The following is a 104,677-nucleotide window of genomic DNA, read 5'->3' as shown; positions in this document are numbered from 1 at the left end:
CTACAACTTATATAAAAAATTATTATTATTTTCGACCCTAATACGTTTTAATAATAAAATAATTACTACTCACTTAATGACTGCTGTTGCTGCTGTCCTACAAACGTGATACCCATAGCCAAATTGTATTCGGTACCATACTTGGCGAAACCTAATCAAAGTGAATTATAGAATAAGAGGATGTTCTTATGACTTACTCGTATAATTTATACTATGTACTAAATGTGTTTTATAAATTAAATTAATATAATATAAATAATATTAAATTATTTATTCATTAATAATATTTAATTCTATTCACTATACAATTTTTATTTATTATTATAATATTTTCATGGTAATGTTAGTGAATAATTCCTGATTATTAATATATAGAGACTATGAAATATTCGTTCGAGTAATGAAATATACACTAGGCTAACGTTATTCGAATTATTTATTATATTTATTTGGACTAGTTTCGATTATTCGTTTAACTTATTAATCAATATATTATAGAACATTCGATTTTATTACTTATAGTCATAAGTTAGTAATTTTATATCTAAGTAATAATAAAATTAAATACATACCATGTTTTTTCTGTACGTGATTCACGAGACGATCCCGACGATTGAAAATTTGTTTGCAGTAACCGCATTGAAATTTCAATGACTGCTGCTGTTCAACCGTGATACCCATAGTCGGAATTGTATTCATTGCTATATTTAATGAAACCTAATATGGACGAATTATATAATAAAAAGTTGTTTTTATGACTTATAATCTATACTACATACTAAATACGTAATATATTAATAAATTAATATTATATTGATAATATTAAATTATTTATTCCTTAATATTTAATTTTATTCGTTATACAATTCGTTATTGCTATAGAGTGTTTTTATGATAATGTTAGTGAATAATTCTCGACTATTAATATAAATAGTAAATACTATGAATTATTCATTTGAGTAATGAAATATATATTATGGTAACGTTATTTGAATTATTATTATATTCATTTAGACTAGTTTCGGTTATTTTTTGTTTTTTTTATCAATATTATATAAAAAATTCGATATTTATTATTCGTAGTTACTTATTTTATATCTAACCAATATTAAATTAAATACATACTATGTTTTTTCTGCACGTGGTCAACGAGGCGATCTCAATGGTTGAAAATTTGACTGCATTCACCACATGGAAATTTCATTTGTTCATGCGATTTTGCATGTCTCAACATATTACACTTAACACTGAAAACTTTATCACAAACACTGTACTTGAACATTTTTACTGATATGTATAAAACACCGAGATAAGAATAAAAGTAATACTCCTTTCAATAACTTAAAGAACAGAATGATTCCTTTGAGTTAAATCAGACCTCTTATATATGATATTTCTTAGCCTCCAGCTATACAACGTGTGATAAATTTCTATTTTTCATAATATATCATAATATAATAATATCTATAGTTGAGATATTAGAAAACTTGTTCCATCCTACTAATATCAATGTAATTTTCTCTAATGTCATTTGTTTGAATGTGTATATTATAGAAAAATACTAGGTAGCTCATTATATTATTGTTATTGCTAATGATATTTAAACAACACTCTACATATTTATTTTGAAATACATAAATGATTATGGTTTGATAGTTTTATTTACTATAAGTTAAAAGAAAAACTTCACCAGTTATAATTATCCGAGGCTGTTAGCGCTTCAGCAGTCATTAAAGGCTAATTTATTAAAGGTGTGACACTTTCACATATCGTAATAACATTTCCATAGGTTTCATTCACTGGTAGTCGTAAACGATATATAAATGTGTAATATATACGTCTGATTATTAAATATATGTATTTTATTGTATTTTCAAATATATAAAAGTATGAATGATAGGGTTGGGGGTAAGACCTGACATGGACTAGGCATGGATAGGAGGGGAGGGTCAAGGCCGGGCGCGACCGGGCACGTTCACGGTAGCATAGAACTATAGGCGGTGTAATGGGATATGCGGTATATACGGGATTTACGGTGATACAGAACCAACCAAAACATACTACTAACATAATTATGGATTTTAAATTACCTAATAGTTTTATAAAATCTATTTTTTTAGTTCCGAAAAATTACAAAAAATAAAATAATCAGATAAATTCATCTGAATCTCTTTATTCATAAAAGAACATTTAAAATTATTCATGATAATCTAATAATTTGTTTGAATAAAATTGAACTACTTTAACTAGGTATTATAATCTACAATAATTAACTAAGCCAATGATATAAACCTTACTTATATAATTTAATGGGAATCAGTAATAAAAACAAGTGGAGTATGAACATGTGTCTACGTGTAATACCTAATTCATCGTTTCGTCAAAATTAATTAATACCTACATTGGTTTACTAATTATTGCACAAGATTTATGATCTTTTATTGTGGATATTTTTTCTAAATCCCAAATGGCCTATGCTGCTGAGGGTTAAATTAATAATATTAAAAAAATATATGTAAGTACTTAATAAATAAATATTAGTTGAAAGAAAAGAAACTACGGAGGTATATTTTTAATAGATTGCTAGTTATGTAAAACTATGGCGATATTTAATGTAATACTCGAATGTATATTATAAACGGTACATCAACACAATTGATTTTATAATATAAGGGTCATACTTTATTGCGTTAATTCAAGTGTTATTTACGAGTTTTAATTGTGCCAAAGGCGGAGTCGTGGTCGGACATGTCGTACATCAAATTAAAAAGATTGGACCGTACATGTGTAGAGAATCACGTTATCTCAATATAGGTTCTCGGGAAGGATCAAAAATGATCATAATATTTCTGAATTACATATTTTACGAGCATACTAGTATTAAATCGTGTATCAATTATATTTATATATATTTAATACTTATGATTTAATATTTTACAAATTACATGTGAAGTGTATTATAGTATTGATAATTTTTATGACATTAATTTTAATATTAATTTTTGGCGAATTCCCTTTTCCACAGCTAAAAACAAAAAATTTGCCGTATTTGGTAATGATACCAAAAATATACTTATTTTAGTATAAAATTTACGTATTATACGTTTGATAAATTCTGTATCGTTTTAATACATAAATCAAAAGGTATAACCAAATAATAAATTTTGCGATATTAAACGTATTTTAGCTATGTGTTAGATATCAATTAATTGTAAATCTGTAGGTAATGTTATTTTTCTTCATATAGGTATCTGTGTAAAAATAGTCATAACGAAAAATTTACCATATCGTTAAAGATAGAAGGGATTTTAATTTTGTTGAAATTCACAATTTTTTTATTATAATATTATACTATAATTTAAATATAGAATTATTTGTTTGGTATCATAATAAACCTACTATATTAATGAATATAAACATTGTAAAATAACATATTATTTGGTACACCTGTTGTGTAAAAAAAGGCTGGAGAACAATATAAGTATCATATAAAATTAATTTACTTAATAAGTAATTATTTCAATTTGTTTTGTGCATGTAGACTGCATTGTAGACGATATTGAGGGCCAATTAACGTAAATACTTTTTTTATCTGCGAAAAACTATGTTGTTGTATCATATTTTGAATGTCCGATGCTTCTGACTTTCAGCTATATAATATTATTATGCTTAATAAGCTGATTGCCAGATTCTATAATATTTTGTGCTGTCATACGTCAACCTTGCTAGGTATAAATTTTAGGAAATGGTCCAACGGACGACTTATATATGATTAAATCAGTGTATTGTCCCCGAACACTAATCTTATTGTATTTTATCATAATATGTAGTAAGTACCTACAGAACTTTAGGTAGGTATACGATTTCCTGAGGGAATTACTGTATTACATTATTATATTATAGAATATTTTATTAGTTTTTCTGATGCCAATAAATAACCATTATCATTTTTTAGTAAAATATCTATTATATTATATTTTATAAATTATAAATGTGGTAAGGTCACAGAACATAAAAGGTAGATCACCTATTACACGGTATAGGGAACACATTGGACCCACGCCAAAAATACTGTTACAGAATTTTAAATTATACCATTTTAAAATTAAATGTTGATTTGGTTTTGTAGAGTTTCAAATATTCGGGGATATGATGACTAAATGTATATTTTAAATTATTTTTAAAAAACCTTAGGCTTAAAAATGTCGAATAAATAAATACAAATATTTGTACGTACATTCAACATTTCGTTACACGCGTATATGTTTTAATATATATAAAAATATATATTATTTAACAATTGAATTATGTAAAATATAATTTTCTGATAATATTATAGGTATTTATGAATAATTTATATTAATATCAGAACTATAAAATGTACATAATTTTTAAAGGCATTACAGTGAAACCTCCCTTAACGGACACCTCTGAATAGCGGAAGTTTTTGTGGGGACGGGGACATTTTCACTACTTTCATATAGGAGAACCCCTAAATAACGGACACTTTTATGGTCATTTAATTTTAATTTTGACAATTATTATCGTAAATATATAGAATAATCGTTTGAAAAATAAATATTTCGAAGGCTGAACACACCTCAAAGCACGGCGGGCAGCTCGCCGGACGTAAGATAGGCCGGTGATCGCCGATTATCATCGTTAATGATGTAGATACCGTGGATGTGTCGCGAAAAATGCAATTATAGTTTACCTTTATCCAGGGCCGCATTATACTAGGTGCAAATGGAGCATTTGCTCCAGGCGGCAAATTTTGAGGGGCGGCAAAATTTGCACTACCAGTCTAATAAATAATAAATTACAATATGTTAAAATATTTTTTTACTATGGATATTTTTAAAAATAATTTGTAAATTAAAATTGAAAATGATGCTAAATTATTTTTATTTCTCAATTTTGAATTCTACTTATAATGGAATCAAATGTGAATAATTGTCGTTACAATAATTATTGTCATTCGTCGACTATCCTAATTCTTAAATTAAGTATTGAAAATTGGATTCGAATATCGTACGGTAGATAAGATAACACATACATTAGAACGGAACCCGCATGTTGACGTTAAGTAACGTATATACGATGTCTTATCGATTTCGATTACAATAATTCATAGAAGTAGCCTATCGGCTATAACTTATATAGGTATAAGCATTGATTAAATATTATATAATTGTATTTTTGATCGAATATCTACAATTTGTGTTTAATATCAAATCTCAATATCTGCAGTCGCTTTAGTTGTGTAGACGTGTAGTGTTTCATGCGCAGTTGACGAGTTCAAACCTTTAAAGTTTTAAACTAATATTTTATTAATGTGATTTGTCAGTCAGTTGTATAGTTACGAAGTGTCGAAGTTTATATTGAAATCAATAATAGATTTGGATTTCTATTAAACTTAGAAAATGAGACATTGGAAAGTATTCGAATACAAGGTAAAAATCTTGTTGAACTGTATCATTTAGATATAGAAACAGATTTTGAAGAAGAATTAATACAATTCAATAGCATTGTTAAAGATTTTCCCACAGAATGTAAATTATCATTTGCTGCATTACATAAAACATTAATTACATCTTCTTTAGAAACATCGTTTCCAAATATAGAGATTATTTTAAGAATTATTTGTACTCTTCCTTCTTCAAATGCAAGTGGTGAAAGATCTTTTTCTGTTTTAAAACGTGTAAAAAATTATTTGCGATCATCTCTTATACATGAAAAAATGTCAAACTTGTCGATATTGTGCATTGAATCAGATTTGGTGAAAAACATGAAGTGGGAAGAACTGATTCATCAATTTGCCACAATGAAATCCAGAAAAAAAGATATTTAAATTCAGAATTATTTTATTTTAACTATTTACCATAAATATGAAATGTAAAATATTTTGATATAAATACTTAGATAATAAATAAATAAATACTTACATATTACTTCATGTTTTTTTATGGTTTTTTTGGTGGTGGTGGAGGGGGTGGTGGCTGGAGGAGCGGCAAAAAATGTTTGCTCCATGGCGGCATTGGGCCTTAATCCAGCCCTGCCTTTATCCGTTCATTATCGCGTCGATGAAAACATTTTTCTAGTTTATGTTCTAGGAAGTTATCTAAAGTAACTGATTTTTTTAATAAATATTAATTTTTATTTTAAAATTATTATTTTTTTACATTTTTACTAATTTTTACATACGTAATATCCTAGTTTTATATCATAATTTTAATAATACAAAAATACAAAATATTATTATTATAAATTTTAGTATTGTATAAATAATAAATGTTGTACATAAAATGAAATTATTAATTTCTCCGAGTTATTTTCAAAAATTTACCCTCCACCCCTTCACCCTGAATAGCGGACACCTCTAAATAACGGTCGAAATTACGGCGACCAAGAGTGTCCGGTATTTAGAGGTTTCACTGTATATTGATGTCAGCTTATTTATTTATCATACGAGATAAAAAAAATCATTAGATTTTGATCAAATAGTAAGCCTTTTAACTGCATAAGTGTTAAAGAAGTAAATGATTTGATCGTTTAAATTATACACGTACCTTTGTGATTGAATAATTAATCTGGGTAATGGGTATTGAGTAGGTAATAATAACATTATTATCAATACACAATTAATATTCGTAGTTACAATACGCAGAAAATTATAACTTCTCTATCATGGCGTGTAAGTTTATCATTAATATCAAAATATACCATCTCTTAATGTAAAAATATTTAACGACAAAATGTTGAAAATTCTTAGTAAACGTGAAATAGATGTTGTCGTATAGGTATATCGATTTCAGTTTCAATTTGGTTGGAGCACATGAGGTCAATGGACCACCATCAACTCACCCGACGGCAACAATGATATTATTATCAATACGTATCGTTCGCTACAAGATATTATTATGGAAGTGTGTACTTGGCAGAGATTTTGATTTATGTACCGTCGTACATTTTATGGCCGCATATTATGGTCGAATAATAATTTAGATGTAATATACTCCAGTTTATACAGGGTGATTATTTTAACGACGATCGCCAGTTATTCCGAAGTAGAGATATTAAGTCATTTTGGGATTTAATGATAATCCGAAACAGAACATTCTTATGAAAATGATGACGTATGGCGATCGATAGGAACAAAGCTATAGTATATAAGTCGTGTTCCACACATGTTTGTTACATCACTCATTTTAAATATTTAAAAATATATGTAGACGTTGTTTCATAAATTGAAAATTGTCATCTCAAAATGGTCTAGGGTTAGGTTAGTATATAGGTATTTATATTCGAAACTGAGCTAAAGTGTCACTAATGGGTGGCTTCTTTAATCACGTCTTTCTCGCCTGTTATATTACTTTTTACTAAATTGTACAGATTGCATATTACATGATAAAAATAAAAAAATATTCGAAATGCTCTAATCAAAAGGTGTGAAATAAAAAGCTCGGGTAAATATTCGAAAGCCGAAAGCCGGTTTCACTGATAAGGACGATTAATATTGAAGAGAATTGTATAAAATGTTCAACTTGAGTGAAACTCAAATTTTTCCCTAGGTAACAAAAGTTGGAATAATTTAGGTAAAACATTTTGAAATTAGGAATGATTGCAGCAAAAAGCATTGAGCCTAGAACTGTTACTACAATGCCCTAATACCTTGACAGTGTTCTACGGCAGTGATTCTCAAGCTTTTTTGGTTCACGGGCTCACGGCACATCATTATACATCACAAATTTTCGCGGCACACTCAATACGAATGTAATGAAATAAATTACCGTTTTCAATATTTTTACCAGCATAATTACAAATATCAGTAACTTCTCGCGGCACACCTAGTCGATCTCTCGGCACAGTATTGTGCCGCGGTACACCGGTTGAGAACCACTGTTCTACGGCACAGTGAACATCAAAAATCTAAACATTACTAAACATTGCACTATATAATAAACAGTTAACATATAGGTATCAATTAGATTATTCAGGGGACTGTTATTCACGTCTTTAATAATTTGAAAGCTACTTATTATAAACGTATAACGTATTAAGCTGTGCAACCATGACTTGGTATCTGGCATGTCTCGCTTATCTCAATATGAAATAAATAAAACACGATTTGATGTATTATTGTATTAACTTATTGTCTATACTCTATAGTTATTTTATTTGCATTTATAGGTACAATATTTTCGTTCGATATGAATATAATTTATGTAGTGGTACACACAATTATTTTTCGTTACACTTTCGCAACAAATAAAATGTTGTGTTACAATAAAATATATACTCAAGTTTTACCAAGTTAGCCCTCGACCTCAACCCCATCATGTTTGTTGTGTCTGTGTGTGTGTGTCACAGTTGAAAACTACGCGTTTTACCAACACAGCTGTTATAACAGTGAGCCGTGAGGTGTTGTACAAAGATCATAATTTTTGATTAAAATACAATAAGGATCAAGTCTTAAAAGATGAAATATAAAATAAAACATTAAATGAAAATAGTAACGGAAATATTACCATCCATTGGTATAGTCAGTTTATTTTTTGTTTATGGTTTTCAAAGCAAACAATGACGTAAAATGTGTAGTCTATTAGTCTATGACTGCTGTAGATAAATGAAATCTGGTTGAAAAAAAATGTTTACTGTTCGCCGAACTCGCTCATTTCACATTTAGCAATTTTCTTATTTTGGTGTAATTTTAAAACAAATTACCGCAGATACTTGAAATTTTCACTCAATGTTTATTTAAGAATTTTCTATATTTGATACAATTTTTAAAATATTTAGATTTGTTTTGAGCTGTTTACTGACATTTTAATTTTTCAACTTTTTTAGTTTTTTTTTTCAATAAATATTTATTTGTTGGGTAGAAAAGCTTGAAAATTTAATACAAGGCTTCTAATAGTTCTAACACATTGTAACAATAGCAATTGAAAAATATTAAAAATACATAGACACGATTTTTTTTATAAGCATTTAAAGTTAAAATTTTGACTAAATACTTAAAAATTACAGCAATGTTCAAATTATCTTAGATAAAAATTTATAAAAGTTTTTTTTTTAAATCTAAGATTTGAAAATTTAATACAAGGCTCCTAAAATATTTTTACAATAGTAGTTGAAAAATAAAAGAAATGCATAGTCACAATTTTTTTTACAAGCATTCAATTTTTAATTTTGACAACATACGTAAAAATCACGAAAATTCGCAAATTATTTTAAGCTGAAATTCATAAAAATTTTTCTTTTTAAATCTAAGATTTGAAAATTTTTAATAATTTATAATATATCCTAGACAGAAAAACCGTCTCCGTTTAGAATCGTTTTTTGTATACAATGATACCTATCATTGCATTCAAATTTAACCTACCCTAGTAAGAGGTCCACCCCACCCCCTAATGTACAGCAGAGCGATACCCACTTACCCGCTTTTTTATAATTTGTTCTACTAATAGTTCTGAAAATCTTGAAACAGTTCAAAAGATAAAAATTAATCGATCGATTTTAACAACAATGTCTGCAGGGATTATTTTATCAGGAAAAATTATAGTATAGCTTTAATCACTAATTTTGTAAATATACAGAGTGCTCATCTGGGGTAGATACACTGATATAAGCACCGTATTTTATATTTGTTAATTTTCCCCAGTCGAAGTCTGGACATACAGCTAGTGATAATATATAAATAATAATAATACAGTATTATCACAAAGTTTAGTTGGCCGGCGTAGTGTATAGGCAATTTCGGTACAATTTCTGACTTTAGCGAAATACGGCGAACATGAAGTATTCAAAAAAATGGGACAATGTATTTACATTCTGCTCCTAGTGAATGAAGTTTATTTAACAGATCCATTCTACAAGTTTCAGATAAGATTGCTAACTTATTAAAAACATAATTTTTCACGTCGAATGAATTACCATGAAAATACATTATTCGATTGGTAATTCAACTATTTCCTATTTTGTTTTTTAGTTGAATTTATCTACCAATGAAAGAAAAGTATAATGGTTGTGGAGGAGGCTGGGGTGAGAGGGATAAATATGTCAGCTTGCCAAAAAACCCTTACTGAGACAATACTATTGGCACGTTTCATGATAATAATATATATATATATATACATATAATATTTAGAATTATAACTGTTTATGATATAATATAGAAAAAAAAAATTAATCAACGACATCAACTGCGGCATTATATTTTTAGAAATATAATTTATACATTTATTATTATGGTTATTAAATTATTTACACTAATTATCATGAAAAACTTATTTTTAATAGGCAGTATCATCAATGATGATCTATGATGTTTACATATATCTAACTATTGTTACTAATGTATTGACACTTAATTGATTTAAGTAAATAATAAATAAAGGAAATAAATGAAATGTCAAATAGAATCAAATAATAATATATATATACGTAGATTGCATATACAAATCGATAAGGCGATAACACTTATAACTCGCATATCAGAGAACTTTATACAATTTTCATATGAACTATAATATGTTGTTGAACTAGAGTTTCAGTCTCAAGTGTGTATTTAATGAGATTTAGTTTGTGCAAACCCAACAAACATGTACGCGCGCGCGCGCGCGCGCGCACACACACATACACACTCAGATATTTGACTGGAGAAAAATTATGGTAAGTGAAAAATAAAATAAATATTATGTTCTGATTAACGTCGGTGAGTGAGTATTTCTAAAGCAATAAAACAAAAGAGTAATAGAAAGGACGACTATTTTGTTGACAAATTGAGAACCATATAATTATTATGTATTTTGTTTAACAGCAATCAATATATGGCCTGTGGCGAAATATTTCGACTCGGCCTTTACAATGACGACTATTACATTGAAAAAATAGTTTGTGAACATCAGTTTTTTTTTCTCCGATAATTCAATAGGTAATAGATATCTTCCTGCCCACGTGTTGAGCGATTGTGACAACCCACCACGAATACTTGGGTAATTTTTGAGTGCGAATAAAAATTTTTCAATTTACACGAAAAACATAAGGTAATGTATTTCCAGTGTGTGTAAGATTCGATTTACATTAATTTTTATTATTATTTCAACACAATATTTTAACGTCCGACCAAATTTATTTTCATCGTGTATAATACGTCATAAAAAAAAACTATACGATACAGCATGCACTTCAAGAGAAGGCAACTGATATACATTTATATAATATTTATCTTCGTTTTATGTTAAAGTGTTTGTATACGAATTCAGGCTTTTATTAAATACATGAGTTGTATGTGCTGTTGTAGGGGAGAGCGGGGCAGTACCGTAGTACCATTAACGTCTAAGCGTTGTAGAACTTGCAATACTTTAGGAATTTGAAATATTGGATTGCGTAATTATATCACAAATATCCTGTTTGATCAAATTTACGAATTTTTTTAAAATTTTTTCTAGTTTAAGAGAAATAAAATATGATTATAAATTTATAACTATTAGGAACACGGAAAACATTCGGGCGGCCGTATGGGAATGCGTGCGGCGCGGCGGGTCACATGTTTGATAACATTAACGGTGTTAAATAATTCACAATTTTTCTCGAAACTAAAAAAAATATTAAAAATCAGGAAATTAATGAAATTAAAATTTTGAAACGTCAATATTTTCAGAAAAATAAACTCAACAAAATGGCTATCTTTAATTTTTTTTTTTGAAATAATTAAATAAAACATATATTTTTTAACTTTATTACCAAAACATTAAAATATGAAATAATTGTAGTTCTTATCCCTGTGAGTCTTATTACAAAACCAGAATTTCGATATCACCATTATTAAATCCTCACGGGACACCCTGTATATTATGCACACTATATTGATAGGTATTAGCTTTATCAGATTTATGTAATTATAACATCATAAAGTTTGACTGACAAATGTATTCATAGTTGATGAATCATTTTTCAAGATGTTATTTGGACTTTTTTACATTTCAAATTTCAACGGTATGATTTAAATAGATTTCTTATGTATTATTCTCAAACATTTATTTTTGATGGTTTGAAAATATACATATTTTTCCATGATTAATTTTACGCTACAGTTATGATATTATCTCCATGTAAAAATTATAATACATTCATATAAGTGTTGGTTTTAATACAATTAGACACTTTAAGAAAAAAAAAATAAGATTTCTATTCGGCATTAGTTAAAAAAAACACAATGTACATGTTTATAAAGTATAAACCCACTTTTTTTTTAGAAAATATAGTTAAATAACATCATTAAAATGTTATAGTAAATTAATAAAATGTTACTCTTTTTTTTCAAAAAGAAAAATAAATAAAATATTACAAATTTAAAATATTATTATAACAAAAGAATATTAACTGAAGTTTGTTCTTTGAAACAGATATTTTTGTATTCCTTTGAACAATAATATTTATATATAATTTGTGGTGAAGTTAAAGTTTATAAGAAGTATATAGTTTATGTGTTTTCTTTTTTTTTTAAATAAAATTTTTATTCCGTAAACAAATTAATTTAAAATAAAAATGTTACGATTTTTTATTAAAACAGTATTGGATTGCATTCGTATTAAAAAATAATGTTTTGAATAGATTATCTACAAAATTATTAAATAATTATATGGTTTTAATTCGAAAATAATTTTAAATCTTTTCAAAATCCCAACTACTTTTAATTTATAATAATTATTATTAATTTTAAAAAATCATGATACTTTAAGTTCTCTAGAATCTAGCTTGCTTTGATAGACAATCACCAATCTAAATCACAAACACTTAACGGTGTACTCCATAGTTATATTTTTTATTCAATCACTTATAAAAATGTATTTATCGATGAGGGTTCCGATAAACCAATATTTTCTGTTAATGAATTCTCTTATAAAAAATATTACTCTAGGCAAACCAGCAAAAAGGATAATAATTAAAATCCAAAATGATTCCGATGGTAAATAATAAAAATATTAACACGGTAACATCATCAGTTTTAATTTAATAAATATTCATTCCTATGTCAATTAAAAATAAATTTAAAGAGTCACAAAAATTCAAGCAATAAAAAGTGTCCTGAAATTACTAATTACTCAACTTTTGTCATTTGCTGAAGGGTTTTTTTTAATTATTATATTTTTTTACATGTTATAATGTATGTTAACTGTTAACTTCATATTTTTACATATACAATATAAAATATATTTAATGTATCAATTATTATTTTTATGTCATAATATTATTTAAAAATAACAAAATTTCTTTCAATTGTTATAATCATTATTATAGTTGTATCATTGGTTTTGGTTTACAGAATAATAATAAACCAATGTAACAATATTATTATGTTACATGACACTATGACACCTGTCACCTAGATATGTACATTGTACATATTATGTAAACTCTACTTTACGTCCATAGCACAGATACAATATGACCAATTAATACTGTTCGATATATTAATATGTACACACATAATTATCTGTATCTTATAAGGCTAAGGCCTATCGACAAAACCGCAATGTAAGAACAGCAATAGACATTAAAGACATCAACACCTTTCAAAATATTATTATTACCTACTACTGAAATCCGTATAACTATAATAAAGCCATCTAAAATTGTAACACTTAATTTATTACCTACTTTGTAAGCGTTTATTAGGTAGACAATTAAACCTAATAATAGCTGAAATTGATTCAGATTATTTAAATCGCTTAAAATCCTTATCTGCCCCTTTGGATACGGTAATCATATTTGTGGAGTCCCAAGACTCTCCGTGGATGTCCTACAGTTAACTCTATTGGCCACTCCCTGACAATGTTGCACCAATATTCTGCGTGGAAACAAAATAACATCGTCTTGTATTATATAGTATAAGTCTCATGTATTTCCATCACAATTATTCTCTCGATTTTCACAAACTTATATACTAAACTTTATATCCTAGGTGGTTTCGAATTAATCAAACTGCTGATTAATTTATATTCAAAGCTCATATAATAATACCCAAAAATATAATAATCATGCCTTCTAACTATCCTCTGTCTGATTATATCATAATTATTGTTTACAACAATATACAGTCTGTAATATCGACCATACCTTATAGTGGTTAATGTCTATTGTATCCGGTTAATGTCGGAAGTAAAGATTAAAAACAAACAGTATAATAATACACAATAGTCAAAGTGTTTATTTTATATTATGCTTATATTAATACCGGATAATGTTTGCATTAATCGAATGGCTGAGTTTACCTGTAAGGCTGTAACACACTAACACGTCGAAATGTACAATGTACATTGTACACGGTAATAATGGCAAATGTTAAATATATTTTTGCTTATTGATAACTGATTTATTTTTAAGTCAAACGTCCATAATATTTTAGAATTAAATATAGAAATTTATACCTATACAATATATAATAACTTTTTTTAAACATAATATACTTTTAAATGTTAAATAAATTAAAAATATTATTGGTTTTTAAAAAACTAATTAAAATGCCCATATTTAATTTTTAAACGATTTTTCAAAATTATTAAGCAGCGTGTTAATTTTATATGCATCTATAAAATACTAAATACAGTGTTTTTATAACTAAATTACAAGCTATTTTTAAATCATTTGATCTGTATTTGAAGACAATCAGAAACTGTGTAATATATTTTCTTTTATAGGTTAAACATCAACTACATAGTTTTAATAAAAGTATTATATTTTATACTATAATATGTTATTGCACAATTTATTTTTTTAGATATAAAATTATATTTTGATAGTTAGAAAATGGACCAATTGCTTTGAACAGGTTGTCAGGGATGTTGAAGTCTGTTAAAAATTGGTTAGTATTTTCTTGTTAAATATATTTTAGAATTTAGTTAGGTAATATAAATAAACAACACAAGGAATGTTTAATATTTTTAACTAAAAAATTGCACAATTTTTACATAATATTTTTTAAATTATATGACGTATATAAAATGCTAATATAAATATTTGGTGAATTTTTAAGTATCTATACGAGTATATTTCGTTTTTAAATTACAACAAATTAAGAAAACCTATTATGTAAAAAATTGATTTGATCTAAAATTTTCTCAATTATTGAAATAAGTACTAAGAATTTTTTTATTAGAAAAAGTAACTTTTTTTACTAGTTAATTCCCAACTTTATAAAAATTAAAGCGAACAATAACCTTATTGATGTGATGATGTGAATATAAGCGATTTTACCTTTAAGGATTTAATTTTTAAATATTCGGTACTGAAATACAAGTTCAATATAGTTATAGAATACTTACTCATATTCAAATTAATAAATGACAAACGAACTCAGAATATATTATCACAAAGTCGTTTCCTTTTATTTCATTTTTTATTTTTTGTCAATATTTTTATACATAAATAATATATATTATGTTGGATGTTAGTTTTGTAACTGTATATACTGCTTGGGTGTACTGAATAAATAAATACATATTGTGCATATGAGGGCGTACCGTCCTCTTAATAGATAGTTACGGTTTACCGACAAATTTAATGTATTTTGTTTATTATTGAACTTGTAATCTTTGAACAATACAACTCAATATCGTATTGTAAATATTATATTTCGTTTAAATATGCAATCGCATAATATTCTTCGTTACGGTGTCAGTGTGTCACAAGTCTGAAGTCAATTTTCAATTTTGAATATATAACTGTTGTTTATTATAATGTTTGTGCCCTGTCTACATGTGTGTTTCTCGTGTTACAATCTACAAAGCCATTGAGACATTTCAATTGTTGAACTCTATTTAGTATTTACCATTTCAACTGAGTCGACAATTGTAAATTTGTTTAACGGTTGTCTAACTATTATTTCAATTTGCTAATGCAGTATAAGCATATAATTATTATATGATTATGGTGATAGAATGTTGATGTCGTGATGTAATGGAATTTTGAGATCTGTATACACTATACCTGTATACATTTTGAGTTACTTACAGCCTTAGAGGCTACAGGTAATTTTTTATTACAACAAAACGATTTCAATATTAAGTAATTATTTACAAATATTAAAGTTTAAGAAATGTACAGTTTGTACTTAATAATAATTAAATCATCAGCATTTTCTATAAGTAAATACGAATTTATTTTGATTAGAAAAGAACTATTTATATCATATGTTATAAAAAAACATTCAGATACTTTGTGCATAAAATGAATATTCAGTTCCTACCTAATTTGTTTACTTATATATGAAGCTTTTTAATTAATATTAATCTATTATCGACCCAAATGAGATCAATATAATTACCACAATAGGTAGTTATTTACAAATAGTAAATTTGCTATTATATGTTAGTTGTTTAGGTATTTGAGTATTTCGTTGTCTTATGATAAAAACGAGTAGGTAGTATATTGTCTTTTATTAAAGGTGAAACACCCCAATTGGAAAGTCGACACATCAGTGTCTGTGATTTTTCCACTGAACCTAGGATTCATCACCTGTCATCATTTTTCTTCTTATTTTAAAATGCAATTTTATTGAAATTGTTTCCTATCAATATTAATACTTGACTATTTTATACTTCGAGTATAAAAATGAGGATGACAAATAAAAAACTAAAATCTCTCTTTTAGTAAAACTAAAAACCAATATTAATTTTTGTTAAAAATGTTTAAGTTATTGCCATATACGTTTCTTCGTCATCTTTGGAAGTATTTCTTGATGCTTAGAAAAATTACTAACGAATCGAAAACTAAAATATTTAAATATGATTTTTCATGATACAGATTATCATCATTAATAAATAAAAAAACTCAATTATACTAAATTATTAACCTTGCAAATTAAAATAACTCAAAGTCAATCTATTTTAAAAGATTAATTTTTGACAAATTGTTAGAAACGTAAATAATACAATACGAAAAAATTAAGTTTTTCTTATTTGTGAATTTGGAAGTGTTTTATGAAAAATAAAATAAATTATGATTAAATTATATCGCTATTATATCAAATACTTATGGTAAAAAGATATTTTTTATTTTTAACATTTCTTCTTCATTTATAGAACCATAACACAAGGGTACAATACTATGAATATTAATTTTAGAAATTTAAGTTGCTCCGCACAGAATTAAAACTTTTAATACAAGTTTTAAATTACAAACGAAATAATGTTTGAAAAATATAATATAATTTAATTTAGTTATTTATGTGTTAAACAAACAGAAATTAATTATAATATACTTAAAAGCCTAAAATAAATTTTGTGCGTTCCAAATAATTTTTAAAAAGAAAATATGGTTTCATTCAATGTTTAGCGTCTTGAAACTCATTATTATAGACAAAATATTAGCCACTATTCTCCTATTGTGTGTCATTCCGTAAGGGTTTTTTTTACGGTTCATGTATACTTACTTACCTACATTGAAAATAATAAACCCAGAATAACTGAAATAATGTACATTTTTTATTGTCATTATTTTACTATTGTTATACAGTATAATATGCTACCTATACAAAATACATTATTATCATTATAAATAAGTGGATAGCGCGCATTTATAGTTGCTCATAAGTCATAATATTATGTACAGATGTACTGGTATAAAATGTGTGACGGGTTTGCATCATTTCGCAATGTTAAAAGAAATAATTATATAATATTTTGATTTTGATATTCAAACGAATACTTATACAATTTCGTATTAGTTACACAATGTAACGATATTCATTACGTTTTAATTTATTTATGGATAATGGATAATGGATATAATATTACGGGGGATCGGACATTTCGGCGTGGCAGTTTCGGCGCGGGCGTACCTTAGCGTCACTGATATATTAGTATAAAATTTTAAAAATACAAAATAAATAATATTATATTAATATTATATCATTGTCATATTAGGTAAATAACAATAAAGTTTTATAAATATGTTAAATAACACAAGGTTATTATATGTTACTACGTTAGGTTAGGTTAGGTTAAAAAAAAAGTTAAGATAGGTAAAATGTGGGTTACTATTTTATGTAATCGACGATTTAGATCAGTTTATTAGTTATATTAGTATATTATGTAAGTTAGTTGCTCTATTAAAACATCGTAGCGTATTGGAATCCTTCTCAAGTAATTTATTAATGTCCAAATTGTAGGGCCGCACACTCCCATTTTAATATTTAATCTTCTATTTATTTTGCTGCCTCAGCATGATTATTCGTTCTATTTTCAGAACCACGGACTCTAATCATATAGATTCTAAATTTTTGGAGGGAAACGTACATTTTTTCTTCCCCGACCAGTATGATCAATTCGACCTACACAATTAAAAAAAAATTTTTATATAATATATCATACAATTATAATCATCTTATTGCGATTATTGTTTATAATAGTAATAGTCTTTATTAAAAAAAAAAATGTCTCGTCGAATTGGCCAGATATGTCTTCGTACCGAAACAGCGATGTCGATATAGCTGTGCCGTAATATCCTAGATTCATATTACGTTTCTATGGATGTATAAAATAATGATATACATGATCTGTTTACCTATGTGGCTTGTGGCTATATGTCCTATAGGCTACGGATATCACCAGTGCTTCTATGATTATATATTATTCGTTCCTATATGATATTTACCTACGGTCTACCTAGTTAACGTGTTCATACACGAATAACATATAAATTATCCGTACATAATTTACCTCTACATTTCCTATCCTCAGAGTTGTCGATGTTTCAGGGCTCAAATTTTGTACGGGTGTTTAAATATATTTATAAGTAAGCTAATTTCAAAACGAAAAAATCCTTAATCGACAATTATATTAGGTTAGGTAAAAGTTACACTACAGTTGTAAGCTTGTAGGTAATTAAAAAAAAATTAACATTATAACATTATAACATTATTATAAAAAATATAGGTTATCTTTATTCTTTTTACAAAATATTATAAAGTAGGTACGTATATAACTTATATTGAATTTATTATAATCGTTATTTCATAAATATTATCAATTTATACTTTTATTATTTAAGAATTTCAAAAATAAAGTAAATGTGTATTGTTGATAACTGATTTAAATTAGAATTACCATACTTAACAAAACGATACGATATTAAACTCTTCAACAGGTGAATACTTAATTTGTTATAGACAGCTGCTCACCCCGCCTGTACATTATTAAAAACTACCACTGTCTATCGAAATGTTAAAGTAGGTATTACAAAGTTTGGAATTCATTAAGTATGCTACCAACACAATTTTCTTTGCTATCTAAAATTCATTTAAATACCTTCATCATCATATTACATGCTACAAGAAAAATGAATAATCAGTCATTAGTTATATTTTGATAGTTTAATTGTTTGATACCTATCAACCAGAATTTTGTTTTGGAGGGATAAGACTTAATACAATTTTTAAGTAGTAATAGTATTTATTTTTGAATATGTACAGAAAGCACAATCTTGGTTAGATAGTTGATAATTTTACCTAATAAAATTACCAAAACGATAGGGGCAAATTATTTTATGGGGGCTTAAGCCTATTAGCTCCTCTCTATTGGATGCACTAATACTAGCTAATAATGAAGTGAGTTAAGAACATTTTATAATGAATATAATATTATAATTTTTGATTATTATTAAGATAGTAAAATACATAAAACTGTCAAAACTGTCAAAACTGCAATAATATTTAAGTGTGAATTTTATGTGTTATCTATTGTATCCATATTATGTTGAGCTAATGTAACGCAAAAGGGTAAAATAATCATAAATTTGTGTATTTTTTTAATACTAGTAAATTTTTAAAGTTCAATATGTAAAAGTAGAATAATCTTTTGGGCACGACATCATTGTATTGTAATATTTGTAACACGTTCATATTTAATAGGTAAAAAGTATCATGATATTAACTTACGTCGTGAATTCGTGATGATTACATAACAGATTTTATATTAAACATTTTCATCGAAACAATAACCTCATTTATCTACTTACAAAATCCACAGAATAATTATTATATAATTATTAATCACACATAAACGGCACTTATGCGGGCATAGTTGATAGGTACAAAGGTAATTTAATGGTTACAATTAAATTAATCGCGAGAATATTCTACAATTATTATCATTTGTATAAGATATAAATATTTACGGAGCTTAAAATACTATAATATATTAATATTCCGATTCAGCAGGTATATTGAGTGAAAAAAAAATGTGCGGTCGCTATACATTACAACATAATAGTGCCGCCAGTGTATATTATTATGATCGTCAATGGTGGTCTCAGGTTTATTGTTCATTATGACATTAGCTATATTATACAGCGTGGTTTACGATGCTCGTCCGATTCTGCGAATCTGTATACAAATAGACATTTGTTGAAATATTGTTTGTAATTCGAAACGACAGGCAGCGAAACATTCATTGTATAACAAAACTAACAAGTAACAATACATACCTACTTTATGTTGTATATTTTAAGTATATGGATCATCCTGCTATCTCTATCAATGAGACTGCAGCCGCTGAATAATATGATGACAAAGCTATTATCTAGTCCATGATAGAAACCCATTACCGTCAGTTTCCAATAGTTTTCAATTATTCAATCTAAAAATTAAAATCGTAGTAGGTATGCCAAAGGTGGAATGTAATGAAAATAAATCATGCCACATTATGTTCACGTGCTCTCAAACATGACTTTTGTCCTTAAATAACATTATAATAATCGTTTTAGATACATAAAATACCTTGGAGTAAACTTCGAAAAATACTAATATACGAGTGCACATCATAAATTACTTACACTGCACAAAATATAATTGATTTTTCGATACCACCTAAATAGAAAATGTATCCACTTCTAAAATCTAAACCAACATCCTGTACACAATTAAATCTCCTTACACCTTTTTTAATGGACAAACACTTTTTTTTAAACATATGTAATTCAAATTTGCGGCTCCGATAAAAACGCCAACATAAATTAAATTCAAAAAACACAAAACAGAACCTTCAGATTAATCATTTAAATGCTCCATTTGATGACAAAAATAATACCTTTAAACGATAACAATTGTAGAAACTGTCCAAAAATAATTTTCCCGTTACTATAAGTTTTTAAATGATCACCAAAATATTGTCGACAAAAAATGATTCCAACCAATCCCTGGCAATCCCTCTCCTCAATTAAAAATAATCTGATAAACCATTCACTATTTATCATCTTTTTTTTGCAATTTAAAACCGTAGAAGTGTAGTATAGTAGGCGTTTTCTTGAAATAAAGTCTTTTGTCAGCATTAAGCCGTTCTAAAATTTCCCTTATGCGTATTAAACCTAATTTATATAGATTGTGGAAATAAATTAAAGAATAGTATATATGACTTAATTCGATAATATCCGTCTTAAGATAATAATTAGTTATGTCGTTTATATAAGTTGGTTGGATACCTTCTTCACTTCTTGGATATATCGTCAGGTTACGATGGAAATTCAAGTTTGTCTTGTAAAAAGTTTTTAATTGAATGGGAAAACACCGACGGCGGAGAGAAAATATTATGCACGTGACTCGCAGCGGTATGCAAAATATCTCCTTATTCTCCTTATTGTTAGACCGTGGCATGGGGTGGTGGATAGGAATTAACAACATCAGCGATTGTTTGATTTGGAATCTGGTAGTGTATACGGTGCAGGGATTAGTGAAGAAAAAAATTGTAGTTTATGATTTACACCAAAATAGAAAGTAATAAATATATTATTCTAACACAATCCTTATTTATCTAAATGACATCATATGTGAGTGTAGTTGAGCTTTACTTTTTCTAGAACACGTATACAATATCTGTATTTTGAGACACTGCAGATCACAGATTGTGTCACGAAAATAATAAGAACTTTTCGCCAAATGTTGATGAAAATTTTAAAAAGAATAGAACAATAGCATTTACCATTTAAATTGTTATTTTGTGCATTATAAATTATAATACTGTTGCCTGTCGGTGTTCATAATACATATAGATTGAATTTTTCCGAAATTAAAATAATTGTTTTCGCATCTTGCATGATAATAGTGTAATTTGAATGGTGTTCAAATCTGATAAATTTTAATTAGATACCTTTTACTTTTTTTTACTATACGAATACGATATGTTGATACAGGAATATAATAAATAATGATTATATAATATACTAATAAATATATATATAATAACTATACTATTTATAAAAAAATTGTTTATAATATTTTGAATTCTATATACTTGATTCTACATAATTGTACCTACATAGTCTTTGAGTTGATATAATTTATAATTATAACTAACTACGCATTTTCTAAAATGTGATAAAATTGTTAATTTATCCTACACGGAGTTATTTGATTTTTGATTCAAAACATTACAATTTCAAAATTAATACGTTTTAATTATTTTTTTCTTGGCCAAAATAATTCATTTTTACTAAATCTAAGTTCAAAGTTTTAAAAGTATATCCTATAGTGGGTAGGTACAGATCATATTTTATTTTAGTATTTATTTAGTAGTATAGTTTTATTTATTATACTAAATAATGTATATGATTGTTCCACCAAAATTGCATCAAACTCTTCAACTATTGTTATAATATATTCCAAATTGTCCATACAAAATTCCCTTACTATTCGGTTTAGATGGCCCATATATAAGCGGTGAACATTTATACTATTATCATACAGTTTATTTTGGTAATTGAATAATAAATTGTAAAGGTTAAGCAATGTCCTAATTAATCGGTGTCTCTATTAAGAGGACGCTACACAACCATTTGTTGTCTACATCTTATAAGTTCATACCATTTATGGTCAATTTACGGTCAGCTGCAGATCACGTTTAGCTCCGTTACTTTAAAAATTAGAGTAAATCCATCTATTATGAAATTTGATGGTAAGAACATTATCTGTGTTTGTATGTGGGTTTCACAATAATTCAATTTTGTAGCTAATTATGTGTATGTAAAAAAGCGTAAATTAAAATGCTCATAACTCACTTACAAATTAAGGTATCGTAAAAAACCCACATGCAAACGCAGATAATGTTCTTACCATCAAATTTCATAATAAGTCAATTTACTCTAATTTTTAACCTAATAGAATAAAACGTGATCTGCTATGTGTAAATTTGCCATGTTACGCACTTGAAAGACGAAGACAACAAGTATATATATGTAGCGTCTTCTTAGCGGAGTCTACTATTTATATATAAATATAAAATAGGTGCAAATCTTCTTAATAATAGCACTCGTCTTGTACATATTGTGTGCTACACTTTTATGTTTTATATTACACTGGAGCCTCCCATAATGTCACCTCTGAATAGCGGACACAATGACTCACCCGAATTGCGTGCATAATAATTTCCATGACAAAGAGTGTTCGGTATTTAGAGGTCTCACACGTGTTTATTAATGCCTAATTTTTGTTCTACTGCCCTTTATATAGAATAATAAGGTCTGGTAGATGGTACTAGAAGAGTGGTATTAAATAATTTATGTATAATATAATACGATGTTTTTTTTTTTATTAAAGAGTATGTTATCGTCACATGAAATAACTAAAATAAAATATAATGTTATAATATATACTTAAATTGTAGCTCTATACAAAAATAATAATAATAATAATATAATATCAAGGAGTTCGGATGTCGCCGAAACCGGAATAAAAATACGATTAAATTTCGTTCACCCGTCGGGCCCACCCCCGCGTGTGCTAGAGCGACGCGTCCCGCCAAAAGCCGACGCGATCCGAACCTTTGCCGTTGGTACTTACCTACCTACCTGCCTACCAATAACACATTTACCGACGAGCGTACGTCGACGACGCGCGACGTACGCCGCTGCCGTGGCGTATTATTATTATTATTATTATTATTATTACTATTACCGCACCACTACGGCGCCGGACCCCGCGAGCGCTGTTCACTTGTGCGTATTGTTTTCGCGCCTCTGAACATCGGAAGTTCCGGCGTGCACAGTTTGCCGAGCAACCCGCCGGCATGGCCGTCGGCCCGACTAAGAAACGACATACGAGTAATAACAATATTATACGCGGCCGTTGAAAAATACAATAATATATAATATACCTATAATAACCGCGTATTACGACGACGATGATGACAATAAGCTCGTTAATAAAATTATGCGCTGGCGACGGATTTAAATTGAACGAAATTGATACGGACAATTTTAAATGCAATTCGTAGTACCACGGGAGGTATATGTGCAATATTTATATCTGAAGAAAAATTACAGTCTATATTGGATCACACCTCGGCGTACACATAAAATATTATAATAATATATTATTATACCTATCGTCACCGTCACTTAATATTTACGTTCACGGATCATATGGAAATAGAACGTAGCCAATCAAATCATTAGTAATGTAATATTATTCAAGTATAATATTGTACACGCGTTTTGTTATAAATCCATTCATAGTCATAAACGGACGTTTTTGGGCGGCATGATACGTTCAAATGAAGTTTTCATTTCTTATCTACTCATTATGCTACAAGGTAAGACGTGGCTACTATAGTTGTACCTATATATTATAGTTATTTTGTTCTCATTTCTAATTCTAATTCTAATTATTGTTATGGACTTTTATTTTCATAACTACAAATTACAATGCATAGCAATTAGGTACTCTATTTTTGAAAAAGACGCGCGGAATCATTCGATTTTTATTATACTTGTTGATCATTTAATATAATCTGTTTATGTCTGGTTGAAGAACAATTATTGTTGTTGTAAACTCTAATGCTTGAACCATATTCATTGATTAACAGTTGTTTTAGCTTGTCGGAGATTACCTATATGGCTATATTATTTTATAAAATTGGGTCCATCTAATATATCTTAAATTTATTGTTCAGTATTTGGTTATAGGTACAAAAAAAATATATATTCATATACTAGTTTTAATTATTAGATATGAACAGCAATATTATACTATTTATACTGCATCGTTTCCCAACTTTTTTAGTGTCGTGACCCTCAAAATAGGTATAAAATATGGTCAATCATTTCGCGACTACCCTTCCCTCCATCTATATTAGGTAAAAATTTTAACAGTAAAAATATCCTATCATTATCAATATCAATTTTAAATCAACGTTTTATTATTTTTGACCTACGCGACCCCAAGTCAAGATGTTCGCGACTCCCTAGTTGAGAAACTCTGTTATACTGTTTAATAATAATAGGTTAATAGGCAAATTAAAAATCTTGACCATGGTAGCTAATATGAATATTTTAACGTTAGTAAAATTATTTTATTCAAAATATGATATTATATTAGTGTTCATAACGTTTACTATTTATTAATATGTGTTTAAATTACAAAATATTGACATTGTATATGGCATAGATTTAAATCGTCATATTATCGACTATCTTGAATAAAAGGTTGATAAATGATAATGGTATTAAATGTCGATTAACGAACTGTTTTCTCTAATATATTTGATAATTCTGGGTTAATGTCTTAAGTGTTTAAGTTAAATCTGTATTTCAATGTTCTAAAGTATTTTAGGGAGAATTTCTACAGAAGGGTATACTTCAGTTATGAATTTATTATGTATTTCATGATGTATGTAATATACTAATATACAGTAATTATTATTGTTCTACTGCTTTGAATACATTAGTGTTTGTAATAAATTCCATTAAATGTAACTAGATTTATCCTAAAATTACTTATTATCTATAGAAAACCAATTATTGATTTAATTTTTTCGTCATAATTTTATAATAGTTGTTTTAGTTTTTCATATATTACAAATAATTAAATACCTACGTAAGTAGATATATGTTATATTAATTTTTCATTAAACCTCATCAGTCATCATAAATTAAATCATCTGCTTAAGTAATTAAACTTGTACTTCAGATAGAAAAAAAACCCGAGAAAATCACTCTGTTGTGTAATACATTTTGAGTTTATTTCGTCAGTGAGTAGGAAGCCATTCTGTAAGTAATGGATGTGTTAAATTTAAATTGAATGATAAACTATTGCATACGAAAAACTATACCTACTCATCAGATATCATTTTTCATCCTAAATTTTTAATAGGATATGCTATAATTTATTTATACATTACTAATTACTATTATAATAGATACTAGGTTGAACTAATTTTTGAAAAAAACATTGTTAATATTTTAATTAGGCATTATTATTAGTATAACAATATATCACTTATTTTTGTTAATAATTCATAAGTCATAAGTCAGTATCGAAGTATGGCAGAATGGTGAAAGTTAATAGTTTAATGGCATAATAAATATAGTTTAAAATTAGTCTATATATTTTGAAGATTAAATTGTGCATAGAAAATGATAATTTAACAAAAATAGCAGAATGTTTTAGGTTTCTATGATAAATATTTTTTTTTAAATAACAAAATAACGAACATTGTTTAGCGAAAAACTGTTGTTATACGTTAGTACGTTACAATACCCAATGTAAATATTTGAATTACTAACGAATATAAAAAATGCAAGGTATTTAAGAGGATGTTACATGGCCATTTGTTGTCTTCGTCTTACAAGTGCACTTATGTAACAGAAAATTTACGATCATGCAGTAGATCACGTTTGACTCCGTTATAGTTTAAAAATTAGACTGAATCGACCTATATAAAGAAACCTAATGATAAGAACATTTTTTGTGTGGGTTTCTTTTACAATAGTTAATTTTTTTTTAGTAAATTAAAAATGCTCATAACTCACTTATAAACAGAACTGTCGTAAAATAAAACCACATGCAAACACAGATAATGCTCTTACCATCAAGTTACATTTAGTTAAAATTACTCTAATTTTTAAACTGTAATGAAGCTAAACGTGTTCTGAAGAGAGTAAATTTGCAATGTTACGCACTGGTAAGACGGAGACACCAAATATCCGTTTAGTGTTTTCCTAATATCGGTTTTAAATACTGGTAAAAACTAAAAACCGTTAAAAACCAAAATACATATAATAGAAATGATTCTGAAATCAGAAAAATCATATACTGGTTTGAGTTTTTTAAAACCTGGTTGGCCATTGTATTGTATATTATGATACCCAGTAGGTATACTTGGTAAGAACTAAATTAAATATTGTAAATAAAAATAAATCGTACTTAAGTTAAAAATATATTTCAGAGTTTAATTCAGTTTTATTTAAGTATTTATAATATCACTTTTAAATTGTTGGTAGAAATTTATAATTTTTAATCTGTACCTAATACAATATTCACTATTCAATATACTGATTTTGTATTACCGTTAACGTTAAACTTAAAAATTATTTTTAAGAGTTTTGTTCGTTTCCAAAATCGACTATTATCAAACCAAAACCCACTAATAAAAAATCTTGCTACACCCTCCATTCCCGGACCCCCCCCCCCCAGACGCCTAAAATGCAAATGGTGTCAGGATCTGCTATCCCTCACAAATTAAACCTACTATACTTATAATACATAAATCGAAAAAAAAGAGAAATAAATAAAAGCAAGCTATATGAGTGTCATTAATGGATGATTTCTCTATACGTCATGTTAATACATTACTGTAATTTAAAATTGTACTCAGAACACATACTTATTATGACAACAGGTAATAGATTGTATATTTTAAAATCAAGAGAAAAAAAGAGTTTTGTTAAAATTCGAAATTAAATTGTTTATTATAAAAAAATTGAGACAATGTATTTTTGTTATTTTTTAGTTCCAATAACAGCTATTCGAATATCAATTACAAAATAAATACATTTTTTCAAAAATTTGTGTTGCTTTATAATATTCCCGTTTTCTTGTTTTAGTTTTCCTAAATTATTTTAAAAATTACTGGAATATTATATGTATTAATTTTAACCCCTAATATAGTACTGACTAAATTTAATTCGTTAACCTTTGTTGAAGATAAAACTGTATAAATGATAAATTTATCCGGAAATAAAATTTAAAAAATAAATAACGCACATCACTTTAAAACCATTCGTATGTTATATTTATTATGTATAGCGAAATATCGCTTCACCAAAATTAAACGAATAAATATGTTTTTTACGAATTTATTAAAATATTTCAAATTAAAAGCATTTTAACTATAAAAGCATACAATGAACTCAGTTCAATTAAATGAATTAAAAGAAACATTAACAGTTCTCGACAATGCTTGAGATTGGCTAGGAATATTGAACAATAATTCACGAAAATCAATAACATATACTACATCTATATAGATATATTTAACAACCATATTATGTTAATAATTGATGCAATATTTCTATTAGATATTCAATTTTTGATCTGCAAGTATTACTTGATGTAGCTGAATTAAAATATAAAAAAAATATAATTTTAATTTTATATTTTCTTTGAATATACCAAACCATAATAATAATAAAAAATTAAAGACAAACATGTTGTACCTACATTATATAACCTATACCCATATAATATGAACATTATTTAAAGTCGCAATGCGATAAAATAACTTAAATAATCAAATTATAATTTAATAATTCTTAATCAATTATGATGTTATTATACTTGATATGTTACCTATGTGAATATAGTATACACTCAGTATACCTCCATTGTATATTTAATTAATATTAGTTATTCTATTTAATTAGGTACCTACCTATTTAAAACATCTACTCTAATTTATTACGTGGGTGAAATTTTAAAACAGCTAAAGGTCGTAGGCATTTGATTTTAAAAGCAAAATCTTTGTGAGTGTAGTCATTTTAAAGAGCTGTATCTAACAGTTTATAACCGTGGCTATATCAATCAGAATAATAGTTATTCAGTGGTTATACGACTACTGTGACACAGTGCGGTAGGTGCCAACTATCATAAAAACTTAACACTTAAGACTCAAGACACAATGCAACTATACAAGATTTGTGCAAACTTTTAACCTAACAACTTAAACGTCCTTATAAATAATAGTTAAATAAAATATTGAAACAAGTTAATTGACATATTTCGAAGAAGATGTTGTTGATTTATTATAATATGTGATTAATATTATTTTAAATTACAATTTTAACTTAAAAATATAAGATAACTTTTAATTATGGGAAAACAAAATTGTACAAAATTATATCACGATAGGTGAGTTGATTCCCGGGTCATTATTAGGTATGTACGAGTTGATTACTGGGTCATTTAGAGGTAGGTATGATTCCTCGTTGTTGTATAATCTCATTACCTGCAGATACCAATTTATAAAAACAATGGGATAGACATTTTTACCAAATTGCTAATTTTTTTATATATTTTTTTACTAAATTACTAATTTTTTTTTTATTTTTTTAACTAATTTAAATTACTAAATGTTTTCAATAAATAATAAATATAATATAATATAATACAAAAAATAATTAATATATAAAGATTAAATGATTTTCAACATATGAAAAAACTAAAAATGAACAACATTTTTGAGAAACTTGTCAGCCAACCTCCTCGTGGTGTTTCTTGGGTTATGCTAATAGGCTAAATATTTTACTAAACATTGACAGAAATATAATATAATTACCCGGGAATCAACTCGTATGCAGCCAATTATATTTACGTATTTTTTTTGTATTCCCGGGAATGATTCCATATCCGGCCTTTAGTTAATTTCTGGGAATGTTAGGTAAACCATAGATCTGTTGGCCTTGGCCTAATTTCTAAGAATATTTTATTATATAATATTTACGTCACTATTAGAAATTATTTTTTTTTAAATCTCAGTAAAAAACTTATCAAGAATCTTGTATTACATTTTCAATACATACTGATTTATACATTTAAATTAAATATTATTAACTAGGTACTGCAGTATAATAATCAAGACATTTTCGTAATTTTTATGAATCTCCATCATAAAATTTAAATTTCAAAAGCTTAAAAGCTTATATTTTTATCAACAGTTTTAAACTTTAAAATATCTATAAATAACTTTAAAATAGTCAAGATATGTTTGGAAATTTTATATGTCTATCACGGGGATGACCAAACTTTTTTTATAAAAATCTGCTGCTGAGAATGCTTATATTTTCCCTTTGACCAGACATTAAAATACATACAATGATATTCGACTGCGATCACTGAGTTTTATAAGGTAGTCTATAATAGTTTTATTTTAACAAAAATATCGATGTTTAAATCATCGGTATTTCACCGTTTGGCCACCATTAGTTTATTAAATGCTATTCTATTTGTATATTTATTATAGATCTCTTTATAAAGTACCTGTGATAATATTTTTAGTTTGTTGCCCAAGTTTTAAAATAATACCTTTATCAAAATATTTCGAATATAATTCCTAAGATATAAGTTAGTTTTTTGTTTTACTTTTTTGCCTTTTCATACTACTGATATAGTTCCCATAATATTGTTGATGATTGTAGTTTATAGCTTATAATAAATAATAATTATCATATATTGACATATTATTGTTAATTTATGATAAAATAATAAAAAATATTTTCTATTGTATTGAATACCAATATAACTAAAGTAATAAATGATTTATTTACCACGTTTTTATTAAAATAAAGTGGGTACATGTTATTTTTAATAGGTACTACATTTTTGTTTGATAAATATTCAACATTTTCACTTTAAAGAAAAAATTTTACTCAATGAAAAATAAATACTGGTCAAATAAATGTTCATCATATAATTGCAACCCGTTATATTAGTATAAAAATAATATATTATTGACTATTGTAATTTTCAATGTGTATACATTATGTATAGTACAAGATATTATATTATACTACGTAAATATGCAATTCGCATATTTTTTTTTTTTTACAAATTACGTAGACCATTTTAAAAGCATAATAAAATACCTAACCTTTTTATTAATACATGTATAACTGTATTTACGATTTCACAAATTATTCATAAGTGTTATTGTGAGCACGCAATTGATAGAATTTGCACAGATTTCATTACTTAAATCTATGAATTTAAATATTTGTATTTAAGGCCGCTTAAATTTTAGGTCAGTACACAAATTGCGCCGCTTAAATTTTAGGTCAGTACACCAATTGCGTTACTTATATTTTAGGTTCCTTATATTTACATGGACATATTATGTTAGTAAGTTACTAAATGGCGGAAAAAGTTAAATATGTATATACACAATTAAATATAGCTAACTAATATACATTCAAATATACTTAATTTAAAGCAAAACGTATACGAAATTACAGGAAAATACGACAAGCTACAAGCTGATAATAGTACCTATCCCGACTCGACGTAGGGCGAAATATAAAATATTTTATTTATTATTATTATCGAACATATTATTAAGTATGAATTTGAGAGATAAATTACTAGTATAACAAGTTTTCATTATCATTACTTAATTATCGTTATCCACCTATTATTTATCTGCCTAATTTGTATGTTCCACACACTGTCTAAAGCAGACATATTATATTTTTATATTTTTATGTATATTAATTATTTATTATTGACATGTATGATTATATTATCTATGTGTATGATTTGGTATAGATTTATATTGTACAATTATTATTAATATTGACGTTCATTGTATTATTTTTTTGTATTGACTGAAAAAATTATATAATACAAATTTTTATAAAAGTATTTTTATATACTAGGTGTAATATATAGAATAATATTATAATCCCTGAAAACAACTGAGCGCAATTATTGGTCTATCGACCCAAAAAAAACAGAGCGCAATTGGTCTATCGACCCAAAAAAGACAGAGCGCAATTGGTATATCGACCCAAAAAAGACAGAGCGAAATCGGTATATCGACCCAAAAAAGACTGAGCGCAATTGGTATATTAAAAGGTCATTTTAAGCGCAATTGGTAAACTCCCTATGAAAAATACACGTCTTCATCAAAAGGAAAGATGTATGTCAAATTAAGTTATTATTTTGATTAATGAAAGTTGTACAACAATATTATAATTACTTTTGCGAATAAAATTATGGTTAAATTCAATTGAAAATTTTGTTAAGTAATTTACAAAACCAAGAACAATAGGTGCAACCACAATCGTCTTAAAAATGCATGTAGCTGTCCCTAATAAATTATGTATACATGATTTATTAGTTTACAAACAATAAAAACAATAATATTATTACTCCAATACGTTAAACATACTTGAAACATAATCGAGTAAAATCTCTAATGATTTAAAATCTATAAAATCGCATGCCATAAATCATATAATGAATAAAAAGTTTATTTTTATAATTATTCTCGATAATAATTTTTAGTTAAATATAAAAATTAAAAAAAAATTAAAAAATTATATTAATATATAAAGCATAAACCAGCTTGGCAAAATACATGATGGGCAAAACAAAAAACAAAACTTAATGAAATTAAATCAATTGTTCTTCACTGGCCACGGAACCATTATCAACAGGCTAAGAATAGGCCACACCAGAATAACACATGGCTACCTAATGTCCCGAGGCGAGCCCCCCTCGTGTATGACGTGCGGGGTCGAACTTCCAATTAAACATATTCTCACGGAATGTCTTGCATACCTCAATGCAAGAAATAGCAATAATCTATCCAGCGATTTATACGATATACTATTAGGACCTTTTCTGCAATCACCAGACATATTCGTGTTTCTCCAGTAGACAGGAGTGGTCTAACTTTTTTAATAATTTAAAAAAAATAAAACACAACCTTATTATTATTATTATTCTCGTATAATTTAGGCATTTATTGTTATTGTTATTAAACTATTAAATTTTTCCTTTATTATTATGTAACACCTTTCAAAAAAAAAAAAATGTATCTTATCCCAACGGCCAAAATGCCGCTAAAATAACCCTTATTTCTTAAATAATAAAAAAAAAAAAAACATAATTCCCAATACCCCATCCATAAACTTAAAAATAATAACCAAAAACAAATTAATATTACATAACCTAGGTTATTGTTATTGGTGTTAATCTCAAAATAATTTGATAAAAATAGATTTTGATCATGATTCCATCATACTGAATCTTAGGGTAGAAAAGTATTAAGTAAAAATAATTTCTGTACGATTTCGTTTTTGTAATGACTAATGAGTAATGACTTTTCGAGTACTTCACAGATTTACTGTTACAAAACTCATATTAACATACTCAACTGTACATAATGAGATCGTAGTACCTACACAAATATATTTAGAACAGGGTAGTCCAATTTATAAATTTATAAATACAAAAAATACAAAAAAGAACACACACACACACACAAGATAAAAGCAAAAAGAAAAAAAATATTTGTATTTTATTTAAGGTATAACAAAAATATTATAATTTAATATGAAAGTTATCACATTATAGAATACTACGTATAATCATGATTATTATTAGTCAGCAATGTGACCAACTGCCACCATGATATATTTAATTTATTTTATGTTTTTAATTAATCACACTTAAAAACATAAAAATTATTAAATATATTTATTACAAATGTCCTCAAAAGAGGGTAAAAATGTGACACAGGTTGGGACCACTCTAGATAAAAAATTTCTTCACTATCATATGTTTGATAAATGGCAATTAACCAGTTACCACGAGCATTTAATAAAACTATTTATTTAACTATTCATATTTTGTAGTAATATACGGTATAAATTACAAATCGGCAATTGTATAAAATTTATGTTAATGTTTTAGAATTTTTTTTTTAGTTGTCATAGTGTACTGTGTACATAAAAGATAATAATATTCATTTAAGATTAAAGTTTCAAATACCAACAAAACATATTTTGGGTTTTAGGTATCAAAACAAAATAACTAAATTGTTATTCTTTGTTAACTTCAATGTAAGAAACATTGCTATTAAATTATTACCTTTGAAAATTGAATTTTTTCTTAAAATATCAACGTTATAAATTTAAAATTCTGAACAAATAATTGTGGGTAACAATGAGTTTTTATCATTTTTTAAATTTTTATAGTGAAAACATATGAGGAATCTTATATCAAATATTCAAGCTTTTTAACTAAACATATTTTTTTTTTGCAATCAATAATTGAAAAAAGCGGGTAAGTCGTGTATGTCGCTCTGCTGTACAGTAGGTTACAAGTGGGTTACTGTAATGGATGGAATTAAATTTGAATCCAATGATATTATATCATTGTATACGAAAAACGATTCTGAGCGAAGACGGTTTATCTGTCTAGGATATATTATAGATTATTAAAAATTTTCAAATCTTAGTTTTAAAAAGAAAAATTTTTATGAATTTCTAGTTTGAAATAATTTGCGAATTTTCGTGATTTTTACGTATTTAGTCAAAATTTGAACTTTAAATGCTTATAAAAAAAAATTGTGACTATATATTTCTTTTATTTTTCAATTGCTATTGTAAAAATTTATAATGAGCCTTGTATTAAATTTTCAAATCTTAGATATAAAAGGAAAATTTTTTATGAATTTCTAGCATAAAATAATTTACGAATTTTCGTGATTTTTACATAATATTTGTAAAAATTCAAACTTTGAATGCTTATAAAAAAAAATTGTGACTATGTATTTCTTTTATTTTTCAACTTCTATTGTAAAAATATGTTAGGAGCTTTGTATTAAATTTTCAAATCTTAGAATTAAAAAGGAAAACTTTTATGAATTTCTATCTAAGATAATTTGAATATTGCCGTAATTTTTACGTATTTAGTCAAAATTTGAACTTTAAATGCTTATAAAAAAAAATTGTGACTATATATTTCTTTTATTTTTCAATTGCTATTGTAAAAATATATAATGAGTCTTGTATTAAATTTTTAAATCTTAGATATAAAAGGAAAATTTTTTATGAATTTCTAGCATAAAATAATTTACGAATTTTCGTGATTTTTACATAATATGTTGTAAAAATTCAAACTTTGAATGCTTATAAAAAAAAATTGTGACTATGTATTTCTTTTATTTTTCAACTTCTATTGTAATAATATGTTAGGAGCCTTGTATTAAATTTTCAAATCTTAGAATTAAAAAGAAAAACTTTTATGAATTTCTATCTAAGATAATTTGAACATTGCCGTAATTTTTACGTATTTAGTCAAAATTTGAACTTTAAATGCTTATAAAAAAAAATTGTGCCTACGAATTTTTAATATTTTTTAACTTCTATTGTTACAATGTGTTAGAAGCCTTGTAATAAATTTTCAAGCTTTTCTACCGAACAAATAAATTTTTATCGATATTTATAGAAAAAAAAACTAATAAAGTTGAAAAATTAAAATGTCCATTAACAGCTCAAAACAAATCTAAATATTTTGAAAATTTTATCAAATATATAACATGCCTATATAAACATTCAGTCAAAATTTCAAGTATCTGTGGTAATTTGTTTTAGAGTTACACCAAAATAAGGAAATCGCTAAAAGTGAAAATCCAATGTTGTAAAAATTTAAATTTCAAATGCTCATAAAAATTTAATTTGAATTTTAGGTGGAATTTTTATTTGTGATAAAGATTGAAAAACTTGTAAGGAATCTTGTATTAAATTTTTAAATCTTAGATTTAAAAAGAAAATGTTTTATGAATTTCTAGCTTAAAATAATTTGTGAATTTTCGTGATTTTTACGTATTTTGTCAAAATTCAAACTTTGAATGCTTATAAAAAAAAATTATGACTATGAATTTCTTTTATTTTTCAACTGCTATTGTAACAATATGCTAAGAGCCTTGTATTAAATTTTCAAGCTTTTCTACCTAACAAATAAATTTTTACCGATATTAATTTAAAAAAAAACTAATAATGATCGAAAATTTGAAATGCCTATGAATAGTTCAACTTAAGTCAAAATTTTTTGAAAATTGCATGGTGGATAGAATATACTTATATAAACATTAGGTGAAAATTTCATGTATCTATGGTAATTTGTTTTAAAGTTACATCAAAAACCAAAATCGATTTTGTCGAAAAATGAGTGTGCGTAAAATTTCCCGTTTTTCCCTTAATTTTTAGTTTGTTTTTCTCAATTATTTTGAAAAGTATTAAGAATTTTTTACTTTTGACTCCTAAAGTACCAACTAGATTCACTTTCTGATCGAACGAGGTACTGAAGTCAAAAATCGAAGCATTTTTACTGCCCCAAAACGTGATGACAGACACAAAAAAAAAAAAAAAAAAAAAAAAAAAACACATCATGGTAAAATCAATACATTCATCGCTCCGCTCAGAATCTAAAAAAACCTTAAAATTAAAATTTGCATTTCTCATGTTTATAAATAGCTCAAAAACAGACAAGATTCAAGAGTCTTATGATGTATAAAAATCTACAAAATAAACATTTGGTGTTCTAAGAAATATATTTGGTACGGAGTCTTTTAAATAACTATGATATAATACTCATTGTTATACTAAAGCAAACATAAATAAAAACTCAGACTTTAGTAATAGTAGTAAGTTTATGTCCTGAAAACATTTATAATTGCCTATGCTAAAATAAAATAAAATACTAAAACAAAAAAAGATTTATCTAATCATAGATACCTATAAGATACAACTAACTTTAACTTGTAAAATTATTTTTAGTTTAACAAAAACATTTAATTTGTTTGAAACCATTAAATGCATATTGAAATGTATGTAAAACGAAACGATTCATGAAACTAGGTAAAATACGAGTATTATGATAATGAATGTATAATCATGTAAAATACATTTTTGTTAACCTTTTTCAGTAAAAGTTGTTAAAATATAATAATATCAAAATATAATGTTGGTAAATGAGTTATGTTAGTTTTAAACTATAGTCTATAACATAGTTACCTAGTAAACTTATAGAAAAGATTTTCTCTGTCTTTTTTAGCAACGATGAATAAATTATTTAGTTTGCCCTGCTCTAAGACAGAATATGACTGAAATTTAACCTCGGGAAGGTAGAGGGTTCTATGAACCTTATACGCTATAGCTATTTCATATAGGTATCTTTTTTATTTTCCAAATCAAGTTATCTAATTTAGTTTTTATATAATATATAAAAAAAATTATAATTCAAAATTAAAATACATTTTTTAGAATGAAAAAAACTTATTCAGCTATGATATTATTTGTAAATTTTAAAATCATTATTTTAGATACTTTAATGGCATTCATAAATTAAAATTATCTAGACTATAATAAATTGTTAGTTTTATAGACAAATAAACTAACAACATTAAAATAAATTTTCAGGCGTAGATCAGGTGGATTTTGTAATGTCATGAGTCCCCAAGTTTAACCATTTTTTTGGTCTCATAAAAGCTGTATAAAGAGGTAGGTAACTAGAATGTCAAGTCATGGTACTGTGTGCTATGTGTGCATTGTTTTGTGGTTTTGTCTATTATTATAATTGAATATTTGCGATCGCAACGTAACACTTTATTTGAATGTAATGAACAGTAGTTTTGCATTACAATATATTTACATGCATTATATTATTATTATTATCCACTATCAATTTGCATTTGGTATAGGTAGTGTGAATGACAAATATCTTCATAACAATACAATAATAATTTGAAATCATTTCCGTGAACGGTTTCTAATCACATTCTGAACGTTAATTATATAGATAGAGACCGTAAATTGTATGGGATATTGGCATTCATTTCGTTTGTCTGTAAATTATTATTAAGCTACAAAATCCCATCATCAATACTGCCGTTGTGGATTTAGGACTCAGTTTAACATAAATCATTTCATGTATTTCCTTTGGCTACCATGTGACCTATTACTCATTGTTTCCGGCGATCAGTGAGCTATTTAATATCGATTCGATTTTCGCATCATTCATGGCTAATATACTATTATTATTATCATTGCATCTACAATTCAATTCGTATACGATGTGAAATTTAATTTCAGTAAACAAAAAATGAAAGAAGCCTTGTAATACGAGCCACATCATTAAGAAAATGTATTTTAAAAAAAAATTTGTTTACTATGTATTTTTATAATATCCCATATCGGTTTACGTTTATATGTCTCAATATATGTATACTAGGAGGGGTAGGTAGAATAGGTAAATACATGCAAATAAAATAATTATTATAAAAGCGATAAAACAAGACAAGATATTTAATAAGAATAAATTAAATATTAATTGTTACCTAGTTGCTTACCTATGGGTTTAAATGGAAATTAATGATAAAAATAATATCTAATAATTATAATAAATTCAAAATTGTCCATTATAATTTCCATAAAGAAATGTGAGTCTAATGTAATGATAGAATTTTACGCGAGTCTAATTTATATTTTATAAGTTAAGAAAATAACTATATCACAGGCCACAGGGTTATACACGAATATGTCTATCCAATCCACAAACAAAACTATAAAACTTAATAATTATTTATAAACTAATAAAAGTTCTACATTTAACTGAAGCAAAGTAAAACATTTAATATTTGAATGAACAATAGTAGCCAGTAGGTAAGATTCTAGGCGATATTAGCATCAAACATAATTAATGAAATTTAGATCTAGAATAATATTCTATTTTTGATATGATTTTTTTGTTCTATGAAAATTTAAAAATAAGTATTTAAAAATTACAATATATCATCTATTTTTAAAAATAGACAGTAAAAGTACCTATACATTTAATTAAAAATAATAATTTTAACTTTAAAATAAATTTCTTCTTAATACTCTTTAAGTATATAGATTTGTTGTATGTTATGTACAACAATAACATAGAACACGAACTATTTTATAAGATGATTTTTGTTTTTAATATTAATATTAATACCTAGGTATAACTCTTTTCGTTTGCTGCTATTTAAAAATACGGTCATTTATAAACGACTATATAGAATATTATGTTAATCGAGTCAGTTGATCTATTTTTTATTTTACTTTTTTTACCAAACATTTGTTTTATCATTAAAAAAAAGAATATCTTTTGTGCGCAGTGTTTTATTTTAATTATTAAGTCGAACGATAAACTACCAAGTAATGGGATAAATCGTATTTTACATCAAACACTTTTTTTTAATAATTATAATATATCTTCTTTAATTTAATCTTGATTAAATATTATGATAACATTTACAACAAAACTACAGCCGATGAGTGATATTAAAGCATTTAGGAAAAAATCATGTACATCATGAATCAGCATATTATATTTTTAAACAATTTTTTTTAATATATTCGATTCTAATACCTATATACGTCATATTATTTAATATTTATGGTTCATCGAATCAAAAATATTATGCATGTTAATTTTATTAGTGAGTTGATACCATAGGATTATTCTTTATGATGTAAAATTGGCTAGAGAGAAGCTTAAAATATTAACACCATATACCGGATCCAGAATATGTGATACATCTATCCAAATACTGAAATTCAATATAATATCGTTTATGTACATCATGGCCACTTATAAGATATTAAAATATTATTAAAATTCTAGTTTCCCTTTATAAACTATTATATAGCAGTGAGTATAAAAAGAAGAATACAAATAGTGAAAAAGCATTTTTTTTTTTGTCTACAAATTCTTGTTTTTTTAATTGTATTTTATTCCATTTTATTACATATTTAATAGTCATTAGTATTGTATTATTCATTTTTATTATCTTATAAAACTTTCGGTATTAATTGATATTTTTTATTATCATTATTCGACTGGATCGGGTCATTAACAGGTGTATACTTGTTATGTATTTAAAACATTTAAACATTTTAAACGCTTATTTTATATTTTAATTATTAGTATTTAAATATTTATTTTCATATTTTGTATTCATTAAGCGATTCTACGAAACCTAAAAAGAGAATAAGGCTGATTATTATTTATTACATAAACACCACGCAGAGTAAAAATACAGATAGTTTATAGTTTAAAATTATACAAATTAACTTGACTACATAATTTCGAATATAGATTAAACAGCAAAGATACAAGTATATTATGTATAGTTCAATATGCTATATAAAACATACGTATATAGCATTAACATAATTGTCCTTTTATTATTAATATTCAATACATAATAATGACAAATAAATTACGTAAGGATCGTTAAGAAAATCAAAGTTGTTAACTTTCTTGCACATATTCAACATATGATTTTACTTTATATTACTTTATGCAAGTTTATAGGACTATTTAATACATAACTTTTTGTTTTTAAGACAGTGTTTCTTTCAGAAAATTTTCTGGGGGGGGATTTTAAATAATCAGAAGGGCATTATTTTACGTTCAGAAAAAAATTGTTGTACCTAAATAACTTAATGTATGTATTAGCAATTATAAAGCTGCTTGAAAAAAAAATCTAATCAAAAAGTTCGTTGACTATCAGGAATATATTAAAACTATTTTACTCTACTTATTCTACATTACTTTATGAAAAAAAAAAAATATAAAATTAAAAAAAAAAATTTTAGTATAAAAAAAAATAATATCTGGAAACAAAATTTTTTAATTTTTTAGTTCTCTATGTTCTACGATCTAAAAGAACCGAATTTGGCGTACTACTTAGCTGCAAACAAATCTACAGTTTTGTTCAAGAAATCTGTGAATACTGCGTTGACTCTTATCTATTGTAGCTGATTTACGGTGATATAAAAATTACGTTTGTCTGATAAATATTTTATTTTGTTTACTATTCTTCACATTTTCTTCGGGGATGGGGGGGGGGGGGGGGACTAATGCTCCACTCTCACGGAGAAGTTCCTGAAAGAAATACTGGTTTAAGGTCTAATGGGAGGTGTAACAAAGACTCAAAGGAATTTTCCACTTAATTTTTTTTTTCAGATAGTTATATGATTCTTATATAATTTATATTAAATAACAAAAAGTTTTATTTCGTAGGTTTATAAATTTACCTAAATTAAATAACCACTTTTATAAATTATAATTTTACCTTTTTTAATTTATCTAAATCCCAGACTAAATAATAAAAAATAAATATGGACCAATAAATTAATAAAACATTTTAAATACTAATTGAGTGTACTTTAATATGAATTTTAGAATAACTGATTAAATATACTTGTCATTCAATTATTTAAATACATACCTAGGTACATAAAATACAGTTAAGAGCATATTTTTTAATAACTATTTTTGTGTTATATGTCATAATATGTGTCTATATATATTAGTACAACGGTACCTATATCATGTGACTGTACAATACATGACACGCGTGACATTATTATAACGCGATACAATACGCGATTGTTTGGTGTTCAATAACTATCACATCGTAAATACGTTTTATTATAAAAGATACTCGAAAGTTATTACGAATTATTTTCATGCACTGTTACAACATTCATAAGTAGGTATGGGTTATTAGATTAGGTTATAACCGTCGACACTGCGAGTATATAATATGGGTAGGTGTCTACATATATTAAACATTCAATGATATGTAATATTATCCGCATAACGCATATATATATATATATATATATATATACGTAAATACTATAATAAATAAAAAACACCATATATGAAATCGATTAGCCCTTGTTATTTGACTATATTGTTACTTTTATTGCTACTTCTCAACATTTCATTTATTTTTATTTTTTTTTTTAACCTATACTTTGACGGAAACTGCCGGAGTGCCAATCAGAAGTGAACTCGCGATCGTTTTCCACCGTGTATTATGACATGATGTACCTACTTACCCCCTATACCGTGTGCGATACTGTTACCGATTTACGACTCGCGAACATATGCAGGAAGCATTATTATATCATGTGCAGCATCTTTGTGCACAATCACTTTGTACAATCCTGTTCATAAACACCACGTAATGTCATATTTAGCGCTGTTCACATTTTGCATTGCAAACATTAATTCATCACGCATATTTCTCCAAACCAATTTAGTCCACAGCTTCGCGTCGGTAATGTCGTGTGGTAAGGGGTGGTAGCGGATGAGGGGTTATGATTTATTACCATCACTCGTATATTATAATCGTGATTTGTTGGGATTGTTTAGACATCGTGCATTAACGCTCACCCATTATATAATAATATTATTTCTATCGAGTTCCGTTTGATTAAAAATATTATTTATTAACTACATAATATCGATATCTATCCACTTAAAAAATATAAACAAAACCTTTGGGATTTTTAACACTGCACCTAACACTGCACGAAGACCATAATGGGATGACTTAAGAGAAATCGTACTCATGAATCATGATGGGACGTATATGACAAAACGGGGACACTCCAAATAAGGTTTGCATATTATGGTTGAATTGTTTATTTATTTTTATTTTTTTGTGATATTTTTATATAAATACAAATATGCGATTGTTATAATATGTAAATTAATATTATCACGAATCAATTGCAATAACATTTCCTTTGAATTCCTGGTGAAAAAAAAACAGTAAAAACTTAATTTTATTCAATTTTAACGCATATCTATACACGGGAAAAAATGGGGACGTCAAATAAATATTATTCAATTTATATAAATATTCATACCTTTAACTTTTATGCAATTAAATTGATCAACTCGAACTTATTTTTATTGAAATAACTGATGAACAAACATTATAAATAATATAATATATTCATTTATAAGAACAATTATAAGGATAAATATAATAATATTATATTAATTGTTACTTTGTAAGCTATATCAAAGAAAAATAAATTATTGCAAAGTAAAATCATTTATTGTGATAAATTAAATTTGCGAACTTAAACTTATTTTATATATATTTCATGCATTTTACTTATTACAGCAATGACACAAATAGGTAAAATTAAATATTAAATTAAAAATAAGAATAAACTAGATCTTTGATTAGATCTATTTCATTGAGTACATTTAAATACAATCGTCATTGATAAACAAGTATAGAATTTAAAATTCTTTAAAGTTGAGAAGATTTTACACGTCCGTCAAGTTGGCACAGTGCAACAAAATATTGCAAGCAAATATCGGAGATTTAAAGATAAAATAATAGTTCATTATTTCAAAGCACTGATCGGATTGGCTAGTAATGATTTTAATTTATTATAACTAACAAGATAAATCATAAATAATATTCGAACATGACATTTTTTGCGATATCATAAGACCAACGATTTTATACAATATCCAATTCTTAAATCATTGTTACCAGTATAAGACATAAATATTAGAATGGCCCCGTTATGCCTCACATTCTTAAACTGCATGTTGAAGTGTTGTCAAATTATCAGAAAGAGTAATGTATTTTATGACCGAGGATGAAAACATTGTTATTATTTTGTCGAACTCAGAATTCACTTTTGTTAATTGAAAAAATAAAAACAATTCTAAAAATAGTTATTCGTTATGCACTGCTTAATAGGTGGATTTATTTCAGATTTTATTTTCTTGGAGATCTTGCACAACACGACTGTCCACTATTATGAATGCGTTATTATTTATTAATTTATTATCATACTGCACTTATATTATAATATAAAGCAATCAACAGTTAATTCTAAAAACTATTTAGACTTCAGTATCAGATTGACTTATTATAAGAGTTTTTTTTTTTTAAACTCTCCTGAAATATATTGAGATTTATATTTCCTCATAGAGGTATACGTATTCAAAAAGCACACCTAAATAATTTTCGACCGGAAACAGGTAAATTTGCTGTTATGTAATTTTTCTTGAGATTTTTTAGCACCTCTCAATATTCTTGTAAGTATTTTACAAAATAAAAACATATACTAGCTGAACACGTGAACTTCGTAGCCCGTTAAAAATCCTACCTCTTATATGTCTCAAAACGAGTGCTAAATTCGTTTTCTGTGATTATGCTAACAGTATATTTTTTTACACATAGATATATAACGGTTAAAAGATAAGCTATATTACCCGTCGATGCTGAGTTATAGTAAAAAAAAAACGTGGAAACGCTCTGAGTGTACGTACCGGCCGGTGTTGCTAGCATCCAGATGGGTGACCAGTGATCACTCAGATTTTCAGCAACAAATCCTTGGCATGTATACATTACGTGTTCCAAACTAACCGTTCTCCCTACAAATAGCTAATCAGAGGTGGAAACTAATTTGAATTGTGGGGGAAGGGGTCAAAACAAAAGTATTCAATACCCACCTATTAAAAAATTTTAGCTGTGCTCACATAATACATACCTACTATTAACAACCTTGATCTAAAATTAAAAAAAATTGGAATAATAAACATAGATTATGATAATTAATTATAAAATGTATCAAATAAAAATAAAAAATTTCAGTTTTTACTGGAAGCTAATAAGAAAAAAAATTTAAAAAAAATTTAAATAAAATAAAAAATGTAATTTGAAACCAGAATTCGCCAAAAAAATGCAAAATATTTCAACATAAATATTTGAAGTTCAAATTGGGATTAAATTGGATATTAAAACGAAGGGTAACAATTATGTTTATTTTATTATAATTCAAAAACATTATTTGTGGGAACTTGAAGCTTTTACGTAGCCACGTAGGTATATTATAAATAGTGTACTTAATATAAATTACATAAAAAAAAATGTAAACTAATTTTAAGCTATTGGCTACTTATATTTTGAACCTATTCAGTATCCACATTGTTCTACGATAAGGTAGTTTATAGTAACTCAAAATGTCGTATAATAATAACATTTAATATTTAATTAAATATTAATAAATAATAGGTAAATGTACTATTTACTGCGAAATTAAATCAACCAATGTAATATTATTAGTAAAACAATTTATTTTAATGCAAATATCAAAATATAGACTGCCTTTGTTAAAATCGTTTTCCGACTTTTCGTATGATATGCTAATCACTGAATTTACATTTAACACAACTATGACAGTGATCCACTCGACACCTATACAACACAGTGGTGCCCACCCACTTTAGAAAAAAAATTTTCTTCGATTTATAAATTAATTTAATCAGAAGATAAAATGTGAAAAAATAAATTTTACAATAATTATCTTTGTGTAATAAGTACTTTAACATTTGATTTCAATAATATTTCAAAGTTTAAATAACGATCCTTATTATATGTATACACTGTGAGGTCTGTTTTCTTGTTCTATTTTCTGTACAAATATCTACTCCTTTAGTCCTTTGTTATTACGGTTATTCAACAAAGTCATTGTCTTGTCGTCGGCATCAAACGAGACAATTTACATTTTCTTACATCTATCTAAATATCAAAGATTCGTAAAAATTCTTGATATTATACCCGAATTATTAACATATTTTATTCATATTTTAAGAACAACAATAATTTAAGTAGGTAGATGAAAGGAATAATTATTAAAATTGTACCGTTTTGAGAGTTAAAATCTACGGACAGTAAATATAAGATATACAGTAACTAAGTGTCGGACTCGTTCATAATATTTACATTGTTTGGTCATTATTATTATATACTGCATATTATAATTGGAAATTTGCTCGGAAAAAATGATTTTGATATGGGCCACTGCGTGGTTATTTATGGTGTTTGTAGAATATTTTTAGAATCTTAATTATACTATATGAGTACAATTTTTATAAATTAATTTAATTATTTAAAAGTAGTATGAGGTATGTCGTAATACCGTGTAATATATTGTGATACTGAAATTTAATATTTTATTATGACCTTTTCATAAATATTTCACGACTTTATATACCTAATTATAATATACACCATATTTCTAGACTAGTTCTGACTATATTTGTTATTGAACCAATAATGTTGATAAGATTGTATTATGGAATTTAGTAATAATGTGTTTAACTTGATGATTACCTACATAATATGTAACATATTATGTTTAATAGACACATTATCTTTAAACAATGGATGATGGCCTATGGGTATATCGTATATATGACGGATGATATAATTGCATTATAATTTATAATAATGATTACTGCAGTAGACCATACTTTAGACTTAAGTTATTATATAATATATATAATTGTTTTCAACAATTTAATTGAAAATTATTGGTGGATAAATAAATAAACTTAGTAGAGTTTACATAATATTTAAATAAACAATAAGTAAAGTAGATAGATGGCGATTTTAATAAACGAAATGTATTTTAAGTATCAGATACTTTTAGAAAAACAATTGATCTATATAACAAAAATGTAACTTAATAAAAATATAAAATGTAATATGAATATGATGGTGCTGGATCCGTTGTTTGTATATTCGTATAGATATCAGACTTTGTCCATTTGGAGACAAGATGACCCATTAATTTAATTCTGAGAATTATTGTGTTGTGTGGAAATCAAAATCAGTAATATCTTGGTACACACCCGATTTTCCACTCATATAGTAAACTGGCTGTCATAATATATGGTATAAAATATGTTTATATTAACCCAATAATTAGCGTTAACGATGTGGTCGTGTTGTGGATATCTTATGTTAAACACCATTTTTTCTTGCGTAGATAATTGTAAGAACTATACTAATCAATCCATTGTATTATAATTCACAATATATAATATCATTATCATTCGACATTAAACATGATGAATCTTTCAAGATTAAAAAAAAAAAAAAAATTATAACTTGGTCACTGAAAGAATAAGTACAAATACTGAATAACAAACGTATAAGATTATTCCAATACTTGTTACATGAATAAGATGAGTATCCCGACTAACTAAAAAATATAATTTTCGGTCCGGTTAGATGCTCATAAAATCATTAGTAAAATTATCTAAATAATTATAGAAAAGACATACCTTACCTATATAATATTATTTACTCATTTTGGAATTAAATATTTTATACTATACACTATTTAGTATTTTAACTAAGATTTTTAATTTTGAGTTAACAGAAACGTCTCCGGACTCGTGACTTACACTCTTTTCAAGATTTGTTTCTGGCCATACACCGACTGTGTGCGAATAGCTTTCTCGATGTCTGTGCAAATTAATTGAGGTGAAAAATTCAAATTAAGTTTGTAGCATTCATTGCATAATATAAACGTGAGTCGCTCTTTATTTGCGTATTTTTAATTTTAATTTTTTTTTTTTTTAATTCAGCACAGTACACAAATATTACAAAATTTATTATGTATACATTTATTGCATCTGTACATATAAAAATATATATTCGTTGAGGCACACTACGTATACTTCAATATTCGCGTGTTTAAAAAGTGTGATGCATAATATGCCATGTGCGCATCGTGTCGTAGGATATAGTGCACATACACACGTATAGGGGCTGCATAATAAGAGAAGAAAAGTTTGCATGTAGCTCTGCTCTGTCTCTGTACGTTCGTTAGTGAGCAAACAAAACACATTATATAGGAATAATGCAGCGATTATTATAATATAAATGTTCAACGTGGTGTGTCTTTATTATATATATATATATATATATGATGTATATACGATATAATATACATATATAATATACGTTGAATATGGTTCTGGACGTTGTCAATCATTAAAAAAAAGGTAGAATAAATTTACAAGGCATAGGTATTATAATGTGATATAAGTTATAAATTAGGTCTTGATTTTTAGGTTTTTACATCATGTTATTACTGAGCTTATCATTATAGAGTAAATTATGTGGACGATTCGTTTAATTCGCATCTTATGGGAAACCAATGTTTTTAGTATGCATATTTAATATATTTATACATGGCTTCTTTAATATTATATTTTGTAAATAATTTATAATTGCTAGAGAAAAATTACTCAGATATTTTAATATTCAATTATAATTATAATTTTAAATTTTGACCTCCATTTAAACATATATTACCAATTACATAAAATAATATTTACGTACGTTTGGCCAGCTCCCCCCCCCCCAAAAAAAAAAAGAAAATCTATAAACAAACTATACAGATATTTAGCACGTAATTCGCACGAATAAAAAAATTCGAATTCGATAAAAAATCTACATTTAATAAAAAAATTTGATTAAATAGCACAAATATGTATTTAATGAAATAATTTTGATTGTAAAAACAAATCAAAATAGAAATAAAACCTTTAAAAAAATTCTAATAAAAAAGATCTATATTCAATAAGATAAATCCATATCAAATAAAACAAATATTATTTAATAAAAAAAAAACTAAATGTTATACATAATTGAATAACAAAATTTTAAATTAATAAAAAATTTAAATTTAATTAGTAAAATTTAATTAAAATTATATTAAAAATCTTATTTGAATAAAAAATGTTAATTAAATAAAAAATGAAAAAATCATCTGTATAAAAATATATTTTTAATAAAAAATCTTAAACGAATATAAAATAATAAAATATAGTAAAAAAAAACCTTGTTGTATAGAATATCTATATTTAATATAAATTTATTGATTTTTTTATGTAACTAGGCTTTTTTATTAAATCAAGATTATAATGGTAAGTTTTGAAAAATATCTAATTACAAAATTGTGTATAACCTAAAAAAAAAAACATGCAACTGCGAACTCACCGTTAAACATATATTCCTAGAATGCCCCACTTACAATTACGCTAGATCAAAAGCAAAAATAAACACCTCCTCACTCAAAGACGCACTCGGACCAGGACAAGAAAAAAACATAGTAAACTTCATCAAGATGGCCGACCTTACAACCAACATATAAGACAAGAACCAAAGACGGCACATCACAACTATCAAATCTCCATTATATTATAAATTAAACATGTAAACCATTGTAGGCTAATAAACATTTGTATTTGAAGCCTTTAATTAATAAAAAAAAATAAATAAATAAATAAAAAGTCTAGCTGAATAAAAATCTGTATGAAAAACCTTGTAAATCACCTGTAGTTAATAAAAAACAATCTATTTTTAATGAACAATCTATATTAAATAAAAAATCTTGATTGAATTAAACAAATCTAAATAGAAATAAAAATGAATCAAGAATGATTAAAAATATTACAAGACTTAGTTAATTATTTTTTAAAATTAATTATTAACAAACATAATAATTGTAATAAGTATTTCTCAATATTATTAAACACATTTCAAAATTTGTAACTCCTTATATTTACTATGTCAAATTAAAACAGGCTTATATGGTATTTAAATAAATACTTTTAAAAAATATTCAGAATATTTAAAAAATACTTTAACACGTAATTTATTACAAATATTCAAATACTTGTATTCGAATACTTTACAAGACTGAATAGTTATATAAATGTATGTACACCCATGAATTTTTTTGTTTTAAAATTAAAAAGAAAAATTCCGAAAATGTTAATTTGGACCACCAGGGGGGGGGCTGGCGAGACGTGTCGCTGCCCCCCCCCGTGATTTTTTTGTTTTTCGAAGGGAAGGAAGGTCGTGTGAATTTTCAAACTAGGCGTGTGAATTCGTGCGAATTACGTGCTAAATATCTGTATAATTTGTTTATAGATTTTCCTTTGGGGGCAAGGGCTAACCAAACGTACGTATAACATTTGTCATGAATTTGTGTTCTATTTTTTTGAAATTATTGTTACATTTCATCTTTTCATAATTCTTAACCTCATTTTTACTTGTTGAAAATAAATAAATAAAATTATACACAATATTAAGACATATTATTTTGATATTTATTTATTCAGCTTTTTTGCATAAAAATAAAATATTTTTATCGTTTATACTTTTATAGAATACAAGCATCGTCTTTCAATATTTAAAAATCTGAACCCTATAGTTACAAGTTTAATAGTTTGATACTGCAACTCAAGTCATCATCATAGATAAAATAACTATTTGCTAGACCACTTTTCCAATGCTGCGGCAGGCATCAAATCAATTTGGACATTATACTTTGAGCGAACCGAATTATAATATAGTTTGTGATACATGAAAAATATTTCGAATAAAGTTATTCAATAGGTACTTTTCAGAATAAAAATATATGAGCGTTCACTGTTGAAAGGAATATTCTACGCACTTGATTCGCATCTATCTAAATATTATTTGAAACAAGTGGTTTTCATTTGTAGAATATTTAATAGTATACTTACCCATACGAATATTATATAAATAACTTATTCAATTTTGGAAATACATTTTGTATACTTGTAAAATTATCAGCGTAGTAAAATGCCACCTCTAACCACGTTCCCCATAGGGCTATTATTTAAATCTCGCCGCGGAAAAATATAATACACGTTTTGACTGACACGGCGATTAAAGTCGTACTAATACGTTGTCTGGTTGTCGCCGTATACAATATTCAATTATTGCTATAGGTATACGTTGTCTAATAAAGTACAATATATATAGTCTCGAACAAACATGATAAGTCGATAATAAACATTTATATTTTACGCCAATACGTAGTAGATTGTACTTACCACCCATAAAACTTTTATATAAAAATGGTGTAGTTAATTTTGTAATTCGTTAAGTTAAATTGATTTTTAAAAAAATGTACTGAAATAAGCAATTTTGTTTTTAAAATCCCAAAATATGCAATTAAAAAACAAAACCATTAAATATGCAAAAATATGCAAAGTAAAAATAGTATTATTTGATTCAGTAGAACATAAATAAAATTTGTATCCAGATTCCAGGTTAGCATTATATTGGACAAATAGAAAAAAAATATGCAATTTCATAAACATCCGAGCCCTATAAATAAGTATATTTCAGTTGTTAAAATGATAGAATTGTTATGGAGTTAGTGTATAATACTATAATTATTATATGTTATTATATTAGATTAGATTATATTGATATTTTATTGAACCGGACAATATGTTACAGTTTTTATTTGATTAACAAATCATATAATATACTCCCATGTTTGTTTACACACTACACGCAATATTGAAAATAATATTTTCAAAATTTTCACCCAAAAGTTTAATATTCGTAAACAGGTAGTAGGTAGGTATATTATGCACGTTATAGTATTATATTATCGGTGGTGCGTTGGTTTGTTGTGGACCGATTATTGAATCACCATCTCTCCACATAATCGCTTATACAATCATATAGCCTGTGCATACAATACGTACTCGTTTTGATTATTATTATAAAGCGATTTGTCATTTTTATTTTTATTACAGTACAATTTTACGTAAATTGCGTGTGTTTTTTTTCGTTATACCCGTAATGTAATCCCGATAGATAAAAACATTTTTTTTTAAACGCGATTTTAATTTTTTTTTCTCACCCCAAAATATAACTGTACAATTTCGAATACAGTATCCATTACGCGGCTTTATTCTCTGATGAGAGTTGAGCGCTTTATATGTTTAATGCACACAAACACACACACATACAGACATTGTAAATGTATATATTATTTTGTGTGATGTATGCTTACTATATGGTGGTACTGGTACTGTATATGGGTGTGCAAGTGTGTGCGTGCTGGAGGATCACCGTATAATCTGTATCCTGTCTGCTCTCCCAATCAAACCACCCCCTTTGCATAACATATGATGCACGCGGAAAAAAACAAAATATAAATAAAAAAATATGCCATCGTCTGTTGAAAAATAATTCGATAAAAATATAGACGATGAGCTCGAGCACCAAAGCTACACACACATACACACACATACACACATGAATATATTGTAGCGTCCCGTGTTCAATAAATATTGTTGCGTTTAAAAAGGTATACCACAAAGTCCAAAACTTAAACATATAAGTACGTACAAGTATAGAGCTATATATATATATATCTGGTGTATTATTTGAAACGCTTATCCAATTTACCGATGTATTCATATTATTGGTTTGCTACTATAAAATAAGCCATGATCGAAATTGCAATACAGTGATTTATAGGAAAAATAAAATACTTTAAATCTTTTTTGCGGTAGCTATATATATATAATATATATACTCGATAATCTATTTACTCTTGTGTAATTTTTCCAAAACTCCAAAGTTAATCTTTAAGTATTTTGAACTCAAAGCAAGAATTAATAATATTTCTATTGTTGCGGTTTATACGCTTTCGTATAAAATATGATCCATTATAAAAATCCAATATTATAAATTCTGGCTTTGAGTTCAAAAATTAAAATGATCATCTTTATCCAAAAACCATTGTTTTATTCTGCAAATATTTATTTTACGTTTAAAATGCACAACTATTTTTATTTAACGACTGTATGTTTTCACTATATTTTGTTATTTAAAAACAATAATTTAAACTAATTTAGCACTACTATGCAATATACTGAAAATTCATCATAGATAATAAATCATACTAATTATATTTTGAATTATTGGCACAATACCATGAAACTGAAAAAGGCAGAAAAAAATTATCATCAAATCTGAACCTGTTTATGGAAAATTATTTTTAATTTTTAATACTGTTATTTATATTTTATTTTATTTGTGTAGATAATCATCTACATAAATAATATTTTTTTCACAAACCATCCCATGCATGATGTTTTCATTATTCATATAATTTCCCGATTGTAATATCATAATTCATAAATTATGAATTATCGATTATAGTAAAACAACATAAAATCGCTGTTGAATTATATGCTGTTACTTGTTATACATATTATTATGTATGAAAATACAAATCAGGTATACCTATATAGTATATAGTATCATAAGAAAGAAACCATTAAAATAATATAAAGTTGAATTTCTAAATCATACATACATTATTTCTGTATATAAAAATAATTTTTCGATTTCAAAGGATACCGATGTTGGGTTTGAATCACTCCATACCCAATTGAAAGGCACTTGGCCTTTTTTCTTTGTCCCAGTTTATTATTTTATTCGTTTCAGTTATTATTATGAAATAAAGTAATATTTAGAAAACTGTTGTTAAATTATTCGGTTGTTTATTTGTATTATATAAAAAGATTACAGGTAAAATATAAAATGTGTGATTTAGAAAAATATCGGTATGAGAATTTAAATTATTTATCAGACATCGAATTATTATTATTAATAATAATATGCACATCCCTCAATGCATTTTTGAACAAGATTTTTATTGAATAAATGATAACTTTCTATATAACTGACTCTATCGAACAGTTTTGTCAATTTCAAAACATATTTTTTTTTAAATTCGTGGTCATCCAACCCAATATCAATTATTTATAAATTTTAATTTTCATGAGTCAACAGTGATATATAGGAAATCGCATAAAACTGATACCTGATATCAATATAGTATATAGCTTATATAAGCCATATTAAATTGGATTGTTTTTTGTTCAATGGATTCAACGTAGAATTAATGTATTATTTTAGGTATTAATGTATTTATGAAAATATAATTTCAAAAAAATGAAACTATTATTTTGAAACTATCGATTTGAATAATTCATAAATAAATGTTATTATTTAAAAATACTATTATAAACATAACTTATTTTATAATAAATTCAGTGGATTAACTTATTTGCAAGATTACAAATTTAAAAAAAAATTAATTATTTTATTGTTTAAATTTAATAAATCCTTAGCAATCGTAATTAAAATCTTGATATACATAATATATAAGTCACTAATATTTCTGAACTGTAAGTTTATTTTCAGTAATATTACAAGATGTACATGAATTCGTTTTTTTAAATTTTTATTTAGTAAAATGTTTCTATATAGCTGAATAATGTATATTAAATATATTATATAAGTAAATTCTATAATTCACTGTTTATAATGTTTAACCCTTAAGCCATATTTTTTTGAGAAAAAAAGTTTACATACATTGATACACCTACATTATTTAACTAACGAACACGTTGTGATTGAATATAAATCTAATAGAATAGAACAATCTCAGTTAAAGTGCGTATTATATGAAAATTGAATAGGTTCAAACACATACGTATGTCACTTATTATAGATTCATAGTATTATAGCTTGAAAACTCAAAATAATAAAAATGCGTATTATGTATATCACGAATATCCAATACGTGTGTTCTGAAATGACAGTGAGGTCTGTCAATTTTTTTTTACGTGGTATAAATGTTATATATAAAAAAAAATAGTAATAAAATAACACGATGATATCTTTATATAGATAATCAAAACCTCCACCGGACGCATAAACTGCAGGCAGTTATTGCGAAAATATGTGGCATCATTTTATTTAGATTAAACTTACACTTTTGTACATCTTATAATATATTACTAATTTGTTAATTGAATTCATAAATTCATAAATGTTAAAATACGTATTATATAATGTATTATTTCTATCTTTCAAATTCAAAGGTACTTACAATCAAATTATATTTCCTCCTAGTTCCGAACATGCACCTATAATATACAATATATTGTGTTATCTAAGGATTTAATATTATACTGTTTTATTTTATAATTTTTACTCAGGATAATATAAAATTAAAATAAGACGTAGTCTACTTGGTTGATGTCCTATTCAAAAGTGTGATACAAATGTTCAGTGTGTTTTCAAGTAATTGTACACGCGTGATTGATTATCTAGTTGAAATTATATATTGCGATACATTTTGATTAAACTTCAACTTATAATTCGTTTTAAAGGACTGTAGGTATATAAATGATTGCTCGTTGACTGTAAAACAAACAGGTAACTCATAAGTGTTGATAAGTGTAAACGTTGTTTAGTTTCACTCCGAATAAGTCGTAATAGTTATATGTATAAGTTTTCCTATTAATGATTTTTGTTTACAGCTTTCGTGTTAAACCCAATCATATAAACATATTATACATGTGCACCTGATTGTCCATGATTTATTGACGAACATGTATTTATTTTGTAATGTTGTTCGTGAGTTGTAACAAAAAGTTTTTGCGTTCAACATTTTTACGAAATCTTAAAATCTAAAAACTTGGGTAATATCAAGCTGCTGGTATAAAACATAAAAAATAGAAGTGAAGAAAAAATTCTTTTATGGAACTTAAAGCTACAGTATACATGTTTTAAATAAAATTAGTATATTCTGTCACATTATTTTGACGTTACCATTTTCGGAGTGATCATTACGCTATATTCGATCTTATATATAATAGCTATATTATATTATAGTATATTTAATATTGGAAGTTCATGGTATTCTGTAACAATTTGTAATTCTGTTTGAGATCGTCATCGTCACGTCGTATTTAATAAATAACAGAAATCGTCTGAACATTTGTTTTTTGTAAAGCTACCGATATGTTTTTTTTGTGTAAAACTTCTTAATTTAATAATATAAAATTACAAGTATCCAACATCACAAATAAAATTCAGACGCACACGCGTGATGTTTGGTATAATACCTAATTTTTAAGTTTTACAATTACTTACAATGCCCATTCTCTTGGGATATGTGGAAGATACTACAAACGCTTTTAAAGTTCAATTAAGTGTTGGTTCCTGACTAATTAATTTTTAAACCAAAATCAACGAACACAGTAGATTATACATTGTTGTTATAATAATCGAATAGTTGATACTTATTACACCAAAATGCATAAAATATTATTATACTGATAAATATTTTAGAAAATTAAATTTAAATATATATATTGTAATATACTATATCTACAATAAGATAAACTGTAAAATAAACCTGAAAATTAATTCAACGCAATAGAATTTTTCAAAACAATAAAAATAATAAACCTTTTGTAAGTCACAACTAAAATATTGTAAATTTATTTAAGATATATACCATATCTATTATTATATAATTGTATTTAACTAAAAATGTAACGCTAGTGGCCTGTGTGGTCGAAGCGGAAATTTATTTATGTAAATTTCAAGATAAATAAAAAAATAAAAAAACAGTAAAATAATATTTCAGCAGGTGCTACTATTACATAAAAATATTTGTGCACAGATGTATCGTTTGAAAAATAGAAGTTTGTGTCACCACAAAAGCAAGAAAAAATTTTAAGAATTCGAAAATATGGTACTTACTTAATCATTTTCAAAAATTTCAAAATCAGAATTTAATTTATTTATTACTTTATTGAAAATGGAGGTGGTATATTTATTGAATCACCCTGTATATATTACTTCTAAATTGTACAACGCTTTGTTCGGGGTCAATAATACTTCTACTCATAAGCTCAATCGCCAGAATATTTGTCAGAGTCGTGTATAATAAACACTGATTGCTAAATAATAGTTTTAATTACGAATGAATATTTTTCAAATTATATATAACAATACAAATAATAAATAGTTTTTACAAAATTAAAAAATAGAATTATTTTTATGACACCTATATTATATTGTCACATAGGCAACTTTACGAAGAACATTACGAAAAAAAATTTTATTTTTATTTCTATGGTAACGTAATTATTTGTCAATTGATGGCGGATACCAAGGTAACTTGAAATAATATTTGAACGTTACAAAAAAAAAAAAAATATACGGTTACGAAAAAAAAGTTGTATTCTGAAGCCTAAAAACATATTTATGCTAAAATATATGCTATTGAGATGCCTAGTTTATAGTTTCAAGGAATTAGAAAGAATTAAAATTATATCTTATTCGTGAGAATTTAATCTTTTTCAGATTTTACAATTAATGTTAACATAAACGTTGTCATGATGGGCCTTCATATTATTATAATATAATACCAACAACAAATTCAACCTTTAAATAAAATAGGTTTTTATATTGATTATAATATTATGGTTTATTTATATTTCACAATACAATATTAAAATTGTTAGTGTAATTCAAATCACAATACATCAGTGTACAGCGTAACATGCCTTGATGAAACCCCCTCCAACTGCAAAAAAAATACCCAAGTAGAGTCGGTAAAAATGTGCAATAAAGTATTTTATATTTGAAACAAAAGTAATAAAACTAATAGAGGAGGCTTAAAACAAATTTAACAATTGATTTCGTTATTATTAAAAATAATATCGTATCAGAAGGATGAAGGTAATAACTAGTAAATAAAAACATAACTGTGCTTTTAAATTAATTACCTACTTTGTTTTATGGCTTTATAGTTTATACTGCAAGCCAATGTAAAATAGAATAAGGAATAAGATTATGAAACAAGAATAATTCTTGAAGACCGTGGGGTTTGTTTTCCAGTGGCTGCTTTTTATAATTTAATAGCCATTACGGAAGAAATTAAAACAATCCGTTGACTGAAAAATGTATAAGACAAAACCGTTTTCGTCGCTTCCAATAATTATAATGCTTAATGTTCCAACAGATAACCATTGAACATTGTATAATTAAAATATTGTTCAGCATAAAAACAAATTAAATCCCACAAGTACTTAAATTTTAGAATATTCAAAATAATAATGTACACTATCACTAGCTGAAATGCGTTTAATTGTTTTTTTCTTTTATTATTATTCAACGTTTTTAAAATCTAATACGAATCAACGTTAAAACCATTTGAATTTTATAAATGCCTAAAATAATAGTTTTTCGATCAACATAATATTATAGATAATTTAATGACCGTCATTTATTTAGTTGGGTAGGTCGATCACAGATTAGTAAATGCGAATATATGATTATTCTAGTTATATAGCGGGAGTTGTTGCTTACGTTCTTATAACTAAAAGACGTTATAATCGGCAATCGATCAAAAGTCGTAAATAGAATTGATTTTACAGTTACACATAAAATTACACGAATATTCAATTCAAGAAAAAAATAAAAAATCATAAGCAACCATGTACTACAGACTACACCGACAAATTCTGAATTCATCTTATAATCTATATTTCTTGTAAATTTTTTATTTCGATTTAATTCAAGCTTAAAATCTATTGTTAAAAAACATCAGCCCAAATCAATTTAAAAAAACCGGGACGGAACTAGTATATCTTTAAATTACATTTTTATATTTGGGACGGAACTCGGATGCAGCCATCTTAATTATTACCCTAAGGAAATTATCTGTTTATACATTATACTTAGAGGTACTATTGTTACATGCAGTTATAACTTTTTTTTTTTTTTATTAGCCTTCAGTCATCTACTATGATGGAAGCAGTTATAACTTATAACTGTATATTTCATTATCATTAATTTACTTAAAATTGCACGCATGTCATTGCTAATATATATCAATGTGTAGGTAATATTACTAATATTTATAAATTGTCGAAATGAATTACACACCTGCTGATAGAAATACATCATTCATGTTACGTATACTGATTTAGATTAAGTCTACTAGAACAAAAAAATAATTAAAAATTAATTTATCCCATTTTAATTATTATTATAATAAGTAAAAACATACATAAAATAAAAAATTTAAGCTTTTATAAATTTTAAATTTCATAAAATTTGATAATATATATTTAACTCATAGCTGGGTGTTTCTAGTTAGTATAGTTACAGTAGATGGGTAGAGATATATTATTATTATTGTTGTTGTTTTGTGAATAATATCTAACCAATCATGTATATAGCCATCATCACATAGTATAAATATGCATCAAAAGTATTATTTTAGGAGAAAAATTACCAGTTTATTAATTAAATTCAGTATATAATTCAAAGGTCATTAGAAATTATAATTTTTTAAATACCCTAAAAAATCTCTCGGGTAACAGGAATAATTTTTTACAGTCCACTATAGTCTTGTATTTTAACTTACCTTAGTAAATTAATATTTTTAAGCTCTAACGAAATAATAAAAAGTAATTGAATAAACGCTCTTAAAGTCTTACCTGAAATATAATATAGCACTATATGTATATAATATAGTATAATATATTAATACATAAAACGACTAGCTAACTGCAGGTGTATAAATATAAGATTATTGTATTAAATTTTATTAAATTTTATTTACTATCCTAGTTTTATGCATTTGATTTGTAAAACCAAAAAATATAAAAGCACACCTATATATAATTCATCTCACAATTTTCTTTTTATTCTGTTCAATACCTTTGTGGCTTTGTTTATTTAATTGTTTTGTATTCTTAGGCGGTTGGTAGTAATAATATTCTTTTGTGATGTTTTTATCCGTAATACAATGTTTTACAAGTGTGTCAGAGTAAATGTTCTCAAAAAGTCCAGTTTCTGCATTTGAATTAAGTGGAAAATCCACTGTAACTAAAAATACAATTAAAACAAAAATTTTAAAATGAGCATTATAAAAGAGTTAAATAAATAAGTGTTTTATTTATTTTAATGAACATTTAACCTTTGAACTATATAATTTACAAATTGTATATTCATATAGGTTAAGAAATATTTTATATTATGTAATTTTACTGTATACTAATTGGTGTGATAAAATTGTATTTAAATTGCAGTACCGGTGTGTGTCATTTATTTCAGAAATCATGTGTGGTATTATTTAATATTAATAGTAATTATAATTATAAATGCATATTGCATACATTTAAGGCATTCTATGAAGTATTATTTATTCTTTAGGTAAAATAGTTGGTTACGATAACAATATTATTTACAATAATTAACAAACCTTTGATAATATCTTTTAATAATGTCGTGGCAATTCTAGCAATGATACTCGTAGTTGGATTCAAGCCAGGATTACTATTAATTTCTATTAACCATGGTTCAAAATGTTCTGTTACTACAAAATCTGCTCCAAACAATTGAAAAGCAAACGTCTTTCTGATGTCTTGCTTAAAAGATTTGATGAGGATAGTCGATATTGTTTCGCAGATTTTAGGATATATTGATGTATGCCACTTGTCGCCTTTCTTAATTGATTTCAGGTATTGTTTAAACTGTGTAAAGTCCCACATACATTCTTCCGGTACACCGGGTACTCTATATTTTCTATTGGTAGATTGAACTCTTACGTTGCTAAGATGAACTTCTTCACCCAAGTCTTGAATTGTAAATTTCTTTGAACAAAATCGTACATATCCTTCCCTAAACAACATTATACGAATTATTTCCTAATTATTACTATACGATTGCTCTACAATTATACAATAATTAACTAGATCTAGATACCATAACCAGACATTTACTCTAAAACTACTTCATATTGATTAAATGTAATGCCATTTTAAATTATTGAATTAGATAATTAACTGGTAAATTTTTTAAATTGTGTTACAATGTATATATATAATATTATATAGATTCAAACGACCATCTTATTATGTATTTTATTTAAACCTATACAACGTATATTAGTTTCTTGAAGGCACTTAGCCGACAATAAAGGCTAATAGGGTGGTACTTTGAAGATAAACATTTCACAACACAGAAATGTATACCTCAATGTTGAAATAATATTTAAATAATTTACATTTTAATCAGCTAGAACAAATTTTACAATATTATAATAAAATTATTATGTTGGGGCCATTATTGTTATAAAAACGGTGTTCGCATGTTGTTGTTAATTTTAGTAATTTGATATCGAAATAATGTTAAGAAAACGTGATGGAAAAGACCTTCAGGGGTATATGTATATAAATATGTTCATTATTTTCACTTTTTCAGTTTTTAATTTAATTTTCTACTTACGCCTTAATACAATTTACCGAAAAGCATTTAATTATTCTGAAAAATCATAATTCATAGAAGAATATTAATTACATATGAATATATTTTACTTGTACATCCATATTTTTATGGGATATGTGTTTGTAACTAAAAAGTATTGTCTCAGATCCACTTTGACATTAAATATCTGCAATGGTCTTTCTAAAACAAATTTAATAATTTTAATAATAAGCAGAAGATAATTATTTAAGCAATCTTCTAAAGAGCCATCAATGGACGGGTTTTTCAAACAAGTTCCTTAAATCTTAATTAAGCAAACGTTTATATAATTATTTTACTGCATATATGTGTATAGATTGTATATATTTCTAAACTTAAAAAAAATGTAAGTAGTACAATGCATTTAATCAATTTTGCAATTATGGTATTACAATTGTCAGTTAAAATTATTTTTAGTTTTTTTTTTGCGAATTTTAAACACATATAACAGATTAAAATGATAGTAAGAAAACACAAATGATGCGCATTTATAATTTAAACACCAATTGTTTTAAACCAATCTATTATCAAATATTCAAGTAACTTTCGATAAATTATCCAATTAAATAATAATTTCTGTAAAGACATATTATTTAATACTATACTTACAGTTACACCCATTTTTTAGTAAGCCCGTACTACTCAGAATAATTTTTAAATTGCGTTATTAATTGGCTTATGGTTTTTTAATTTTTTTTTAATTCATTACCTATATATTTTTGTATTATGTACGTTTTATTAAATTTGTTCGTGCTTTTAATTGTTTTCAAAATATTATTGAAACGTCTCTCCAATAGTATTCCCATACCGGAACAACGATTATATGGTTTTACAATCCACAGATTTGTATCACCATCGATGAAAAATTGTGGACAAAATGTTTTAATTTTACGTTCCAAACTGTCAAATCGCTCATAAATATCCTTTAACGCAACAATAAAATTTAGTTATGGATTAAACATAACTAGAGAAAATTGTTTAACGGGATATTTACACTAATTTGAAACGGGTTGCAAACACGAATGGTAGCTAGTTCTTCTATAATTTCATAATACCAAACCATAAATTTATTCCAGTGATCTTCTAATATTGTTGTAAACCATAGCATATCACTTTCTTCTTCGGTTTGATAAGCATGTACGAATTCCCAACAACGCTGTTCAATGAAGTCGATCATTTCATATGGAATCTAGTAGAACGTTTGTAATATCTCAAAATATAATTTAACCGTTGGTGGTGAAACATAATATTATTGTTATTATTATTGATTGACGAAGTATGATTATTGATAACACAAATTTTTTCATTGAACTATACATTTTTCATACAAGGTTTTCGGGTTGCTTTTTTTAGCAATTTTGTGTGAGTGTTTATAAAGTTTATTTTTCTGGATTAAATTGCCCAGTTTTTGAATACATTTTAATTTTTTTTATAAGTTTTTGTTTATTTTATACGTCGAAGTACATGAAGCAAGCCATCAAACCAATGTCGCACCATCAAACCAAGAAAATAGAACATATTTGTACATAAATATAGCTTTGTGTATAACACAATAGTATCACGTTTAGTTATTTATTTAATATTATTTTAACTTAAAAGAATATTTTGTCCATTGGACATTTGTGTTACAGCATATTCGATTGTTAATAAATGTAGGGTCATTTAGAGGACTTTTGAAATAATTTTCTGAAAAATATTATAATTTAAAAATAACAAAAAAAGAATTAAAAAAAGCCCTCATTTAAAATAATAAAGTGCTAGGGAAATTCACGTCGTTATGGAAACATTTTAAATAAATAAATGAAACAAAGAATTTTTTTTAATTCAAATAGTAGAAATCATTTAAAAATATTATTATATAAAATTATATAAATTATACATCCATATTATGATTATTTACCATATTACAATTATTCAAGTTGAATTTATAACTAAAATCATCTGATTCATACAATAACAGTTAAAAAGATTTTAATAGAAACCTTAATTTAAAACTTCAAAATAATATCAATTCAAATAATAAAAGTATTACCTACCAATTTGTTTGTTTTATTAATTATGGATTAATTTCGACATTAGTAATATAACCATGTGATTTAAATTTGTAGTTTGAACGTTTAAAGTAGTTAATTGTAATAATTTATTTTTAATAAAAAATACAATCTACAAATTTAATATTAACAATAATCATATTATGTACAATTATAAATTATAGTGTGATATGACTTGATACATGATATTAAAAATGAGCCACCTAATGGTGACACCTTTAGTCTAAGGTTTAAATCACCACATTTATACTGTTAAAATGTATTTAATAAAAATATTATGTTTATTTTTAAGTTATATAATATATATTATTACAACGGTTTTATAACTCTTTAGAATTAATTGATTTGTTTTAAATTAATTTTATATTTCTACTGCATCGAATACTGCATTAGTGCACTAAATTATGTAGCCTGAATAATACATCGATTATGTCTGCTGTGAGTAAACTGAATATCCTCTTATTAGTATTTATCATCTATACATTTAAATTTAACTGATTTCCAGTTTAAACTGTTCATGTTTTAGTTTTTTCTTGTAAATTCATCGTAGTATAAATATATTAAAAAATATAAGCATGTTATATCATGGTAATGATATAAAGTAGGTATTTAGTGTATTTAGTATTAAATTGATGTCAATTCAACTCTGTAGTCTGTATGTATATTATTCTTTTATTTTCTCAATCATATAAAATTATTAATCGTTGAAAGGTAAAATTAATCCTGTTATATTATTATATATCTGATATGTACGAAAATACTGAATAATTAATCGTCATTGATAATCATTAAAAATTATCTAAGAGTTAGGCTAATGAGACACAGAGACACATATAATAAATAATACATACTAGCAAGAGATAATAAAAGGTACTCAGAAAATAAATAGTAATCCGAAGTTCTTTGAATTTTTTTTTCTAGGTTCAAGTATCTTAAGCTACCTATGCGGCTATGCCTCCATTTGCCATAAGTGCATCACGTGAAATTAAAATGATGTTACATTTATTATGACTTACTGTTCCGTTCTCACTAAACATTAATTTTTGTGAGTTTTTTGAACTAAGGATGTTCTTCAAAGAACCCAACAAAGCTGTTAGTCGATAATCTTTTATAAAAAATTCCATTGTCTTCGTGTCTGAAATGTTGTAAGTCCTTGGAAAATTTACATTGACTTTTTTTGAAATCGTGTTTATTGCTCCGGCCAATCCGACCTAATATATTAATATGACTTATTGATAAACTGCTCATATCATTTATATCCTTGCAGTAATAATTCGTAAAAGTACTTTGGTGCAAAAACTTAAATTATTCAATTGGCTCAACGTTGTCGTATCGTTAATTGTATTACAATTAATATCATATCGCTTTGTGGTAAATATGTAATTAGGGGTAACGTCTTTGATTACAAACCACAAATATGTATTTTCTATATATCCAAGAATTAAAGATTCCACTGTGTTTGAAGTCAACGAAGGTGGCGACTTGACGTTGCAAATTGAACGACTATCTAAAAGCATAAATCCATTATTATTAACTATCATTTTTTTTTTATTTCACAAAATAACATAAATTTATTGACTAGAGATAACTATTGCGGTGTTTATGTATTATAATATTATCTATAATTAAAACAAACGTAAATGTTATTTACTAAAATGAAATAACGGGACAGTGATTCCGGTATCCGACATTTCCGCTTTATTTGTGTAGTTTCATATTATGATTATGTTTTAATAATGTGTTTATTTTTTTTAAATATAAATTTATGTTAGATGAGTTAAAAGTTTATTGTACTTTTTAATTTCAAAAATATCGATATTATAGAAGAATTTGAAAAAAAATGTTAATGTCTAGGAACAATCTTGTACGGGGTCAATTTATTTTTAATTTCATTATGAGAAATATTTAAATAATATTATCTCTTTTAGTAATACATTGCCTTTTAAAATTTTAAAACTATACTGCATGAATTACGCATCTATCAACTATAGTTATTTATAGTTATAGTTTAATCACATACAAAATTTATACGAATTTGTGTCTGAATATTTTATTTAAAATATATTATTCTAAGCTCATTAATTTAATAAATAAGTAAATTTATTATTATTTCTTCACATATTTTGATAAAAAAAAAATAAAAATAATATTAATGATTACTTGTTAATGTCAATGTAGTAAATAAATATTCATAATTCAGTGGTTTGAAATCTGGATTTCTTTTTTCTACCCAACCTCTTTTCTTGAGCTCCTCTGATATTATTGGATAATATCCATGTATTGAAAATATTCTTTTGGCCTACGATATTTTTAATTTATTATTAAGTTTTAATACCATTTACTCAATATCATAATAAATATAAATCATAGGATATTTATAAATTATTAATGAATTTTATTATAAAGTTTACAAAGCTTATAAATTATATGAAAACAAATATTGAGTTAAATTAATTATTATTTTTAAATTTGTATGATAAAATAATTAATATGTGTATACATTTAAGTAAAATATAATATACGACATATACGTACTATTTACGTAATAATAACATTAATCAAAATTATCTAAGATCAATGAAGCTTATATTTGTACAAGTAATGATTGTTATAATATGATACTAGGTATGATGGCATGTGGCAACTAGGAAAGTTTACAATCGATTTACCATCCTTATATAGTATAAATACCTTGAAGCCAGAATGATAAGAAAACTTTGTCGGTCCACTTAGGAAATAATCTGTAACGTTTTATCGTAGCAAATGCCGATAAAAGTTTTTGTATCTTTAATTTCAAACGATTTGACGAAGTTAATTAAATGAATTTGATGTACGATGAAATAAGTTTGTATAAAATTGTATTACCTATGTTTATAAAACATAATACTCAATGTCAATATGATAATGATACAACTAATGAAAAGTACACTCTTTGACTAAGTACCACTCCACTACCACCATCAGTAACATACAAACGTGACTTATGCGTTTATAATTAAAGTATCAAATAAAGTCTTATCAAATAAAAACCGCAAATAAATTTAAGCAAAGCATAGGTATACAAGATGGTTTTATAATCAGTATATTTTCAAAGATTTATATATTCAACTTGATTTCAATTTTTTTCTCATAAAATTTTAGCACAATTTTTTAGTCTTCACCCTTATATTTATACATTTTTTTTTATTTTATACCACTTCCAATTCGCTGAAAAACAAGATTTTATTTTAATATTTGATAGCCAGATAATGAACTGAGAAATTTCATGAATAAATTTCGAATATAACACTAACAACTATATTTCATTAAGCATTTTAAGTTTTGATGACTGGAGACATGTACCAAAATTATGGCTACTCTCCTAAACCTAATAAATAAACTTTTAATGTTTATAAGATATTATTTAGTTCAATGGTCCAGCAGTTAATATTTATATTTTATACAAACAAATTCTCAAAAAACATCTGCTCTTGAATATTAATTTAATTTTAACAATTTTAAAATATTTACGTTAACATTAAAAAGTGAGAAATTAAAAAAAAATCTATGGTTAAGTTAAGAAAATTTTAAATTCAAATAAAATAAAAAAATCTAAAATTTCATAAAAAAATTTTCAAAAACCAACAAAAAATTAAAATTTAGGTAATACATTATTTTTTTATAGCTAATACAAGTAATATCTAATGTATTCTTCAGTTAATAAACATCGAAAACTAAAGTTTGAGCAATGCAAAAATGTTTCAGTTTATTTATAATTTTATTTGTATTACTTATTAATTAGATATGTTTTCAACTTGGTATTTTATACAGATAATTGTTATATTTTCTCATAAACATTTTTAACAATTTAATTATGATTTTAAAAATTTATTTCTGTTACAGTAATACTTTTAGACACTAAAAACATAAAATTTGAATGTTTGTTAGCCAAAACTATTCTTTAAGTGTAAAAAAAATCCATAATTTTAATAAACTCAATATAATATGTTAGTTTTTACTAAAAACTTTTTAGTAATAAATGTCTGAACTAAGTTCTTAAAAAAATCATTTTAAGAATATGATAATCTATCGATGTATTCAAATGTATAATAACATGTATTAATGATTAAATTATGGGTGTATTACAAATATATATATATATATAAGGCGAGTAAATCAATACATGTGTTCAGGTATATATATTATTATGTACGATATAATAGGTACAATATAATATGTAAGTAACTTATATAACATATCTGATCTTTATATCTTATTCACGGATTTTTCATGATTATTTACATTATTATTTATAAAAAAAAGTTAATTATATATGTTTTTTAATTACCACCTGTGCCATTTTTTAAATGATTTTGAATGGTTTTAAAATAATTTTGTTAAAAATATATACCTATACTATTCCTTCTTACAGCAAAATAGGTCAATAGCTGCATGTAGGTAATGATTCATCAAATTACAAGTGTACGAAAACTTAATATTGAACAAAAAAATTATTTATTTATTTATTTATTATAGTTAAAGTTATAGAATACAGATAGTAAATAAGTATAAACAAAAAATATTAGCTTAACGTATTATTTTTCAAATTAACTGAAAAATATGCTGTGAAGGTTCTGTAACTTTTAAATCATAAATAAATAAGAATAATAACTAATTAATTAAGTTTAGAAGTGTAAAAAAATATAATGCTTTAACGATTTAACGCTCCCACCTTTTCATAAGTAAATTCACGTGACTTATTACAAAATATCTACAAATAATGAATAATAATTTATACTTTATGAAATGGCATCGTTGTACCGAAACTATAATTAAATTTTACCTTCCAAACACACGTGCTAGCTGAAGGTTCATTTGGTTGTAATAACGGATCGTGTGTGATAAACCATTAAGTTAAAAGAATTAGATTGGAAATAGAAATATATATAAGGAACAGAATAGTGTACGAAGAACGATGAGATACCTCCGAATAACTTCTTTAATAACTAACGAACCAAATCATGTGTTTTATTTTTGCAAATTGCAATTGATCACTTCTCCAACCAACTTACGTGATTCTACTACTCATCATAAATTTCACAATGCTTTCTCCGACCAACGAATGTTTATAGATTCGAAACACATAATATTATATGATACATAAGTATGAAGCGCAATTCAATTATAAAACATGGATAGGTATATTTGTCACTGATTTTTTTAAAACTCTATGACCTTAACTCTTTAATTTCATGGCCGGCGTTTTAAAGAAACTGTTTCAATTATATTTTAATAATAAATTACAACATATTTAATGCATATTATTTTAAATACATCAACATGCTAATTATATGTGTCATTATTAATAATTTTTAGTTTAAAATAACAAACCCAATGACCAAAAATTTAATAAAATATTCTATTTGATTAAAATACTAACATTAAGTGTATAAAAAAATAGCAAGTATATATAGGTAACCAATCTGCTGTATGTACAATAGGTGTTGATTATGTACCTCATCATTGAGCAAGTTACATTAATAAATGTTTGAAATTTAAATTTGATAATAAATAATTGTAAACTATTTTGTTAAAATTGATCTACTCGTACATTATGAATACTTGCAAAGCATTTTGACATTTTTTAGTAAATATATTATAAATAATTTAAGCTAATTATTGAACATTTTAAAGTTTAAAACAATGTAACTCACAAATCACAAGTAGTTCATAGTTTCATAAAACTAGAAGAAGTTTCAGTATAAACTAGATTAATTTATTCAACACAGATTTTTTTTCTATAGATATTTTAAACAAAGAATAACAATTTTAGGTATATTTTTTTGTAATATACAAATATTATTTGTGGGTGTTTAGACATTTTTAAAGCACACTAGTAATAAGTATATCATTATATTTTATACTTATAGTAACATTTTCAACTGCAATGTTTTCGACAAAAAATTAAACCCATTGAATTACTAAAGCAAAATAGATTACTTTCATAACAATATTACTTCAAAATATATTTGTAGGTATTTAATGCAGGTTGCCAAACCTTCGCTCAGAATCGTTCATCGTATACAATGCTATAACCTCATTGAATTCAAATCTAATACGCCCATTACAATAACCCACTCGACAACTACTGTACAGCAGAGTGGTACTTACTTGCCCACCTTTACTCTCCCCCTCTTCCGATTATTTTGAAAAGTACTTGGAATTTTCAACTTTGACCTCCGAAAAGTATCAATTAGATCCAATTTTCTATTAAAATCAGAAACCACCCTCAATGTTAAAGATCAAAGCATTTTTATACAATAAAACTTGTACACAAACACAGAACAAAAAAAAAAATACCAATCATAATTTGTGAAACGTCTTTAATCTCAACGATCAAAATATTTTAAATTATAAAATCTAAGTTATTAATGCAATTATTATAATTATTATTTTATTTTCTATTTTATGATAAAACACTCAAAAGTACATTAAATATGCTTTTTAGAATAATAATAATTATTATGTACAATATGAATGTTAAGAATTAATAATACGACATAGTTTTGAAAAAAAACAATACCACCCACGGCCCTCATTTTGTAAAGAATTTATATAGAATAGATACAAATCCTCATTATATTACCAACCAAATATATTGTGTTAATAGTGGTTTAGATAAGAGCACAATAAAATGTACCTTTTATGTAATTAGGAGAGGTATGTTATAAACATATAATATATAGTTATAATGCCATTTTTACTTTCAGTATGCATTATTATTATGCTATATATACAGCGTGATTTTTTAAAAATATTAAATTTTAATAAATTTGGAGTATATAAAAAAATATTTTCAATACCTAGCATTAATACTTTCAAAAGCCAAAACAATAAGTATGAGCCTTATCCATACATTTTTATTAATTTGTACCTATGAGTCAAATAAATATTAATTAGGTATATAAAAATTTAAATTATCTAAAAATAAAACGATTGAAGAATTTCAATAGTGACTGTGAAACAAAATGCTATGTATACTTAGCATAATGTTATATTTATAGTTTTTACTAGAAGTAAGAACTTAAATAGTTACTTCTAAAAAAATTAACATTAATTTAATACTTTTATATGGTAAAAGTTGACATATTTATATAAGTAAATAACATATTTGCGAGATTATGAAATTCGTAGTACATAAAATTGAATTATTCACAAATTTACCTCTAAACTTTTTGTGTGTAAAACTCTTCAATTATTTATGTTTCACAAGATAATAAGTCGAAAACTATTACTCTTTTAGCGCGAATCTCTGAATCTCTATTTACGCTAATATTTTTTCAATTTCCTTAGATTTAAAATAATATTAAAAATCACTACTATGAAACATTTTTTTTTTTTTTTTTTTTTTTAATAGATACAATAAGATGTTCCTAGCCTTGGCTATCTACATCTATTGATATTACAATGGATGGTACATTTTTAACAATTTTAACATGATTATTAATTTATATAAAATTCATCATGAAACAATAATGCTATATATCTTATATTCTGTTTGTCTAAACTTTGAATATTTGTTGTTTGGTAAATTTATTATTTATATGGTATATTGTTATACATTGTAATTTAACAAAAAAAATATAGTTTAAATAAATAGAAGTAAGAGGAAATTGTACACAAACCATCAATTTGGTAATTAGGCGTATATAAAATAATATTTAATAGCAAATTGAAGTGAAACCCATAAATCGTTTTCACTCACTACAGTAAAATTGATGTTGGATCAGGAGTTCTCAAAAAATAACAAATTTTTTTGTGGAAATTGGAATTTATGATCTTTGGCGGAAAACGGTGCGGATGATAACAATCAAAGGACACTTTTACGCCGATCAGAATAATCGGTCACGGATGTAAGTCGACAATATAATTGGCTGTAACAGAGGCATTCAAACTTTTTCATCCCATAGCTTTCTGTGGGACTCACACAATATTTTGACATCTCCCAAATAATTATGAAAAATTGAAACAACACGCAGATACAATGTGGGTGATAATAACAGTGACTTTAGTACTATAAATAAAACTTTAAATGGACGCGTGGTTTGTTTCGGTTTCATTTCCATAATGATTATAACTAGGGCTGGGATTTCGATGCACTTTGCATTGTTTTTCAAAGCTTACTGTGCAATGCTCGTCTTGTCACAAATTTGTTTTATGTACATTTGAATGAGAATAAGAAAGTTTATTTTGCATTTTTTAGTTTTTAGGTCATTTTCTTAATTTTTTAGGGCATTTTAGAGTTTTTGGAGCATTTTTTGAGTTTTTGGAAACCAAGTGTATGAATTTGAAATTTTATTTTAAGATTTTAAGATTTGTACACCAACATGGTTTTTAAATAAATATAACAGATTATAAGTAGGTACTCCTAATTCGTATTATATTATCGGACAAGGTTTGAGTAACTTTTTATTGTAATTTATACTAAAATTATTAAAAATAAAAAAATTTGAAGATTTATTGCCCTTTTTTTAGGGCATTTTGGGGGTTTTTAGGGCATTATTTAGAGTTTTTAGGTCATAAAAGCATTTTTTTTAGGACATTTTTCGGGGTTTTTGAGGGCATTAAAATCCCAGCCCTAATTATAACTAATGTTTATAATAATCATACAAGACCTAGGTATAATGTCGGTTGCCGGTGCCTTGACACGACTTCCTTCACAAATTCTCTCGACCCTTCTGGGGAGTTGCAGGACACACAGTTAGAATACCTCTGGGCTATAACATAATATCTCTGGAGTCTGGAGAATTTGATCGTTTTTTACACTGTATAACAATAACAGTATAGGTAGATCAGGTAGGTACCTGTACCGCGGCCATCGCCCGTTTTACCAACACCGCAATCGCGTCCTTTCCAAACCCGGGTGTCGTCGCCGCAGACTGCACGGCGTCACGACCACTGCCGTTCAAAATATGTGATTGGCATTCTATCTTGAGACTTTTTCGCAATAACTGCACGTAGTTGTCAACAGTCCACGTAGGTTCATGGGTTTCATGTACGCCATCGTCGTTCCCGTCCACCGAATCGTCGTCGCCGGTCGCCGATTTACCGACATTCGCGGTGGAGACGACGACGACGTCTACAACCCCCGGCGGTCTAGGAATTTTTTTTACTGCGGTCTGCAGCGGCGTAGTTTTTTCCGCGAGTCTAAACGTCGCAACCCTTGTCCGCTTGTCAACCATTTTGGCGCCGATCCCTTCAGTGGTCATGGTTCTTTTGGTCGATCTCGTTGTGCTCTTGGCTTTTAACCCACTGCCGTGGTAGGACTGCATCAAAATAGTATTATTGTAGTTTGTGATTTGAAATCTGAGTCACAGATGTGCGTGCGTGTGATTTTTGGCGGGTTTATGGTCAATTTGGTTTTTTTCGTTAAAATATTATTATATATTGTTTCAGGTCAAATAATGTTATGTACATATATTTATTATGACTTATGTTACTCTGACGATACATCTCTGTTGAATGGCAATAATATTATAACGCTATACCAACAGTATGTGTAGGTATACTGAATAGATATTGTATTGCATATACTGCATGAGCGTATACGCTTGACTATAATAAAATTAATATTACAGAATAAAGGTCCAGGTAACTAATTTCGAGTTATAAGATAGTTCTATGATTTTTTTTTCAAAATGATTTTTAGCATATTGAAATAAAATGTTGTAAAAATGTTTACTGAAAAAAAGAAAATAATAACTTCAAATAAAACTAAAATTTTCATATTTTTTAACACTAATACAATTAGTTAGGTTTCGATGTTGTTCATTAAAACTTCGAGCCATATTATAGTGATTAGTGTTAGAAAATACCTTAATAATAAAGATACCGTTTATGTCATGATATATTTTAAAAGTATTAAGGATAATTGTTATACCTTCTGAATTATCTTAAAATTAACACGTGAGATGGGTACATAAAAAATTTGACTTGTTAAGTTGAAAGTTCCTCACAAAAATAAGTAACTCGTTATGTACTTAATTTAAATTTAATCAACATCTTAATTTAATTTTAAACTCGTTAATGTCCTGCCTTGAATTCATTATATTATATATTTATAAGCTATCGAATAATTTATATTCCAGACCGAAGAAGCTATTGTGTTTTTAGTAGATGAAATGTTGATATCGTTGACGTATCTGTTTAATATTTCCAATATATTGTATTTATTATTTAAATATTTATACTTGGTAAACCTAAAAAACGTCTTAATTTGTTATTTAATTTTAGAAAATATATAAGTATTTAATTCATAAAAACCATTTTTATCGATCAGAAGTACGTTAAGAATTTTTTTAAATAAACGAAACAGAAAAAAGTGAAAAAATATGAAAATTGTAATATATATATATGTCATTTCAATCATAAATAATATTGAATATTTCTAAAAGTTATGTCAAATAAAATAGTTGATGGAATTCCCATACTTAACTCTTATGAAAAATACCAAAAATAAATTAAAAAAACGTTTGGTACATTCTTGTTTTTACAAATTTTATGAACCATAAAGAAAGCCATAAGGTTAATTCAACAGTAAAAATGACTTAAATTTTCTTACTCAAAAAGTATAATCAATAGCCATAAATTATTACAAATAAAATCAAAGGGTATATCTTATAGAATATTATAACTAATTCCGTTAGGTAAAATAAGTGTGATACATATTTGCATATAATTTATTTGTAATTGTTATTTTTGAGTTATTGATATTTAAAATAGTTCCCTATACTTATAATGTTCATATGATCTATGTACCAGACCTATATTTACCTATATTATATGTGTTTTTGCTACTTGACTTAAAGTCATACGAATAAATAAATAAAATAAATGTCAATAATTATGACTTAAAATTGCCTATTGAAAGTTCTTACAGTCTTAAAAATAATTATTAATCTTTTAATCTCTATAAACTAATAATTAAATTAACAATAATTAACACAATTTTTCAGGGTGTAATAGTTTATAGTTCCTCTTCAATAGGTTGTATTGAAAACGTTTTTTCAGTAAAATATATTTATATCCAAGATTTAATGTTATTATATACTTTATAACCTATATACATAGCTTCCGAGGAATATTAATTAAATGAAAAAGATTAACAATTTATACAAATTTTATAAAATTTTATAACTTGCGATTTCATACTATCTTCAATTCATATTTTTATTTTATTGATAGTTGTATTCGCATTAAAAATAGCAAAAGTTTTACTACTATTTTTCTAAAAAAAAAGGAATAATTCAATCAAACATTAACTTACAAGATTAATTTGCATAAATTGGTTACCAGTTAAAATTTAAACAAAATTATATGTTTTAATTATAAGAACCAGCATTTCGACGAACGCTTAAACTTGTATAATTTAATAAATGTTATAGTTAAAAAGCAAAAATTATACACATTAAGTTTCATTACATTTCAATACAAATATCGGAACTAACCTTAATATTGTACTCGCGTACAATCCATACACATTAATGTATAATATTCAGTGGAAATAAGTAGGTACGTATATTTCAAATGTATAGGTAAAGTAATACTTCTTATTCGTGGAGAGTAAACATGAAGTCAAAATGAAAAACGCTGTTGTTAAAACAATACTGCAGCGTTTAGAATTATTTTTTTTTATCATACTGCAATGACAACAAATTGCTTAAAAATTATACGTGGTTACTCAAGGGACTCAATCCTACGTGTAAAGTAGAAGTTTCGTTTTACTTTCTTTTAATTTCGGTTTTTTCGGTTACAATGGATCAAAATGACAAAATCCTAAACATGTCTTTGGGTGTGGTTTTTTGTCCCGTATTTTCTTTTTTATCCCTCGTTAAATTTGTTAATAAAAATCAGGTTACCATTTTTCCACCTCCCCAAAGGTTAAAGATAAAAATTGGTTGTTTTCTTTCTCCTCGGTCCTGATTTATCTGGATTCCACACACGTAGTTTATAGCTAGTGTTGGTGAAATTGTGAAAATAACAAAACACAACTGGTGTTTGGTTTCTACGTGTGAAATACGCTACAATTAAATTACACACTGAAAATCACAGGCAAACCCCATCATCCGACCCCCGTTTTCAAAGGTTTGTGCAAACAGAGTTTCCGTGTAATTTGTGATTTTTAAAGGCAAACTAAAAAATAACAACGGGTAGAAATAAAATATTTACGTTAAATCACATTTATATATCAAACGCGAAATGCATATACAATTAAAGTGGCGTAATGCTTCTAATAATATATTGTAAGTATATATATACACACTCACACACACACACTCCCTGATTTCGCTTAAAAATATTTAACACGCGTTAAAAGTGTAATTCAGATCGTATATAGTCGTCATTATACAACGATAAAATAATACACTCTATATTTAGTTTCGTTTGATGAAAACACTCTTCAACATAATGCAGGTATACCTATGCATATATATTATATACTATTTACAGTACATGCACCTATAATACAACTTCTGATAATATTATTACAATGTCACATAACACCACGTGGGCTATTATGTATAAAATAACATTTACAATGGGTGGTCGATTATAACCGTCATAAAAACTCAAAAAGAGCGGGGAAAACAGTTTATTTATTTTACATTTGGAGGGTGTATTCATGATTTATTTAGACGACGCTTTGACAATGATTATAATATATTCAATAATCACTATATACGCGTACAGTCATCTGCAGTGCGTTGATATCCCAGATAACAAAAATTTAGAAATAGAGTTTAAAAAAATAAGTACCAAATGAAGATAATTGTGAGTAACTTTTATTTAATTTATACATATATGTATATGTATATATATATATATATATATATATATTTATTTATTTATAATCAATATAATATTTTGAACAATTATTATGCTATTACAATGACTCGCGTACAAGTGTTTGGTATTACATAATATCTGTATAGGTACGTGTTAAATATTAAATTTCAATTCCTTAGTTTTAAACAAATTAGGTTATAAAAAGTTTTTATGTTGCCCAGCCATAATGAAAAAAAAAATTGTCGATAGAGTATAATCTCGGTAATGTTATGTATAATATTCGTGCATAATAGACGTCTTGCAACTTAATAATATTAATATTTATTTTTATTAATGATAAATTTATAAATAATGATAATTGTAATATATAAAGTATATCTTAGATGACAATCATAAGATAGTAATTTGCTCGTTTATCATAAGACTATACGAGATAAAGTTGAAGTAGTTAGGCACCGCTTCTCTGCTATGTATATGAATTACATCATATTATTATAAGACCTTTCTTATCTATTAACTGATGGTAATAAATTAGTTTTTATTTATTTCTACTCATTTTATAGTTTTGTACGGACTAATCATATGTTGATATCGACTGTTGTTTCAGCATCTTTCATCAGCAACATAAAATTGTTGAACGTCCGAATAGCTAACCATACGGTATTAGGCGGTAGTACAAAACTAGAATGTACATACGACCTAGAAGGAGAAAATTTGTATTCGGTCAAATGGTACAAGAATGGAGATGAGTTCTTCAGGTATTTACCCAAAAGCAAACCAAAAATACAAGTTTTTGAAAAACGAGGCATTTATATTGACGTAAGTAATCGAATTACAATTATAATACAATTTTATATATTATTATAATTATGTATTATTAACAATTAAGTGTGAAAAGACAGTCGTGTGTGTATCAGCAGTAGGTTCTCACCTGTTGTCAATAACAGTCAGTACCTAGTAGGTACCTACACAGATATATTATAGCCACTAAGCTTAAACTAAAAGAAAGCATTCGTTGATATTATACTGTCTTTCACCGTTTTGTGATATTCCTTAGGTATGAATTCGCTAAAAATACTGTTATTTTACTCATTAATAATTATATAGCGTCATTATTTTATCGTCTTTTGTAGTAAAAAATAAACAACATATACTTATACAGTATAACTGCAGTATGATATTTTAAAATAATGTTATAAATAATAAACGTATAGAAATTAAAATATTAAAATACATATAAGTACTTGTACCTATACAAAAAGAAAAATTAAAAATTAAAAATTAAAAACTGCTTATTGTCAGACCTATAAAAAGTATTTTTACAAATTAATTTAATCTAAACTCTACCTTTTACAAGATACCTATAACATTTTTTTTTTTTAAATAATATTTCCTTAATAAATAATTGAATATCTAAGGTTTTTTTTAAAAAAAACCCTTGATATGATATAATACGATACTTGATACATCAATAATGACTATTTCAATTTATAACTCCTGTCAATACTCTTTTAAAAATGTATAAATAGGATACAGTATTTTTATAAAAATATTTATATAGGTACCTAAAATATGTTAAGAATGAAAAGATATTTTATGCAAAAAAATAAAATAATTGTAATGATACATAAAAAGTATTTTTATAAAATTATTATATTGATCAATATGAATTCCATATTAAAGCATTAAAATGCATTTTATCTAATAATATTATCAACCATTGTTGTATATCAAACTATTGATTTTATGTATATATATATATATATGTTCAACAGAAGCAAACATTTATTATTTCTTCACTATAAATTTGGGTGACTCCAGATCAAATTCCGAAATATATTACACGGTGGAAATACGAATATATTGCTTCCATTTCCTAAGGAATGGAACACGTGTGTTTTGAGGGAAGGGGAGTAATGGTTTGCGTATATGCGGTAAAACGACAAATTACTTAGGGTTGGCGTTCGAGTAATGAAATATTCAACAGAAATATTTTTATATCATCTAACGTTTAGGATCCAAAGTAAATATAAATGTCATATCATTATTGGGACTATGACTCAGAAATGGCTCAAACAAAATGACCTGGACCAAATAGTAAAACATATCTTTATACGAGTGTGCTTGATGAGGAATATTTCTTAAAGTGTCTAGGTATTTTAACTGAAGGAATATTCCGGTATACCTAATATTATACTTTTATTGGAGATTTCAGGTAATTGTTTGATCAGTTCATATTAATGAAAACTAATTTAATAGCACCGTCTCTTCTTACAAATTTGAATAAGTTTTTAAAACTTTTATTGTAAAATTAACAATAGTTGGAATTAATTAACTTTGTAAAGCAAAACAAATTTTAAAGATTGTAGGTAGCTTACTGATTTTATGAAACTACAAATATTTGACATCAATAATATTACTTGCAAGTTATTAAGTAAATTTGTAATATGGTATACTAAATAATGAATACAACAATAGGTACCTCTACTTATTGTTTAAAATTGAAAGAATTGTTCCATCGCAATACAATTATATATATGTTAAATTAAAATTATTTATTTTTTTAAATTTATAATAATTCATAAATTAAATACTCACAAGTCGAGTAATGATTTTTTTTAATCTTAATTGAGATGTATTTTCAACACTTAGTTGTATAATATTGTAAAATTGGTAATTATTAAATTAAATTGGCCATTACATAATATATGCATTAGGCTTTACAGTGTACCCCTGATTATGAATTAATTACAATTAAAATAATGCAGTGAAGACGTATTTATTGATAGAAGATATAAGCTTAAGTACATTTAATTCATACAAATTTTTTTATATTCTCACGTATTATACATAAGCAATGACTAATGAGTATGAATTGCGCTGCTATTGTATATTAAATGAAGCCCAATCAGCAATAAACCTAATTGAAAATATAACTATAATTGGATTGTACAAATAGTACTATCTATTTTGCAAAATCTTTGCTTAGTCAAAAAATTCTAATGTGTCTATGCTATACATCATGTATCTTTGAATTGTACTCCAAAATTATTCAAGAAAATTACCATTTATTTATAATTATTGACTTGATGTTTCAGTAAATAGTTATCGAAGCTGGTTAAAAATTTACAATTAAATAACATGAGCTCTCATCTAAAAATAACTACCTTATTAATAAATATTTAAATAAATGGAAGAGAATTTAATATTTAAACGCATTTATATGAATAAATGTGCTGAATGAATTAAAAAATATACAACACTGGTGAAAAATGAAGAGCATGCTTAAAATTACATATATTTTCTGCTTTAAAAAATTTTATTTTATTTTATAATAAACATATAAAATATAAATGCCAAAAGCTAATAATTAAAATCCTACAATGTGAAGTTATAAATCGAAATTTTGAAACACAAATATTGACATCAACAAACGTGATAATATGCGAATAATATTATTATTTTATGAATTAAACACACTTTAAATACATTTTATTTTAGTATGAGTTAATTTTTTTTTTGCATCTAAATAAAAGTTTTAAATTCATTACTAGAAATTCTTGTTAGTTATTATTTACTTTGTTATATTATAAAGTATAAACGTATAAAAATATGTCTGGCAAGAGAATTGAGAAGTTAATAATAACGGTGTGTTGTATAGGCAAATTAATAGCACGTGATATTATTTTGACTCCAAACTAAAATAATATACAATTCTACCTCGTTTTCAGATCGATAAATCAAATTCTAATGAAGTCGTGCTCAAGTCTTTAGAACTGTCGAGCAGTGGAACTTATAGATGTGAAGTGTCGGCGGAGGCTCCGTCGTTTCAAACCGTATTCCAAGACAGAGATATGATTACAGTTGGTATGTTACAGTGAAATTTGTTATAATTATGCACAATTACAATTATAATTGTATATATTAAACAATCGAATAACTTCTTTCTTCTTTTTGGCTTATTCCGGCCTTGAAGGTCCATCGCCGCTTCTACAACGCCTCTCCACAACTCTCTTTTCTTCGCCAGTTGTTCTCCCTCTCTAATATCCATAAGCTTGAGGTCTTCTTTGACTCGGTCAGTCCATCGCTGTCTTGGTCTCCCTATCGGTCGTTTTTTATTTGGTTTCTACATTGTGACATCATGCACTGTTTGACCCTCTGCTCTCCAGACATGCCCGGCCCAGCTTATTCGTCTGCTTTTAAGAATTCCCACTATGTTTGGTTCATTGAATATTGCCCTTAGTTCTGCATTAGTTCTTCGTTCATATAAATTTTCCTCGTTTCTTTTGGGCCCATAGATTCTACGCAGTATTTTTCTTTCAAATAGTAGTAATCTTTTCTCGTCCGACTTTGTTGACGCCCATGCTCCACAGGCATACAAGACTATAGGTCTAATGAGTACTTTATATAGTCTTATTTTTGTATTTTTGGAGATTAATCTTGATTTAAACACAGGTACAAGCGCAAAATAGCTCTTATTTCCTGTAGTTATTCGCCTTTTAATTTCTTCATGGCTGTCTGCTTGTTGGTTAACATCTACTCCCAAGTATTTAAAGTTTGATACCCTTTCGAAGGTAAATCCTCCGACTACTAACGAATTTTGTACTTGTTCTCTACGTGACACTATTAGATATTTCGTTTTTTCCTCATTAACTTGTAGTCCAGTCTCTTTTCCCTTACTTATCAGTTTTTCTGCCGACCGTTTTAAGTCTTCTTCGGTTTCTCCTATAATTATTATGTCATCAGCATACGCAGCTAGTGTAATATGATGTCCTTCTCCTATTCTTAGACCCGTGGCATCATCAAGTACTTCTCTCACTACTGACTCTAGGGCTATGTTAAATAATGTAGGGGACAACGCATCTCCCTGTCTAAGACCTATTTCAACTGAGAAATCTTCAGATAGTTCTCCGTTGAACTTAACTTTACACTTGGAATTTTGCACACATGCCTTTATCAATCTCACCAATTTTGTAGTGATTCCGAGTTGTCATTGCTTTCCATAACCTACATCGATTTACGGAATTATATGCCTGTTTGAAATCAACAAATAGTAGGTGCACATCTATGTCGAACTCGTGGCTTTTCTCTACTATTAGCTTTATTGTATGAATTTGATCCACTGTAGATTTCCCTGGCATAAAACCTGACTGATATTCTCCTATTATTTCCTTTGTGTATGGTTTAATACGATTTAGTATAATGTTCGATACTACTTTATAACAAGTGTTTAGTAGGGATATTCCTCTGTAATTGAATAACAATAACTATAACTACAAAAACATTTATGAATTTTTTTCGTGTTTCACATGGTAATGCACTGGTAGAAGGTCCGCAGATTGCTGGTCTTCAGCACGAATACAATGTCGGAGACATTGTAAACGCCAACTGTACGTCGACAAAGGTGCAATTTCACGCCCAGCTCATTTGGTACATAAACAAAGAAAAGGTACGTACGAAAGAACGACTGCACAAAATAAACATAGGTATTCATATAATATATATGTATTATTATTATATGCGCGTAATATTCTCTTATGGGAAAGTTATACACAAGGTACCGCGGGATCGAAAAGCTAAAAAATGTAAAGAGGCAGGAGAGAAATGAGTTTGTGAAACGTTGAAAATTATTGTCATGGGAATAATATGTATTTACTCAAAAATAATGCTGTTCGATTTTTATCAGTAAGCAATGAATATTCATTTCGACGTAACCTCTCCATATCATATATTATGTTATCCGCATACGGTTCTATATATACACTCACACGCGTGCACACACACACACACACACACACACACACACACACACACACACACACACACACACACACACACACACACACACACACACACACACACACACACACACACACACACATACATAGAGAATATTTAAATAACTTTATTCTGTAAAAACTGTAATACTGTTTTTTTTTTTATTATATACCTTTTTCTTCGAAACTGAAACTTGCAAAAATATTACTTGATAAAATACGCTCTGATAATATATAATATAAGAATTTCACTTTTTTGACAAAAATCTAGTATAAATAAGTAGCGTTTCTGACTCATAAACTAACGACTCAATATAAATATCATATAATGTTGTTCAACACTCTCGATTTCAACAATGCAAAACATCTAAGAGATTTATTATTTACTTTTTAGTTTCTAAGAGAACTGAGAAGTATTGTTTAGAATATAGTAATTTGTTTTCGTATAATATCTAGTATTTAAATATATTGTTTGTTTGTTTCTAGCTTCTGGGTGTTTGAAAATCTAATTACACAAATTATTAATTAATATAATTTACGAATAACAACCATTTCAAATTATGTTTTAATTAAATATTGTTTAGAAATAACTAAATAATGATATTAAATAAATAACTAAATAATAATTTTTTTTTTTAATTTCCATTGTAATTTTCAAATATTCTGAAAATATTATAACACTACATATCATTGGAGATATGTATACTATTTTATTTAAAACAATTATTGTACAAACTATAGTTGAATAGAATAATTATAAATGTAAGATAATTAGTATTTAACTAGGTTATGGTAGATATTCAATTATGAGTTATGACATAAACACATATAGAATACCTTAATTTGTTTTGAAAGTCTGTAGCCTATAAGGGTACAATAATATGAAGTCATGCCAACAGCAACCTACATTTATTTTATCTTGATCCATTTCTAAACTATTATACCTAGTAAATTGTTATTTAAATAACCATTAGGAGGAACTCAATACTTGAAGCATTTATTGAAATAGTATAGTTAACCTTAATAATGATTAGCTTACCTATAAAATGTATTAAATTATTAAATAAATATTGTAAAATATTTTTACAATAGCATGAAGTAAAATTAATGACTTAATAACGGCTGTTTGTAATTTTATCGTAATATTTTGGGAATTTTGTATACGTTTAACACATTATAAAATACCAATGTATTACGTCCAACATAATATGTATTCGTTCATTATTGATGTGTATTCATATAAATATTAACTCAACGTACTAAATACTAAATAACGAAATACTATTAAAAAACAAACGATTTAATTGATGCTATATAATATTTCAATACCTATTTTTTTTAAGTTTATATTTTCAATTATTATTCGTTTATCCTTGAATGGTAAATTGTCGATAAATATCATAAAATTAATTATTAACTTAAACCATGATAATATGGGTACTTTCAACAAATGTATAAACAAAAGCGTCAAAAGCAATTCGATCTAAGATTATTCCTAAATATTTATTATTCGACAGACATCATTTCGGTGTTGTTAAATACTTATTTTTTCACGGAAAACAAAAAATATTATTTCAACTAAAAAGTATAATGAATATGAATAATAATAGCTAGCATAACGTGTTATCTTTCTTCATTGCATTAATAACTCTATTCACTTATATTATTTAACTGTTAGATTCTGAACGAAGTGATGAATGTATTGATTTTACAATGATGTGTGTTTTTTTTTTGCCTGTGAACAGCATAACTAGTCGAAATAATGCTTCAATTTCAAACTTTGGGGGTGGTTTCTGATGTAAAAGTGAATATCCTTGGTGCATTATAGTGGTCAAAAGTAAACATTTTCCAACAGTTTTCAAAAAAATCGAGAAAAAAAATGACAGAAAAATGGGAATTTTTACGCAAAACCAGTTTTACTAATCACTGTAAATACTTGAAATTTTCACCGAATGTTTATTATTTATAAACAGTAAAATTTTTTTTTTTTGAAGTGTCGATTAAATTTTTTTGGCCCTATCAAAATACTTGAAAATTTAATACAAAGTTCCTCATAAGTTATTCTTATAGTGATTAAAAAATTATAAGAACACATATTGGCACAATTTTTTTTTTATTAGCATTTGAAGTTCAAATATTGACAAAAATTCGTCAAAACCATGAATATTTGCAAATTATTTTGTAGTTCAAAATTCTAAAATTGTTTGTATTTATATCTAAGGTTAAAAAATTCAACACTAAGTTTTCCATAAGTTTTTCTTCAAGTAGCTATAAAGGAAATTTGAAGCGTCATTATAGGAAAAATGTTTTGAGCGTTTGAGTTTTAAATTTTTATGAAATCGCGCAACGATAACGATTTATCCTCAAACCAGGTATATGCGTATATCTATGATAATATGAGGACATAAGGTATTATGAATTATGATAACTACATGAATGTTTTTGGAAAAATTGATTAACCATGCCTTATTTTAAAATACGTCCTAATTGAAAAATAAAATATTTGTTTCAAAATAGAATATATGACAATATTTAAATATAATATATCCTAGACCGACAATTATTCATCTCCGTTCAGAATCGTTTTTCGTATATAATGATACCTATCATTGCATTCAAATCTAATCCGCTTTTTTTATTATTTATTTATGAGCATTTAAATTTTGTTTAAAAAGAAAGAGTATTGAGACTCGTGAGGCACACCATGCAATGTACGTATGATGCATTACCTTGGTTAATAATTTTATATTAATATTTGATACGCCTTATATATTTTTAACTAAAAATAATAAGAAATGAATGACAATATTGGTAGATTTTCAAATAAATATAGATATTTAAAGCACAAAACTATTGAAAACATTTTTTACATTTATTTAGGCCAACTCTACAATTGTACAAGGTCCGTACTACAAGGAGCACTTCACTGCAGGTAACGAACGACTTGTGACAACTGTACTTGGACTCAGCTTCAATGTGACCGATGGCCATTATAAGAGTGGTGAAATATATCTGAAATGTACGGCTCAACTTGCTTCGTTTTATTTACACTCAGATGAAAAAATTGTTAAGTTCACCAAACGACCTCCAACAGAATCAATAATTTCTAACCAAGTTCAACAGTCTAATAAAGTACAAGGTAAACACGAATTATATGAATTATAAGCCTATGGGTTATGGATAACTAGTAAATATTGATTCATATTTCAAAATACTTACAAATCGTTTATTTTTTGATCCTAAATGTCACCAATATAAAATTAAAATTACTCAATGATCACGTGTGCAACAATGCACATTCAGTAATTACGACCTTAAGGCATGCCACCGTAAAGGTACTGTCAATTTAATTATGGATTGTTTTATTGCTCTTTTACAGTTTAAAATATTGTAAAGCGATGATAACGAAGATATAATATAATGTTGATCAGATAATTGATACAATGACACGACTGAAGGCCAATACTACGGTCGGCTAACTATCATTATTTGACGCCATGTCATAATTGTCATCGTCATCGTCGTCGTCGCTTTACAATTGAACATTGTACAATGGGGTGGGGACCCAGCGCACAACAATTTTTTTGCTAAAGTAGGTGTAAATGTGGTCTCAAATAATAATTATAGACTATTATTGTCTACGATTAAAATAATAATAAAATATTAATTTAAGATGTGGAATTGGGGGGGGGGAGTATTTGATAATAATATAAATTGGTATAAATAATTTGAATTATTCAAATTATAAAGATCTAAATACAAAAAAAAACAATAATTATAATGTGTTACAGGTGTATAAGTTGACATTATTGTTCGGCAGATATATTGTTGGACTTTTGTGATAAATTGTTATCGAATGAGAATAATTTTGAATAGTTTTAGGTTTTAGTAAGTTATGTTTTCAATCTTTACCATAGTTGTGACTTTCTTTTGAGTTACCTACACCGAGAATGTGGCACCCTATATGGACTATACCACTATACGTATGTTTTACTTTTATGTTTACCCGCCCTGCATTACTTTATATTACATTACTTTATCGTACATATTATATTATACTACCTATATATAACTTTATGCGTTTTAATAAAAGTGAAGTAAGTATGATAGGTCGTGGTTCGAGTGACATACGTAAAAATTTCTTAGAAAGATATCGCGTAGGTAGGTATTAACTATTAAATTGAGTTATTTAAGGCAGATATATATAAATATATAAGTGCTGTACTGCCTGTACTGTGTATAAATACTCTATTATGTGAATAGTAAATTAATGTATTAATGATATATGGAGAAACAGTTTATAAAATGGGTGCATTTTATGGTCTTAAATAAAACTACAAATTTAAAAAAATCCGAAAATCTGAAAATATTTAAATTATTTGATTGCTAAAATAATTTTTAATTATTCCACATCTATATAAAATTCATTATGATGTCTACAGTATTTTCATTTACCAAAATTAATTTTATTTAACATGTTTATACCTACCATTATTTTTACAATTTTTTTTCTTATTGCACTTAGATAAATACAAACTACTACTCCTACAATTAAAAAGGAAGAAACCCAAGCCATTGTAAAACTATTATATATTCTCCTCTGAGAATTTAAAATATAAATAACCTTTACAGATTTTAAAAGTTTATTAAAATTTTATATATATAGATTCCACTCGGAATCTAAGATGAAAACATAACATAATGCAAGACTGTAAGAGAAATATATGGGTAACATATAAGTAATATAATATAAGATTATAAAACAATGTCACGCATAAATGTGAAATTACATGTAGAATAATACCCAACGGAGTTACCTAAGCCAAACATACACATTTTCAATTTGTATGGGTGCACAATTTCTATAAACAAATTTTCGTTAAACCCTATTCCAAGACAACAACTATACTTAGGTATAAGTCTCTAGATATTTCTACAAAAATATCAGAATTAAATTACGTTTTTATGATTTTTAAATATTAAATGTTTATCCTGCTATAAACTTAATTCGAGTTAATTGAAATAACTTTAAACACCTGTAATATAATTTTATGTATCATAATAATATTTACTAATGTTGGTTTATTACCGATTTGTAGAAATTGAAATAATTCATGGTATTTTGATTGATTTAAACACTGACATATTCGAGGGTATACATATATATTATACATAAATAGCGATTACAATGGTACGTGTTATAGTGAATCAGACTTGACAAGTCATAAGACTTCAAATAAGTTAACCGCTGTCAAAACTGTCTCAATATAATATTTTGACAGTCGTCATTGTTATATAATATTCCTCATCACACAGAAACAACAATATAATATATTAATCATTTTTTTTCAAGTATAAATAAATCTCTCTATTACCTAAATAAAAAAGTATTGTGATTTTTATTTAGAAGAATGCCATTGATGTGACGACTAAAAATAAAATAAATAAACAAATTACATTTATGAGTTAAAAGTGGTGGTTGACAAATAGAGTAATAAATAAATCAATAAAATAGTCGCAATATATTTTATATTATTCAATTGAATTACTGATATTCGGGAATCTCCCTTACAAATAATAATGTAATTATTTTCATTAAAAATGTAAGTTGTGTATATACATACACCTAAAAGTAAACCTATCGTTTTTACAATATACGACTGTATATTTGATCGTTATTGTAAATTATTGTGTATAATATTTAACTTATATACTATATAGAACGTATATTATATTTTAAATTAACATTCAACCAAACATTAAATATTAATTTATTATTTCACGGGGACGCGTTATATCAAGAGAATTAATCTGTATTAAACATATAAACTCGTATGCCGGTTTATCGATTTTCGGTGATTATATACAGCACTAAATGGGTGTATGTATAATCTGGAAGAGATCGGTGTAAAAAGAAGAGATCAATCATGCTTTGTTGGTTAGATGAAGCTGTAAAAAATGAGAAGATTAAACAGCAGGCGACTATTCTTTATAATCGCGAAGAGCAATTACAAGATACGTTTTTTTCCGTTGTTTCTCTTATCCACAATGTAATTCCGCCAAACGTAAGTAAGTTTTTTCGCACACTCTTAATATATTGGACAAAGATTTCACGTCTAGAACCAACCACGTGTATAAGCACAATAAACGGTATTCGTTTCATCAGCCTGAAGAAAAAGAAAATGTAACAGTAGCACGCTACATATCACGGTTGATGCAACAATCTAATGCAATTTTCCAAATGTGTGAGTAACGGCTAATATACAGGGTGATTCTCCAAGCCTGCTTACCCCCATTTTTCCTTTAATAATACTTTTATTCAAATTCAGATTTTTGAATTTTACAAGTAGGTGCCATTATACGGCGCATACTAGTTGCCTCCTAATAAAATATACGAATTGCCTCCCGTCCTTATCGTAAATAAAAACGTTAATTTACACTAGTTGCCTCCAATCACCTGCAGGTAGTTCATAATTATATACGAATTGCCACCCAAAAATTTTCACACTATTTGCCTCCCATATATAACTAAGTAGTGGTTCATAAACTTCACTTAACAGTTCCACATAAATAGGTAATGTTTATTCATTATTAAAAATATCAGACTTGGTAAAAAGAATAATAATAGAAAAATAATCAATACAAATAAAAGATATTTTACTACTAATTAAAAATATATAGTGCAATTAAAAAACATCAGTCTTAGGTATAGGTATAGGTCTTTTGCTACTGCTACATGATGTTTAAAAATGTTTGGAACCACTCATATATATTTATTACTTGACTAATGGGAGGCAACTAGTACTAGGCCCTTTTCGTTTATGATAACATTTAGGGTACGTCGTGGTCGGGAGGCAATTCGTATAAAAATTATGGGCCTTTTTGACTTCGGGAGGCAACTAGTGTGCGCCCCTATTAAAAGCCATGTTTTTATAAATTTAGATTTAATGTACTACGTCAAAAGTGTTCTGTGACGCATGACGATACAACCTTCTGTTTTTCAAATAAAAATCTTATTTTTTACAGAAAATTTTTAAGTCAACACCTATTAGAAAATGTTATGATGTATCTAAATTAATATTAAAACGAGTAGTTCCTGGAGATATTAAAATGTTTAAACTCTTAGTTTATTTATTATTCTTAATAATAGGTTATTACTAGTTAGTAGTTACTAATTTTTATACCTAAAGTAGGTACTACACGATATTTACAAATTATAAAATGTTAATATAATAATATAAATTATTACAATGTCCATATCTTTGAAGCTCTTTTATCTTTAAAGCAATTACAGTGGACTATTATCCTTAGTACGTAATATAAAATAACTAGGAAATTGCTCATAGCCATACCTAGGAGGGGCTTGCCCCTTAAGTATAAATATCAGCCATCTTAAGAATTATTGTTATGAATCTCGTTAAGATAAATGCAATGAGAACAATTGTACTTTTGAACAACAATAAGTACTATCTAATTAAACTTGACATGGCAAATGACAACAATACCTATACTAATATTATCACTTTTCTTAATATTTATCATCTATCTAACGATTTTTCACATCAGAATATACCTATGTAATAAATAATAACGTTTTAGATTCTGAGCAGAGTGAGTTAGTAATTTGAGAGGCAGAAACTAAAAATTCCCAATACTTTTCTTAATAATAAACGGGTATAATAATAAAAGTAAACAAATTAATAAAAATAGGGAATTTTTAAAATTTTTAATACCTATATACAGCTATTTCGGTAAAATCGACATTGTTTTTTTGGTGAAGATCGAAAGCTATTTTAGACAAAGGTACGGTGACATTTTCGATTTTATGCAGATTTCGTTAAATTATATGTTAAGATTTTCGATTTGTCAAAAAGTTGGAAAAATAAATACAAGGTTGCTTATAAGTTAGTCATACTATACCTACAATTTAAAAATAATAAAATGTTTTTATAAGCATTTAAAGTTAGAATTTTGACAAAATTCACAAAAATCACGAAAATTTGCATATTATTTTAAATTGGAAATTCATAAAAAAACTCTCTTTTTATGTCTGAGATTTATAAATTGTATACAATATTCCTTATTAAGTTTTTTTCTACAAAAAAAAAAAACAAAAAGTTAACCGAAATTTCACATTCATTATATTAGCGTTTGAAGTTCAGATTTTTTCGACAAAGGATCCTTAAATTAACTATTTCGCCTAAATCGACTTTTAATATTTTGTTGAATTTAAAAGTGAATAACTGAAGATATATTACTTGACATTTTCACCAACTGCTTACACAATTATATTAGCATTTTTTAAACCACACGTAAAATTTTCAAAATGTTTTGTCAGCTTTCAAGCTATATAAATGAGGAAGGTATATGAGCATGTATACACGGACGCGTATATAGGTTCTATGAATGTGCAATATGAAGTAAATATATGTATAAGCATATTATATATGATTGTATGCCCAAATCGTTTGAACCGAGAAAGATCTAAATTGTCTAAATATTCGTCGTTAAATTTCAACGATGTGTTTTCTTAACTTATTAATAAATAATACGGAAGTTTTTATATAAAGTTTAAGAAATGAAAATAGATTACATATGATATTTCGGATGTGTAAAGAATATGTGATACGTTGTACGTTTAATATTTCTATTTTTGGGATGTAACTCGTTCTAGCAACATAACTATGAATAATAAAGGTCTATAATGAAATTCGATTTACAAGTACCTACGTACATAATATATATTACTATTTCAGAATTTTAAGTAAATTAATTCGACAAAAATTGTTTGGTCTTCATTTTTTATTTTTTTATTTTTTTGCAGAAAAGACTTCAATCAGTGTTCAAAACACACCGAACATCATTCATCTAGCATGCGTTTTGCTGTTCTGTCTGCGAAACAACAGAAATTTTCAAGTTGCATAAGTTGCATACTAATTACGAACAAATAAACATATATTATTTGTAAATGTATTATTATTGTAATTCTCATTATAAAAATAATCGTAGTTTATTATAACATTGTAATATATTGTTTACTTCATACATATTTTTAATGCAACTATATATATAGTGTTATAATATACGAAAATAAGTTATTCAATTTATTTAACGAGAACATTTTAAAAGTACTATTATACATTATATAATACGTCATATTATATTAACTTTTAAGTTCGTGAAAGCACTGTTATAAATAAAGCTGTCAATGTAAAGCATTAAAAACCACCGAAAAATACACTTACAATCTCGAAAAATGTCAGTATAAAATGCATTATAAGACGTAATATAGGTAAGTAGTAAGTACGATGAAATATGAATATCAAATATCAAATGTAAAATATTTTTAATTAAAGATATTATTATTATTTAAATAGGTATAGCAGAGTGCACCTACAGAACATGTAAAATATTTAACAAAAATTAAAAATAATTCATAAATTGTGTATAAACACTATAAACTATAAAGGTTGGTAAATTTACAGAAATAATTAAAAATATTGAAAAACTGATGAATATCAAGTCAAAAATATCAAAAACTGTAAAACCTGGTTTAAACTTAAAATCAAAGAAGTTATGCTGGTAAACAAAAAATAATGCATTTATTTTCAAATTCATAGCTCTATTTATAAGTAATAATTCATAATTTACTGTAATTTATTGTATATATTGTAATTAATTTACGCTTAACAACTTAATGATGTTAAAAATTCTTTATTATATCAATAAGTTAGATGACCTTGTATGTCAGAAACACTTTAATTTAAAAAAAAAAAAAAAGTTATAATTCATAAAATGCTATTTTATTCAATTATTTAATGTAAATAACTTGAGCAGTCAAAAACGTTTAATTGAAGTATATTATACAGGTGATTGATTTATCAAACAACACTCCGCATTATTTAAAAAAGTATTGACTTTTTTCAAAATATTTTTTTACATAGTTTCAAGTTATTAAAAAACCAACGTTTTTATTAAAAAATGTATTTATTTATTTTTAAATATTTTTTATCCTTATCATTTTTTAAGTCTTTTATTTTTTTGAATGACAACAAAGTTTTTATTCCATATTCCAAAGCAGCATATTTTTTCAAGGATTTTTTTGAATCAAAATAATATTCTGCTTTGGAATATGAAATTAAAACTCTATGTTGTCATTCAAAAAAGTAAAATCGGGGGGGGGGAGGGGGGATATAATTATTTGTTTTTCTTAATCACTATTAGAATACGAAAAAAACATTTGAATAACATTTATTTAGCTGACATTTGAGATTTTTTTATTTTTGAGGACTCACTAAAATTTTACTAATACCCATGCATACACATTAAAATACTAATATAAAATGATGTAAGTTTCTACATTTGTATTTTTTTAAGAAAGATGATCAAAATAATATGTTATAAATATGTTACCAGCCCATCAGAAAAATACTAGAATCTTTCTTACCGAAATGCGCATTACAAACACTCAACATTTGATTATCGCTAGAGTTCAGATGTTGCAGTTCTATAAAACATTAAACAAAAAGCACTTAAGATAAAGCAAAAATAAAATTATGTATTTATATGCAATAAACACTGAAAAATAAATTTTTCAAAACCTTTAACTACTAGAATATGAAGTGTGGAATAAGAAATTTTAAATTTTGGCATATTTATAACAAATAAAATAAACGATAATCCCAAATTAGGCATATAAAAGCAAAAAATGACTCGTGACACAACAGAACGGTTGACGCAAAACAACTGAATAATTTTAGAACATACCTTCTGCAAATTTACGACTTTTCTGCAGGGCTTATTCTAACGGGCAGTAGGGCCCAAATTGGGCAGTAGGAAAAATCAAACGGGCAGTTGACTTTATGAATATGGGCACCTTAAAAAAATATAATTTTTCTTATAGAATAATTGAATTTCTACTGAATAATACTGAGCTCAGATTGATAAAATATATGTAATTATTAAAGTTATTAATAAATTTGGGAAAGAAGAACAGTTTTTTCTTGGCGCTGGTGAGGTGTGTAAACGTGGAGCTGTAGGTATTTTAGAATCAATTGAAACTGCCTGTATTAATATACTTGGTATCGAAGTATCAGAGTATATTTTTAAAAATATGTCGTCAATTGTAACCGATGGTGCTTCAGTAAACATTGGCGAGCGTGGAGGACTATGGACATTGTTTCAACAGAAATGGCGATCATTATGTGAACAAAATGTTCCATTAATAAAAATTTGGTGCGCAGCTCATCGATCCAATTTAGCTTGGAAAGATGCAAGTGACACTGTTTCTGAAGTTAAACATATCGTCCAAACTTTAGTAGGATTGTCTAAATTTTTTCATACTTCAGCAATCCGAACTAGAGAGCTTCATGATACTGCTAAAAAAAATAATTGTAAGCTTATGAGAATACCAGCATTTTTTCAAGTACGTTGGACTGAGTTTACTTTTTCACTAATAAATTCTATACTGATTTCATGGCACGCTCTTACTCTTTTTATGCAAGATTCAAAGGAAAAAGAAGCAAAAGGCTTTCTGTTATTTTTGACCAACCTTGATAACTTACGTTTGTTATCATTTTTAGCTGATACTTTGCTAGTTTTTAGTCGTTATCAGCAAAAGTTACAGTCTGATTTTATAACGATTTTAGATTTGACTAAAGAAACAAATTTTGTTGCTCAAAAACTAAAATCATTATACACAGAAAATTTACTTGGAGGGTGGGTTAACACATTACAAGATGAATTAGATCAAACCTTAAATTCAATAAAAGGTATAAAGTTGACTGAAAGTAATTCCTCTCTAAAAAGACAAAATCGACATCACTTATTTGTGACAGAATCTCGAAATGTTAATGCTGTATGTCAAGAAATCGTAGAAAGTTTGGCTAATTTTTTATTACAACGAATTAATATTAATGATCAGCTAGTACATGTTCTAAAACCATTTATAAACCTTAAATCATTAACTCAAGTTCAGTTAAAAGAAGTTCATCAGATTATTGGAAATGATTTAGATATAACAAGACTATCATTGGAGTATGCAGAAGTACTAGAATTAGAAGAAATCGAAAATTTACGCAAAATGCCTATGGCTAAATTAGTAGATTATCTTGCAACTTATACTTCATTCAATACAGTATTAATAATTATTTCTAGAGTTCTAGTGGCCAAACCACACAGTGCAGACGTAGAACGTCTCATAAGTACGAGTAATATTTTAAAATCTTCAGATCGTCAAAGTCTTATAGTTGAAACAGAAAATGAATATTTGTTCGTCCACTTTAACATGCCACCTTTAACATTATGGGATCCAAGACCTGCAACTTTGTTATGGATAAACTCATCAAACCGACGATTAAAAGAAACTTCAAAAGCACGAGAACAAGGTTGGTTTAAAGGCATTTATGATCAATCATTGAATTCTCAGGTCTTACAAAACGATGTCCTAGAAGAGGAGGATACAAATCATTCAAAAAAAAGAAAATTTTAAATATATAAAATACAATTTCATTATTTAGATATTTGAATTGTATTGTAGTGTTGTAAAATTGTAATTAATAATATCTAATAAGAATAAAAAGCAAAATTATAATATTGACATGTTTTAGTTAAAACTTATAATATACTCACTAACCTATTTCTCGAAATGTTTGCTATTAAAACTATTTTTATGTAACTAATGCATATATAAATATATTATATTGTATACAGTTATTAACTGGGGTTACGTAATAAAAATTTCAATTTAAATAATGGTACAACGGAAAAAATCCGTATTTTTTATATATTTTTCCATATAATATTTTTTCCGATTTCTCAAATATCAAATGTAATATCATAATAATAATATAATATGATATTATAATATCAATATCATTGTATATCTATATACATTTTTTGGGGGGGATAAGTATAATTTTCCAAATAAATTTCATGAAACAAACTTCAGTATGTTTGGGCAGTAGGTAAAAATCCTTAGAATAAGCCCTGCTTTTCTGTATATACTGTATCATTTCAATGAATTAAATATTACATTATAACATTTATTTTGTTCATTCTCGCGGATATAATGTGGTATAAAAATAAATATTAAAAGTTGGACAGTGCAAAATAAAGTTCATCAAAAGTTCTCAGTGTAATATAAAAATATTCAAAATAATTACAAATTAATTTCATATGAGTATTTGAAGTTCAAATGATGATTAAATTGAATATTCAAATACGTATAACAATACGAATTTTCCTCAAACGACTTTTGTTATTATATTAAAGTCGCAATTAAAGTCATATTAATTGTAAGAACTTGAAACATTTCACTATTGCTAAAATTATAATTTTCAACAACGAAATATTCAAAATATTTTGACACACTTTAAAATGTTCATTGAAATAGATTCGACATTTTCGTAGTTTGTTTAGTTATTATTAAATAAAGCATGTTGATAAAAACTTTTTCTCACTCAAAAACCTTGAAATTTAATACTAGGGTGATCATGAGTCCTACTTATAGCAATATGAAAATATTGAAAAGTAGATTTTTGTAATAACTTATAATGTATTTAAGTTTAAATGTTAATGATATTCGATAAAATTACAAAAACTTCCAAATTAGATACATTGTTGTAAAAATGTATACAATTTTTATTTTTTACAGCGAAGGGTTGAACCGTTAAACGTTTATAGTAATAATTCAAAGTTTCTAATGAATTAATTTTATGACAATTTTAAAATATCTAAATACTACAATACTACATAATATGATCAATTTGTTTTATAGGTATTTTAAGTTCTAATTTTGACAAAATTACAATTTTACATCAAATTAGTTGATTCTGTTGTAATTCAAAAATTATTAACCGTAGCCTGGACTTGAGACTTTCTAACATTATGTAGATTGTAGGTAGACATACCTATATTTATTATTATTTTCTTAATACAATCAAATTTTTAAAAACATTTAGATTGAGTTTAAGCTATTTATAACCCTAAACCTATTCATAAGATTTTATTATAGTGCGTTGATATATTAACTTGTAATTTAATAATAATAATAACATTATCTATTATTATAATATGATCAACAAGCATCTGAGACTGACGAGACTGTTGTGATGTAGATGACATTACTTTTGATTTATCAATATATTTCAATTATAGGTTAAGTCATTTAATATTAGCATTGTAAACTATAATTGTACTTATGTATTAAGGGCTTGATCCATATATATATAGTACCCCTAATCTAACCTTTCCTAAGAAATTGAGGCTAACACACCGTCTCCGCTCATTTTTCGTGTGCAATGATTTATAAAATTGGGTACCACACGATTACGTACGATGTTTCTTTTTGAGAACACGATTGCGTACGTTAAACCATTAACTTTAATATTTACCCCAAAAGTCTAACGATTGCGTACGATTTACTGTGCAACGTTGCCAAATTTATGTTTTTATTTTTGATCAGTAAAATTTAAATTTTGGAAAAATGACTTAAGTTACCACTTAAAAAACTCAATTTTCGATAAAGACCTATGTTATAATATAGTATACAAAATAAAATAATCAAATGTTAAAATAATATAATAACAAATTTTATACTTGGTACCACTTAAAAATCTCAATTTTCGACAAACATGTTAGAATAATATTGTATACAAAATAAAATAATTAAAAATAATTAAATGTTAAAATAATATAATAAAAAATGTCGACCGGTCGATCTTGGACAATTTCAAAGTCGATCATATTAGAATTTATTTTTAGGGCCACGCGCTCTATATGTTTCTTAATAATTAGTTATTTTAATAATAAAAAAAATATATATGGAAGTAACCCCTGTTCTATAAGTTCAAAGCAAATGGCAACAGTGCTTCAAAGCTGCAGATAAAAATCGTATGCAATCGTGAACATTTAATGTTCACGATTGCGTATGTCGATAAAGACCGTACGCAATCGTGTTTTACCGATAATATTGAATTCAAACTTAACACGATATCCTTATATCCAATATAGCAGTTGAATTAATTTAGTTTTTAATTGGAGGGACAAAGATTTTTACCATAGCTGAACCATAAAAAATGAATTGCTGCATTCATAATTTAATTTTTCCTCGTATTTCTACATCGTATCTATCTCAATATAATTTCCATCTAGTATAAATTTATACGAATTTAAGGCAAAAAAGTCTCACTTTTAAAGCAAAAAACACGTGAAGGAATTAAATAATTAAAGTAGGTACCTAACTCAGTGGCGTTATTTTATACACCAAAGGAGTCGAACAAATTAAATTACAATTAATGAAAAATTAAAATTAAAAATAAATTAGTAACTATTATTAAGGAGGATCTATCGAAATCGTGGATAAACTTCAGAGTAAAATCGTAATGTTTTTAAAATTTCTATAGTATCATCAGCGACCAGCGTATATACATTTAAACTAGAGACTAAAATATTAATTACTATTGTTAAAATAGTTTTCTAGTGCTTACACAATATTATATTTCTTCAAATTAGAAAAATTATTATAGTTATGTCATTCCAACAACAACCGATCAGGAATTGGACACTGCTTTTACAATCAGACAGGAGCAAATGTTCACCACCCCCCACCCCCTCTCACCATAAAAATGACAGTATGACACCACTGTATAACAATGACATTCTCATACCTACTATACAGCAACTTCTCCAGGTTTTATTTTTTTTATGTACGCACTGCAAAAACTTATTTATTCATATGACACACATTGACATAAAATTCATTTTAACAAAAATCGTGTAAAAAAAGGTTTACTTAGTATATTACCCAAATCTATAAAAATAAATGTTGTTGTTCTATTACTTAGCTTTTATTGTGTGTGATAAATATATTAATATGTATATGTAGAGATAAGTAATTAAATATTTGTCACCTAACATTTTATTCAGCATTTTCAAATATTTTTTACACAGCTCAAAAGTACTTTAAATTAGGTAAATACCTAATATTGAATTAGATAATTATAATTTTAAACATAACATTTTATATTCATGACCATAATATATTATTTTATCATTAAATATTACTTTTATAACATTCAAAAATTTATCATCAACATCACCAGCATCCATAAGTTAGGCATCTTTATATTATTTGGTTATATTTTATATAAATTTAAATTTATGTACAAAAAAGGATGTTGTTATCGTTTTATGTTATGTTTAGAAGTGACTAGTGTCGATTATTGATATTTTAAGATGGTGCAATTTAAACTTCAAAAGTTCAAAGTAGATACTTAGTTATTTTAATGAGTTCTTTTTTTATTCAATATAAAAAACCAAAAATTAATGATATTAGAATAAACTCATTAAAAATATCACAATGGTGTTATAGTATTTACAATTTTCTAGAAAACTTTTAAGAATTAATTATCAATGCAATGCTGTATTTTTAAATAATTACTTATTATTTTTAATGAGTGCTGTTTTTATAAGAAAACAAGTAAATTACATTCTGTACCTCCCACATAAAAATATTGTCATTAAACTATCTCTCAATATTTTATTATAACTTATAGTTATAAGTTACATTATAGAATATGGAATATATATTTGATATATTATCATTAATTAACATAAAATCAACTTGCATAGGAATCAAATGATAATATCAATAAATATTAAATACTAACATTGAAAAATAAAGCTATATTTTTTAATACTAAAAACAAAAAAAAAGAGATACCATCCTTAATATTTAAAAGTTGCATTTAATGTTTAAACAGTATAATTTTATAAGTTATAACTTTTAAGAACAATCACACAATTTTTATTATAATCATATAAAGTGTAATAACATCTTAAATACATATCCATACATTGTATACAGTACGCCGTAACGCCCGTAAATAGAGGTTGGCGACATGGGCGCTTGCCAATGGTGCAGTAAAGTAGGGGGCACATTTAAGTTAAATTAACATTGTTTTTTTTTTTATAACATTTTTTTCTCATATATTATTTAAAGTTTTATTAAAATTAAGCATAAATGTGTAGTGTACAAAAATAAATAAAATTTGATGATACTGGTATATAGTGCTAATTCAGCAGACATATTTAAAAATTTAACTATATAGATATACTATAAGTACCATCTAATCTTCTTCAGGAAGATACCATAAATTTATTTATATTGGATCCCATTATAGCATTTAAAGAGCAGCATCATCAATTACATCTAGATACATTGATTTACTGAGGTGGTCATTCAAGGTGACAAGGAGTTTGGGAGCAAAGTTTGCATACATTGCCTTATATTATGTCTGCAAAGAGAAAAACTAAAAAGAGATTAAAAGAAAGTATAAATAATATAAATATTAAAATTATATTATTTATTATAATAAATAATAGGGATAATATGTTATTAGTTGTTTTGATAAGATCAACAGTCAACACTCATATTGGTAACACTACAAATTGTAACAAAAAAATTATGTTTAAATGCAGTTTTCAATTATATTTATAACATTGGAAGAACAATAATTATATTACAAATAAAATTAGAGAAACTGTGAGAATTACAGCACAGTTTTACTTGCAGTACTTTGGTATAAGCTTAAGTCTTTACTAAACATAAATATTTGACAGTTAAAATTACATTACTTACATAAAATATATTTACAAAATAAAAAATAAAATATTTTTAAATTAAGATCTTACCTAACCTAACCTAACTGATAGCTCTAAAAAACTCACAAATATTTATGTAGATATTAAAAGATATGTATGAAAATTTATCAAAAAAATATTATTTATTTTGTACTAAACAAAAAATGTTCAAAGGAATTATTTAAATTTGTAATTTATGTTTATTTCTGTTAGTTTTATTAATTCTTCTATTTCTTGTATAGATATATCACTTCCAGAGCACAAAGAAAATAGAGTAGAAAGCATACATATTAACACCATGTACAATTATATTTTTAAGATCAAATTTTTGTTTCTGTTTTTGTAGAATAGATAAAAAAAGCATTTTATATAATGGATAAATACTAAATATTGTCTGATCAGACAAACCTTTAAAATATGCAAAATACAATTTTGGATTTAGATTCTGTATTTTTTTTAATTGATTTTTATTTGACCCCTTTATTTTTATCAATTTAAATAAAAATGCATATATTAGAAGCTATTATTCCCTAAGCCTTGTAATAACTAAAAACTCGTAAATATTTTTAACTATAAATACATACATTTAATGAAATTGTTAATGTTCTCAATCTAAATAAAAATAATATACATTATCAAAACTTAGATTAGTACCTAAATGTCATAAGTATGATATAAAATAATAAAAATGTATTTTATCATAACTATAGATACACATTTTTAAGGACGTAAAAAATTAAATCGGTACATAAAGTGAAATGGATGTATGATAGAATAGATGCAATAAAATTTTTCTTAAAACTTTCAATATTATTATGTTTTAATTTTTTTTGCCATTTTATTATTAACAACATACATAGTCATGGGTCTTAGGGTAACCTCCTGGAAGTCACTTCTGCATTATTTAACACATATTTAGCAGAATTATTTAGTTTTTATTAGGTAGATAGTTAATTAATAGTTTTTGAATAACTATTAGAGCCATAGACAATAAAGTAGAAATTAAAACTGGCTTGTTTAAATAATAGGGAATTTAAAAAAAAATAAATACTATGTTGGATACTTATAAGTTATAATAGTAAAAATTTAAAACAAATAAAACAACCCCACTAAATTAACAGATAATTTAAATATTTAATAGCAAAATAAATATTATAGAATTTTAATTATGCACATCTTAAAAGTACCTATTTGTTTGTTCAATAAATATTTAAGAATATTAGTATAATATTATTGTCCATGCCACAAAAACAATGGATTATAATATACTGTTTTATCTACCAATGAAAAAATTCATACAACAATTATTTTAATATCAATTCAATTGCATAAAAAGTTTTTATTTTAACACAGTTTTTGGTATCTTAGTTAAAAGTACAATAAACAATCTTAAAATAAAATTTACTAAACATTTATCTATAAATAAAAATTAGATAAAATTAGTACTGTTATAAATGAAACAGATAATATGCTGGAGTTTACCAAAAACTGTTAAAAAATCAATTGAACACTTTTTATCTGACGACAACAATATAGTAAATATTCTTCTAATTTATTTAAAATCTGTTGAATAATTGGTAATATTGAAAAGTTATAATATATTAAAAAATGTATGATGCCACACTTGTATGGCACAACAATAAAATTTAACTAGAAGCTATCTAAAATAACTATTTATCACAGAAAAGTATACAAACTAAAAATAAAATAATTACTATAAATTATCCAATTCTTAAAAATAATTATTATTTTAGCTGAGATCTTATAAACTATAAAATATAAATCTTTGGTAGTTTAGTACATTAAATTAATATATCAATATTAATTATTTAAAAAAAGAAATGTTTGCATTAAGACAGAAATTCAAGAAATTATAAAAGTTATATTTTTTAGTTATTTGTATTTACCTTATAAGGTAAAATTGAAATCATGTATACGTTTAACATGATAAGTATTATTACTTTATGTAAAATATTATAGTATAAATATTTTATCATTAAGAAATAATATTGTGGGTACTAATTAGTTATTTAAAATAATTACAATTCTTTTCAAACTGGCACAAATAAAAGCCAACAATTAAATTAGTGCTAAATGCATAGTATTTAACAAATTTTTATATTTACCCATAAGTATATAACAAAGTATTAAACTAATAAATGGAAATCCTTTTCTGTCAAGGCCGAGGTTATGGCTGATCATCATCAGAAGTTGAATTTTCTTTTAAACTAGTTTCTTTGAACCACCCGTCTCTGTATTTATCTTTCAAGTTACCAACATGAGGCCTATACAAATTACAATGTTAAAATTTTTTAAAGAATAAATAGTAAATCAATGATTAAACGTAAAATCGAAGTACCTTCGTAGTCTTCCATTATCAGGTAAGGTCATTGAAGAACGTGATTCAATACCAACTGCAGTGTGTTCATGAGTTAATAATTGTGGTCTTCGTTCTAGCGTCATTGTTTCTGGTTCAGGAAAAATATCATCATACCCTTCAGCAAGTTCTTGATCGTGCTTACAATTTTCACATTCTTCGCGGAAATCATTGTTAGAAATAGTAGGTATTTTATCATGACATTGATATTTATCATTATTCGTTTGATCTGAAATAATCAGTTAAATAAGTGATAGAAACAAGTATAAAATATTTTAATTTATTACTGTCTACTAAAAACTGCTGGTTGGTAGTTGGTTCAGACTCGGGGTCACATGAGGTCTGAGGCTGAACATTTTGTTCAATTTCAGTCATGTTGAAAGGTATAGTTCTATGGTAAGTTGTAACTTCATCTACTAGTGCATTTAACTGTTGTGGTACTATTTGGTGAGGTAATGCAATAGCTTCATCATATGGAGGCGGTGCATCACCACGTGGATAGTATGTCTTCCATAAGGGTATATGAAGAGTTGCATGATCACCATAATATAAATCAGGCCTAGGTAAATTCATGTAGCCACTAATGAATCCAATTCCACGTACACCTTCACCCATTTGAAGTGAGTTTGGATCAGTAAATACTTCTCCATCTATATGGCAATACAATTTGTTTTAAAATATACAGAGGTTTCATTATTTAAGGTATTTATAGTAAATTCTATTGTTATGGTTTAAATTATCACATACAACTATATAGGTTATAAACTACAAACTATATACTGTTTGAAAAGAGAATATCAGTTCTGTGCACTATTTTCCCCTTTTGCTAGTCACTTTCAACAAGGCTGGTACTAACTTTTGCGAGACCCTAGACAAAACTTATTCTACCAATAATTATGGTCACCTATAGATAGCGTCTATGTACATTTTAAGCGGGAGGCCCTGGACAAATGCCCAGCTTTGCACCCCCCTCCCCCAACCATTGGCCCTGGCTTCAAATTCCATAATGTAAGAGATGTGCACCACCAAATAAATAACAGTCGCTGCTCAATATATTCTCTTCTGGAACAGAGTATACACTATACATAATATTAATTAATATCTAACTAATAAGTTTTAAATTTAAACTTGAAGACAACTTTGTTAGTAATTCATTTGTAATTCTTCAGTAAGTTAAATAATCTTTCTTTTAAAAATTAAAATTGTATTTTACTGAGTGATAAACAAATTTATAATATTAATTGCAGGCAAAATATTGTTTGGTAAAGGTAGGTCCATTCATTTGTTATAAAAATGATATTATTAATTAAATTGAGATTAAGATTTTAAATAAGTTAACAAAGAAAAATAAAAATTTAAATGTTAAAATACAAATATTACAAATTTATTCTTACTTGACATTATATTTCTTTTGTGTAACCGGTTTATAAGGAAAACAATTAATATGAAAAATAAAAATGCTGTTACAGTGCTGGCAATTGATCTGGCATTAATATTATCGCCTTTGAGAGTTTCATCTAAACAATTGAATTCACAGCATATATTTCCAACAGTTGTATAAGACTTGCAATCCTAGAGTTAAATAAAAATGTTTTAATTATTTCTGTGACAATTAACCAATTATAGATCATAACACTCAATAAATAATAATCTGGTTTAGTCCCTGTTTCAAAATAATATTTAAAAAAACAAAAAAGTACCTGTGGCGGTGTACAAAGCACGGGGTGACACCATTTAGCTACAGAATTGTCACACACACACCGAGTGCAGATTTCAGGGCCCGGTATGTACGTCTTTCCCTCCTGAACAGTTCGACCGTTGTTGTCAATGCAATCGTTTTTGACATTGCCTGCAGTAACGGATGCAAGTTGAAAAAATATTCGAGTGAATAGTATTTATAATATTTAATACTCTTACTTGGCTGATGGCATAGTATTGCTATCAACAAAATAAAACAGTTGTTCATGGTTGTTAATGAGCAATAATCACATCAACATTTCAATAAGTTTTCAAAGCGATGTACGAAACGAAAATCGCATTGGTAGACGATGTTATTACTATAACAGCGCGTCACGGTATAACGTCATCGGGATTTGGGACTTAACCGAAAGTACCGAGAGTACTAAAACTGTCTAAAACACTAAGACCAGCCACAACATGAAGAACTCGATAATAAATACGGTAAAATTAGATTACACTATATCACGCACAAACTATAAAAAAAAAAAATAGGACTAGATTTAAGCGAGGTCTAGGCATCGTGCTGATACCCGACGGCCGACAGTCACGGAGAAGAGATTATAACGATAGCCCTCCTGCCTTCCCCCTTCCCTCCTACCCATAGCCCAAGGGATCAGTCTACCCCTGGTTGTGTACTGCGCTACTACGCCATTACGAATATAATCTGTACAACACATAGATATGATCTGTGTGACTGTGCCTGTGTGTAAGCTCTGTACACACTACACACTACACGATGACTATATTTAATATTATACAGCTGCTGCTGCTGCTAGGCTGCAGTCTGCACGGCGCGCAATTTCGTTTTGTTTACATCCCTCCGTTATCAATTCCACGCGGTTATCTACGCAAATTTGTTAGAACTTGGAAACCACTTCCGCACGTCTTCGTCTATTTTGTCCATTTTATCTATTCTGTGTTTTGTCCATTGACCTATTATAAATTTATAACACCAATTATTTTGACAATGTTTTACAATTTATAATAATTATAATAATTTCCTTCTCGAAATACATTTGCCTGAGTACACCAATCCCTCTTTCTTATTTATTTGTAATAATACACTCATGTCACTATTGACTTATGTTAGGTGTTGAGGCTACCACAGACACTCGGCTTGAGAAACTTGGACTCCCAGGGGGCTACGGACAGGTTAAAAAGCACTGTTTTAGATAATTTATTTTCTATATTTCCCAATTTTTAACACATAATATTTGAACTGTTTTTAGTGTATACAGTATACTATTAAAGCATTAAAAAGATATTCTTTAATGCTACAACTTCTGAGATCTAGTAAAGACAAATTCCTCTTAAATATTTTGTTACTTTTATTTTTTTAATGAACAATAATTATTTTCAAAAAAACATTTCATAATTTTTTAAGAAAAAATTGATAGCTACAATTAAATATAAGTTTTAACATTTAATAATAATATAACTATAAAAAAAAATGCATTTTGAAGTTTTAATTCAAAAGTACCTTAAATAAAATTGATTATTTATAGATTCCCTACAAATTTAGATTATATTTTCAGTATGAGAAGCATTTTTAATGAAAACATCAGTCAAACAAATGGGTGACGTCTACGTGTATGTTCTGCTCGACCACTGGTTGATGAAAATTTTTTTTCGCACAGACCACACTCATATGGTTTTTCGCCTGTGTGTGTTCTATAATGTAAAACCAAATGTGATTTTTGGGTAAATGATCGTCCACAAATGATGCATGCAAATGGTTTTTCCCCGGTATGTGATCTTTTATGTATACACAATATAGATTTGCTGATGAACGTTTTGAAGCAG

The 104,677-nt window shown here is 26.1% G+C and overlaps 4 protein-coding genes across 5 annotated transcripts in view; 1 reads left to right on the top strand and 3 right to left on the bottom strand.

The window, feature by feature from the left end:
* The first annotated feature begins 23,870 nt into the window (after positions 1 to 23,870).
* On the top strand, positions 23,871 to 90,221 carry LOC107170450 (uncharacterized). Its single transcript, XM_015520578.2, has 6 exons — positions 23,871 to 24,584; positions 75,945 to 76,156; positions 79,069 to 79,204; positions 80,665 to 80,786; positions 83,995 to 84,253; positions 89,939 to 90,221. The coding sequence occupies exons 1-6, from the start codon at positions 24,533 to 24,535 to the stop codon at positions 90,037 to 90,039; spliced, it is 882 nt and encodes a 293-aa protein (XP_015376064.2). The 5' UTR covers positions 23,871 to 24,532; the 3' UTR covers positions 90,040 to 90,221.
* On the bottom strand, positions 58,753 to 91,627 carry LOC107172321 (tubulin glycylase 3A-like). The gene is made up of 9 exons (XM_089222846.1): positions 91,562 to 91,627; positions 64,673 to 64,811; positions 63,799 to 64,019; positions 63,529 to 63,723; positions 61,456 to 61,650; positions 61,171 to 61,384; positions 60,533 to 60,623; positions 59,419 to 59,837; positions 58,753 to 59,042 (listed from the first exon to the last, which is right to left on the bottom strand). The coding sequence occupies exons 1-9, from the start codon at positions 91,571 to 91,573 to the stop codon at positions 58,840 to 58,842; spliced, it is 1,689 nt and encodes a 562-aa protein (XP_089078972.1). The 5' UTR covers positions 91,574 to 91,627; the 3' UTR covers positions 58,753 to 58,839.
* Positions 91,628 to 97,842: 6,215 nt separating this feature from the next.
* LOC107170264 (uncharacterized) lies at positions 97,843 to 103,453 on the bottom strand. Its single transcript, XM_089222845.1, has 6 exons — positions 103,052 to 103,453; positions 102,835 to 102,983; positions 102,529 to 102,706; positions 101,422 to 101,784; positions 101,117 to 101,363; positions 97,843 to 101,042 (listed from the first exon to the last, which is right to left on the bottom strand). Exons 1-6 carry the CDS (start codon positions 103,098 to 103,100, stop codon positions 100,946 to 100,948), a joined length of 1,083 nt encoding a protein of 360 aa, XP_089078971.1. The 5' UTR covers positions 103,101 to 103,453; the 3' UTR covers positions 97,843 to 100,945.
* Positions 103,454 to 104,178: 725 nt separating this feature from the next.
* The window catches only part of LOC107170255 (uncharacterized), a 10,858-nt gene continuing 10,359 nt past the window's right edge, over positions 104,179 to 104,677 (bottom strand). For both annotated transcript variants that reach the window (XM_089222843.1, XM_089222844.1), the window contains one exon: positions 104,179 to 104,677. This exon is cut by the window's right edge and continues 326 nt beyond it. In XM_089222843.1, coding sequence (XP_089078969.1) covers positions 104,440 to 104,677 — 238 coding nt within the window. In that variant the 3' untranslated portion in view covers positions 104,179 to 104,439.

This window comes from Diuraphis noxia, unplaced genomic scaffold, assembly GCF_037042655.1.
Source record: "Diuraphis noxia isolate RWA-SAM2 unplaced genomic scaffold, SU_Dnox_SAM2 contig0003, whole genome shotgun sequence".
Lineage (NCBI taxonomy): Eukaryota > Metazoa > Arthropoda > Insecta > Hemiptera > Aphididae > Diuraphis > Diuraphis noxia.
The sequence above is the reverse complement of the archived record's forward strand: the minus strand, read 5'-3'. Positions and strand labels throughout refer to the sequence as shown.

Excerpts from the sequence above, each read along its gene's own strand:
- LOC107170450 (XM_015520578.2), top strand. The coding sequence starts at position 24,533 with ATGATACGTTCAAATGAAGTTTTCATTTCTTATCTACTCATTATGCTA. Across the intron at positions 76,157-79,068 it reads AACGAGGCATTTATATTGAC|ATCGATAAATCAAATTCTAA; the intron begins GTAAGTAATCGA and ends CCTCGTTTTCAG. Across the intron at positions 80,787-83,994 it reads GGTACATAAACAAAGAAAAG|GCCAACTCTACAATTGTACA; the intron begins GTACGTACGAAA and ends ACATTTATTTAG.
- LOC107172321 (XM_089222846.1), bottom strand. Across the intron at positions 64,020-64,672 it reads TACTACATTGACATTAACAA|ATAGTCGTTCAATTTGCAAC; the intron begins GTAATCATTAAT and ends TTATGCTTTTAG. Across the intron at positions 63,724-63,798 it reads ATTTAAGTTTTTGCACCAAA|GTCGGATTGGCCGGAGCAAT; the intron begins GTACTTTTACGA and ends TTAATATATTAG.
- LOC107170264 (XM_089222845.1), bottom strand. The coding sequence starts at position 103,100 with ATGAACAACTGTTTTATTTTGTTGATAGCAATACTATGCCATCAGCCA. Across the intron at positions 102,707-102,834 it reads TGCTTTGTACACCGCCACAG|GATTGCAAGTCTTATACAAC; the intron begins GTACTTTTTTGT and ends ATTTAACTCTAG. Across the intron at positions 101,043-101,116 it reads GATAATGGAAGACTACGAAG|GCCTCATGTTGGTAACTTGA; the intron begins GTACTTCGATTT and ends TAATTTGTATAG.